General features: G+C 44.5%; 2 protein-coding genes across 6 annotated transcripts; one reads left to right on the top strand and one right to left on the bottom strand.

The window, feature by feature from the left end:
- Positions 1–9,416: 9,416 nt before the first annotated feature.
- Positions 9,417–24,088, top strand: LOC118399448 (dysbindin-like). 5 transcript variants are annotated; one of them, XM_052472120.1, is made up of 6 exons: positions 9,417–9,746; positions 14,658–14,731; positions 17,665–17,796; positions 21,957–22,160; positions 23,360–23,503; positions 23,610–24,088. In XM_052472120.1, exons 3-6 carry the CDS (start codon positions 17,769–17,771, stop codon positions 23,861–23,863), a joined length of 630 nt encoding a protein of 209 aa, XP_052328080.1. In that variant the 5' UTR covers positions 9,417–9,746; positions 14,658–14,731; positions 17,665–17,768; the 3' UTR covers positions 23,864–24,088. The 5 variants fall into 5 exon arrangements, with proteins under 5 accessions (XP_052328080.1, XP_035651437.1, XP_035651438.1 ...); XM_035795544.1 differs by lacking the exon at positions 17,665–17,796; XM_052472119.1 differs by lacking the exons at positions 14,658–14,731; positions 17,665–17,796 and having other exon boundaries at positions 9,424–9,497; positions 9,647–9,746.
- Positions 24,089–24,771: 683 nt separating this feature from the next.
- On the bottom strand, positions 24,772–114,408 carry LOC118399449 (protein Jumonji). The gene is made up of 18 exons (XM_035795546.2): positions 113,822–114,408; positions 66,039–66,174; positions 63,217–63,337; positions 53,239–53,408; positions 48,419–48,442; positions 44,383–44,559; positions 39,486–39,679; positions 33,955–35,194; positions 32,810–33,324; positions 31,872–31,964; positions 31,594–31,712; positions 31,404–31,474; positions 31,179–31,293; positions 30,052–30,340; positions 29,323–29,453; positions 28,838–29,021; positions 28,386–28,493; positions 24,772–27,654 (listed from the first exon to the last, which is right to left on the bottom strand). The coding sequence occupies exons 1-18, from the start codon at positions 113,864–113,866 to the stop codon at positions 27,472–27,474; spliced, it is 3,915 nt and encodes a 1,304-aa protein (XP_035651439.2). The 5' UTR covers positions 113,867–114,408; the 3' UTR covers positions 24,772–27,471.
- Between the last annotated feature and the right edge of the window lie 29,771 nt (positions 114,409–144,179).

Here is a 144,179-nt window from a genome sequence, read left to right on the forward strand (position 1 = left end):
TGATGAAATTGCTGTACAATATGATCTTGTTGCTGTCTAATGCACATTCAGATGTCATAAATCAGCACTGCAGAGCTCTCCCTGTACTATGCTGTGCCTTGATGGTGTTACTGTTGATGATATCTTGAAATGTGCATGTACACCCTGTCCCATCTACTGCTGCTAGCCCCAATTCTGACTTGTGCTCTGATATCTGCTTTACTGATTTCTCCAATCCAGATGTGTTGGTCATTACTGAGATGTGGTTAAGGAAGAGTGTTTTGAATACTGATGTTAACCTTTCTGGTTATAACCTTTTTCGGTAAGACAGATCTTCTAAAGGTGGGGGAGTGGCAATCTTTACCAAGGATCACCATCAGTGCTCAGTTGTCGCCACCAAGTCTGTCCACAAACAATTTGATTTGCTGGTTTTAAGTATTAAAATTTCAAATAGCTCTTTGCTGACCGTTGCTGGGTGCTATCATCCTCTATCAGCACCGGCCTGTACCCTACCTGCCCTAAGCTCTCTCCTGGCCCTTGACACCAAGTCTGAATTTGTCCTGCTAGGTGAACTACAACTGGGACATGCTTAAACCACCTGACTTACTTCCGGGCGCCGACAGAGATGGCCGCCTCGCTTCGCGTTCTAGGGAACTATGCAGTTTTTTGTTTTTTTACGTGTTATTTCTTACATTAGTACCCCAGGTCATCTTAGGTTTCATTACATACAGTCGAGAAGAACTACTGAATATAAGATCAGCTCACAATCAGTACTACCAAGAATATGATTTTTCGCGACGCGGATCCTGTGTTCTGCCTTTCAACCAGGACAACGGAATGGATCCCATGCGGCGACCCAAAAAAACGACTCCGTAAAAGAGGGAAACGAGGCGGTCTTCTGGTCAGACTCCGGAGACGGGCACATCATGCACCACTCCCTAGCATTCTTCACGCCAATGTCAAGTCTCTTGACAACAAGGTTGATGAAATCCGAGCAAGGGTAGCATTCCAGAGGGACATCAGAGACTGTAATGTTCTTTGCATCACGGAAACATGGCTCACTGGAGAGACGCTATCGGAGGCGGTGCAGCCAGCGGGTTTCTCCACGCATCGCGCCGACAGAAACAAACATCTTTCTGGTAAGAAGAGGGGCGGGGGCGTATGCCTTATGGCTAACAAGACGTGGTGTGATCAAAGAAACATACAGAAACTCAAATCCTTCTGTTCACCTGATTTAGAATTCCTCACAATCAAATGTCGACCGCATTATCTACCAAGAGAATTCTCTTCGATTATAATCACAGCCGTATATATTCCCCCAAGCAGACACATCGATGTTCTCTGAACAAACTTTATTTGACTCTTTGCAAACTGGAATCCATACATCCTGAGGCTGCATTCATTGTAGCTGGGGATTTTAACAAGGCTAATCTGAAAACAAGACTCCCTAAATTGTATCAGCATATTGATTGCGCAACCAGGGCCGGAAAAACCTTGGATCATTGTTACCTAACTTCCGCGACGCATATAAGGGCCCCGCCCTCCTTTCGGAAAAGCTGACCACGACTCCATTTTGTTGATCCCTGCCTACAGACAAAAACTAAAACTGGAGACTCACACGCTGAGGTCTGTCCAATGCTGGTCCGACCAAGCTGATTCCACACTCCAAGACTGCTTCCATCACGTGGACTGGGATATGTTTCGTATTGCATCAGATAACAACATTGACGAATACGCTGATTCGGTATGCGAGTTCATTAGAACGTGCGTTGAAGATGTCGTTCCCATAGCAACGATTAAAACATTCCCTAACCAGAAACCGTGGATTGATGGCAGCATCCGCGTGAAACTGAAAGCGCGAACCACTGCTTTTAATCAGGGCAAGGTGACTGGTAACATGACCGAATACAAACAGTGCAGCTATTCCCTCCGCAAGGCTATCAAACAAGCTAAGCGTCAGTATAGAGACAAAGTAGAATCTCAATTCAACGGCTCAGACACAAGAGGTATGTGGCAGGGTCTACAGTCAATCACGGACTACAAGAAGAAAACCAGCCCAGTCACGGACCAGGATGTCTTGCTCCCAGGCAGACTAAATAACTTTTTTGCCCGCTTTGAGGACAATACAGTGCCACTGACAAGGCCTGCAACGAAAACATGCGGACTCTCCTTCACTGCAGCCGAGGTGAGTAAAACATTTAAACGTGTTAACCCTCGCAAGGCTGCAGGCCCAGACGGCATCCCCAGCCGCGCCCTCAGAGCATGCGCAGACCAGCTGGCCGGTGTGTTTATGGACATATTCAATCAATCCCTATACCAGTCTGCTGTTCCCACATGCTTCAAGAGGGCCACCATTGTTCCTGTTCCCAAGAAAGCTAAGGTAACTGAGCTTAACGACTACCGCCCGTAGCACTCACTTCCGTCATCATGAAGTGCTTTGAGAGACTAGTCAAGGACCATATCACCTCCACCCTACCTGACACCCTAGACCCACTCCAATTTGCTTACCGCCCAAATAGGTCCACAGATGATGCAATCTCAACGACACTGCACACTGCCCTAACCCATCTGGACAAGAGGAATACCTATGTGAGAATTCTGTTCATCGACTACAGCTCGGCATTTATCACCATAGTACCCTCCAAGCTCGTCATCAAGCTCGAGACCTTGGGTCTCGACCCCGCCCTGTGCAACTGGGTACTGGACTTCCTGACGGGCCGCCCCCAGGTGGTGAGGGTAGGCAACAACATCTCCACCCCGCTGATCCTCAACACTGGGGCCCCACAAGGGTGCGTTCTGAGCCCTCTCCTGTACTCCCTGTTCACCCACGACTGCGTGGCCACGCACGCCTCCAACTCAATCATCAAGTTTGCGGACGACACAACAGTGGTAGGCTTGATTACCAACGAGACGGCCTACAGGGAGGAGGTGAGGGCCCTCGGAGTGTGGTGTCAGGAAAATAACCTCACACTCAACGTCAACAAAACTAAGGAGATGATTGTGGACTTCAGGAAACAGCAGAGGGAACACCCCCCTATCCACATCGATGGAACAGTAGTGGAGAGGGTAGTAAGTTTTAAGTTCCTCGGCATACACATCACATACAAACTGAATTGGTCCACTCACACAGACAGCATCGTGAAGAAGGCGCAGCAGCGCCTCTTCAACCTCAGGAGGCTGAAGAAATTCGGCTTGTCACCAAAAGCACTCACAAACTTCTACAGATGCACAATCGAGAGCATCCTGGCTGGCTGTATCACCGCCTGGTGATACAGAGCAACTGCTCCGCCCACAACCGTAAGGCTCTCCAGAGGGTAGTGAGGTCTGCACAACGCATCACCGGGGCAAACTACCTGCCCTCCAGGACACCTACACCACCCGATGTTACAGGAAGGCCATAAAGATCATCAAGGACAACAACCACCCGAGCCACTGCCTGTTCACCCTGCTATCATCCAGAAGGCGAGGTCAGTACAGGTGCATCAAAGCTGGGACCGAGAGACTGAAAAACAGCTTCCATCTCAAGGCCATCAGACTGTTAAACAGCCACCACTAACATTGAGTGGCTGCTGCCAACACACTGACACTGACTCAACTCCAGCCACTTTAATAATGGGAATTGATGGGAAATGATGTAAAATATATCACTAGCCACTTTAAACAATGCTACCTAATATAATATTTACATACCCTACATTATTCATCTCATATGCATACGTATATACTGTACTCTATATCATCTACTGCATCCTTATGTAATACATGTATCATCTTTAACTAGCCACTTTGTTTAACTATGCCATGTATTTGTTTACATACTGCATCTCATATGTATCATACTTTAACTATGCCACTTTGTTTACATACTCATCTCATATGTATATACTGTACTCTATATCATACCATCTACTGTAGAGCCTATACTGCTCTGTACCTTCATTATATCTTTATGTACATATTCTTTATCCCCTTACACTGTGTATAAGACAGTAGTTTTGGAATTGTTAGTTAGATTACTTGTTGGTTATTACTGCATTGTTGGTACTAGAAGCACAAGCATTTCGCTACACTCGCATTAACATCTGCTAACCATGTGTAAGTGACAAATACAATTTGATTTGATTTGACTAAATCCTAAAGCAATAGGCCTCCCTTGATCTTTCTCAGAGTATTACCAATCCCACAAGGTATGACTCCAAACACCCAGAAAAGGCTACTTTCCTTGATGTTATCCTCACATATAATCCTGATAGGTATCAGTCTGGTGTTTTCTGTAATGACCTTAGTGATCACTGTTTTACAGCCTGTGTTCGTAATGTCTGCTCAGTGAAACGACCTGTCCTGATTTGTCATAGACACTTGCTAAAAAACTTTAATTAGCAAGCCTTCCTTCATGAACTGTCCTCTTTAAAATGGTACAGAATCAACTTGATCCCCTCTGTCGAAGACACTTGGACCTTCTTTTTTGATGTTTTCAGTGGTATTGTTAATAAACACTCCCCCACTAAGAAAATGAGAATTAAAAACAGGTTCAGCCCTTGGTTCAACCATGATCTTGCAGAGTTACTCCACCTCAAGAATTGCATTTGGCTAAAGGCTCGGTATACGCATACCGATGCTGGCTGGCTGGCTCTCGTTCAGGCAAGTAAGAAACAAGTTCACTCAGGCTATCTGGAAGGCCAAAGTTAGTTACTTTAAGAAGCAGTTCTCTCTCTCTGTGGGTCTAACGCCAAGAAGTTCTGGAAAACGGTTAAATAAACCCTTGTCCTCACAGCTGCCCATGTCCCTTCAAGTTGATGATATGGTTGTTACTGACAAGAAGCACATGGCTGAGCTCTTTAATCACCACACTTCATTAAGTCAGGATTCCTATTTGACTCAGCCATGCCTCCTTGCCCATCCGACATTTCCTCATCTCCCACCCCTTCTAATGTGACTGTCCCCGATGCTTCTCCCTCTTTTTCCCCTGCCCCGCTACAAAGTTTCTCCCTGCAGGCAGCTGGCTAGGCACCCTCTCGGTGGCATCGGTGGCAACCAGGAGCCGATGCCACCATACCAACCGGAACGCCAGTACTCCCCGATGCTTCGTATGTTGGCTGTTGCATTCTGTCAATGACGCTGGAGAGACGAAGCAGGTACGGGGAGTAAAAACATTTAATAAAGACGGACATAGAACGAGACAGGAACAGCATCAGCAATCTAATACTAAAGACTAAAATAATACAATGCAGCAGTGGGGAACAGAGCAGTGAACTGACAAATACAGGGGAGGAAATGAACAGGTGATACATGAGTTCAGAGTCCAATAACGCTGATGCACGTGACAAGGGAAGGCAAGTGTGCATGATGGATGCCAGGAGTGCGTGATGCAGGGCAACCTGGCACCCTCAAGCGCCAGGGGGAGGGAAGAGCGGGAGCAGATGTGACAGATGGTTTAGACCCTTTCTTCTTTAAAGTTGCTGCCCCTATCGTCACCAAGCCTATCTCCAACCTTTTTAACATGTCTCTCCTTTCTGGGGAGGTTCCCATTGCTTGAAAGGTAGCCACGGTTCGTCCTTTATTTAAAGGGGAGATCAAGCTGATCCTAAATGTTCTATTCTATTCTAAATGTAATATTCTATTTTTGCCCTGTTTATCAAAAGTGTCGGAAAAACTTGTCAATAATCAACTGACTGGCTTTCTTGATGTCGATAGTATTCTCTCTGGTATGCAATCTGGTTTCCACCCAGGTTATGGATGTGTCACTGCAACCTTAAAGGCCCTCAATGTCCCCATTGCCCTCACCATTGACCTTGATTCTAAGCAATGTTGTGTTGCTATTGGCCAAAGCTTTTGATACGGTAGACCGTTCCATTCTTGTGGGCCGGTTAAGGAGTATTGGTGTCTCTGAGGGGTCTTTGGCCTAGTTTGCTAACTACCTCTCTCAAAGAGTGCAGAGTATAAAGTCAGAGAATCTGCTGTCTCAGCTATTGCCTGTATCCCCAAGGCTCAACCCTACGCCCCACACTCTTCTCTATTTACATCAACAACATAGCTCAGGCAGTAGGAAGCTCTCTCATAGGAGGAGTAGAAGGCCACTCCCCGGATGTTGTGTTAAATGCTCTACAACAAAGCTTTCTTTGTGTCAAACAAGCTTTCTCTACCCTTAACCTTGTTCTGAACCCCTCCAAAACAAAGGTAATGTAGTTTGGTAAGAAGAATGCCCCTCTCCCCACAGGTGTGATTACTGCCTCTGACGGTTTACAGCTTGAGGTAGTCACCTCATACAAGTACTTAGGAGTATAGCTAGACAGTGCACTGTCCTTCTCTCAGCACATATCAAAGCTGCAGGCTAAAGTTAAATCTAGACTTGCTTTCCTCTATCGTAATCGCTCCTCTTTCACCCCAGCTGCCAAACTAACCCTGATTCAGATGACCATCCTACCCATGTTAGATTACGGAGACATCATTTATAGATCGATAGGTAAGGGTGCTCTTGAGCGGCTCGATGTTCTTTACCATTCGGCCATCAGATTTGCCACCAATGCTCCTTATAGGACACATCATTGCGCTCTATACTCCTCTGTAAACTGATCATCTCTGTATACCCGTCGCAAGACCCACTGGTTGATGCTTATTTATAAAACCTTCTTAGGCCTCACTCCCCCCATCTGAGATATCTACTTCAGCCCTCATCCTCCACATACAACACCCGTTCTACCAGTCACATTCTGTTAAAAGTCCCCAAAGCACACATATCCTTGGGTCGCTTATCTTTTCAGTTCGCTGCAGGTTGCAACTGGAATGAGCTGCAACAAACACTCGAACTGGACAGCTTTATCTCAATCTCTTCATTCAAAGACTCAATCATGGACACACTTACTGACAGTTGTGGCTGCTTTGCGTGATCTATTGTTATCTCTACCTTCTTGCCCTTTGTGCTGTTGTCTGTGCCCAATCATGTTTGTACCATGTTTTGTGCTGCTACCATGTTGTTGTCATGTTGTGTTGCTACCATGCTGGGTTGTCATGTGTTGCTGCCTTGCTATGGTGTTGTCTTAGGTCTCTCTTTATGTAGTGATGTGTGTTTTGTCTTATATTTCTATGTTATATATATATTTTTTAATTCTAATTTGTAATCCCTTTTGGTAGGCCGTCATTGTAAATAAGAATTTGTTCTTAACTGACTTGCCTAGTTAAATAAAGGTTAAATAAAACATTTAAAAAATGTAATAAATAAAACAGCAACAACAACCAAACATCTCGGCACAATGTGTTGAAATGCAGGAAGTTGGCTGATCACGCCTGCAGAGCCCGTTATGCACCTGCATAAGGTACAGTACCAATCAAAAGTTTGGACACACCTTCACCTACATTCCATGTTTTTTCATTTTTAATTTAAACTATTTTCTATATTGTAGAATAATAGCGAATACATCAAACTATGAAATAATACACATGGAATCATGTAGAAACCAAAAAAGAGTTAATCAAATCAAAATATATTTGATATTTTTCAAAGTAGCCACCCTTTGCCCCGATGACAGCTTTGCACACTCTTAGCATTCTCTCAACCAGCTTCATGAGGTAGTCACCTGGAATGCATTTCAATTAACAGGTGCGCCTTGTGGAATTTCTTTCCTTCTCAATGTGTTTGAGCCAATCAGTTGATTTGTGACAAGATATGGGTGGTATTCAGAAGATAGCCCTACTTGGTGAAAGACAAAGTCCATATTATTGCAAGAACAGCTCAAATAAGCAAAGAGAAATGACAGTCCATCATTACTTTAAGACATGAATGTCAGTCAATTCGGAAAATTTGTCAAAAACCATCAAGCTCTATGATGAAACTGGCTCTCATGAGGCTCACCACAGGAAAGGAAGACCCAGAGTTACCTCTGCTGCAGAGGGTATGTTCATTAGAGTTACCAGCCTCAGAAATTGCAGCCCAAATAAATGCTTCACAGAGTTCAAGAAACAGACACATCTCAACATCAACTGTTCAGAGGAGTCTGCATGAATTAGGTCTTCATGGTCGAATTGTAGCAAAGAAACCACTACTAAAGGACACCAATAAGAAGAAGAGACTTGCTTGTGCCAAGAAACAGAAGCAATGGACATTAGAGCGGTGGAAATCTGTCTGATGAGTCCAAATTTGAGATCTTTTGTTCCAACCGATATGTCTTTGTGAGACGCAGAGTAGGTGAACGGATGATCTCCGCATGTGTAGTTCACACCATGAAGCATGGAGGAGGAGGTGTGATGGTGTGTGTGTGCTTTGCTGGTGACACTGTCAGTGATTTATTTAGAATTCAAGACACTTTTAACCAGCATGACTACCACAGCATTCTGCAGCAATACCCCATCCCTTCTGGTTTGCACTTAGTGGGACTATCATTTGTTTTTCAACAGGACAATGACCCAACACATCTCCAGGCTGTGTAAGAGCTATTTGACCAAGAAGGGGAGTGATGGAGTGCTGCATCAAATGACCTGGCCTCCACAATCACCCGATCTCAACCCAATTGAGATGGTTTCAGATGCGCTGGACCACAGAGTGAAGGAAAAGCAGCCAACAAGTGCTCCGCATATGTGGGAACTCCTTCAAGACTGTTGGAAAAGCATTCCAGGTGAAGCTGGTTGAGAGCATGCCAAGATTGTGCAAATCTGTCATCAAGGAAAAGGGTGTCAACTTTGAAGAATCGAAAATCTAAAATATATTTTTTGGGTTACTACATGATTCCATATGAGTTATTTCATTTTTTTGATATCTTCACTATTATAGTAACAATATATAGTATATATAATAACAATAAAGGAAAACCCTTGAATGAGTAGGTGTGTCCAAATGTTTGACTGGTTCTGTAAGTCTGAATACCAACTACTGAGAAGTGCGTAGGAAATAAAAGGCGTACATTTTCTAAATCTGAATTGGGCCCTAAGAGAAGAGGGAGGAGAGAAGAAGAGAGAAGAAGAGGGGCTGATTTTTGTTATGATGTTCAGCCTTATTGGATTTGGATTATTGTCCAGACAGATGTAAATGATAACAACACATCATATCAGAGGTTATCTTACTCCTCCTCTCTCTGTCTTACATGTGCACAAATGCACACACTCACACTTTTTGCCTCTCTTTGCTTCTCCCGGCTCTTATCGGAGCTCTATGACTGTGGCTCTTAGCCATGTGATTGGTACATTCCCAGCTCTTAGCCATGTGATTGGTACATTCCCAGCTCTTAGCTGTGTGATTGGTACATGCACAGCTCTTAGCTGAGTGACTGGTACATTCCCAGCTCCTAATCATGTGATTGGTCAATCCCCAGCTCCCAGCCATGTGATTGATACAGTCCCAGCTCCTAGCCTTGTGATTGGTCCATTCCCAACTCCTAGCCATGAGATTGGTCCATCCCCAGCTCCTAGCCGTGCTGAAGCCTCTCTGTCTCCACAGCCAGACCATTCAGCCTGCAGGCAGCAGCTCGACCCTTTCAGACAGCCAGTGTGGGGGAGAACGTTGCTGCCGTACTCCTGTGTGTGAGAGTGTGTGTGTATAATACTGTATATGTGCATGACTGTGTGTGTGAGATAGTGGTTTAAGCAGCCTCTTAGGATGAGCGCAGAGGGAGACAGACGGTGCTGTGATTGAGAGTTGGTAACATCGCCTCTCTTTGCCGCCTCACCCTGTCCACAGCCCATCCTGCCCTCCTCTCCCTTTCCTCTGGCTCTGATCTACAACACCGCTGAGATGTCTTCTTCTCCAGGATCCATGGACGGCAGCCAGAGGAATTGCTGTAGGTACCCACCATAGATATACGTACAGTATATATGCATATAATACAGCGCTAGAATTATATTTCTATGGTACTGACACCGGCTTGTATTGGTTTATTTCTTTATTGTTTTCTGTTTGTGTCATAATGTCTACATGCTAATGTATGGTGGAATCGCAGATGTTGATCCATGCATGATTATTAGAGAGTTGTAATATTTGTAGATATGCTTCTTCTTTTTCCTGGTAGCCTTTTTTTACTCTGGTTTTCTTTTCAATTTTTTTATCTGAACTTTGATAATGGTCACAGTTGTCACAAAAATGTAATCATTTTTTTGGTGGCAGTAGATGAATCTTTAAATGGGTTGGATTTAGATTCAAACGTATGGATTTAGTTTCAAGCGCGCACGGAATTCATATCAACATTATTTGATGTCAAACATTTGGAGTGAAGAGGATAAGATGCAAGCCTTCAACCACAACTGAACACACAGTAATACTAAGATACGTATGTTATTAATGAATAACAAAATGTCTGGGATGGAAATTATTGGTGCTGTAACTACCAGTGATTGATTGGTGATGTGACTTATTGTGACAGCTCAGTGTGGGCGTGCGCGCGCGCGCGCGCACACACACACACACACACACACACACACACACACACACACACACACACACACACACACACACACACACACACACACACACACACACACACACACACACACACACACACACACACACACACACACAGAGAGAATGAAAGCTTTTTATTGCTTTCATTATTATTGAACCCCCCACATCCCTTGTCCTTCTGCCCTTCCATCTATCCACCCCCCCTCCACCGCTCCCTATCTCCTTCCATCTATCCATCTATCCACCCCCTCCACCGCTCCCTATCTCCTTCCATCTATCCATCTATCCACCCCCCCTCCACCGCTCCCTATCTCCTTCCATCTATCCATCTATCCACCCCCCCTCCACCGCTCCCTATCTCCTTCCATCTATCCATCCATCCATCCCCCTCCTCCACCGCTCCCTATCTCCTTCCATCTATCCATCCATCCATCCCCCTCCTCCACCGCTCCCTATCTCCTTCCATCTATCCATCCATCCATCCCCCTCCTCCACCGCTCCCTATCTCCTTCCATCTATCCATCCATCCATCCCCCTCCTCCACCGCTCCCTATCTCCTTCCATCTATCTATCCATCCATCCATCCCCCTCCTCCACCGCTCCCTATCTCCTTCCATCTATCTATCCATCCATCCATCCCCCTCCTCCACCGCTCCCTATCTCCTTCCATCTATCCATCCATCCATCCCCCTCCTCCACCGCTCCATCCACCCACCCATCCATCCATCCATTCCCTTTTCTATGTCTCAGAACATTCATGTTCCATGGTCTGTTAACACAGCCACACATTTTGAAAGCAGAATATTGGATGGTTTCGATGGAATGGTTTGACAGTGTTTAAGAAAGAGATGGGACAGGACAGAGCTAAGAAAGGACAGGACAGGAAAAAGATGGGACAGGACGGAGGTAGGAGAGGACAGGAAAAAGATGGGACAGGACAGAGATAGGACAGGGCAGTATAGAACAGGACAGGAAGAAATGACAGGACATTGAACATTGGGCTCTGTAATCTATTGAAAAGCTTCACAATAACAGTGCTGTAGAGGAGAGGGAGCATTAGCTGGTGGCTCTGATTAGCCCTCTATGATGAAAGCCAGAGGGAACCAACAACATTAGCAAAGCCAAAGAGAGAAAATGAAAGAAGAAGCAACTGTATATTGAAGGAATTAAAGGTTGCCCCCAAAGCATTGTTTGCGGTGTGGTTGTGTGTGCATGTGGTATGTGCGCTTGTGTGTGGTTTGGTTTTTACTATCCTCGTTGGTATCAGAAGTCCTCACCAGGCTAGTAAAACGAGGAAATGTTATGAAATGAGTTACTGCAGTCTGGAGTATTTTAGTATATTTGACAGATGTTGGCACACCTGACGAATGGCATGATGCCTATACTGGGTTGGCACGATGTCTACACTGGGTTAGGGTTAGAGATGTATACTGTATTCTGGGTTAGTCTTGGTTAACCCAGAAATAAAGTCCCACATAATTGGCCAGCTGCTTGATTAAGTTCTGGGTCCATACGTGTGAAGAGAAGAGATGAAAAGATGCTAGAACGAGGAGCAGAACTGTCGCTCCATCCTCTCTCTTTGCAAGTTAATGTCCCCTCCCCTTAAGAAATTCGAAAGATACCGACACCTGTAAAATCGTGATTTTGCCAAATAACCAGTGACAACCAAAAAGAAGAAAAAAAAACTATTGCTTCTCGTTATCCCGCGCATCCCATTCCTTCCCGATAGATTCTATGGTACCAGTTATGCATACATACAGTTGAAGTCGGAAGTTTACATACACTTAGGATGGAGTCATTAAAACTAATTTTTCAACCACTCCACAAATTTCTTGTTAACAAACTATAGTATTGGCAAGTTGGTTCGGACATCTACGTTGTGCATGACACGAGTAATCTTTACAACAATTGTTTCTGGACAGATTATTTCACTTATCATTCACTGTATCACAATTCCAGTGGGTCAGAAGTTTACATAAACTAAGTTGACTGTGCCTTTAAACAGCTTGGAAAATTCCAGAAAATGATGTCATGGCTTTAGAAGCTTCTGATAGGTTAATTGATATAATTTGAGTCAACTGGAAGTGTACCTGTGGATGTATTTCAAGGCCTACCTTCAAACTCAGTGCCTCTTTGCTTGACATCATTCGAAAATCAAAAGAAATCAGCCAAGACCTCGAAAAAATAATTGTAGACCTCCACAGGTCTGGTTCATCCTTGGGAGCAATTTCCAAATGCCTGAAGGTACCACGTTCATCTGTACGCAAGTATAAACACCATGGGACCACGCAGCCGTCATACCGTTCAGGAAGGAGACTCATTCTGTCTCCTAGAGATGAACGTACTTTGGTGCGAAAAGTGAAAATCAATCCCAGAACAACAGCAAAGGCCCGTGTGAAGATGCTGGAGGAAACAGGTGCAAAACTATCTATATCCACAGTAAAACAAGTCCTATATCGACTTAACCTGAAAGGCCGCTCAGCAAGGAAGAAGCCACTGCTCCAAAACCGACATAAAAAAGACAGAATACGGTTTGCAACTGCACATGGGGACAAAGATTGTACTTTTTGGAGAAATGTCCTCTGGTCTGATGAAAAACAAATAGAACTGTTTGACCATAATGACCATAGTTAAGTTTGGAGGAACAAGGTGGAGGCTTGCAAGCTAAAGAACACCATCCGAACCGTGAAGCACGGTTGGAATGCGGGTGCTTTGCTGCAGGAGGTACTGATGCACTTCACAAAATAGATGGCATCACGAGGAAGGACAATTATGTGGATATATTGAAGGAACATCTCAAGACATCAGTCAGGAAGTTAAAGCTTGGTCGCAAATGGGTCTTCCAAATGAACAATGACCCCAAGCATTCTCCCAAAGTTCTGGCAAAATGCTTAAGAACAACAATGTCAAGGTATTGGAGTGGCCATCACAAAGCCATGACCTCAATCCCATAGAAAATCTAAATCTAACTAAAAAGGCGTGTGTGAGCAAGGAGGCCTACACACCTGATTCAGTTACACCATCTCTGTTAGACGGAATCGGCCAAAATTCACGCAACTTATCGTGGGAAGCTTGTGGAAGGCTACCCGAAACATTTGACCCAAGTTAAAAAATTTAAAGGCAATGCTACCAAATACTAATTGAGTGTATGTAAACTTCTGTCCCACTGGGAATGTGATGAAAGAAATAAAAGCTGAAATAAATCATTCCCTCTACTATTATTCCACATTTTTTAAATAAAGTGGTGATCCTCACTGACCGAAGACAGGGAATTTTTACTCTGATTAAATGTCAGGAATTGTGAAAAACTGAGTTTAAATGTATTCGGCTCAGGTGTTTGTAGACTTCAACTGTATATCTGTACACGAGAGATGAACACTGGGATGAGATTATCTATCATTGATACTCTTCTAAAAGACTGTTGTAGAACCATATTGCCTCTTGCTTCGACAGGGCTCTCCAGAGATGATTTAGCATAACTTGTGTGTGAGTTTGTTTTCCAGTAAAACTAAGTATCATCTGAAATGGTGATACTGCAAGGTAATGGAATATTCATATACAGAGAGGCTCTAATCTACTGTCTGCTTGGTTAGGGAGGAGACTCACACAGAGGCTGAGGCTTGACACACTGCTCTCTTAACCAGCCATGCCAATGAAAACTGGCAACCGTATCAGCATGCATGCACCCACCCTGCCACAGGAGTCGTTTGTGTAAGGACATCACAGCCGGCCAAACCCTCCCCTAACCTAGACAATTGTGCACTGCCACATGGGTCTCCCGGTCACAGCCGGCAGTGACACAGCCCAGGATCGAACCCGGGTCTGTAGTGACACCTCAAGAACTGTGATGCAGTGCATTAGGCCGCTGCACCACTAGGGAGGCCCTTCCAAGCAGCCTAATTCTGATCTTTTTCATTAATTAATATTTTGACCAATCAGTTTAGCTTTGGAAAAGATCTGATTGAAAATGTTCTTAGTGGACAAAAATATCAGAATTGGGCTGCCTGTGTAAACGCAGCCAGATAGGTATTGGGTCAGTAAGGAAGGATCAAACCAAATCAAATTTGTCACATGCTTTATAAACAACAGGTATAAACTAACAGTGAAATGCTTACTTAGGAGAAGGTGACACATTGGAATGTGTTGCAGTGCAAGGAGTTTTAACAGACTAAGAAGTTGGAAACAGTGGAATATTACCAGTGATATACTGTGTGGTACTACTTTGTACTGGTTGCTTGGTTACTTGCTGATTTGGCAGTGATGTTCCCTACTCATGGTTCTCTCTCCCACTCAGGGTTAGTGCTGATTGTCCATCGGGCTTGAGAATGCTGCAAGAAGGAGGAGGAGAAGAAGGAGGAGGAGGAAGAGGTCCATCTTGCACAATCTATTCATTGTCCATAAATGTGTTTAAAATAGGAGATACTATGAGATAAACCATCACTGGAGTCTATGGCAATATATGTGTTGGTCACAGAAATAAGCCACCATTAGTTTACAGTTGCCTCATTGGTTTAAATTAGTTTGCTGACATAGAACACTGACAGGTCCAGCAATGAAGTGAGTAAGCGGTTGAAAATGAACATTAGATAGTTTAATGGCAGTGAATGCTTAGTGCTCTAATATATATAGTGCTTGGTAGATATAATGCTTAGTGCTCTAATAAATATAGTGCTTGGTAGATATAATGCTTAGTGCTCTAATAGATATAGTGCTTGGTAGATATAATGCTTAGTGCTCTAATAGATATAGTGCTTGGTAGATATAATGCTTAGTGTTCTAATAGATATAGTGCTTGGTAGATATAATGCTTAGTGCTCTAATAGATATAGTGCTTGGTAGATATAATGCTTAGTGCTCTAATAGATATAGTGCTTGGTAGATATAATGCTTAGTGCTCTAATAGATATAGTGCTTGGTAGATATAATGCTTAGTGCTCTAATAGATATAGTGCTTGGTAGATATAATGCTTAGTGCTCTAATAGATATAGTGCTTGGTAGATATAATGCTTAGTGCTCTAATAGATATAGTGCTTGGTAGATATAATGCTTAGTGCTCTAATAGATATAGTGCTTGGTAGATATAATGCTTAGTGCTCTAATAGATATAGTGCTTGGTAGATATAATGCTTAGTGTTCTAATAGATATAGTGCTTGGTAGATATAATGCTTAGTGCTCTAATAGATAGAGTGCTTGGTAGATATAATGCTTAGTGCTCTAATAGATATAGTGCTTGGTAGATATAATGCTTAGTGCTCTAATAGATATAGTGCTTGGTAGATATAATGCTTAGTGCTCTAATAGATATAGTGCTTGGTAGATATAATGCTTAGTGCTCTAATAGATATAGTGCTTGGTAGATATAATGCTTAGTGTTCTAATAGATATAGTGCTTGGTAGATATAATGCTTAGTGCTCTAATAGATATAGTGCTTGGTAGATATAATGCTTAGTGCTCTAATAGATATAGTGCTTGGTAGATATAATGCTTAGTGCTCTAATAGATATAGTGCTTGGTAGATATAATGCTTAGTGTTCTAATGGATATAGTGCTTGGTAGATATAATGCTTAGTGCTCTAATAGATATAGTGCTTGGTAGATATAATGCTTAGTGCTCTAATAGATATAGTGCTTGGTAGATATAATGCTTAGTGTTCTAATAGATATAGTGCTTGGTAGATATAATGCTTAGTGCTCTAATAGATATAGTGCTTGGTAGATATAATGCTTAGTGCCCTAATAGATATAGTGCTTGGTAGATATAATACTTAGTGCTCTAATAGATATAGTGCTTGGTAGATATAATGCTTAGTGCTCTAATAGATATAGTGCTTGGTAGATATAATGCTTAGTGTTCTAATAGATATAGTGCTTGGTAGATATAATGCTTATTGCTCTAATAGATATAGTGCTTGGTAGATATAATGCTTATTGCTCTAATAGATATAGTGCTTGGTAGATATAATGCTTAGTGCTCTAATAGATATAGTGCTTGGTAGATATAATGCCTAGTGCTCTAATAGATATAGTGCTTGGTAGATATAATGCTTAGTGCTCTAATAGATATAGTGCTTGGTAGATATAATGCTTAGTGTTCTAATGGATATAGTGCTTGGTAGATATAATGCTTAGTGCTCTAATAGATATAGTGCTTGGTAGATATAATGCTTCGTGCTCTAATAGATATAGTGCTTGGTAGATATAATGCTTAGTGTTCTAATAGATATAGTGCTTGGTAGATATAATGCTTAGTGCTCTAATAGATATAGTGCTTGGTAGATATAATGCTTAGTGCCCTAATAGATATAGTGCTTGGTAGATATAATACTTAGTGCTCTAATAGATATAGTGCTTGGTAGATATAATGCTTAGTGCTCTAATAGATATCGTGCTTGGTAGATATAATGCTTAGTGTTCTAATAGATATAGTGCTTGGTAGATATAATGCTTATTGCTCTAATAGATATAGTGCTTGGTAGATATAATGCTTATTGCTCTAATAGATATAGTGCTTGGTAGATATAATGCTTAGTGCTCTAATAGATATAGTGCTTGGTAGATATAATGCTTAGTGCTCTAATAGATATAGTGCTTGGTAGATATAATGCTTAGTGCTCTAATAGATATAGTGCTTGGTAGATATAATGCTTAGTGCTCTAATATACATAGTTCTTGGTAGATATAATGGTTAGTGCTCTAATATACATAGTTCTTGGTAGATATAATGGTTAGTGCTCTAATATATATAGTATTTGGTAGATATACAGTGAGGGAAAAAAGTATTTGATCCCCTGCTGATTTTGTGTGTTTGCCCACTGATAAAGAAATGATCAGTCTATCATTTTAATGGTAGGTTTATTTAAACAGTGAGAGACAGAATAACAACTAAAAAATCCAGAAAAACATGTCAAAAATTGATTTGCATTTTAATGAGGGAAATAAGTATTTGACCCCCTCTCAATCAGAAAGATTTCTGGCTCCCAGGTGTCTTTTATACAGGTAACGAGCTGAGACTAGGAGCACCCTCTTAAAGGGACTACTCCTAATCTCAGATTGTTACCTGTATAAAAGACACCTGTCCACAGAAGCAATCAATCAATCAGATTCCAAATACTTTTTTCCCTGTAATACTGTAATGCTCATTGCTCTAATAGACATAGTTATTGGTAGATATAATGCTTGTTGCTTTAATAGATATAGTTCTTGGTAGATATAACGGTTAGTGCTCTAATATATATATAGTGTTTGGTAGATATAATGCTTAGTGCTCTAATAGAGTGTTGTTAATTTGACTCTGCCAGCTCTCTCTCTAGGATGTTGAGTGGGCCTGACAGCAGTAGAGTGACTCAGTTTGCCCCCAGGTTCCCACTCCTACGCTTTTCTTGTCTGCACAAACCAAAGTAGAATGCAGATAGCCTGGGCACTGTGTTCCCGTGAGTACTGTAGTGGAAACTCCTCTCACTCTGTGTGTGTGTGTGTGTGTGTGTGTGTGTGTGTGTGTGTGTGTGTGTGTGTGTGTGTGTGTGTGTGTGTGTGTGTGTGTGTGTGTGTGTGTGTGTGTGTGTGTGCTTTGCCATAATCATTATAGCACATGTACGCTGGATGCAAATGAAGCTATTAAACAAAGCAAACAAAGACAGAGTGGTCTTGTCGTTCTGGCGCCCCCCTCATTAATCAGTTCACTTTGTCATGAGCAGCTCTCCATCAGTTCACTTTGTCATGAGCAGCTCACCATCAGTTCACTTTGTCATGAGCAGCTCACCATCAGTTCACTTTGTCATGAGCAGCTCACCATCAGTTCACTTTGTCATGAGGCGCTCGATACATGAATGTAATTAATCATGTGTGCCAGAAAGGCACAGATGAGCATGATGCTACCCCTAATCTTAACCCTATCTTCATATCCACATCACAGTTTAACCCTAGCTTCAATCCTAACCCTAACCTTTAGCCTAATCCTAACCCTAGCTTCATGTCCACATCCTGGTTCAACCCTAACCCTTGTCTCAACCACAACTCTAACCCTACAGTAGCTTCATGCCCACATCCCAGTTTAACCCAAGCCTCAACCATGACCCTAACCTTAACCCAAGCTTTATGTCCACATCCCAGTTCAACTCCAGCCTCAATCACTAACCCTAACCCATACGAACTCTCCACTACTGCTTACTGATCCTTTACTTCTAACTCTCCACTACTGCTTACTGATCCTTTACTTTAACTCTCCACTACTGCTTACTGATCCTTTACTTCTAACTCTCCACTACTGCTTACTGATCATTTACTTCTAACTCTCCACTACTGCTTACTGATCCTTTAATTCTAACTCTCCACTACTGCTTACTGATCCTTTACTTCTAACTCTCCACTACTGCTTACTGATCCTTTACTTTTAACTCTCCACTACTGCTTACTGATCCTTTACTTTAACTCTCCACTACTGCTTACTGATCCTTTACTTCTAACTCTCCACTACTGCTTACTGATCATTTACTTCTAACTCTCCACTACTGCTTACTGATCCTTTAATTCTAACTCTCCACTACTGCTTACTGATCCTTTACTTCTAACTCTCCACTACTGCTTACTGATCCTTTACTTCTAACTCGCCACTATTAACAGCGCAAGTTAATTCCATGTTGGCTACTGCCTTGCTTTAAATCTGAACACTTGTGAGAAAGATACCTGCAATCTAAAAGTAACATTGCATAAAGGCACTGCTACAACTGTCAAGAATGTGAGGTTCATCAGGCCACTGGTACATCTCCTTTTTAACCATGCATAACAAATTCATTTCAGAGTAGACAATCCTTCCTTTGAGTTTATAAGAACCAAATGATATGCATTATTTATATGCATTTTTAAAAATCTAATAATAGACAATAATTTGAGCTGATGCGTTTCAGAAGAATAAGGGAGGGAAATTGACAGCGTTGTTCTGTATTGTGTGTAATGTGTCCTCGTGAATGGTGTCTATTGCTAATCTGTTGTCTCTGTGGTGGGATGTGCTTGCGTTAGCCTACTTTCCACTATTGGGCTGGACGAGACAGCTCGATTGTGTAGTCTGGCAACACTCTAAATGGAGACCTGCAATCAGATAATGATGTCCAGTTTCATAGAGGCCCAGCCAAAACCCTCTCACAGAATACTAATATCATTTTACTGCTTATACAGTGCCTTCGGAAAGTATTCAGACCCATTGACTTTTTCATATTTGTTTACATTACAGCCGTATTCTAAAATTGATTAAATTAATGTTTTCCCTCAATCTACACACAATACCCCATCATGACAAAGCGAAAACAGGTTTTTAGAAATATTTGCAAATGTTTTAAAAAAAAACTAAAAACAACATATTTACGTAAGTATTCAGACCGTTTGCTGTGAGACTCGAAATTAAGATCAGGTGCATCCTGTTTCCGTTGATCATCCTTGTTTCTACAACTTGATTGGAGTCCACCGGTGGTACATTTAATTGATTGGAGTCCACCGGTGGTACATTTAATTGATTGGAGTCCACCGGTGGTACATTTAATTGATTGGACATGATTTGGAAAGCACAAATCTGTTTATATAATTTCCCACAGTTGACAGAGCAAAAACCAAGCCATGAGGTCGAAGGAATTGTCTGCAGAGCTCTGAGACCGGATTGTGTTGAGACACAGATCTGGGGAAGGGTACTCAAAAATGTCTTCTGCATTGAAGGTCCCCTACCTTTAATTCATCTTCAAAAAAAAGCACAACACAAACACACTTATGCACGTACACAGGCACACAAACACACACAAAAAAAATCAGACACTCTGTACACACAGGCACACCAACCACACTCAGCAGCACACATACAAAGATAAAGAGTGGAAGGGCAACAGTGAGTGATGGAGAGAAAGAGGGGAAGCTAAAGAAAAAAAGGGGGAGAGAGACTGGGGACAGCTGCTGATAATGGGGACGTCAACTGTACCCGCTCTCTTTCTCCCACTCTAGCCGTCCCAGTCTCTCTCTCCCTTTCGTGACTTAGATCGTTCTTATATAACGGACTCTCCCCGTCTGAGAGAAACAGTTAGCTGAAGTGACACTGTGTCGTCTGAAATCTCCAGGCTCTGTCATCATCCAGACCGACAGAGATGGTCAGTAGGCTCTGTCATCATCCAGACCGACAGAGATGGTCAGTAGGCTCTGTCGTCATCCAGACCGACAGAGATGTTCAGTCGGCTCTGTCATCGTCCAGACCGACAGAGATGTTCAGTCGGCTCTGTCATCGTCCAGACCGACAGAGATGGTCAGTAGGCTCTGTCATCGTCCAGACCGACAGAGATGGTCAGTAGGCTCTGTCATCGTCCAGACCGGCAGAGATGGTCTGTAGGCTCTGTCATCGTCCAGACCGACAGAGATGGTCAGTAGGCTCTGTCATCGTCCAGACCGGCAGAGATGGTCAGTAGGCTCTGTCATCGTCCAGACCGACAGAGATGGTCAGTAGGCTCTGTCATCGTCCAGACCGACAGAGATGGTCAGTAGGCTCTGTCATCGTCCAGACCGACAGAGATGGTCAGTAGGCTCTGTCATCGTCCAGACCGACAGAGATGGTCAGTAGGCTCTGTCATTGTCCAGACCGAGAGAGATGGTCAGTAGGCTCTGTCATCGTCCAGACCGACAGAGATGGTCAGTAGGCTCTGTCATCGTCCAGACCGACAGAGATGGTCAGTAGGCTCTGTCATCGTCCAGACAGACAGAGATGGTCAGTAGGCTCTGTCATTGTCCAGACCGAGAGAGATGGTCAGTAGGCTCTGTCATTGTCCAGACCGAGAGAGATGGTCAGTAGGCTCTGTCATCGTCCAGACCGACAGAGATGGTCAGTAGGCTCTGTCATCGTCCAGACCGACAGAGATGGTCAGTAGGCTCTGTCATCATCCAGACACAGACAGTCAGTTTCTTTTCAAAGGCCCAAGCTCTAGGGCATCTGATATCACAGCATTCTGTATCCAATTATTTCCTGCAACAGAGCTACAATAGTGTATATGGGATGCTGTACACACCTGTAATCCATGCTAGTAACCACCTGTAATCAATGCCGGTAATATTTAATTGTTATTTGAGTTTAGCTGTTAAAAGCCCAGTGCAGGTAAACATGTGATTTTGTGTTTTATATATATTTCCACACTATGCGGTTGGAATAACACTGTGAAATTGAGAAAATTATGATAATGACCTTTCAATGTATGAGCTGTTTGAAAAGACCGCCAGAAATGTTTGCCTGTTTTGATGGGATGGAGTTTTGGCCTGCCTAGTGACTAGACCAATACAGACCAGGTCCAAATCTCTCTGCCAATAACAGCTAGTTTTCAGTTTTCCCCTCACTCAGACCAGGTCCAAATCTCTCTGCCAATAACAGCTAGTTTTCAGTTTTCCCCTCCCCACTCAGACCAGAATGTCCTAGCAAAATTCTTGTTTGAGAAATTGTTCTTTGCTAAGAAGTTGTTTCTTTTTAATAATTTTTATTGAAAAAAAAAAAGAAAAAAAAAATCACAGAAATGTACTTCATTTTTACCCAGAAATGCTACTGAGATTTAAATGAAAATATCTCGGCCCTGTGTAGCGGATAAGGTGCCACCCCAGGTGAACGAGGCGGAGCCTGCCCAGGTTAAGTTAAAGGAGGTGGAGTCTAGCCAGGTTAAGCTGCAGGAGGTGGAGCCTGCCCTGGTGAATCTGAAGGAGAGGCAGAAGTTCTTTGAAGAGGCATTCCAGCAAGACATGGATCAGTACCAGTCCACCGGCTACCTGCAGATCAGTGAGAGGAGAGGTGAGAGAGTCCCACCTTAACGCCTTATCTTCAATGGAAAAGTATGGTCACAGTGACAGATGGTGTGTGTGTGTGTACTGGTGCATTTCCAATAAGGATTTTCCCGTGTTTTACCCAAAAGGTTCACACTTTGTTTCGATCTACATGGGCCGGAATCTGGTTTACACTGGGCCATGGCTCCGGCAGACCTGCACCTTCTCAAAACGGATTTGAATTATCAAGACATTGTTGATTTTGCTCACCACAAGTCTTTAGTGTCACACTGTTGATGGGGAAAAAAACAGCTTACATTAAGATAAAACACTGGCGACTCACTGGTGTGGGGGTAAGTCTCATTGGAAAAGCACCGGTTGTGTGTGCGTGACTGGCTAGTAACAATTCCCTCTCTCTTTACTCTGCCCCACCCTGCTGTCCTGCCCTGCTCTCCTCGTATCCTTGAGGTATGCCGCCTCAGCTGTCAGTCATCCCTCACAGTGTACTGTGTGTTTGTAACGTGTGATAACACCAGTGTTACAACAGATACTGTTCCTGCAAGGTGATGAATCCAGGACAATGATTGAACAGACACAAAACTGGAATAACTTCAGACAGGATAGAACCATACAGACACCAGGCTGGAATAACTTCAGACAGGATAGAACCATACAGACACCAGGCTGGAATCAATTTAGACAGGATAGAACCAAACAGACACCGCCTGGAATAACTTCAGACAGGATAGAACCATACAGACACCAGGCTGGAATCAATTTAGACAGGATAGAACCATACAGACACCGCCTGGAATAACTTCAGACAGGATAGAACCCTAGACACCAGGCTGGAATCAATTTAGACAGGATAGAACCCTACAGATTTCAACCTGGAACAATTTCAGGGTTTCTGGCAAGTCAGTGAGGATTGATTAAAACCATTTTTCAGATGAAGATCAGCTCTTTTAACGGAACATGATTTCTTGAAGGTTGGGTTTGAATAATCTGAAGGTTTGAAGAATAGGCAGTTAGCTAGCGTGCAAGATTCTGTTGCGGGTTCAAATATAAATATTTGCCGAAAGCAGTAAATGATTTTGGCTTTTTATTTGTTTGAGAGTTTTAAAACAAAAAGGCTTCGAGGCTCTTCCTGGACTCAGCCCCTTGCCGTTGCATTCTTGGTGAATTGCTGTATGCGTTGGTGACTAACACCTGTGTCTTGCTGCTCAGGGCCAATAGGCAGCTTTTCATCCATGGAGGTGAACGTAGACATGCTGGAGCAGATGGACCTGACGGACATGTCCGACCATGAGAGCCTTGACGTCTTCCTCCACTCTGGGGGAGAGGACAACAGCGTTGCCTCGCCCATGCTGGGTATGACACAGACACACTTATAAACAAACATGCACAGTAAACAGCAACTTCATACTTCATACTAGTTCTCGGGCACTGCACAAAACATCCCTCCTCTGTCTCTCAGGTCCAGACGTGGAGTCATTAACCACAGAGATCACACTGCAGGTTCCCACCCAGGCTGAGCTGAGACACACGCTCTCCTCCCTCTCATCCACTGACAGGCAGGACACCAAGGCTAGCGAGGATGAAGGGGGTAGGGAGGACCACATCCACTGTACTGCCGGGGTGCAATCATACGAAACAGAGGTTCCCCCCAACACAGGCCTAGCAGGGAGGCCACTGCTCCAGCCACCCAGTAACCAGCCACTTAAACACTGAGGTCAGCAGCTCACAGGCCACGTAAGGGCCAGGGTAGAAACGAAGACACTGAACTGCCCAAAACCCTGCAAGGACTGGTTGCGATGCATGGAAGAAGAGATGCATCATTTATGTTCACTGTATTTTCATCCGTTTTGTAAATAACTAATTCCATGTTGAACATTGTGGTTACAGTATTATTCCCCCCACATCTCTTGACTTGTTAATAAACATTTCACCCCCTTGTACTGCCATTTCTCATACTGATCCCTTGGTTTCAGAATGAAATTAAACTGGAATAGAACGACAATGTTCCATAGTCCCGGTCCACTAGTCTGTTGATTTATAACCCAGCCTGAACCCTTTGAACACAGCTGACCGGCGCCACCGCAGACGGGCTCTACGTACATTCACAGTTTCTTTTCTTTACTAGAGGCCATTGCACACACCTGAATATGTTTTCAGAACATGATTATATCATACAGCTGCTTGAAGCAGCCAGCACTGCCTGCTAATGGCTCACAGGTGTGGGTGATTGGCAGGTTATTGCAGAGTGAGAGGTGGACTAAGTATCCTCTCGGTCTGGTTGGGTCTTACAGTGTTGGTTTGACACCTTTTTGTTATTACACCTTTTAGATATTTCCATTTTTGCTATCACCATTTGAACTTAAATGGGTCTGGTAGGGCTGGCCGTCTAGAGTGTCAGGACAGAACTCGCCCTGGACCCTTGTAAGTACACTGTTTCCTGGGTACATTAAAGACATCTGTCCGCTTACCCTTGTTTGACACTGAATGCACACACTTGTATCAGGCTTGGACCCCTAGACATTGACTATACCTATTTGTAGAATGGCTAACTAGTTTCGTAACATGACAGCTTCAGAACACCACAACGACAGACACGCAGGTTCAAAAGAAAAGACAGTGAATTGTCTGTACGTTTTTATTAAACCTTTAGTACAAACTGCAAAAGTAAAAAACTGGCAATATAACCAACATGAACTCTTTCCAAGTGGAAGGAAAGATGGAGACGCAGTGCTAATAAATTAACTTGCCAGACCGTGAGCAATAGTTTATACTGTAGAAAAAGAAAATTGCAAAGAAATCTGAATAAAATACATTGTAAGGCCATAAAAACTTAACCACTTTTGTTGAAAACGACCGACTTGGTTTTCATTAAATATTCCTAAAACAGTTCAGTCTTCTGTAAAGGACAACAACCACCAACAAACTGGATAATAGGATCACCTTGTCAGCCACCACTGGCAAGCTCAGTGCAACATGAGGAGCTACTACATTGTTGAATTTTCAGTACATTTTTGTGAACATATGTTCCCTTTTCTTTAAAAAAGTAAAGCTAAAGGAAAAAAAAAACTAGGGGGCCATAGCTACTCCATATCTTTGTCTTAGTGATGTAAGCAGCACTTAAAATGTATACACGTAACCAGAGCAACCCTGTAAGCATCAAACTCACACAGATGAAGAAACTGAAACGTAAGGCTTTTCTTCATCAAGCACTTCCTCCCTTGCTTCCTGTAATACCTTTAAAATGGTATCATTTTCCTTCCTTCACCCCAGAAAAAGGCTTGAGTATTTAAAGACATTTACAGGATTATGTACAAAAATGTATGTTGTGTTGGACCTTCTGCTAAAATAATTCATAATACATCTGAAAAAAAGGGAAAACCCTAAAATACACACCCCAAAACAAAAAAAATATTTCCATATTTCACATTTCACACCCTTTGACTAGTGACTCTACTCGCACATTAGAACAAAAACACAATCAAAATAGAAAATAATACAATTATTAATGTTAACTGATACAGATGAAACAGTAGGACTGGAAGAATGGAATGTTAACATGATTGCACATCGAGAAGAGGAGAGCCGAGAACCCTAACCCTATGGGAGAGGAGAGCCTAGAACCCTAACCCTATGGGAGAGGAGAGCCTAGAGGCTACCGCCCTGTGGGAGAAGGGGCTAGCAGTTAGCCAGCACCCCACCTTTCTTTTGTATTGTTATTGTTATAACAGTAATAATAACCAACAGCACCAAAAACAATGGATCTCTTTGTTGAGTATCAGGCACAGTTTTCACTTGCTAGCGAAGGAGGCCTCCCTCCTACTACAGAGACAGAGACCAGCGGCACCGAGGTCTGTATTTCTGACATACAGCCATGGCACCTTGGTCCGTTTGACATACAGCCACGGCACCCCAGGCTGTGTTTCTGACATACAGCCACGGCACCACTAGTTCCACAAGTAACAAAGAAAAAGGAAACAACGATGACAAAATAAACACAGAAGAGTTCCTCAAATTCTAAAAATCAAAGCTAAAATCCCAAATAAAACAAGCCAGCCAAAACACATCTGCCTTTCAAGTTCTACCTGGCATGGGTTAGGGAGCAACAGGCCCTGAACAACAGGCCCTGAACAACAGGCGCTGAACAACAGGCGCTGAACAACAGGCGCTGAACAACAGGCGCTGAACAACAGGCGCTGAACAACAGGCGCTGAACAACAGGCCCTGAACAACAGGCGCTGAACAACAGGCGCTGAACAACAGGCGCTGAACAACAGGCGCTGAACAACAGGCCCTGAACAACAGGCGCTGAACAACAGGCGCTGAACAACAGGCGCTGAACAACAGGCGCTGAACAACAGGCGCTGAACAACAGGCGCTGAACAACAGGCGCTGAACAACAGGCCCTGAACAACAGGCCCTGAACAACAGGCCCTGAACAACAGGCGCTTCTGCAGGCAGAGGAGAATAAAAATAACAAATCTTCAAAAACTAAAGATGAGAGAACTTTGGGTTCTACTTGCGTCATTTCAATAAAATAAAAAAAGGAGCACCTTCTCCACTCATCCCTTTGTTCACAGTTGAGTGACAGATGGCGATGGGACTGACTGCACACATTGGGGGGGGGGGCAGTGAAAGGGGCACAGCATTTACCTGTGAACATTTCAATTAATGCTAACCCCCCCCCCCCACAAAAAAATTAACTGAAAAAACATTTCCCGTGCTAGTGCAAAAAAAGACTGCTTGCTTTCACAAGTTTGCCATACTAAGGGGGTGGGTGGGGTAGTTTGTCATAGTAAGGGGGTGGGTGGGGTAGTTTGTCATACTAAGGGGGTGGGTGGGGTAGTTTGTCATACTAAGGGGGTGGGTGGGGTAGTTTGTCATACTAAGGGGGTGGGTGGGGTAGTTTGTCATACTAAGGGGGTGGGTGGGGTAGTTTGTCATACTAAGGGGGTGGGTGGGGTAGTTTGTCATACTAAGGGGGTGGGTGGGGTAGTTTGCCATACTAAGGGGGTGGGTGGGGTAGTTTGTCATACTAAGGGGGTGGGTGGGGTAGTTTGTCATAGTAAGGGGGTGGGTGGGGTAGTTTGTCATACTAAGGGGGTGGGTGGGGTAGTTTGTCATAGTAAGGGGGTGGGTGGGGTAGTTTGTCATACTAAGGGGGTGGGTGGGGTAGTTTGTCATAGTAAGGGGGTGGGTGGGGTAGTTTGTCATAGTAAGGTTGCGTGGGAGATTTGGGGCATTATATTTTTTCTTTCTTTAAAAAAAGGACAACAGTGATTCTCCAAGCTAAGATGGAGGGGCAGTGGGGGGTGTTAACGTCCTCATGTGACGGCTGCAGGAGACAGGTGGGAAGAGGAGAGGCGGGACAGGGACACCTCCACGGTCTCTCTCTTCCGGGGTCCGCGTTTAGGTGGGGGTTTGATGGGGCTTGCACCGTTACATTTCTCAGTCGTCTTCCCCAGGGCCTTACCACACACCTGCTTCACCAAGCTGTTAATCTGCTCCTGGGGGGGTACAGCCAGAGAATGGAGGAATTAGACAGAACAAATGTGTTATAATGAACACTACACTATAAATGAACAAATATCATATTTATCCAAACATTGCACGTTACACCACTCCGCTGTTGAAGGTTCTGATCAATTCTACCCAGATAAGAGCAGGTCATCCCAGCAAACCAAAATTGTTCCAAAAAGTTCTAATGACACAAAAACTGTCCAGTTGTGCTGATGATTATACAATTTTTGTATAAAACATTCACCTGGTTGGAAGACCGTTTCCAGAACACATTTATTACATTACCTGGAAACATAAGAAACTTAGGGGAATGTTCTGTGTGGGTTGTTACAGATGCTGTGGACAACATTTTTGTGAATGTTAGGGAGACATTCAAAGGATATTTCATTTAAAACATAAAAAAAAAATAAAAAAAATCTAAAACGTTTAATTAATGTTTTCATCATAATGTTAGGTAAAAGCCGAACTAGAACTTATGCCTCTATTCAATCCGTATCGTGGAAGTTCAGCCTTAAAGCCCAATTTAAAGGCAATGTTCCCACGGCGGCAGAGACCGTATTCATGTTAAATGCTGCATACAATGGCTCAATCAGAAATGTTATGATCATTTTCCATCGCGCAATCTGTAACACTTCAGCGATAAATTGAATAGAGCCCTTAATGGGAATGTTAGCTAATGTCCTGGGAATGTTCCCGGTTTGCTGGGATGGAATCTTACCTCATCGTAACGATACATCATCTTGAGGCCTCTGCAGGACTTGTGATTCTCCACGTATCTCAAAGCACACTCCAAACAGAAGACAACGTTCTCATTCTCCTGGACCACCTGGGATGGACATCACAACTCAGAATTCAACACATCTTTTCATGGAATGGTAAACTAAATTAATCTTTACATTTAAACCATTTAGCAGACGCTCTTATCCAGAGCGACGCACAGGAGCAATTAGGGGGTAAGTGCCTTGCTCAAGAGCACTTGGTCAGATTTGTCACCAAGTCAGCTTATGGATTCGAAACAGCGACCTTTTGGTTACTGGCCCAATGCTTGTATCCGCTAGGTTACCTGCCGCCCGTACATGGACTGGTTAACTACATTCACACTTGCCCAGCACCAGCTCTAGTCCCGACCCAAATGAAGCCTAGCACTATTCCCCATGGGCCAGCTCTCACCATGGACAAGTAGCAGAGGTGTTGGCAAGTCTGGCAGCGTCTCTCTGACGACTCCAGCGCCAGCCACTTCCTGGGTTTCTTGCGTCCATCACCGGGCAACAGGCTGTTATCATGTGTTCCGTAGCGGGCAGAGGACAGAAGCCCTGCCTCGTACAGTTCCTGTCGTTGTCTCATCTCTATGTTCCTATTAGAGCGGAGCAACAACTCAGTGATTCAGAACACAACAATTCACAACGTTGTGATTAAAGCTCAGTACAGCAAACAGTACTATCTAAAAGTCTTTCCGCCCTGACGTAGACAGTAAGCCCACCCATTAAATCATGGAGTGTATTTGAAACAGAAGATTTTGGGATATTTTCAACTTGGCTTTGAGCACAGTTCGACTGAGCTATGTCTTTGATCATACTGGCATGGCAACAGAGGATGAAGAACAAGGCCGTGACAGCATCCATGTTTTGATGTGCCCGGTTTCCATGGCTACCGACCTGAGGTCTTTGAGAAGGGCGGAGATCGTAGTCAGAATGTGCCCGTTCTCGCGTTTGGATTCGGCCGTGGCGATCTGGTAGAGTAACTTCTCCATGGAGAAGGGTTTAGCTATGTGCCGGCATTTCAGGTCCTACAGTGGGAAGGCAGCGAGACACTGCGTTAACACAGAACATTGACAGAATATCCTACAGCCTTTTGTATCAACCAGATTACACATGACACTACACTAAATCAACAGGAACAAAAACCTGTATAGACTTTAGAGCAGTGCTGCATAACCCGGTTCCTGGAAAGCTACAATACCCTCCTGTAGGTTTCAGCTCCAACCCCAGTTGTAACTAACTGGATTAATCTTATCAACCACCTAATTATTAGAATCAGGTGTGCTAAATTGCATTTGAAGCCAAAACATACAGGACGCAGTAGCTCTCCAGGAACAGGGTTAGGCTAGGGCTCCCGAGTGGCGCAGCGGTCTAAGGCACTGCATCTCAGTGCTAGAGGCGTTAATACAGACTCTAGTTCGATCCCGGGCTATATCACAACCGTGATCTGGAGTCCCATAGGGCGGGTTAGGGGAGGATTTGGCCATGGTAGGCAGTCATTGTAAAATAATAATTTGTTCTTAACTGACTTGCCTGGTTAAATCAAAAATAAATAGAGACACTGTGGCAGACAATTAGCTATGTCTCTAAATGGCCACAGGGTGGCGGCTCCGGCTTCAGACTCACCTTAGCAGCCTCATATCCCAGGTTCATCCACTGGGGGGTGGCAAAATGCACAGTTTCCGACACACTGTAGCCACAGCAGACCTTGGACACAAAGGTCCCGGGGAAGCAGACCACAAACTGACCGCTCTGCTGGACGGTGCGGTGGACCTTGATACCCTCTCGACAAAGCACCTCTGGAGAGATCATGATGTTCTTCTCCAGCATCTCCAGCCCAGGGGTCCCGTTGGCCTGCAGCAGTGTGTGAACCACCTTGTCAAGCTTCACCTTCTCCTCAGCAGGAATAGAATACCTGGTAGGGCGAGAGAGGACCAATCAGGCTCATGCAAGAGTGTGTGTTATGCTGGACATCGGCTGTGCTGTGTAACCCTGCAGGTAGAGCTGTCTGTCTCTCTGTGGTTTCATCTGTCAAATGGAGGATGTTGATTTCATATTAGAATGAGACCTCTTTTTAACAGATTCACTGGAAAACTAAGTACTCTGGGAATAGTGTAACAGACTTATGCTTGTCCTAGGGCATCCCAAATTAGCACTTCCTGTAACTTTCGGACATTCAGACAGAATGAAAAGATGAGTGGAACATTCATACTTCAAGACAGCAGGCAGTCAATTATGATGATTATGACTTGCCTTCATCTCAGGAACCTCCTAGCACATTTCTACTCACCTGTGTCACCACCAATGGGCAGGTAGCACACATGGGGAGGGAGGGGTTGGGCTGGTGGATGTCTAGAGCCACCGCCCTTTCTCAAACCCTTCATTACCATTACATTCAAGTTGGGCTAATGCAAAGAGATTAAACATTGCCTTCATAACAGGTCAATACACAACACACTAACGCCTGTGTCTTTCGCTACCCCCAGTCATTTCTTGTTGTAAGTAAATGTAGCTTTAATGCGAGCCACTTTGGCATCAATACATATTTTCAAAAGACTGGCGTGTGTTCAATGAAGGTGGAATTTGATCAGCTAATTACAAGTCTGATCAGAGTTATCAACGGCATTATGTTTTATATCACGTATTCCATGTCACCTTAGAAAAACCAAACATCTTTGTAATGTCCTTGTACAGTACACATGTACCCGTGAGGAGGAAGAGGGACCCAGAGGTGGTCATGTTGGGATACTTACCAAATGCAGTCAGCACCAGTGTGTAAGTAATCAATGTATGGAAGGCGGTTTTGGTCTCGAGACCAGCATGAGGTAGAAAAGACCATGCCAATGTTCAGCCAAGGAATGGTGACCCCTACGGAGAGAGAAAAGTCAGTTTTTACATAGCAGACACCACAACAGGCATCGCATTGTCTCAGAAAGACGTGTGCCTCAGGGCTGAGGATGACGGGTTGGATATCTCACCGGGCACAGCTCCAAGATGCCGCAGAATGGATCCAGAATTATTAGGGAGGACAGTGAGGTTCCATCCATGTCTGAAACGGAGAGAAGAACAGTCATTACACAGTGGCCAGTCAAGAGATAGATTTTTTAACTCTATGGTTATTACGCCACGTATTACTATGTTTAGTGTGTGATGACATTGGGTTCTTACTTAGAAAATGGCTCTGACTTTCCCACGGGGAAGCCACTTCCGTGTGTGTTGGTGTCCACTTTCCCATAATGCACTGCCACATGGCAGTGCCTCTGCTCCACTATCCTCCAGTATTCTTGCTGTAAAGGAAGACAAACAGGAGAAACGATAGATACATCTGCATACTGAACAAAACAAAAATGTACAGTGACTAATAAATGGAGGTCAATGGAATGCTACAGTAGTGAGTTGATCTCTACATGAAGGCCAGTAGAGATTGAGACTAGTTCCATTCTTACCTCGACCTCAGCAGCCCCAGGCTCTTTGTTAAAGCACATGATCATGGTGTTCCTGGCTATCCTGAAGAAGTTGGTGAGCGATACAGATTTCCCCTGCAACAAGAGAAGCCACATCAGGACAGTACAGCTAGCATCAAACAAAGTCAGGTACCCTGTAAACGCACGCACTGTATTGCAAGTCTCTGCAGCTGCATGTCTGTCCTGAAAGTTTCCGAGCTTGACTGTAGTTAATATGAACCTTCGCCGGGACACCTCAGAACGGAGGGGTGTTGATAGTCTATAAATCTGCCTGTACCGTCCCTGGACTTAATACCCCGCTGAAATACACCCTCTCCTCACCCCTCTTCTATGTGAGAGCTAGGTTACTGTACTGAACTCACATCTCATGGGTCTGCTTGTGTTGGGGATTTGGTTACAAGAAAAAGAGGTAAAAGATTGAAATGGAATCCAGACTAGAACAGTGTTTGAGATGTCATGATCAGACGGAAGGAGACGGTTACAAACAACACAACATCCCACTCAGGCTCTTCCATGAGAAGAGCAGCAGGGGCAACATCTGGGTCATGAAGCTGTGTGTGTGTGTGTGTGTGTGTGTGTGTGTGTGTGTGTGTGTGTGTGTGTGTGTGTGTGTGTGTGTGTGTGTGTGTGTGTGTGTGTGTCTCTCTCTCTCTCTCTCTCTCTCTCTCGATGTCTGGGCAGGGGTAACAGAGGCAGATCAGAACGATGTTGAGTAGAGAGGCAGTGGCCTGCTGTCTGTGGGTCCATTTCACCCAGCTCAGCACTGACCTACATTCCATCAGCTAGAACAGAGCAGGCAGACAAACAGGAAGTCTGGAGCTACACTACCAGGTTTGCCTTGTAGCATGAGCAGAGCATGAGAGTAATGAACAAAAACACTAATTTAAAAAGGATGTGCAAAGTTGTTGCCCGTGCATCACCTTGTAAATACACTTGTGCTGGTCACTGAGAACCCCCTTCTCCTCCTCCTCATCTTCCTCCTGCTGTGTCATTTCCCCATTCCTCTTTTCCTGAGAGAACAGCCTCCGGCGTCCCACCTTGAGCTGCTGACTGTCCAGCTCCTTCAGCCGGCTGCACAGCTGACCGTTGCTGTGCTGCACCAGACTGCCGACCAGCCCGTTCTTGGGCTCGTAGCGTGGCAGGGTCAGGCTCCTCTCTGTGTGGCCCTCCAGGGGCCCCCTGCGGCGCTCCAGGCCCTCCTTCTCCTGCAGCACCTCCCTCTCCAGGCGCCGGTGCTCCTCTAGGGACAGAGAGTCATAGGACAGCAGGTACTGGAGGTAGGACTCCTGCAGCTTGGCCAGCCGGTCCTGGGCTGACTTGGGGATCCGCAGCAGATCAGCCAGTTTACTCCACTTCTTCAGGTCCATAACCTGCTGCATGCCGCCCATGTCATTAATCAGCTGGAAGAACCGAGCCAGGTCCACCTCGCAGCCACCTGGGGGGAAGAGACAGATCGATGGGGTCAGATAGAGTTAACCCTAAACCCACAGCTACCTGGGGAGAGAGAGAGATTGGTTAGGGTCTATGGCCATGAGTTTAACACTCCTACAGTAATGATCAAATCAAATTGTATTGGTCACATACACATGTTTAGCAGATGTTATTGCGGGTGTAGCGAAATTCTTGTGTTCCTCGTGCCAACAGTGCAATAGTATGATAGCACTACACATTTGGACCGTATTCTCAAACCGATTCAGTAAACATTTATTTCAGCCATATAGACTGACTGGGCTAGAGGCTGTTTAAAACACATCAAGCTGCTGAGTGAGAAATCTAAAATGACAGACAAGCTGCTGGGTATAGTTATATTGTCTCAGACATACAGGCCACATCTGAACACTGATATTGACCTCACAGTATAAATACCAGATACGGTTGATGGAATGCAACAAACATTTTATTGGATTGTCAATAATGTCAATACCCAATTTTTGTGATGTTTGCTAAAGAGGTCCGTTTTGAGACAGTCGTCCAGCTTATGTGAGTGTGTCTGACTGTCAGACTAACTGATGACCAGTGTTAGGGTAGTGTTGCTGGTAAGCTATGGACAGTCAGTCAGACTCACCGATGAGTGGGGGGTCTTCCATGGTGATGCCCTGAGATTTGAGGTGCTTCTTGATGCAGGCTAGCCTCTGTACGTTAGGGCCCCAGCGACGGCCTAGCTTGTGGATGCGCTGCACCTGGGTCACAAAGCGCATCTCATCATTCAGTTTGCACTCTGGGCGCCAGTCAGCCGGGGGAACCACCCGACACAGTCCGCAGGGCTCCGCCCCCTCCCGCACAGAGTCCAGGTACACCAGGGGGTCCTGGAACTCCCGCTGGGTGGGACAGAACTCTGGTGCCTCACCCAACGCTGCCCAGCTCGCCCTGCTCCTCTCCGCCCTCTCCCTCTCTTCATCCCGCTCCTTCTCCCTTTCCCACTCCCTGTCAGGCCGAGGCTCTGCTGGTTTGTGAGGGGTATGCCCGGGGGTGTGGCCAGGCGACTCTGAGGTAGTTGAGCGGTTAAGGGTGTGGTTAGGGTTAGAGGCAGCCTGCGCCCGGTGCTGTGCTTGTCTGATGAACATCAACTTGCCGGCTGACGCTCGCTTAGGCCGCTGACGCCCTGGCTCTGGATTGGCTAGTGGTGTGGAGGGAGGGGGTGGGGCTAGCAGGGAGGGGGGAGGGGTGGTTTCCATGACAATGTGTCCGTTAGGGACCGAGGCCTTGCCCTGACACGCTTTCTTACTGCGTGTCTCCAGAGGGCTGGTCTGGTGCTTGGTCTTACCGTCCAGGGGGCTGCTCTGGTTCTGTTTGGTCTTCTTACGGTTGGGGTTAGTTTCCAGGACGACCAGCTTACCCTGGGAGTCAGCCACCGCCCCGATGGCAGCCACCGCCACCTCCAGCCTCCGCTTGGAGTTCCTCAGTCCCTCACGCCCCTGCCTGCCCACCTCCTGCTTGGCACAGAGGTGCCCGTTGAAGCGCACTCCACCCCCATTGGTCACCTTGTGCACCCCATTGGATAATAGCACCTGTTTGCTTGTTTTTGCTTTACTATTCTGGGCTTTTCCTGAGTTGGAGAGGGGGAGTCGCTGGTGGCGCTGGAGGTGGTTGTGGTGGCGATTGTTGCTATGGGCTCTATGGGTAGCAGCAGTGCTGTGTTTGCGCTTGTTCAGTTTGGTTTTCTTGACCATTTCTCGTTTTCCTTTGGTGTATGTGACGAGGCCATTCACAGTTTTGGACGGCAGTCTGAAGTCTTTCGGTTTTTTGGCACCGGCCGTATGCATCCCTGTCTGGGACGCCCGTGTGACTCCGTTCACTTTAGAGACCTGAGAGTGGGAGGCGAGAGAGAGAGACCAGAAACATGGAGTTGTTTATTCACATACTGTAGTGCAGCAACATAGAACACAGACTCACTGCACCAACACTCTCAGGAGCTGGCACTTGACATTGAAGTAAAAACTCCAAGCAAACATTAACCCGCTGAAACAGCTATAAAAGTAAAGAGTTCGGGTTAGAACTAAATGCTATGCGGAAATTGCTCCCATTCATTAAAGCCTATACAGGGTTGCTGTACTTTCAAATCAGCTAGTTATAGACAAACACTCCTCACAGGGCAAAAAACGATCAGTACCGGCCCTAACATGGAGAGTGAGGTTCACTTCAGAGCCAACTGCTGTATGTACAAAACGGGTTACTACTTGAAACCCCATCTCAGCAGAAAGCCAGTTTTATTTGGTATGGTTTCCTTAACCTCTTTAATGGCGAAAATAAACATTTTTATTTTTTTCAGATCTGAGAACCCCTGCTGAACATGTGAGCTCTAATGTAGGTAGTTTGGGTTACATCGGGGACCTCACTGGCTAATGGCAGCTGGGGGAATAAAGCCACCCAGACCCACCAGTGGAAGAAGAGTCGACTCTCTCTCAGTTCCCTCTCTCCCGTCATGTTTCTTTTACTTGCCCTAGTTTTAGTGCTGCCCCTAAACCACCTGCCCCAGAACATGATACAGACTAGCATCAACCTGATCGGGAACAAACGTCATTCATGTTAATATACGTGTGTGTGTGTGTGTGTGTGTGTGTGTGAGGCAGTGGTGGTCCTTCTGTAGCTCAGTTGGTAGAGCATGGCGCTTGTAACGCCAGGGTAGTGGGTTCGATTCCCGGGACCACCCATACGTAGAATGTATGCACACATGACTGTAAGTCGCTTTGGATAAAAGCGTCTGCTAAATGGCATATATATTATTTTATATATTTGTGTGTGTGTGTGTGTGTGTGTGTGTGTGTGTGTGTGTGTGTGTGTGTGGTAAAATGGAAAAGTTGTGTGTAGTCAAAACAGAGGGGATGTCTGGACTGAGACCCTGGGATGGATACATTGGGGTTTCTGGCAGCTGACACCAGCTTTCTGCTTAGACCCCACTAGCTGCTCTGCTGTTCTTCCCACTGCATCCCTGTCCGTTTGAGTAGCACCCTGTTGTAAGTGAACCTAGTAGCCCTGCTGTAAGCAAACTATGCAGAGGAGATGAGAGGATGGCGTTATCGAACCAGCGAGGTGCCAGAGGGAGGTGACAGCAGGCTTGACGGCTGCGTTTGAAGCAGGGCCGCAGCTGTATTGTATTCCTATCAGGTGCAGCCAGCACAAAGAGAGGCTATTAAAAGATAAGGGGAGTGAAATGTGACCCCCTTCATCAAATCCTGTCCCCTTCCACTCCAACAGTGGAAAAATACAGAGGATGGAGAGCAAGAGGGGGGAGAAGGGAGGGGAGAGGGAGGGGGGAGTTGACAGCAAGAGAGGCGACAGAGAGAGAGGAGACGAGAGACACAGAATGCCTACACATTCCATCACCTACAGAGAGATCCACCTAGAAGAGGCCCCTCAGCCAGTTGGTTCTGGGGCTCTGTTCACAAAGACCCCACAGAGCCCCAGGACAGCAACACAATTTGACCCAATCAAATTATGAAAAAGGCAAAAAGATATCTAATTGACACTGGAAAGAATCACAAACCACAAACCACAAAAACAGCATATTTGACCACAGAGACTGACGCAAAATTAAGAAAATCCATTGCTATAGAGAGAGGCAGCCATAGGCAGACCTGGCTCTCAAGAGAAGACAGGCTTTGTGCACACTGCCCACAAAATGAGGTGGAAACTGAGCTGCACTTCCTAACCTCCTGTCCAATGTATGACCACCATAGGAGATACACATTTCCCACAGATCCTATGGACCCACAATGAATAAAAAAAATAAACATTGATCAACTCCCATATCTGTTCAGTGTGCAATCACAGCAGCAAGATGTGTCCCGTTGCCATGAGAAAAATGGCAACCAGTGAAGCAAACAAACAAACATTATAAATACCACCAATAATTTGTTTATTTATCGTCGCCTACTATTCATACTACAACTATTTGCACATTGCTAACACACTGTACATAGCGGATAATATAACACTTGAAATGTCTATTATTTTCAAACCTTTGAGAGTGCAATGTTACTGATCGGTTGAGTTATAACTTTTATTTATTTCACTTGCTTAGGCAATGTAAACACGTTTCGCATGCCAATAAAGCCCCTTGTATTTGTGAGAGAGAAAGAACGGAGTCGCCCCGGCAGGCCAGAGTGATGATGTCTAAACGCAGCGTGACGTCTACCAGGGGCTCGAAACATAACGCAAAGAACCAACGAACACATCAGATTCTAGAACTCTAGAAGGTTAGGGTCATAACCAGATTAAATAAGACTCAAGACTTCCGTCTGCAGAATTTAAACACCTTCCTTTAGGGTCAAACTCATCCGTTTGGCCTCAAAGACCAAAGTAATAGAAACAGAAAGCCAGTCAGCCAACTGTGACTGAACAGATATGCTGACAATTAGGCACAGCGGGCTGGGTGGTGGTCTACTTTAGTTTCACCACTAGAGAGCTCACCGGCACTGTGCTGCTGCACAAGCCTTGAGGTTTGGTGTGCACGTGAGCCCTGGCCTTGCACTGTAATAGTCTGGTCCGAGGCAGAGGAGAGAAAAGAGGAGAGGGAGAGAGAAGACTGGCTACATCCCAGCCCCATGGAGCAGGAGAAGGCCCCATGTTACTGTAGAAAGCACCAAAGGACTGGTGAGAACGAAGGAGAAAATTCAGTGCTGGAAACAGAGGTGAGAGGGGGAGAGAGAATGAGAACAGAAACACAGCCAACCCTCTGAAGTGGATTTTGGTCACACGTGAGTGGGAAGAGGGGGGGTGGCGGGGCAAGGGCCAGGATGACATCATGTGTTGCTATAGCCAATCTGCAGGATGGCGAGAAGATTTAAATGGAACATCTGCAACTCAGCTGCTTATAGGAACAGACGGGATCCATCTCGACAAACATCTCAACAAACAGACTGGATCAGGAAGAGGAGCTAGAAACGTAACCCTTCCAATGCTTAGAGAAATAGACACACACACACACAAACAAACAAATCCACCAATGTGATAGCTGAAAAGATGTAGCCTTCGTCTTCATGAATAGCCTTCAGAATATTGACTTTTAAACTGAGACAGAAAGGTCAATGGGATACCGGAGCAGCAACCCAATATTCCTGCGCAATTAACATTCCTCAGTTTGGATCTCATCAAACATCATGACTCTGGCTTACTCTAACTGCTATACAACAGGGCCATTGGGTTCTTGTATGATAATAATTTAACCTATGGCTGATTTCCTTCCACAGATAAGGGATCCTGATGCTTTCGGCCAGAGGATTGGACATCAGCCTGCTGCTACACTCACAGTTAATATCAGAAAACACAAAATGCTAATACCTCAAAATGATTGGAGCTCTGTTGCCAAGGATGGTAAATCTGCCAGCATAACACATGAACAGAGGTAAAGAGTAAGGAGAGAGGGGGGGGGTAATCAGGAGGAGAGAGCGAAAGCAGAGAGAGGAGGGCAGAAGGAGGGGGGATAGAACAAAGGCCAATAACTTGAGCGTAGTTTGTCTTGGCTCTCCCCTGATCATTGAGATTCATTGTTCCTTAATTAGTCAGTTGGCGGCACTTAAAACCGACAGGCCCGGCATCAACATGACACAGCGTGGCTCGGCCACGTCTGCTGGCCGTCTGGGAGAGCTGCTCGTCTTGATGCAACCCTCTCTGACGAGGCAAAGCCCCCAGCACTCCATTCTGATTAGTTCACAGAGTTGTCAGAAGCACAATGTGCTTTTTGAGCCAAGTCAAAGTTACCCTCCATCCTCCTCCCGACCTCTCCTCCTTAGTAGAGCTATTTTAAACCAACAGAACGTCTTGGACAGGAAGGCAGCTTTCACAACCCAGCCTCAGTACTAAATATAGTAGCAGACTGAAATACAATCATTACACGGAGACAAAGGGAGGAGAGGAGCTCAGGGATTTCACACAACCCTGAGCATGCTGCTATCATGTTACTCTATTAATGTATAATCTTTTTTTTATCATAACACATTACTGCTCTTCTAATGACGATAATGTCTGCTCTTTAATCACACGCCTGGTGGCTACGGAGGCATGCTGGTCAGCCATCTTTATGACCATTAGAGAGTTACATATTAGCCAAATCAACGAAGCATACTGTTCAGGCATAGATGAAGTATGATACAGTACCTGCTTGCTGAGCTCCTCTGCGGCCCTCCTGTGGGGCAGTCCGTTGGTAGTGTGGCCCCTGGCTGTAGCCTTTAGCTGGCTGAGGGCCTGCTCCCTCCGGGCCTCGGCTCTCTCACTGCGCTCTCTCACCTGCACCCACTCCTTCCCTCTGGGCTTGGGGCTGTCTCGGGGCGCCTTGCTGGGGCCGTTCAACACTGAACCAACAGGAAAGAAAGATGACCTTAGACCAGCTTAGGAGGTTGAACACCGGACCAACAGAGGAAAATATGATTTCAGGGCAGTGTAGGAGGGATGCTGCTGGCTTACAGAGCCTTCAGAAAGTATTCATACCCCGTGACTTATTCCACATTCTGTTGTGTTACAGCCTTCATTTCAAAATTGATTAAATACAAACGTCTCACCCATCTACACACAATACCCCATAATGACAAAGTGAAAACATGTTTATTAAAATTAAATATATACATCTAATTCCATAAGTAAATAGAAGCACCTTTGGGAGAGAATACAGCCGTGAGTCTTTCTGGGTAAGTCTAAGAGCTTTCCACACCTGGATTGTGCAACATTTGCCCATTATTGTTTTCAAAATTCTTTGTTTGTTGACCATCGCTAGACAACCATTTGCAGGTCATGCCATAGATTTTCAAGCATATTTAAAGTCAGAACTTTAACTCTGCCACTCAGGAGCATGCAATGTATTCCTGGTAACTAACTCCAGTGTAGATGTGGCCAAGTGTTTTAGGTTATTGTACTGCTGAAAGGTGAATTCATCTCCCAGTGTCTGGTGGAAAGCAGACAACCAGGTTTTCCTCTAGGATTTTACCTGTGCTGAGCTCCGTTCTGTTTCTTTTATATCCTGAAAAACTCTCGTCTTTAATGATTACAAGCATACCTATAACATGATGCAGCCACCACTATGCTTGAAAATATGGAGAACGGTACTCCGTAATGTGTTGCATTCAGGACAAAAAAGTGAATTTCTTTGCCACAATTTTTTGCAGTATTATTTTAGTGCCTTGTTGCAAACAGGATGTATGTTTTGGAATATTTTTATTCTGTTCAGGCATCCTCCTTTTCACTCTGTCAATTAGGTTAGTATTGTGGAGTAACTACAATGTTGTTCATCATCCTCAGTCTTCCTCCATCACAGCCATTCAACTCTAAATTGTTTTTAAAAAGTTACCATTGGCCTAAGCGGTTCCTTCCTCTCTGGCAACAGAGTGCGGAAGGACACCTGTATCTTTGTAGTGACTGGGTGTATTGATACACCATCTAAAGTGTAATTAATAACTTCACCATGCTCAAAGGTATATCCAGTGTCTGATTTTTTTTTATGTTTACCCATCTACCAATAGGTGCCCTTCACGAGGCATTGGAAAACCTCCCTGGTCTTTGTGGTAGAATCTGTGTTTGAAATTCACTGCTCAACTGAGAGACCTTACAGACAATTATATATGTGTGAGGTACAGAGATGAGGAAGTTATTCAAAATTCATGTTAAACACTATTATTGCACACAATGAGAGTACATGGAACTTAAGCAATACTCCTGAAAGTGTTTAGGCTTGCCATAAAGGGGTTGAATACTTTTTGACTCAAGACATTTCAGCTTTTCTTTAGTAATTCATTTGTACAAAATAAAAACAACAATTCCACTGACATTATGGTTTATTGTGTGTAGGCCAGTGAGGCAACAAAATAAATACATTTAATCCATTTCAAATTCAGGCTGTAACAAAATGTGGGAGAAGTCAAGGGTTGTGATTACTTTCTGAAGGCACTGTGTATATTAAAACTTTAACAAGAATTTAACATTTCAATTAAATATTTCCTCCAGTCTTGTACAGTGACTTGTGGTGAACATTATATTGGTCAAGCACCAGACGACAGCCCTGCTAACCTCAGACTAGAGCAGAAGCACTGATATTAGCAGTCTGAACCATTCCAATTAACACATTCAATAGCTCTCTTTATATTTTATTGGAGGTTCACTATTTTTTCTTTATTTCTTTACAGTGTTTTAATATCAACAGTCGCTGGCGTTTATAAAACGACATGGTTCGTTCTCCCCCCCCCCCCCCCACCCCCACCCCGTCTGTCTAAGTCCCTTCAGCATTTTGAAAAGCTACTGGAAAACTGAACTCAATAAAAAGGTGTTTAATTTAGAAAATGTAAACATGGCTGGGGTTAGCAAGGTGCAGGGTAATGAAAGCAGAGCTCTATGATTTCTCACTCGGTGCACAGCAGCTCAAATAAACTACTGAAGTACTGCCCACGCTACATTTTAAAAGTGTCACATCTGACACACGGCCTTATAGTGTATTGTACTGGCCAGGTATAATACTGTACTGGGACACAGGCTTCTATGGTACTTACAGACCAGGCCTAACACTGTACTGGGAGCAGTGGCGACCAGTCTTTTTTGTGTGCCTGTTTTGCATGTTAATACGTCACATCAGTTCGCAAACAATGCAAAAGTAATACTAATCGTTGAGTTAATGAAGCTGCATACAAACTTGGTCTCTTTTTGACTTTCTTAAGGCAGCTAGAAAATGCAGTTGTTTCAGCCGAACTCAGTGCTTTCCATGGTGGGGCAGCCAGTGGACAATACGTAGCGTTGGGGTTGGTAATGTTCTTTAGCTGCACCGTGATTGGCTCAGTGTTCAGTCAGTCATGTGGACACTACGTCACTGCGACATCTATGGGTAATGCTCGAAAACTCAAGCCCCCTGGGTGCTGCCATAGAGTTACATTAGAAGAACCCAACCAAGGCGGCGGCCCAAGGTCATTGGCCACAAATAAAATTATGTCAAATCACATATGTACAGTAGCTTTGATTGGACTGATACTTTCAAAATCATAGCTAGCGGTCATCATTAATCAAGTCGACATCTACTGGCAAATACTTTTCAATCCTTGTCATATGAAGAGAACATTACAACAGTTAGAAATCGCAAATTCAATAATCAGTGCCTAACTGCAAGCATTGCAAAGCAATCATTAGCCTGCTATTCAGTGGAGTGGCTGTGTGGTCCAAGTCTGGGTTTAAGAGTCTCTTTTCCAAGCTTAAAATGATAAACATTCAACATTGGCCATGCTGTCAATCCAGCATGACTTCTACCACACTCAAAACCTGGAAATCTCTGACTTCAGTGAGTTCAAGACAACTGGGAACTTGGAAGAAAACAAGCTCAGACTGGGAAAATACATTTTGAACATGAATCCAAATCGGAATTGCAAGGGCCTCTTTCGAGAGCTCCAACCTGAAGATCCCTTACGTTGTCATGATTCGACCTTATCTTCCCTCCCAAGTTATCTTGAAAGCACCATAAATCAAGAGAATACCAGACTTTGATGACAAAATGTTCCCACAAAGGAGCGACGCATCACCTTCCTGTTCAAGGGAGCACAGCAAGGCGAGTCCAAAAATATCTTGTATAAATGCATAAATGATGTGATATGCCAGAGCGATATGTATACTGTAGCTCAGAAAGTAATACAAGTGTATGTTGGGTAGTAAGCTGTTAGTAGCCCATGTGCCCATGTTATGAATTGTCGCTGTACATTTCAAAAGTGCTGAACAAATGGTTATATCGACTACATCCGTCCTAGCGCACTCGTTAATGTCTTAATCAAAATTACAGATTGCCTCCTACAAGCTCGTTGTACAAACTATGGCATAAGGGGACATCTCAATTGTCAGTAGAAAACACATTTGTTTAAGTCCGCTGATAGCCAGGTGTCGCGGTGGTATGGTGTTGGGACGGCTATTGAAGCTGTACCAACAGCAGAGCACCATATAGGCCATAACAAGTTTGTCACCATTATAGCGCAATTCATGTACTGTCTAGTGGCTTTGCTGGCATGCATGTAAAGAAAGTTTTCCCGACCCAGATATACATGCTAAAAATGGCCACTGACTGAGACCGACTTCTCAGGTACTTGGAACTAAGAACACTGGCCTTGTTTCCATGGGGATTGCCTGGGCTGGTGGATCTGGTGTCACAGGGAGGAGGACGACAAAGTCAGGAACATAGCACTGTACTTACAAGTGTGTGTGTTTCTATAATAACCACTGAAAGTTGCTGAGCGACACCAAGCATATGCCACTGATAACATGTAGCTATTTATTGCGTGGCTTTGCCTGCTTGTAGCCTTCATCACCACTGACACATTGTGTTTTAACATGACGTGTTTCATTAAGACAAGCTCCCCTCAGAACCACACAGTGTGTGTGTGTGTGTGTGTGTGTGTGTGTGTGTGTGTGTGTGTGTGTGTGTGTGTGTGTGTGTGTGTGTGTGTGTGTGTGTGTGTGTGTGTGTGTGTGTGTGTGTGTGTGTGTGTGTGTGTGTGTGTGTGTGTGTGTGTGAGAGCGGTGGAGCTTTGGGGTGTGTGCTCCTTGTTTTCCATCCCTATTCCCCTCCTCCCTGGCCAGCTGTGAGCTGAATGCATAAACACCTTGTTACCGCTGTTCCCTCCTAGTGTTAATTGGAGTGGAAAGATGGAATGCTCCCTGCCACACTCCCATGTGAGTTCCACAGTCTCCATGCTCTCCCTTTCCCTACCTCCCTCCATCCAACTCAGCCATGCTCGGTTGCAGACAGCTCTAACCGTGTGGGTCTCTTGTGCACATTAGGTCCATTTGAACCAATCCACCCTCAATCATGATTGGTCAGTGTTAAATCTGTTGTGATTGGTCAGAGTGGGGTGTGGTACCGTACTCTATTGCATGTACAGAGTTCTATAGGGAGCTGGCAGTATGACGGCTGAAGTGTCGCACCATAGCCGTTGACAGCGTGTTTCCCAGGAGGTTCAGGGTTGGGTAGGTGAGAAAGAGGATAGTTTTGTAGGGTTAAGGTTAGCATTGAGGTTAGGTAAGTAAGAGGACATTCTCATACCGTGGCCATTGACGGCATGTTTCCCTTGGGGTTTGCCCTTCCTGGGTGTGGACTGACAGGAAGTAGATGCCACGCTGACATCTGGCTTTACATCCTCGTACTCCTCTTCATCATCCAGTGCATCTTCATCCTGAGAGCTCCCAAAGTACGCCATGTTACTGGGCAACACTGATGACCCTAGGAGAGAGAGAACAGAGAGAGAGAGAGAGAGAGAGAGAACAGTGTTAAAACTAGTGAGAACCTACCAAGCAGATATGAGGAGAGAGAACTACTGCAGCCTTCTGACAGAGTGTAATGTGCTGGCAAACACCAGTACTGTAAAATCACAGCATCCCAGAAAATGTAAAAAAAAATTTAAAAAAATAAACGGGTGATATTAAATCTCCTCTCCCTCCCACCTTTTCCTTGCTCTCCTGTGTTAACATGCATAACAATTCCCATTGTCTGCGCCATGTTCCAGTGTCTCTCAAATTATATAGGAGTGCGACCGGTGCATTATGGGACACTGGGATAATTGAATAAATACAGGTGAGTCATAGGTATGTTGATATGAATGATTTAACACTGCAATAGAACATTCATAGGGTGCAGAATACTAATAGTGTTGACAGTGTATAGGTCCTTATGTGGTCCTACACCCGTAGTTCACCTATAATCCCTAGAGCAGGGATCATCAAGTAGATTGAGCAGCGGGCAGATCTTTTCTTGAGCTGGCAGCTTCATTAATTGTACCCACAAAAACACCAGTCTCAATGTCAACCGTGAAGAGGCAACTCAGGGATGTTGGTCTTCTAGGCAGAATTCCTCTGCCCAGTGTGTGTGTTCTTTTGCCCATCTTGATCTTTTATTTTTATTGGCCAGACTGAGATACGGCCTTTTCTTTGCAACTCTGCCAAGAATGCCAGCATCCCGGAGTTGCCTCTTCACTGTTGACGTAGAGACTGGTGTTTTGCGTGTACTATTTAACGAAGCTGCCAGTTGAGGACTTGTGAGGCGTCGGTTTCTCAAACTAGACACTAATTTACTTGTCCTCTTGCACAGTTGTGCACCAGGGCCTTCCACCCGTCTTTTTATTCTGGTTAGAGCCAGTTTGCCCTGTTCTGAGAAACATCTCAGCCGCAAAGTTGTAGGCCACACAAGCTCACAGAACAGGACCGCCGAGTGCTGAAGCTCATAAAAATTGTCCGTCCTCGGTTGCAACACTCACTACAGAGTTCCAAATTGCCTCTGGAAGCAACGTCAGCGCAATAACTGTTAGTCGGGAGCTTCATGAATCGGCATTCCATGGCTGAGCAGCCAAACACAAGCCTAATATCTCCATGCGCAATGCCAAGCTTTGGCTGGAGTGGTGTAAAGCTCACTGCTATTGCACTCTGGAGCAGTAGAAACACTTTCTCTGGAGTGACGAATCACGCTTCACCATCTGGCAGTCCGACGGACGAATATGGGTATGTCGGACGCCACAAGAACGCTACCTGCCCCAATGCATAGTGCTAACTGTACAGTTCAGTGGAGCAAGAATAATGGTCTGGGGCTGTTTTTCATGGTTTGGGCTAGGCCCTTTGGTTCCAGTGAAGGGAAATCTTAATGCTACAGCATACAATGTCATTCTAGACGATTCTGCGCTTCCAACTTTGTGGCAGCAGTTTGTGGAAGGCCCTTTCCTGTTTCAGCATGACAACGCCCCCGTGCACAAAGCAAGGTCCATACAGAAATGGATTGTTGAGCTCGGTGTGGAAGAACTTGACTGGCCTGCACAGAACACTGACCTCAACCCCATCAAACACCTTTGGGATGAAATGGAACTCCGACTGCGAGCCAGGCCTAATCGCCCAACCTCACTAATCCTCGTGGCTGAATGGAAGAAAGTCCCCGCAGCAATGTTCCAACATCTAGTGGAAAGCCTTCCTAGAAGAGCGGAGGCTGTTATAGCAGGGGGGACCAACTCCATATTAATGCCCATAACTTTGGAATGAGATTTGACAGGCAGGTGTCCACATTCACTACCAAAAGTATTTGTACACGATCAAATACACTGAGTATATCAAACATTAGGAACCCTTTCCTAACAAATATTTTAGTGTATTCATGTCCAACAACATTTGGGTGGCCAAATAAAATCACCCGCTGGCCAAATTCTGCCCTTCGGCCGCCAGTTGCAGAACCTTAACCCGGAGCACAGAGAAAGCAGTTCCATGGCCAGCTGGCGAAGGACCCAGTCCTCCGTAGGACTAGGAACCGCTTTAGGACTAGGAACCGCTTTAGGGCTAGGGCCATTAGAGACACCAGAGGAAAGGAAAGCTGGTTTGTAGGCATCAGCGGTCTCCATTGTGGTTTATTGGTTTAAACCGTTGTAATGGTCTCCAATGAGCTTTGATTAGACCTATGTTAAGATGTTTGAATTAAGTTTGTGTTATCAATCATTACATTTCATTTTCATGTCACAGTATATAAAATAAAAATGATCATTCCTAATGACAGTGGGAAATACAGTGCCTTCGGAAAGTATTCAGACCCATCGACTTTTCCCACATTTTGTTACGTAACAGCAATCTACACACAATACCACATAATGACAAAGTGAAAACAGGTTCGGACATTTTGGCACATTACACATAAAAAAAACAGAAATAAGTTATTTATATAGGTATTCAGATCTGTTGCTATGAGACTCTAAATTGAGCTCGGTTTCCATTGATCCTCCTTGAGATGTTTCGCCAACTTGATTGGAGTCCACCTGTGGTAAAGTCAATTGATTGGACATGATTTGGAAAGGCACACACCTGTCTGTATAACGTCCCACAGTTGGCAGTGCATTTCAGAAAACCAAGCCATGAGGTCGAAGGAATTGTCCGTAGAGTTCTGAGACAGGATTGTATCGAGGCACAGATCTGGGGAAGGGTACCAAAATAATTCTGAAGCATTCAAGGTCCCCAAGAACAACGTGGCTTCCATCATTCATAAATGGAGAAGTTTGGAACCACCAAGACTCTTCCTAGAGCTAGCCTCCCGGCCATAGAGAGCAATTGGGGGAGAAGGGCCTTGGTCAGGGAGGTGAACCAAATGGTCACTGACAGAGCTCTAGAGTTCCTCTGTAGAGACGGGAGAACCTTCCAGAAGGACAACCATCTCTGCAGCACTCCACCAATCAGGCCTTTACGGTAGAGTGGCCAGACGGAAGCCACTCCTCAGTAAAAGGCACGACAACCCACTTGGAGCGTTCCAAAAGGAACCTAAAGGACTCTCAGACCATGAACCAAGACAATCTGATCTGATGAAACCAAGATTGAACTCTGGAGGAAACTTGGCAACATCCCTACGGTAAAGCATGGTGGTGGAAGCATCATGCTGTGGTGATGTTTTTCAGTGGCAGGGACTGGGAGACTAGTCAGGATCGAGGGAAAGATGAAAGGAGAAAAATACAGAGAGATCCTTGATGAAAACCTGCTCCAGAGCGCGCAGGACCTCAGACTCTGGCGAAAGTGCACCTTCCAACAGGACAACGACCTTAAGCACACAGCCAAGACAATGCAGGAGTGGCTTCGGGACAAGTGTCTGAATGTCCTTGAGTGGCCCAGCCAGAGCCCGGACTGAAAACCAATCGAACATCTCTGGAGAGACTTGAAAATAGCTGTGCAGCGACGCTCCCCATTGAGTTTGAGAGGATCTGCAGAGGAAAATGGGAGAAACGCCAAATACAGGTGTGCCAAGCTTGTAGCATCATACCCAATAACACTCAAGGCTGCAATCGCTGCCAAAGGTGCATAGCAAAGTACTGCGTAAAGGGTGTGAAAATACTAGTGTAAATTTGATATTTCAGTTTTATTTTTTTTATAAATGAGTAAAAGTGTCTAAAAACATGTTTTTGCTTTGACATTATGGGGTATTGTGTAGATTGATGAGGGGGGGGAACAATTTCATCCATTTTAGAATAAGGCTGTAACAAAATGAATACTTTCCAAAGGTACTGTACATGATTGTGTATTAACATTTAGATAATAAGTACTTTTTTAAAAAAGGTAGAAATTGAACTAACCTTCATTTGGCCACGAGGAGTAACCTGAAATTAGATGTGGTGAAGCTAGAATTAGTCAGACATCAAAACTTCATAATCAAATTGGATGCAAATCCATGCAATCAGTATGATAGGAACTGGTCTATTGCAGCAAATTGTGCTTTAAGCTGAGCATCATTAATAAGCAACTTATTTTTATGGTTACAATAGGGGAGACAATGGGGTTAGGGTTACATTGAATACAGTAATGAATTACAGTGATATCGGAGCCTTCTGACTCACACGCACATCAGAATAGTTAGTAGGCCTACAAAAAAAACACACAAAAAAAACAATACGGTCAGTACCCACAATACAACACAGCTTTTGAAGCGGCAGGTAGCCTAGGGGTTAGAGTGTTGGGCCAGTAACGAATCCCAGAGCTGACAATGTAAAAATCTGTCGTTCTTCCCCTGAACAGGGCAGTTAACCCACTGTTCCCCTGTAGGCAATTACTGTAAATAAAAATGTGTTCTTAACCGACTTGCCTAGTTAAATAAAGGTTACATACATTGTTTTAAAAAAGCTTATCACAACAGGACTAAAATGCCAGTGTGACTTGATACTTTGACTATCCCTGCATGTAGAGAGAGCAGAGATGCCAGTCCATTGTTATTAGGGGTCATTGTGTAAGGTTTAGGATAACAGTAGAATGTGTAACGTGAGAAGAAGTCATGTCTGGACTAGGTTTGGGGTGCTGGTTTCAGTCTCAGCTCCAGGTCAGGCTAAGACCAGGCAGTAGAGAACTGGGTTAACTGGGTTCTGTATAAGCACTTTGTGACGCCAGATGTAAAAAGGCTTTTAAAACAAATGTGATTGATTGACTGCAGAGGAGTGTGATAGTAGCACATTTGTGTCAGCTCTCCAAACTGGTCCTTTCTCCTGGTGACAGAGGCCAGGGGAACTTAAAGTCAACAAACTCCCAATCGGCTCCAAGTGACCTGCTTCATTAACAACATGGCTTCAATTTCTGTGTTCTCTGGGGTCACAGGGCACAGGGCCAATGGCTAGCAGGCCCAGGGGGCCCGGGGACTTGAAAGGGGACTGGGGGTTGGCGAGGTGGTGTGGAGCATGGGGGTGAGTTCGCATCTAATGGGTGAGGGATCTCTTTGTGGGGAAGTGAGAAAGAGAGGAGAGGATGAGACTGGACAATGTTATCCTGTAATCCTGTTACTGCCATATATTTACAGTAGCTCCCAGAGTCAGAGGGAGTCAGAGGGAGGGAGAGAAGAAGCCTGTTGGGCTGGCTCCTCTGGTCACTGGTGTCTGGTCTATAGTTAGGCTGCGTTTTCAGCGGGTGGTGCTGGGCTTACAACAGCCGCTCTATCTGGTGCAGAGACTCCTTCTGTCAGCTCCCAGACACAGAAATATAACCCAGGCGTCCCTCCTCCAGGCCTGTTCCCCTCCCTCCTCCCAATCCTCAATTATGGACCTTTCATGTGCCTCAGAACCACAGTCAAATCATAATTAAGGCTGAAAGAGTCCATTATGACTGTCATTTTTCACTAGACAGGCGTAATTACAACCAAAATGGTCGACTTAAACATTGTCCTTTAATAGAGTTCAAACAATGAGTTTAAACAGCCAATCGAGAGCTTTAACGGATTTCTTTTTTCTACACAAATGTATAATCTGACTAACATCCATGTTAGGGAAAATTAGCACTTCTACTGGTTCTCGGGTATAGCCTAAAGACCCTCCGGAATCTCTAGAGCCTCTCAGAAAAGCAGTTCCAAGATGTGTATAAAAAAAAAGCAGACGCCATTGAGTCAAGTGTATGACCTTCCTCTTCGATGGAAGTAGGGGGCCAATCGCTGGCTGAATCCCCCATCATAGACAGAGACAGTGTGTGGAGAGACCATGTCAGACACTCTGCCCCCTCTCCAAAACCCTCATACTACACCACTTCACCTCGTCAGGAAGAAGATGGGTGGAGAGAGGAGGGAATGGAAGAGTGTGGACTGGGACTTTTTCAATAACATTGTTTTACAGGCTGCTGCTGTAGCAGAGTGAATCTGAGAGGATTGGGGATTATATGCCTCTGATTTACATTCCTGAATGTCTGCAAATCCATTAACCCATGCTGCCCTCGACTCCAGTCAGCTCTAGGAGGTGCTGACTTATTTATTTAAAAAATATATTTTTTTTTAAATCAGCCTTCGTAAACACAACCACGGCCGCAGCCTCCGACCTAGACCCAGACACATTCAATGCTCAGCCAGCCATGGCACACACACATAGCAGTAGCTGTTATGTAACATTGGACAAGCATATTAGTGCGGGTTACTCATCTACTATATCTGGCACTCTCAGCCATGCGTGTTTGTGTACACAGAGAGAGGCGCAGCTGCAATGAGGAATCGTGGACATTGTCACAGCCACTACCAACAATTACCCTCTCTACCCATCACTACAGGCAAGGTTCTGTGCTGCCTGTATCCAAGGCTAAAGACTCAAGAGTTGCAGCATACTACGGCAGCCTACACAGGCCGACAGGCTGGCTGGACTACTACCCCAGCCTCAGAGACGAGCTGGCTGGCCATGGATTCTGTCACCGCCGCAATAAAAAGGGATGCGAGAAGGCACCGATTCACTCCGTTTTGTGACCGTCGCACGTTACTCCACATTGCATCAGAACAGCCAGCAGTTTCCCAAGAGGGATTAAAAATATATCGTTCCTGTTTAAAAATCGGGAGAACGAAAACAGCTCATTATGATGCCGAGTCCCAGATGAATAAGCAGGGGAGATTACAAGCTGCTGCTGCGGTAGAGAACAGAGGAAAACTTCTCCCCGTGAAATCATGGTGGAAATGGCCTGCTTTCATAACCAGCGCTTTATTATCAAACGCTTTTCTAAAGCGGTCAGACAGGGGGCTTGCTGGGTAAATGTGGCATGTTTGTCAGATAAGATAAACATTTGAGAGGAGCGGAGCCGTTTGAACAGAATGACCGTTTGACCTCTAATATCGACCGGGAGCACCATTGATCTGTTCCAGAGCTAGAAGCCGTGTGCCGGCTCCTTGCCTCCCTAGCCCCTCCCTGTCAGCTCTGGGGAAAATATAAATACATTGATACAAAGTGTAAGTGTTAGACTCAAACATAGCTGCCTGGTCTTGGGCCACTACAGTGAAATACCTAGCTAGCGTGGGCCACCAAAGTGGATTCAGATGAACAAAGTCCTTTGAATGAAATCAAAAGGGCAAAAGCGCCTTTGAAAAATAAAACGTTAAAAACGTTGCTGCCTTACGGTCTATATCTATCTGTCCCCAGGACACCGACCGTGCGTGTGCGCACGCGCACCCCTGCGCTGCCCTGACATTCTTGCACGTCTCCTCGATGTATTGGTATCTTCCATACGGGCCATTAAAGTGAAGGAAGAGAGAGCACAACCCTGTGTATGAAAATGCCATTAAGGCAGCATGAGCTCTGCAGAGGAATCAGGCCGCCTCTCGGCAGGGTAACAGAGCTATAAATAAGGCTGCCACGGAGACGGGGTGCAGAGGTCAACCAAGCGCGGCACGGTGGGGTGGGAAGGGAAAATAATAATAATAATAATACAAGGAAACTGGTCAGGAGTTAGCATAGCATCCAGGAGTTGTCCAAAACCTGAACAATAGAAGACATTTACTGGAAGATTCTGAGAACAGATATGTTCCATTAAGAAGAAGGCTGCCAACCCTGTCCGTTTGACTGATCGCTAATTACGTTACATTGAAGTGACATTGGCTTTTAAAACACGAGTCTTCATCTCTTCTCCTCTGGGCCTCTTAGCTCCCAGCTGATTCCAGTTCGTTTTAACCTACTTCATGTTGCCAGCCGAGGTTAATGGCAATACCAAATTAATCTAATCAAGGCATTACTCTTCCTAAAGGGCTATTTCTGGTTGTGATGAGTCGGGGAGGGTTCTGCTGGGTGGGAGGAGACACTGTTCAGAGTTAAACACTCTCTGGGATTGAAGACATCAGTAAAAGCCAAGGCCAAGGTTGTTCATTAAAAAAAAAAACATCCAAGAATCCTCTTTGTTCCTGAGGTGAGGCTATACTCCACTCAGTTTCTCCATTTATTTTTTTGTGTTTCAATTCATCATTGAGGTAAAGATTAAAGGGAAACATGTCCATGATAGTGAACTTCTTGAGTCCTGTATAGCACTGAAGAAACCTGTTATACCAATACAGAAATGAGGAGAGGTGGGATTTCAGCTGAACCCTGAAGCTGAAATGCTGCCCTGTTCTCCCTAGCTTGGCCGTGTTTGCGTTGGTGGGCGGCAGAGAGCAACCCAGTCCTCTCTGTGCTCTGAGGTACAGGAGCAGGGTTATCTGGCTCTACCAGGATGTATGTGTGGGTGTGTGCGTAGGGGGTGCTCAAAGCTGACTGTGTGCAGATAACAATATTCAATATTCATTGTTAAAACATTATCTGTAGCCAATGTGTAACCTGTGAGGACAGAATGGGTTTGGTGTTTGCCTTATCAAGGTCAATGAACCTGGACCTCTGACTGAACTATTCCTTCTGCACAGCTAGGCCTGGATCTAGGTCAAAGGCAGGCCGGGGGGAAGGCCTGGAACTCTCCTGAGATGTGTGGCTGCTGAACTGAAGCCCTAACGGAGGTCAGAGAAGCAGGGCCCTGGTGTTGGCCTGGTGACGAGACGCATGGTGCTATGGTGACTGGGCAAGTAAGTGGCCGACTGAATGAGTAAATTAGTGAGTTGGGAGGATGAAGGACTGCACGTGTGTGGGGGTTGATGAAGGGGTTTGTGGATGAAAAGGTGAGATGTGAGGCATGGACCACAGGGTTACTGTACCTCTCAGGCAGAGGAAGGTGAGGAAATCTTCGGTCTTGGGTTTTCGTCTGGAGATGTCTCTGATGTGAGCGGAGGGTGCGGGCAGGGCGGTATCAGACACCTTGACCGGGGTGGTGCTGGGAGAGTTGGGCTGAGACTGGGCAAACTTCCTCTGTGCTTGCAGTCTGGGCCTGGGAAGAGATAGGAGCTAAGTTTTATTCCATACATTCTTACACAGACCTACGATAGGAACTGACATACAGCTCGCCCTGTTTTGTGTATGCATTTCAGTTTACACTGAACAAAAATAAACAAACATGTAAAGTGTCGGTCCCACGTTTCATGAGCTGAAATAAAACATCCCAGAAATGTTCCATACGCACAAAAAGCTGATTTCTCTCAAATTTTGTGCACAAATTTGTTTACATCCCTGTTAGTGAGCATTTCTCCTTTGCCAAGCTGATCCGGCTACCTGACAGGTGTGGTATATTAACAAGCTGATTATGATCATTACACAGGAGTACCTTGTGCTAGAGACAATTAAAATAGACTACTTTAAAATGTGCAGTTTTATCACACCCCAGATGTCAAGGTGAGGGAGCGTGCAATTGGCATGCCGAGTACAGGAACGCCCACCAGAGCTGTTGCCAGGTAATTGAATGGTCATTTCTCTACAATACGCTGCAATATAGTCTTAGATTCTTTGGCAGTACGTCCGGCCTCACAACCGCAGACCACGTGTAACCACACCAGCCCAGGACCTGAAATGGGCATAGTCTAATTGACCCGACAACAAAAAAAAAACATACTGTATTCAAATTAGATTTCTTAATGAATCCGAAGATCTTTTTTTGGGGGGGGGTTGTTTATCAAAAGTTACCTGCCTAAGTCATTAATCCTGGTTTGTAGTATGTTAGTATGCCTAATTTAGTCGATCTGGGCTTTGGACATGATTCAATTATCTTTAATAACACTGCAGTGGCCATTGACTGAAGTGTCCACGGGGGCTAAAACAATGATAATCCTCCTTCAGAATAACCCCTAGCAGCACCTGCAAGCAGCCGTCCACCTCTTAAAAGACTTTGATCCATGTTGACTCTGAATTGTAATTAAGTTCTCCATTAAAGCCAAGACATCTGCAGCAGCTGACAACTGATAACAAGTACAAAGGAGGTGTCAAATTGCAGACAGACTTCCAAGGCCAGATTTATTTTTTTCCCTTCCGTCTCTCCAGGCCAGATCGCTTTCTGCGTCCGTTCTTTCTTCTGATGCCAGAGGGAGCAGGCTGACAGGATGGAATACTAAGAGCAGCCTGTCTGGAGATGGACCTGGTCACAGCTCTTCATCTTTTATCACACACACACACAGCACCCTGCATTTAAGAGAAGTGTGCCATTTAATTTCACCATCTCCTTGTTTCAAAGAGGTTTGATGCCAGATACAGGCCGGTCTCACGGTAAACCGAAAAAGACAATGCCACGCTCATACTGCCTCCCTGTGTTCCACCATCCTGTTTGAAACAGTCTCCCATTCAATCTGATGCTTGTTTAGAGGAGAATGTTCAGGCCTTCCAGGCAGGTTGACAGACACAGACAGCATCACTAATCAATTGAGACCACAGCCACTTGCTCCAGACAGATTGTGACTACTCGGCTGATTGTCTCATTGCGCTACATGTAGGGAGGGAAATGCTTCATGATATCCTACAGTGAGCCCCCCACAAAAAAAAAGAACACATGACATTTGGCAAACTATGCCCTGAAACACCCAATGTATTTTGTTTCCATCAAACCCCCAGAACCTACAGCTCTCCAATTGCACTTCAATCACAAAGCAATACACAGCCTATATAACACCAACCCTGACTAAATACCTTGAACAAGAAGCTGTGAAGAGATTGTGTCGATACACGCATACACTGGGTTCAGTGATGGAACAATCTGTTCCTGAGAGAAGCCTTTGTTCAAGAAGGATTCTGTATTTGATGAGCAGGTGCATCAGTATGATAACCAATGTGTTCTCATGCTCTAGTTCAGCCAGTGAAGAGAACAACAAAAAAGGTTCTGTTCCCCCTGGAAAGACCAATGGCTGTTGCAGGTCACATGGTTCAAACACCTGCACATGACAGGTGTCACCAGCCCATCATTATGTTGTGAATGGAGCTATTAGTTTCCCTGCCAGACTGGTAAAACACGAGCTGTTTAAACAGCCTGACTCATGGCCCTATAGCTGGCAGGGCCTCAGGATGGCGAGAGAGAGCGAGATATTGTGAGTCATGGAGACTGGTGCAGATTAGAGATGCAGAATGCATTAGTTACAGTGGCTCCCTGACACCACGTCTCCCAGAGGGCAGTACCGACACTACAACTTACTTGGGAGAGAACCAATACTACAGCTCCATGAAGGCAGAACCAACATTGCAGACAGCAGTGGACCATTAGAACGTGGATGATGGTATTTACTGACTGCCTCCCAGACAGTAACAGGAGAAAAACATGGCTTTCAATAAACCCCTTCAGAAATATGATCTTGCTCATGGGAATAGAGCCAGCGATAAATAGGAGCCATTTAACTGGACGTGGTTGTTAAAAGGTAGGATAGACCATTAAACTATTAGAAGTGCAATGGCTCTAGACAGACCTGAGCCCAATGAGCACAGTGGCTTTTATTGGAGGGGCTCGTCCTTTCTGTTGCCTATTAAAGACATTCAACAGTGAACTGAACCACAAGACTAAAACCTGGACCCTTTCCCCAGGAGGGCGGAGTACAGACCATCTAGTCAGGATATCATGGCGCCACGATGTACCCAGAATGCCCAAAGTGTCATGGCACCATGATGTACCCACAATGCCCAGCAGGACTTAAGAGACAAATAGCAGACAGCAAGCCTCTCAAACCCAGAGCCTCCCTGTAGAAAGCTCTCGCACAAACTTCTCAACACCGTCACGGCTATGATCTTCAAAAATATGATGTGATAAGATGTGATAAGGATATTTTCTAACACTGGCTCTGTGTCAGAAGTGTGGTAAAACTGGAGTTGCTTGATGAAGTGCTATCCTTCTATAGGGGTCTAAAGACATGCTATGTCTGCCGTTTATTACCACCACCTAACCCAGACTTATACTCGCTGCCTAGGCACTGCTCTACACACGCCTAATAGAGAGATCGGGAGCGAGAGAGAGGGAGGGAGAGCAGAGCACCTGCAGTAGAGGCACAGGCTTACAGGGGAGGGATTACTGCAGGATGTCCCCTTCATCCCAAACTAATCTTCCTCCTCCCCCTCTGCCTCCCCCGCTCTTCAAAGCTGCCGTTCCTCTGATGTTACACGTGCTTCCGCTCTGTATCATTGATTAGCTCTCAGACAGGAGGGTGACCCAGCGCCGGAACAGAAACAATATCTGGATTCCCCCGGCTAAATGAAGGGAGGAATGAGGTTCTAAACCGCTCCAGATGGTCCACATGGTCCTAATAAACTCTACCAGCAGACACTGCAGCGCTCAGCAGCTGGAGAGGAGACAGGAGACCGTCAGACGCAGATGCAGGAGAAGAGACAGCGAGACAGACGGAGAGAGACCGAGAGTGTAAAGACAAGGTAGCCAGACTAGCAATATTCAGTTAAGCTGCAGTAATGGTTACTGCATCCTTGTTTAAAAGTATTGATTGTCATTAAACTAACAACACAGCCACAAGGGGAGTATGTGGCTGATACACCTGCATTGCTTGCTGTTTGGAGTTTTAGGCTGGGTTTCTGTATGGCACTTTGACATCCGCGGGCGTCGAAAGGGCTTTAAAAATACATTTGATTGATTAAACCGATGGGTTTAGTATCCAGTTGAAACTACAGCCAAACTTTGTGTCCAACATCTCTCCTCACAGCAGCACCATTCTCCTAGAACATCAACATCATAACCACGGCTGTCAATACAAACATTAAGACTGGATGAATCAAATGACTGGGATTCTAAAGTAGGGGGTTAGGGTCAGGGTTAGCATAAACAGCGCTCACGGAGAGAGCCACTCCGGCTAATGTGTTATTGCTTTTCTGTCTGAGTGTTGAGCGCTTGGAGGAGAGATGGCCTTGCTTGAGCCGACTGCGTGACCTGGTGACCCTGTAACCCCCCCAGGGCTCAACACTCCCCATGCCAGAACAGGTCATTGGTCAGAGAAGCTGAAAGACAAGGCTATGAGGGTGAGAGAAACAAGACCCTTGAAGTCTGGATCTCTTGAATTTCATCTAAGAGTTCATTACAACTATTTCACCTTGAAACATTTTAACTATACCATTGTGTGGAATCTGCTGATGCAGAATAACCCTGATAGTACTGCTTGATGCTGATCCAATGCTGGCTGGCAGTTTCTAGTCTATTCAAAACCAAGACTTAACCAAGACTTCTGCCACAATCAAAACTGGGATCTCTGAAATTTCAGACTTCCGACTTCAGTGCATTCAACAAAACTGGGAACTCTGAGGGGGAAAAAAACGAGTTCCAACTGGGATAAATCATTCTGAACTGTCATCCAACTCGCCACTCTTTCTAGAGCTCTGACTTTCCAACCTGAAGATCATTGACGTCATGATTTCACCTCGTATTTTTCAGAGTTGCTAGTTTTAAAAAAACCCACCAGTGAACACATCTCTTTTAAATGATGTGAAACGGAGTGTTGGCGAGCATTCCAATGCGAGTTACCACAGACTAAGAAATATATTGGGGCAGTGTTGGTGTGTGATGTGTACATAAAGCTTAAATAAGTCCTACACGATGACCGTCACACAATCCACTTTGCGCATAATTTAATTAAAGCAACCTAAGCCTACGTGTTGCATAATGCATTACCACACTACCATGTTACTGTGTCCACTATTTCCCTTAGTATAGTACTACCATGTTACTGTGTCCACCATTTCCCTTAGTATAGTACTACCATGTTACTGTGTCCACCATTTCCCTTAGTATAGTACTACCATGTTACTGTGTCCACCATTTCCCTTAGTATAGTACTACCATGTTACTGTGTCCACCATTTCCCTTAGTATAGTACTACCATGTTACTGTGTCCACCATTTCCCTTAGTATAGTACTACCATGTTACTGTGTCCACCATTTCCCTTAGTATAGTACTACCATGTTACTGTGTCCACCATTTCCCTTAGTATAGTACTACCATGTTACTGTGTCCACCATTTCCCTTAGTATAGTACTACCATGTTACTGTGTCCACCATTTCCCTTAGTATAGTACTACCATGTTACTGTGTCCACCATTTCCCTTAGTATAGTACTACCATGTTACTGTGTCCACCATTTCCCTTAGTATAGTACTACCATGTTACTGTGTCCACCATTTCCCTTAGTATAGTACTACCATGTTACTGTGGCCACTATTTCTCAATATTATAGAACCAGTAGTGGAACATGTAATTGAAATGTTATACTTGAGTTAAGAAACCTTAATAGAAACCTTAATGACTCAAGTAAAAGTGAAAGCTAACCAGTAAAATACTACTTGAGTGAATATCTAAAAGTATCTAGTTTTAAAATGTACGTATGTACAGTGGTGGAAAAAGTACACAATTGTCATACCTGAGTAAAAGTAAATGCTATACATCCAATTACTTATATTAAGCAAACCAATCAGCAATATTTTCTAGTTTTTTAAATTTATTTTACAGACAGACAGTGGCACTCTCCAACAATCAGACATCGCTTACAAACATACTATTTGTGTTTAGTGAGTTTGCCAGGTCAGAGGCAGTAGGAATGACAACGTATTATATTGATAGGTGTGTGAACTGAACCATACTGCTGTCCTGCCTGAGAAATGTGACGAGTACCTTTGGGTGTCAGGGAAAACATACATATTTTCTTTAGGAATGTAGTGGAGTAAAAGTAGCCAAAAACATAAAATAGCAAAGTAAAGTACAAATACCCCAGAAAACAACTTTAAAGTATTTTTACACCACTGTATACTATGATGTTACAGTGTCCACTATTGTGCTTTAGTATACTACGACCATTGGTCCCAGTACATTCTCTATGCTTAGAGCAGTGAGCTGATGAACTGCGTATTAAGGTCATCACTGGACAACACCACCTTCTCCTCGGGTCAGTGGGTCTACCACTTCACTGAACAACACCACCTTCTCCTCGGGTCAGTGGGTCTACCACTTCACTGAACAACACCACCTTCTCCTCAGGTCAGTGGGTCTACCACTTCACTGAACAACACCACCTTCTCCTCGGGTCAGTGGGTCTACCACTTCACTGAACAACACCACCTTCTCCTCAGGTCAGTGGGTCTACCACTTCACTGGACAACACCCGGGTCAGTGGGTCACCTTCTCCCTCAGTTGGTCAGTGGGTCGACCACTTCACTGAACAACACCACCTTCTCCTCACACCACTTCACCACCTTCTCCTCGGGTCAGTGGGTCGACCACTTCACTGAACAACACCACCTTCTCCTCAGGTCAGTGGGTCACTGGACAACACCACCTTCTCCTCGGGTCAGTGGGTCGACCACTTCACTGAACAACACCACCTTCTCCTCGGGTCAGTGGGTCGACCACTTCACTGAACAACACCACCTTCTCCTCGGGTCAGTGGGTCGACCACTTCACTGAACAACACCACCTTCTCCTCGGGTCAGTGGGTCGACCACTTCACTGAACAACACCACCTTCTCCTCGGGTCAGTGGGTCGACCACTTCACTGAACAACACCACCTTCTCCTCGGGTCAGTGGGTCTACCACTTCACTGAACAACACCACCTTCTCCTCGGGTCAGTGGGTCGACCACTTCACTGGACTTACCCTGGTCTCTGACCTCTGACCCATGAGCTTGGCGGCCATCTTAAAAATCACACTAAGCCAGATCAATAACGAGCAAGCTCAGAGAAAAGCTGTGTTATTGCCGACATCACTTTAAAATCAGGACATAAGCCACGACATCACAGGCTCTGATTAGTTCTGGCCACAGCAGTGGAACATGGGATATGCCATCCAGTCCACATCCGATTATGATAGAACAAAACTACTTCTCTTCAGAACTGCTGTATAGTTTGTTGTGATGTTGCCGTTTTATTCCTTTGATGTGCATATTGTCTACAGTGAATACAAACAGCCTGCAGAGAATAGAGAAACTGGAACAAACACTGTTTATGACGATGCCTTGCTCCCTCTCTGATCTCACCTACCATCTTCCCTGCTTGGTAACAGGGTATACAATATCACAATGCATGATAATACACACTCCTCCACTCAGCAGACCATATTGTGAGAGTTTATTCAGAATAATGTGTGACAGTATGTAATGCAGGGATCATCAACTAGATTGAGCTGCGGACCGATTCTTTATTGAGCGTATGGTCAGGGGGCCGGAACATATTTACAAAATCATTTGTAGACTGCAAATTGAAGAAACACAAGCAGATAGAATAATTTGACTAAAAACAATAATTTCAAACCTTGTGATTGCATACAAATGTAAGCATTGCTCTATTACATATGGGACTACCTTGGAACACATTCCACAATTAAAAAAGTATTTGATCTCCACTCGTTCTCAGAAAACTTGGGGGTGGGGGGGGGCAACAGAACGGCAGACAAAGGCAGTGCTTACTAACTTGGCACTCATTAAAACAAACACAACAAGCAGCTCAATGAGCTTTACTTGGCTCTTACTACAGAGGAGAATTTGCCTCAAAATCTCCCTAAGAAGTGGAGCTTTCCAACATTGGTCACCATGGCTGAACCGTGCGTTTCCTACTCCAGCCTTGTGGTGTGGCTGGGAAGGGGAGGAGGGAAGAACCTCTCCAGTACTTGGCAGGGTTCTAAGATGCTGGGGCCCGATTTCCAATCTCGGTGTCCTAGGAAGACAAACACCTAAGGTCCCCAAACGCCTCCCCGGGACCGCCCATCCCCTCCCGAGACACACTGGGACCCTCCCCTGCACCCCAGGATGAAGCAGCCAAAATCACACACCTGCGCCACCCCTCTCCACTAGTTCTTGCGTTGCCAGACGTGAAAGGTCCTGGCACCTCCTCAATCAGCCACCCTGTTATAGAGTGGCGTGGGCTGCAGATGCCAGGGCCAAGAAGTCATCCACACACACACTCCCCACACCAAAAGACCTGAGCTATTGCCAAGCACTCGGAGCCGGCTGCTCATTAAGAGAGGGAGAGAGCCTACTTTTATTCCAGCATGAGAACTAATGAAAACCATCAAACCACTGTACTGAACACAGGCCTGTTGACGCAACGCCTTTCTGCTTCTCTCCCTGTCCATCTTGTTCTCTTGCTCTCCTTTTCAGGTTTGCCAGACCTCTTAAAGACAAGTTCTGCTGGACTATTAAATAACAGGTACTGCACACACACACACACGGAGGGTGAAAAGGTGGTGGAGACAGGGAGCTGAGGAATCATGCGATGGCTGGCTACACAGAGGAGGGTCTCACGGTGAGAGATTACAGAGCAGATCTCTGTGCTATGGCCGCTGCAGTACAGCATGTGCATATGAATATATATGATTTAATGTAGCTTTGAGTGTGTGTGTGCCAAGCAGTGCATTTAATCCACAGTGGCTGGTCTGTTATAGAACCAGGACTTGCTAGTTGAGAGGGAATCCCTCCCAGTCTGAACCCACCAGTGTGTTCACACCACTCCTGCGCCCCAGTCTCCTCCAGTCCCACACGCCCCCCAGCCCAGTCTCCTACACAGCATGCAATGCATGTGTAGAAGCACGGTGGCTAGGAAAAACTCCCTAGAAAGCCCAGAACCTCACTACAGAGACTGGTTCAATTCCAGGCTGTATCACAACCAGCCGTGATTGGGAGTCCCATAGGGCGGCGCACAATTGACCTAGCGTCGTACGGGTTATGGTTTGGCCAGGGTAGGCCTTCATTGTAGATAAGGATTTGTTCTCAACTGACTTGCCTAGTAAAATAAAAAGAAATAAAAACTGAAACATCTTTCTGCCTTTTAAGAATGAACGCTGGTTAAAGATCTCCCATTCTTCTGAATCAAACTCCTCTTTACCCTTCACTGTTGATGCTGTCATGTCCCATTACTGTAATTCCCTGATTTAACCAAACATTACTGGAGAACAAGAGAAGAGAATACAGCAAGAAGGAAGTTAATTAATAAAAAAAGACAGAGGCTTTTTATACATTTACTACCACAATTGTTTATTTTTGCTTTGATAATTCACACACATGAATCTGAGAGCGCTGAATTAACCAATGCTGACATCACCAGGATCAAAACACCTCTATGATACTGTACCTCGGCTGTACAGCAGGCCATAAAAAAATATATATATATATATTTTTTTTAAATTAAGTCCAGATTCACAAAACACTACTTACGAAAAAAAAGTATTCTTAGAGTTCATGAGAGCAAATCCTCAACAATATCTTAAAATGGAATGATTTTCTTACGAACTTCTCAAATATCCTCTTAAAACGTTTGTTGCTAGGCAACCATTTGGCAATCATGCTATCTGGCAATCATGTTAGCATATTTCTTACTAAGATTAATGTTCTAAAACATGTTCTTGGGTTTAAAATAATCAATACTGAAACTATCAGACGACGTTTGTGAATTTAATATTTTCAATTGCTTTCATGAACTTTCTCTCATTGCCCTAAGATTAAGGGTTTAGCCATCTTGGAAATAGGAACATTCCCAATAATTTTATTTTCAATAATCAAATTTCTTAACTTTTAGCTTAAGGAGAAACATGAAGAAATGGCACAAGAAAGATGTTCAATAACTTTGAGGAATATCAACTTTGCTTACATTTTCTTAAGTCTATAGTTAAGGAAAAAAACGCCAGTTTAAGACATTTCTTCTTAAGGTTTTGTGAATCTGGGCCCAGGTACTGTAGAGCTCCCCCTGCCTATCACTACCTTCACTCAAGCACTCTCTGGTTCAAAGCTGCTGCCGATCAGAGAGAGCAGAGCGAGAGGGCCATCGCTCCAGAGTACAGGTTAACACGCTCACCTCTTCTTGGCAGGGCCATCCTCAGAGTACTCACTGCTGCCGTCGATGCTCTGGAACCGTGACCCGTCAGCATTGTGGCCCTTCTGCCCTGAGCCATTGAGCTGCCCGCGGGCATGGGAACCTAAAGAGACAAGACATGGGTTAGAGACCATGCAATGTACTGCTAGGACATGTTGACTGGAGAGAAACACTGTGACCAAAGTAAGGGTGCTGATTTGTGTTTGGAGCCCGTTAGCTGAACAAAGTGAACAAGTCGGGACTTGAGCAGATCTCAAAAATACATTCCAGTCTGAAATAAAGACACCATTGATGCGTAACTAAGACATGAAACTGAAGTGAAACCCTCTTGATCAAATGAAACCGCATTCACTGCAATTACACAAACAAGGTGGAAGTAGTAATCATGGTTAAGAAAAACAGATCAATTATGATCCACTAAATCTTTGTAGGTAGTAGAAGTCTACCTGGTACTGGCATTTCTAGTTGACGCATGACCCTCCCATCACATTCCTTAGGACTGAGTCCTTAAATCATGTGCCAACCTAAAACCGACCCTGAGTGGCGGCTTCCTCTGAAAACCTGTTTGAAGAACCCAGAACAAACCCAGGCAGCTGGTAGTTGAAGTCTGTGTACCAAGTGCAGGTCACTACCTGATAGCAGGAGACCAGCCATAGAGCTTAACATGTCTGTAGACCTCTTAACATGCTCTGGCAGTATGAGTCAAACCACAGTGATGCTCAGGGAACTGACTGGGTTATGTTTGGTTTGTGTGTGTTCTGTGCTCAGGGTGAAGCTTATAACACCAAGAACTCAACGAAACCATTCTTCTGATTTAGCTATAATAGTCTAATCTGTAGTAGTAGGTGACTGTAATAATATTCATACTGAGCATAAACAGCCTGGTGAGGGGCCATCTTGTCTCCTCTACTCCCTCCCCTCTCCGCCCTTCTGAGACGTTTTACATATGTTGGTTTCACATCAGTGCCTTTGTGAGGGGCCGGACAAGGAGGGCGAGACAGGGATGCAAACTGGCAGTCACGAAAGGGAGCCAGACTGGGCTAGGGCCTAAATTCTTTCCCCTGGTCCCAGTGAGGCCTAGTTGGGAAGGAGGATGACGGCTGATCCGTAAGGGACTCTAATCAGATTTATGCGTGTTTCAATAAGCCCATCACCTTGCTATGTTCCTCCTGCTCTCCAGACAGAAAGAGCGAGAGGATGAAGGAGATAGAGGAGCGAGGTTGGGGGTGCGTACCACAGTAAGTCATAGAGTGTAGCCCATTAGTGGGAGGTGGAGTAATGCAGACAGGAAGCCCAGATGCAGACAGAAAATATTAAACAGCCAGGAGAGTGGCATTACTTCAGCTTAAATCACCTTTACAAACAGAGTGATTACGACTGAATAATAATGTTTCTAAAGGAGTAAGCTTAGTGTCCATCAGCAGCCTGTAGCAGTAACCTGCTCACTGGTCCACTGTACTGTGGCTAGTAACAAAATACTTATTTTTCTCAAAGTTTTTAATGACACAGTATGATTGGGACTGTAGTGTGTATAAGAATAAACAATGTGTTTGTTGTGTGGGATTTTTAACCCATTTGAATGTATTTTCAACCACTTCTGACAATAGAATGGGATACTAAAAAAGGAACTCTAGAAGACAACCCTACAAGAGGACAACAAAAAGTAGTGTTTTTAAAATGACTGTCTCAACCACACAGTTCTGACCACAAATCAACCCCAGACCGAAATAGACAGATCCTATGTGGCCTTGGGTGGTCTCGCAGTCTAAACCGCAACCTCCTCTGGCACATACTGTATGTCTACAGTGTTGGCAAAGGTTGGACTCCGGCCTAATGCCCTTTGACACAACCTCTATATTTCCCCACTGTAATCTTCATAAAATACCTTTCATAAAATACCTTAAAATTAAAATTATTTGAGTAGATGTGTTATGTGAGAATGACAATCTGCAGCATGTCAGTCTATCACTCGCCCTATCCGAGAGGAAGCCAGCTCCACCACCAAGGCTCTGTGCCCTCTTCCACTATGTTCGGGTCAAAACTTCCAGTGTCAAGCCCCGAGGTCCCCATGAGACAGGACAGGGTCAGTGCTAAGGGACAGACAGAACAAGGCCAGTGGTGCTATTGGGCAGACACTCACTACCATCCACCATCTCCAATGGTTTGGAACACAGCCAGTAGTTTCATCAATGGGGGGGGGTGTTATGGAGAGGAGGGCAGGGGAGTGGGAGGAAAGCTTCCTGAGCAGCAGTAACCAGAGGCCTATTGATGTAATGATGCCTTCCATCTAAGGAGGGATAACAGGGAGGGGAGAGGATGCAGAAGGGGCATCATGTAATTAGTTGAATAATGCAGAGGGGGGGAGTGCGGGAAAGAGGAAGAGAGATGGAGAGATGGACGCCTGCCAACACTGAGAGGTAAAGTGGTAAGGGAGATGGCATGATTGCCGGTTATGGGATGGGAGCTAAGACGGGGGGCGAGTAGAAGGGGAGACACGCTTAGGGCCTTGCAGGTTCGGTCCCTTCACTCTGCTTTTGGATCAATGCTTTTGGTCATGTAGTGTATTTCGGTAGAGATCCAGCGTGTTGTTTGGTCATCTTGTCCTAATCTAATTTGCACCTTCCTCACATCCCTCTGCAGGTAGCTGGCTCCAGACAGCCAGTCAGACACACTCATCTAAGACACTGACAACACTGCAGGGGGGGGGGGGATGATAGTTTCAGCCGGTACAGGTCTGTGAGCATCCAGACAAAAGCCTGACTGGGTCAGTGCTGCAGAGAAAAGGGTCCCAAGGAGAAACTCACCATTAGTGTATTTGGTTCCATCGCCGATGCCGTCTCCGAGCTGCCTTTTCTGAGCAGTCTTGAACTCCTTCAGGGAGAGATAGAGCACCTTCCTCACGTCCCTCTCCTCTGACCAGGGGATCCCATCGATATCATCCTAAAAACACAGGACAGAGGACTACTGATTATCATAACACAGCAACATAACAGCATAGTAGATGATAGACGTTAGTATAAGAATAACATAGCAAATCGTTACAAGTAGCATTGCGTTTCTCACAACATAATCAAGTTTCTCACTTCATGAACCGTGTCTCACAACATAAAAGACCGAAGGGTGATTGCTCACAAAACCATGTTTTGGGGGATTTTCACAAAATGTAATCCGTTGGAAGGGTCCTTTGGAGTTGGTATTTTACATATTTGTATTTGTGAGCACCCAGAACCAATAAAGCCTAATAACGAATTAAATTGGGAGACTACGGCTGCCTAGATTCTGGTCGATTCCCTTGGCTGACAAAGACACAGGATGTTATTGTAACAAGGGTGACAGTCTTAATCGCACTGCTTCCTTTTCATTCATCACTTGTCATCTTTGACAATAACCCTCGTTCCATCTCAGTACTATTGCAAATTTTAAAACAATGGAAGGGACAGTCCGTGAGGTCAATGTGGCACAGACACTCACAGCAGTACCCCACCAGGAAAGACAGAAGAATAGGATCGTGTCAAACTTCCGTTACATTGCACTAACTTTCCAACACACTTCATTATTAAGGTCTCCAGTGTCTGAATACAGAAATAACATGCTTCCTACACAGAGCAGATTTAATGTATAACACTGTTATAACCCTACTTCCCCTCACAGTAAAGGACTGCTTCTTACACAGTGCAGCTGTACTCGGCTACTTTGCTGCTATAACAGCCTCATTCTTCTGGGAAAGCTTTCCACTAGGTGTTGGAACGAGAGGTCGACCGATTAAATCGGAATGGCTGATTAATTAGGGCCAATTTCAAGTTTTCATAATCGGAGATCGGTATTTTTGGGCGCCAATTTGCCCAATTTTTTATTTATTTTTTACACCTTGATTTAATCTTTATTTGACTTGGCAAGTCTGCCTGTTACCTTGGCTTACTGCATTTGCGTAAGTTGCTAGCTAGCATTAAACTTATCTTATAAAAAAACAATCCTAATCACTAGTTAACTACACATGGTTGATATTACTAGATATTATCTAGCGTGTCCTGCGTTGCATATAATCTGACTGAGCATACAAGTATCTGACTGAGCGGTGGTAGGCAGAAGCAGGCGTGTAAACATTCATTCAAACAGCACTCTCGTGCGTTTTGCCAGCAGCTCTTCGTTGTGCGTCAAGCATTGCGCTGTTTATGACTTCAAGCCTATCAACTCCCGAGATGAGGCTGGTGTAACCGAAGTGAAATGGCTGGCTAGTTATCGCCCCCTAATAGCGTTTCAAACTTTACTCACTCTGAGCCTTGGGGTGGTTGTTTCCCTTGCTCTGCATGGGTAACCCTGATTCGATGTGGTGGCTGTTGTTGTGTTGCTGGTTCGAGCCCAGGGAGGAGCGAGGAGAGGGATGGAAGCTATAATTGTAACACTGGCAATACTAGTGACTATAAGAACATCCAATAGTCAACGGTTAATTAAATAAATGGTATAGAGAGAAATAGTCCTATAATTCCTATTATAACTACAACCTTAAACTTTTTACCTGGGGATATTGAAGACTCATGTCAAAAAAGGAACCACCGGCTTTCATATGTTCTCATGTTCTGAGCAAGGAACTGAAACGTTAGCCTTCTTACAAAGCACATATTGCACAAATAGTATCCGTAAAGTTCGTGGAAACATGTCAAAAGTTTATTTATAAATCAATCCTCAGGTTGTTTTTTACAATATATAATTGATCATATTTCAAGCGGGACTGTAGCTTCTTCAATCGGAGAGAGAAATGTCTGCTCCAAGCTCTTGCGCATGCAAAACGCTGCTGGCACTCAGCCATGCAATATATATATAAATATAAAAAAATATGACGCGATATGATCTTTCTTGCTCATTTAAAAAAATTAAAGCCTCAAACTATGTCTAAAGACTGTTCACACCATGGGGAAGCCATAGGAAAAGGAATCAGATTGCCTGCCTTCGCTCCATTTAAAGGGATATCAATGGAACAGAGAGCTTTCAGGAAAAACGTCACTTCCGGGTTGGATTTTCATCAGGTTTTCGCCTGCAATATCAGTTATGTTATACTCACAGACAATAGTTTGACAGTTTTGGAAACTTTAGAATTTATCCTAATCTGACAATTATATGCATATTCTGGGCCTGAGAAATAGGCAGTTTCATTTGGGTCGGTCTTTCATCCAAATATCAAAATACTGCCCCCTACACTCAAGAAGTTAAGCATCTCCAATCCAAAATTTAAATCTAGAATTGGCTTCCTATATTGCAACAAAGCATCCTTCACTCATGCTGCCAAACATACCCTCGTAAAACTGACCATCCTACCGATCCTAGACTTCGGTGATGTCATCTATGAAATAGACTGCATCCAGTTTGTTGAGTGTTGGAGGCTATCACAGTGCCATCCGTTTTGTCACCAAAGAATACAGGCCTGAAACCCTATCAGACACTATTGTAACAGATTTGGAAACTTTAGTGTGTTTTCTATCCAAATCTACCAATTATATGCATATCCTATCTTCTGGGCCTGAGTAGAAGGCAGTTTTAATTTGGGAACGCTTTTCATCCAAAGTCTGTGGCTACAATGCTGCTAGCGCTACGTGGCACCACAATGCCACGTACCGTGGCACCACAATGCCACGTACCGTGGCACCACAATGCCACGTACCGTGGCACCACAATGCCACGTACCGTGGCACCACAATGCCACGTACCGTGGCACCACAATGCCACGTACCGTGGCACCACAATGCCACGTACCGTGGCACCACAATGCCACGTACCGTGGTACCACAATGCCACGTACCGTGGTACCACAATGCCACGTACCGTGGCACCACAATGCCACGTACCGTGGCACCACAATGCCACGTACCGTGGCACCACAATGCCACGTACCGTGGTACCACAATGCCACGTACCGTGGTACCACAATGCCACGTACCGTGGTACCACAATGCCACGTACCGTGGTACCACAATGCCACGTACCGTGGTACCACAATGCCACGTACCGTGGCAAATCAACTAGATTCTTGTGATGCAGGCATTTGGAACATCGTGCTAAAACATGCAATCAAATTAATATGATATATCGTCCAACCCTACATACTCCAGTTTAATGAGTCTGACAATGACAGGCTGAATGACAGTGCAGTCTGTCACTCAAGGGAGGAAGAGAAACCACACCATGATAAAGCTCTTTACATCCCTCCAGTCACTGTCAAGGGAGGAAGAGAAACCACACCATGATAAAGCTCTCGCATTCTGTGGCGCCTGGCAGTGTGTCTCAGATCAACGCAGTGTTTTCTCTCAGGGTGATCATGGTAGAGCCCTGGGTACTGGAGATGGGTAGGCGGGCAGGAGACACACAGAGATGAAGCGAGGCAACTCTTCCCCCTCCGAGTCGACAGTCCCTAACATTTCAAAAGTTCCCAGAACGGGATAATGTTTCGCGATGGTGCAGATGGAAGTGCTCTGGGTCTGAGACGGAGAACAGGAATGTGGTCGATCCCAGCATGAGGGTGTTTAATGGTGGATACGGCCCGGGCATTCCGATGCGCTGAGGTAGAGGTGTAATGAGGTGATGACATTAAGTTCCTCACGCACCCGTTAACTCCCAGTTAGTTAGGCACTCTTACTAGGAGCAGACTTAGTGACTGACTCAGCCCTGCACTCTGGAATGGACTTCTGCTTGTGACTCAGTGAAATCCTGTCTGCTTTGCAACCCTTCCAATTAATTTGCAGCTTGCAACTTGTAGAGGTCGACCGATTAATCAGAATTGCAGATTAATTAGGGCCGATTTCAAGTTTATATAAGAATTTTTTTATACCTTTAATTAACTAGGCAAGTCAGTTAAGAACACATTCTTATTTTCAATGACTGCCTAGGAACAGTGGGTTAACTGCCAGATTTTCACCTTGTCGGCTCAGGGGATCCAACCTTGCAACCTTACAGTTAACTAGTCCAATGCTATAACCACCTGCCTCTCGTTGCACTCCACAAAGACTGCCTGTTACGCAAATGCAGTAGAATCCAAGGTAAGTTGCTAGTTAGCATGGTTGATGATATTACTGGTTAATGATATTACTAGTTTATCTAGCATGTCCTGCATTGCATACAACCGATGCAACGCTGGAGGATGATCTAACAAAAGCGCATTTGCGAAAAATCGTTGGACCTAACCATAAACACCAATGCCTTTCTTAAAATCAATACACAGAAGTATATATTTTTAAACCTGCATATTTAGCTAATATTAGCAGTATTAACCAGAAAGTGTGTCACTTCACGTTCATTGCACACAGTCAGGATATATGCAACAGTTTGGGCAGCCTGGCTCATTGCGAACTAATTTTCCAGAATTCTACGTAATTTTGACAACATTGAAGGTTGTACAATATAACAAGAATATTTAGACTTGGGGATGCCACCCAATAGAAACAATACCGGCCGGTTCCGTATTTCACTGAAATAATAAACATTTTGTTTTCGAAATGATCGTTTCCGGATTCGACCATATCATTTGTGTGTGTTATTTTATAATTAAGTCTATGATTTGATAGAGCAGTCTGACAGTCTGAGCGATGGTAGGCAGCAGCAGGCTCGTAAGCATTCATTCAAACAGCACTTGTGTGCGTTTGTCAGCAGCTCTTCGCAATGCTTCAACCGTTGAGCTGTTTATGACTTCAAGCCTATCAACTCCCAAGATTAGGCTGGTGTAACCGATGTGAAATGGCTAACTAGTTTGCGGGGTGCGCGCTAATAGCGTTTCAATAGGTGACGTCACTCGCTCTGAGACTTGGAATAGTTGTTCCCCTTCCCCCCTGCAAGGGCTGCGGCTTTTGTGGAGAGATGGGTAACAATGTGCCGATGTGTTCCTGGTTCGGGGCGAGGAGAGGGATGGAAGCTATACTGTTACACTGGCAATACTAAAGTGCCTATAAGAACATCCAATATTCAAAGGTATATGAAATACAAATGGTAGAGAGAAATAGTCCTATAAGAACTACAACCTAAAACTTCTTACCTTGGAATATTGATATATATTCTCATGTTAAAAGGAACCACCAGCTTTCTCATGTTCTGAGCAAGGAACTTAAACGTTAGCTTTTTTACATGGCACATATTGCACTTTTACTTCTCCTACACTTTGTTTTTGCATTATTTAAACCAAATTGAACATGTTTCATTATTTATTTGAGACTAAATAGATTTTTATTGCGGTATTATATTAAGTTAAAATAAGTGTTCATTCAGTATTTTTGTAATTGTCATTATTACACATACATATATATTTTTTTTTAATCGGACGATTTTAATCTGTATTGGCTTTTTTTTGGTCCTCCAATAATCGGTATCGGCGTTGAAAAACCATAATCTGTTGACCTCTAGTCACTTGTATCTGCAAGCTAAGTAACGGTTTGGGAGAAAAGCTGTGAAAGTGTTAATGATCTGGGTGAAAACCTCTCCTGTTAGTGCTGGGACACGCGCTTCCCCTCTCATGAGGGTCCCTTCCTAGCTACACAAACACGAAGCCCTCTTCACCCCCCCTAGGAGAATGTGTGTTATACAGTACTAAAACACATTTCAGCCGGATCTGTTGGCGCATGGCCCACATTTTCCAGTTGATGAGATCCAGACCATCAGCACTGTTATTATTAGTCTGCCATGTGAACCACTGCACGCGTGTTCCTTTTTTGTTTTGAAATTGGGACAACCCCTCTCCTGTGTGTGGGAGGGGGTTCTGTTCCTGTAAAATTAATCCATGGTGGCTGACAATCTGCAGACGGGGGTGTGTGAACTTCCTGCTTGGTTAGATGGACTTCCTTTCGGCATCAAATCTTTCAGCCAGTCCTTAAATTTAAAAAAAACGAACCTTTTATTTAACTAGGCAAGTCAGTAAAGAACAAATTCTTATTTACAATGACAGCCTACCGGCGAACAGTGGGTTAACTGCCTTATTCAGGGGCAGAACGACAGATTTTTACTTTTACCTTGTCAGCTCGGGGATTCGATCCAGCAACATTTTGGTTACTGGCCCAACGCTCTAACAACAAGGCTACTTACCACCAAGTGCACAGTAGGTTCATCCAATCCCCGTACAGTACACATTAGGTTTGAAGAACCAGTGTTATTTTATTCCTCATTGCAGTGACCTTGTTTCCATCATTGTTCACCTCACAAGACAATTTGTATTTAGTCATGCATCAGCGCTACGGACATCTCAAGAGCTTGGGAATGAATTAATGAATGGATAAATTACATTTATGTTTGTGTCAAATCGCCAGTTGGCAACCTATCGCTTATGAGATTAATTAACAAAAACAAACCTTACAACAATTCAGTGATAATTATTCTGTTGATCTGTGCATTAATAATAACATTTGTTATTATATCCTTAGAGCAGTAACAAAAAAACAAAAAAATCTATATATACACACAGAGATAAACTTAGTATTTATCAGCATTTTTGTCAAAATTGAGTTGACAGCTCTGTTCTGTTCAATGGTATCTACCTAATATAGTACTCTAAATACCTCTCATGCCAAGTTCAAAAGAAAACGTTGCTGACACAATTCAAACCAATGAGGGTTCAGAACCTTAAAGCCAATGATCGCAATCATTTTTGCAGATAGAACCTTACAGTCCCAAGCATTCTCTATCTGCAACTACATTCAAGCTTTTCCATCCATCATGCAATGTTCGAGTTGAGAGATGAAACTGAGTTGTCCCTGTCCTGGTTATTATATGAGTCCTGGTCTTAATGGATCCGGTGGCTTTGGACAGGAATGGTTAGAGGTTTACAACCCAGTGATGTGTTAACATGGGACATCTCACTGCTCAATAAGATGCACAGGACCCGCAAACATCTTAAAATGGCATGTTTACATACATACATACATACATACATACATACATACATACATACATACATACATACAGGCTCTGATCAGGCCCTACACCCAAACAAGGGCACTGCGTTCATCCACCTCTGGCCTGCTCGCCTCCCTACCACTGAGGAAGTACAGTTCCCGCTCAGCCCAGTCAAAACTGTTCGCTGCTCTGGCTCCCCAATGGTGGAACACACTCCCTCACGACGCCAGCGGAGTCAATCACCACCTTCCGGAGACACCTGAAACCCCACCTCTTTAAGGAATACCTAGGATAGGATAAAGTAATCCTTCTCACCCCCCCCCCCTTAAAAGATTTAGATGCACTATTGTAAAGTGGCTGTTCCACTGGATGTCATAAGGTGAATGCACCAATTTGTAAGTCGCTCTGGATAAGAGCGTCTGCTAAATGACTTAAATGTAATGTAATGTAATGTAATGTAATGTAATGTAATGTAATGTAATGTAACATACATACATACATACATACATACATACATACATACATACATACATACATACAATTTTAACATATGTTAATGCTGGGGTGGTGCTGTAGATTCTTCTGTTTTTGAAATGTCCTTTTACCAGCAACATCAGAAGTAGTGTATATATATACACATCTTTTTTTTTATATAAAAATAAAATTAAAGCTTCAGATCAGTGTTTCCAACCCCGACCCCCAATTGGTCAAAATCACACGATGCACACCGATGTTATTGGAAACACTGACCTTACTCTTTTTTTTTTAACCACAAAACACACCATTTTCACATGTGCTGGAGATGATGAATATGAAGTTGAAACATTTAAGTTTCCCTTTATGACTTGCCCCTGCTTTAGACTCCGGTACCAACGCTATAAATAACCAATCCACTGGGCTTCTAGTGTAAACGGCAGCCTCCGAACAATCAGGTGTAGACTACTTATCTTCCTGAAGCCTATTGGGGAGGTTCCAGACCGTAAAGCGTTTACAAGTTGACATGGTTTCTTTCTGGCGTCTAAGTCTCTACTGGCGTGTGTTTACAGTGTGAGGGAGCCAGCATGTCGTCTGATGTAGAGTCTCCTCCCGTCTGCTGTGACAGACGTCTGTCTGGGACTTTAGTCTCGGTCTGCGGATATACACCTTCCCCATCCTGGCTCGTCTCAGTGGGAATGTTGAAGGAGTAGAGGCTCTTGATGTCATTTAGAAGAGCCTCCGTGTGTCTTTCTGTTCTCTGTGTTTGCCAAGGTGGTGCGCTGTGGTATGAAAGGCAGCAGGTTCTGAGTCCCTTTGGGGCCCCTAAAACGTGTGCGTGCTGTGTGCCAGTCGTCCCGCAACAGTAGACACACAAAGGCCTCGGCGTTCATTAGCAGGCTGTTGGTTCCCAGTGGGAGCAGGGGGGTATAAGCGGGCAGGGGTTGTCAGCTCAGTGCTGCGTGTTGTCTCTGGTGGTGCCAGCTCCTCAGCTCTCATCTGAGCCCAGGCCCTACTCTGCTCTGCCAGCAGCCCGACTCTCCCTCTGAAGAGACCTGGCAACCCTCCGCCAGTCAGCCCTCTCAACGGCCTGCTTACCTGCCTAACTACCAAACTCCTGCCTCTGCTAGTCTCTCTGCCTACCTACGGTCTGTCGGTCGTGCCAGGAAAAATGCATTTACTTACAGCAAAGGCACGATAGCAATTTTGGGATAGCAATGTTGGGTTTTTAATACAGTTTTTGGTCTTTTCTGAAAGCATTGAGATGAACATGTTGTGACGTATGACACAAGGATTGAGCGTTTAGAGAGCGTTTAGACCTTACTAAGCAGATGGGCAGAGCTGCTTTCCGTTAAGACAAGCGATCTGCAAAATAAAGTCCTATTTTATTGATTTAAGTGTTGCATTTCAGTAGAATGTTGGAAACCTTTTTGACCTCTGTTTTTTTTTCTTTTTCTGTTGATGTTTTACCTTGTTGTAAAAAAAAAAACATTTGCTACATTTTGTTGCATCTCTTTGTGGGGCTCGGCTGACGATGCTTTTCGGCTGAGGAGCCCAGCACTTCGCAGTTTCCAACTCTGCATCACTACGGTGTAGGGAGATGAGGAAATCACTCAGGCAGCCTGCCAGCCTCTAAGAGGAAGAGAAGGAAAAACACACACTTGCAAGCACATTTTTGATCTGCTCCCAGAGTTCAAAGCCAGAGGTGTCAGCTGTGGGTGTGTGCTAGCTTGCGTGTGTTTGTCAATCAAAGCTAAGTGTAACGAGGAGCACTGGTGACACAATTGTGTGTCTGCAGGGAAACATGACTGTCACCCCTCCGCTTCATCACAAGGAGACAGTAGATTGCCTCTAACTTCATCACGTTGATTCTCATGGAATATCTCAGTGATGTCCACTACTACATCTTTTTTTTTTACTTTAACATGTATGCCAAACAAATACCACATATTTTTCAAAGTTTAACAAAACATACAACTCTATGCTCAATGACTACTTCAAACAAATTACACAGTATAAAAAATATATATACTTTTGCTGGAAAAACTGTTATCAAACTTTCCATGTGCAGTTTTTCCTGAAATGCGCTTTTATAAAATGTTCAGTGGAATTGTTGAAAGTAGTCCTTGTTCGTACAGTTTTGCGGTTTGTTAAACTTTGAAATCAAGGGTTTTTGTTTGCTATAGATTTAAAACTGAAATCTGAGTGTAATTTCGTCACCATGGAATTACCCTACAGCTACACCATATATACAGATGTATGTGGGCAACCCTTTAAAATTAGTTGATTTGGCTATTTCAGCCACACCTGTTGCTGACAGGTGTATAAAATGTAGCACACAGCCATGGAATCTCCATAGATAAACTTTGGCAGTAGAATGGACTGTACTGAAGAGCTCAGTAACTTCCGACGAGGCACTATCATAGGATGCAATCTTTCCAACAAGTCAGTTCATCAAATTTCTACCCTGCTAGAGCTGCCTTGGTCAAATGTAAGTGCTGTTATTGTGAAGTGGAAACATCTAGGAGCAACAATTGCTCAGCTGCGAAATGGTAGGCCACAAACTCACAGAACGTGACGGCTGAAAATCGTCTGTTCTTGTTTGCAACACACTAGTTCCAAACTGCCTCTGGAAGAAACGACAGCACAAGAACTCGAGCTTCATGAACTGGGTTTCTATGGCCTCGCAGCCGCACACAAACCTAAGATCACCATGCGCAATGCCAGGCGCTGGCTTGAGCAGTGTAAAGCGCGCCACTATTGAACTCTGGAGCAGTGGAAATGCCTTCTCTGGAGTGATGAATCACGCTTTGGCGGATGGCAGGAGAACGCTACCTGCCCCAGTGCATAGGGCATTGTAAAGTTTGGTGCAGGAGGAATAATGGTCTGGGGTTGTTTTTGCATGGTTCAGTGTTACCCAGTTCCTAGATGGCCTACTTCTTCATTGCACAAATGAATAACCTCAACTAAATTCCAAAGACTGGTGACATCCAGTAGAAGCGGTAACAACTGAAAACAGGTTCCTAAAGAAATTTGGGGTGGCAGGGTAGCTTAGTGGTTAGTGTTGGACTAGTAACCGAAAGGTTGCAACTTCAAATCCCGAGCTGACAAGGTACAAATCTGTTGTTCTGCCCCTGAACAGTCAGTTAGCCCACTGTTCCTAGGCCGTCATTGAAAATAAGAATTTGTTCTTGAATTGAACTGACTTGCCTAGTTAAATAAAAGGTAAAATAAAGGTTAAAAAAAATGTAAAAAACATTTCCCAATGAGAACTCAGTGAACCAAAATATTTTTTTTCTGAACGGTTAGTCCTCAGGGTTTTGCCTGCTACATAGGTTCTGTTATACTCACAGACATAATTCAAACTGACATGAGTAGCAGGAAGTTAAAATTGGGCACGCTATTTATCCAAAAGTGAAAATGCTGCCCCCTATACCTTAGGAAGAGAGAGAGAGTCCAGATTGTCTCGCCCGGCTGATTTATAGGGGTCCAGATTTTGCAGCTCTTTTAGAGCATCAGCTATCTGGATTTGGATAAGGGAGAAATGGTGGGGGCTTGGGCGGGTTGCTGTGGAGGGTGCCGGGCAGTTGATCGGGGTAGGGGTAGCCAGGTGGAAAGCTCAGCCAGCCGTAGAGAAATGCTTATTGAAATTCTCAATTATAGTGGATTTATCGGTGGTGACAGTGTTTCCTAGCCTCAGAGCAGTGGGCAGCTGGGAGGAGGTGCTCTTATTCTCCATGGACTTTACAGTGTCCCGGAACTTTGAGTTTGTACTGCATGATGCAAATTTCTGTTTGAAAAGCTAGCCTTTGCTTTCCTAAATGCCTGTGTATATTTGTTCTTAAATTCCCTGAAAAGTTGCATATCACGGGGGCTATTCAATGCTAATGCAGAACGACACAGGATGTTTGTGCTGGTCAAGGGCAGACAGGTCTGGAGTGAACCATGAACTATACCTATTCCTAGTTCTAAATGTTTTGAATGGGGCATGCTTATTTAAGATTGTGAGGAAGGCACTTTTATAGAATAGCCAGGCATCATCTACTGATGGATGACGTCAATTCCAGGATACCCCGGCCAGGTCGATTAAAAAGGCCTGCTCACAGAAGTATTTTAGGGAGCGTTTGACAGTAATGAGGGGTCGTCGTTTGGTCGCAGACCCATTACAGATGCAGGCAATGATCGCTGAGATCTTGATTGAAAACAGCAGAGGTGTATTTGGAGGGCAAGTTAGTTAGGATGACGTCTATGAGGGTGCCCGTGTTAACAGATTTGGAGTTGTACCTGGTAGGTTCATTGATAATTTGTGTGAGATTGAGGGCATCAAGCTTGGATTGTAGGATGGTCGGGGTGTTAAGCATGTCCCAGTTTAGGTCACCTAGCATGAGCTCAGAAGATAGATGGGGGGGCAATCAATTCACATATGGTATCGAGGGCAGAGGGTGGTCTATAGCAGGTGGATTTTTAAAAGTAGAAGTTCAAATTGTTTGGGTACAGACCTGGATAGTAGGACAGAACTCTGCAGGCTATCTTTACCTTAGATTGCAACACCCCCCTTTGGCAGTTCTATCGTAACGGAAAATGTTATAGTTAACGGTGGAGATTTCAGGGTTTTTGGTGGTTTTCCTAAGCCAGGATTCAGACACGGCTAAGACATCCGGGTTGGATGTGCTAAAGCAATGAGTAAAATAAACATAAGGAGTAGGCTTCTAATGTTAACATGCATGAAACCAAGGCTTTTACAGTTACAGAAGTCAACAAATGAGAGCACCTGGGGAGTGGAGCTAGGCACTGCAGGACCTGGATTAACCTCTACATCACCAGAGGAACAGAGGAGAAGTAGGATAAGGGTACGGCTAAATGCTATACGAACTGGCCGTCTAGCTCGTTCGGAACAGAGAGAGTAAAAGGAGCATGTTTCTCGGCACGATAGCATAGATTCAAGGCATAGTGTACAGACAAGGTAAGGTGGGAGTACATTGGAGGTAAACCTAGGCATTGAGTAATGATGAGAGAGTCTCTAGAGACATTTAAACCAGGTGATATCATTGCATATGTAGGAGGTGGAACAACATGGTTGGTTAAGGCATATTGAGCAGGGCTAGAGGCTCTACAATGAAATAAGACAGTAATCAATAACCAGGACAGTAATGGACGAGGCATATTGATATTTGAGAGAGGCATGCGTAGCCAAGTGAACATATGGCTCCAGTGAGTGGTTGGGCTGACCGGGGCTAAACAAGCTAGCGGTTAGCAGACCGGGGCAGGCAAGCTAGCGGTTAGCAGACCGGGGCAGGCAAGCTAGCGGTTAGCAGACCGGGGCAGGCAAGCTAGCGGTTAGCAGACCGGGGCAGGCAAGCTAGCAGTTAGCAGACCGGGGCAGGCAAGCTAGCAGTTAGCAGACCGGGGCAGGCAAGCTAGCCTTTGGGGGATGTCGCGATGGGTCTGTTTTTGCCTCTGTGCGGTGACGTCGATAGACCAGTCGTGGAGCTAGTAGGGTTCCAAGTAGCTCTAGGTAGCTAGCAGGTTAGCAGAATGGGCCTTCAGCTGGCTTCGCGCCTGAGGAGCCTGTTGGACTCCTTGGGCAGATTATGTCTGTATTCCAGTCGTAGAGGATCGGCGGGGTTCCATACTGGCAGTAGAAGGGGGTCCGGATATTGTAGCCCAGTAGTGGGCTTTGGTGGTAGCACAGGAGCCTTGTCCGAGCTAGCTTCAGGCTTGCTCCGGGATGGAACGCTAGCCAGGAGTGGTCACCCGGGATTGTGGTTAGCTAGTTGCGAAGATTCAGATGAAAATGTTCAGAGTTTGCAGTTGGATTCCGGGGATATGGAGAGAAATAGGTCCGTTATGCTCTGGTTTGAGTCACGTTGTTCGAACTGGCGAGAGCTTTCCGAGCTAAAGGTTAGCTGCTGACCGCTAGAAATGGTTTGCTAACTGATAGCTGGTAGGTAGTTAGCTGGCTAGCTTCAGTTAAGGGATTCCAGATCCGAAGTAAATAGAAATACTTTAGAAAAATGCTGATCCACGCCACATTGGGCTAGGCGGGTTGCAGGAGAGTATTTAGAAGTTGAGATTTAGGAAAATATTTTTAAAAGATATGCGAAGAAAAAGATGTAAAAAGATATTCACAAGGGACACGACAGGACGTCTGACTGCTACGCCATCTTGGAATTAATTGATAATAACTGTGTGTGTGTACTGGGCCCCTCAGTGGATGCATACAGATTCAGGAAGTGACCAAAGGAAGGGGGGGTGGACAGGAAGTACAAAGTCTCATTACTCTGCTGGATTCTGATTGAGGTGAAACGGTCTGGATCCCACAGGCAGACATGGCATGAACACGCTCATACAGCCCAAGCACAGGTCAATACAGCACAGCTCGCCAGACAGATGGACCTGGGCCCACTTCACTTTTTCAGGGTTTAGTGTGGACAGGAGGTCGGTTTAGTGTGTCAATGTCCACTTATTCAGCCATGAGAGTGGATCAGCAGTCTCAGTGAGATCCAGCCCAGAGCCCACCATGCAGCTCTGTTTACACAGGCAAAAATCGACCAGATAAAGAGGAACAGATGGTACAGTCACCCCTCTGCTCTCATCCCTCCATGTCGCTCTGCCTTCATGTGTCAATACTACTCAAGATCTTTCTCTTCCCATTAATCCCACTACTTTTTCCCCACAGGGTGCCCCACTCTCACCATACCTCTCAGTGGAGAACATAGTCAATCAAACAACCAATCAGGATCCTGAATAGCTTCTACCCCCAAGCCATTGGACAGCTAAATAGTCCGGGTGACTATTGGTTAACTATCGGCATTGACCCTTTTTGCACCAACTCCATTTGACTCATCACAGAGGCTGCTGTTGCTTTTTATTATGCTTCCTGTTGACGAGCCACTTTATCACTACCTTTATCACAGACCACTTGACTTTTCCCACATTTTTTTACAGCCTATTAAGCTAAAATTGAATAAATAAATAAAGATCCTCAATCTACACACAATACCCCATAATGACAAAGCAAAAACAGGCATAGACATTTTTCCTAAGGTCTTAAAAATAAAAACATGTATTCAGACCCTTTGCTATGAGACTAGAAACAAGATTCTCTGGTCTGATGAAATCAAGATTAAACGCTTTGGCCTGAATGCCAAACGTCACGTCTGGAGGAAACCCGTCACCATCCCTACGGTGAAGCATGGTGGTGGAAGCATCATGTTTTTCAGTGGCAGGGACTGAGAGACTAGTCAGGATCGGGGGAAAGATGAACAGAGCAAATTACAGCGCGAGAGATCCTTGATGAAGTCCTGAGTGCTCTGGAACAGGTTATCAGAAAGTTAACCTTCCAAAAAGGACAACGCAGGAGTGGCTTCGGGACAAGTCGCTGAATGTCCTCTGGCCTAGCCAGAGCCCGATCGAACATCTTTGGAGAGATCTGAAAGTAGTTGTGCAGCGGCGCTCCCCATCCAACCTGACAGAGCGTGAGAGGAATAGGAGAAACTCCCCAAATACAGGTGTGCCAAGCTTGTAGCTTCATACCCAAGACTCAAGGCTGTAAATCGCTGCCAAAGGTGCTTCAAAGTACTGAGAAAGGGGTCTGAAACCTTGTGAAAATGCGATATTTTGGGTGTTTTATTTTTAATCCATTTGCAAAAATTTCTAAAGAAACGTCTTTACAATTGAATACATTTATGAATAAGGCTATAACATAACAAAACGTGGAAAAAGCCAAAGGGTCTGAATACTTTCCAAATGCACTGTATACATACCTACCTAAACTCTCGTACCCCTGCACATCGACTCGGTACCCCATGTATATAGCCAAGTTATCGTTACTCATGGTGTATTAGTTCCTCGTGTTATTATTTTTCTATTTTTCCCTCTGCATTGTTGGGAAGAACCCTTAAGTAAGCATTTCACTGTTGTATTTGATTAGTCATAGGACTAGCACACTGCATTCAGGGGTTCCCCCATTTGAGATCTCATTGGATGTGTTGAACAGGGATTTTCTCATCTGGCTGCGAGGGCTGGAGGTCACTGCAGTGCTGACAGAACACAAACTTCCACACAGAAAGCTAAAGGCTGTATTCAAGCGCTGGCTATCTGAATACTACGGACATTGGTCCACCAACCACAAAGAGTAAACATGCATTGCTTTCTACACACACACACACGTATTTTAAATAATCTTGGAGGATTAAAATAATCTGTTTCTGTATTTAGAAAGAGGACATACTGTGGGTAAGAGAAAGCATTATACCTCACAGTTCTGAATCGATCCTTGATCACTAAATCAATAGGATGTTCATTACAGCGTAGCTAATGCAGAACCAAACCCTAAGAGTTCAGCAAACCCTAGCAAGGCTTCCTGAATGAAGTCAGCACTGGGTCTCTCTCCATGGCCATTGTCATCGGGTAGCTCACCGAGTCACCGGGAGAGTTCAGATTGTAAGGGTTGTGGTGGAGGGGAGTCGACTCAAACATACACACAGGATACTTGTGCCCCTGCACTCAGCTCGTAAGGTATTCATATGAGGTCAGAGCTTGAAATGGCATCTGAATCAGCATCAGACAGCTCTTTTCCACACAAACATATCAGCACTGTGCTGGAGATGGAATCCAGCAGTGCACAGTGAAAGCCAGCCAGCCCCCACACCTGCATGTTTTTGCAAAGCAGGCAACATCATTTCAGGGAAACATGTCAATTCAGCAACGTCACTACTTTTATCCACCCAGTCAAACCTGACTTGTATTTTACTGTCCCTGACCTGTTGCGTGTACACCCCCCACAACAATCGGGAGTTGGGAGATTATTTTATTACCAAACAAAAGCAGACAGCTGTGGGTTCACACAGAGAATTGGAATGAGAGAGCCAGAGACTGTGGGTAAGGCGAGAGAACAGTCACTGCTCCACTAACAGTACCAGCCTGGCTCAACCTAGGAGAGAGAGTGATGCTGAAGCATGACTCCAACACCCACTCCCTAGCCCTCCATTCCTCTAATTCCCACCCCCCTCTTTTTCTGTCTCATGGGGTGAATCAATCTTCCTGTTCTTTCATAGAAATCAAATGTGCCCTGAACACTGTGGCTGCTCCCATGTCCCCCTGCCTGTCCTGGTCTTATTATTCAGCCCTGTCCCTTGGGACACAGCTCCTAGCACGACACTGTCCCACCTTGTTGACCACCATGTGACCCACTAACTGCACCGCATGATGTTGAGTAGATGTAGTTCCGTGGTAGTGTATGAATACGGAGGTGGTAAGGACAGAAGAGAAGAGGAGGGAGCCGATCGAGAGGAGAAGAATAGCCATAGGGGAGAACAGCAAGGCAGCTTCTGTGTGTTAGCCCTGGGAGCTTTAGCGCCTCTTCTCACAGCTGGTGTAAATACTTTCCGAACTGTTGGCGGAAGCGAAGGGCTGGAGCCTGGATGTGTTGCAGCGAGTGGCACAGAGCAGAGAGTACTGAGGGTGCCAGGACACAGGGCAGGATGGCACAGAGCAGCACACAGTGTCGGGGTAAACAATGCACAGTGTTCTGGGATGCCCTCTGCAACCCTGGCGCTCACTGGCCCTGTGGCACGCTACTGGGTCTGAGCGCTTGGCTCTGATCGAGCGTGCGTGTGTATGCACACTGACAACAGGATGAACAGCTGTTTTCAGATGACATCACAGTTTTAATAGACGGAGCAGAGGCAAAGTGGTGAGGATCAGGTAGAGTCAGACATCAGGAAATCAAATTAGACTGAATGTGTAATTGGATAAAAACGTTGCCCTATCGTAACAAGAGCAGAGCTAGTTGTAATGTGTGCGCGAGGTCAAGCCGGTCTCCCTCTAGCCAAACCAACAAGAACCGCTCAGCTCCATAATATCCAACAGAGCAGCACATTCAGGCAAAACATTCAGCCATCCAGTGTTTCATAGCACAGGGGCCTGGTGTCTTTGATAAACCTTTGCAGTGAGTAGAGCGTTAAGAGGCTGTTATTATTTTATTACTCCCAGTCAGTGTGTGATGCAGGATGAAGCGGGGTGGGGGTAGACTGTAGGGGTCCTGGTAGACTGAGTCACCCGTTTCTCTTTGCTTAACCTGTCTCAGCGATGTTAAATTCAACACACATTTCAGTGATGTAATTCAATTTTCACCCGCTCCTGCCTCCAACTCACTGACTCGCTCTGCTTCCTCTCCTCCGGCAGGCTCAGTGAGCCAGCCAGATTCTGTGGCGTTCCTCTGCTCTGTAAAACCACAGATGTGTGTGTGTGTGTGTGTGTGAAGGCGGATGCAGCACACTCTCCAGCAAAGTCCTCCATTCTCCTCTAGCTCCATATGGGCATGCATTAATTGCGAGCGACGGGTCAGCTTGAACATATGTCGACCCTGACACACTTCACTTCCTAGAGGGATTCTGCTGCAGAAGAGAGACCATGGAAACTGACCAACCAAATGGCTGCTGTTTCCCCACTACAGAGAGCCAGTGTACTGGGAGCTTCATTTCATTTTGAGACCTCAAAACAGTGCATTTAGACTAGCAGCATTACTGAAATAGTGTCAACACCTCATGGTATCTCAGGTAAGAAGGACAAAGCAATAGAAGGTTCAGCTGAGATATCCAGAAGTAAGCCAGCACCAGTCTGTCAAATCAGTCAGCACTAGCTTGTCAAAAGCAGATTCACAGTAGAGAGATGACCATCAATTTAAAATCACAAGGTTAGCAGCGGTATGGTTGTAACCAGTAGCTTTACAGAGAAGTCAACAGAAACAGAACCGTTCCAACCATCTGGCAGCAACCACTAGGACCTCACACTTTACTTTTTTCACACGGATGGGAGAGAAGTCTACACGTACCATATATCAACACAAGTGCAGGGCACAGGACGGACCTTTTATCATCATCACCACGGTCCACTGTTCTGTTTACTCACTGTTTACACTGACCCAATTTAGACAAAGGGAAATTAAGTCTACCGTGTGAATTTGCACTTCCCTGTTCACCAGCATCCATGAACTTGTCATTGTTAGTGACTGTTTGCAAGACAATATGAAACTACTGTCTAGCGCTGGTGGGCAGACTGCAACACGGTGCAATTTCTAAGGCAACAAAATGAAATACATTTAGTGAAATGTTTAATAACAAATCACACACTAAACAGAAGCCAGCCGGGTTTAACAGCAAAAGCGGAGCTGGCTGGTCTTCTGGGGGTTTAGAGGTCAGAACACACTGGAACCTTGAAGAGGAATGGTTGGGACACTTTAAAATGTCCACAGCAATTCAGGAGCTCTAAATTAAAAAATAAATAATAATACTTCCTAACATTGATATTGACTGGTGGATGTTTGGGAGCAGAAGAGACAGAATAGATCTATGGGAGCAGGCAGGGGGAGGGACAACAGAAAAGAGATACAGGATCACATGTCCAGGGAGCTGCACCAGGGGAGTGTGGGGTTGGGGGTCAGGAAGGCAGGTGGCCTCTGGGGTTAAAGGGGACTCGCAGCAGACACCTCTAGGTTGTTCTGCTCAAAGAGCCCGTCAATCAATATTGATTATTTACCATCCTGCGTCTCGCTCAGCCCGACCTCAGGGTCTCTCTTAGATAAAGCCCTTTACATGACAAAGTGGTACGAGGGAAGGGAAAGAACAGGGGAGGACAAGGAGAGAAAGGGGGGGAAAAAATACAATAGCGGGATGGATGAAACGCCCATGGCACCAGGTCCATCGTCAGTACCCTGCTTTTAAACTGAAGAATCAATGGGACAGGACGTACGCCACAACATCAATCTGTGCAAGTAAAGATTCTGTGGGGGGGGTCGAGATTCCCCAGAGATGGAGCCATTTCGTCTGGGACGCCTTAACACCTTCAGACACGTCAGTCTCTCCATCAATCACTGACAGCAGCTAAATAAACAAATCAAACTTTCCATCCATCGATCAGTCTATTTTTTTTTTTAAAGGGAGAGAAAAAAAAAAAAGATTCAGGCAGTTTCAATCGCTGCTGGGTTGTGTACATGCGGCGTGTGCCTGTGTCCGAGTGCGTGTGTGAAATTATACATTTTAAAAGAGAGAATGTAGTTCAAGGAAGTCAATGGAGCACCCTGGCTTGGAATATGATTTACAAAGCTAATACACTGGATCCACTGATGGCAGCATGTTGTTTTAGGACCTGGAATGAGGAGCCCCGAGACAGTTGGTTTAGGGGCCCCGAGACAGTTGGGTACCTTCCAGCTCTGTTTAATGGCAATGGTTTGTGTGGCACTAGTCACTGGGACATAATGTCATCACAGCCCTACTACTAAGAAACTAAATGACACTGCATATTGGGAGCAAACACCAGTTTGGTCATTTCACAGTTAGAGGGCAAAACCAGGTCACATTACCTGGTGATCCTGATGAGTCTGTAGTGACGTAGACTTAGTGGGAACCTGACCGGCTACACTAGTGCCGTTACCAGACAGGTACCCAATGCCTCACTGTGCACATCATGACATGTCTGACTCAGCCCTGCCCAGACTGATCCTGCGTGGTTATAGCGTCATCCCAACCGGCAACATTCCTATCGTTTTCATCCCCCGAGATGAAGGAGAGTGATAGTACTGCTGTTCAAAGGAGAGCAGGGAAAACGGCCTCTCACCAACCCTGACGGAGTCAGAATTTTTTTTTATATACAAAAATAAAACTACCTTGTAGGAATCCACTGGCACCAGGAATCACAATGAATAGGGCAGTGAATAAAACACAGTAAAGGCCAGACAGAAGAAGCAGGCAGCAGGCTACATACTAGGGTCTGACAACAGCACACATACAGGCCCACTCACTGTAGGAGGAGACCATCTACCTTCAACTAACTGCAAAGTCAGAGTGTCAATTTGTCTTCTCTAAGACAAATAAGGAGAGTACCCCCCCCCCCCCATCTGTCTACAGACCAGAGGACTGGGTTGTTATATTAAACCCTACTTGGCATTTAAACCAGTCCTGGCGTTTTAATGTACGTTTGTGACTCTTCTACATGTTATGGGATTTATAGGGCATCGTAAAATGTGTCATTGAATTTAACCTATTTTTCTGTTAGCGAACCGCACAATAACTCCCCTGTATTAGCTCACTGAGGGCCTTAATCTCAGTTTTACTGTGCCTCGGAAAAAGAGGGCAGAAAATAAAAAACACTAAGAAATACAGGACATAATTACACGCCACTTGCAATCAGCCTGAATGCAGCTCCAAAATACACACGTCTGAAATATGGAATCGAATCAAGTGCGGTGTTCAATTTCCTAGTGAATGGCAGTAGGGTTTCACGCTGGTAAATTGTCCTCTTCAATTAGTGGGAGATTTTAAGCTGAATGCTCCTCCTGGAAAAGAAAGAACACTCGTTTACTGGAGAGGAAAAAAATGGATCAGGAAAAAAGCTTGTTCCGTTGCAGCCAAAAACAGTACAGGACTATGGTGTGAGAATGTCAAATGACCATGTCAGAGCATTGAAATACTCAGACACAAAATGCAGTGACAAAAGTAGATCTCAAAAGGAGCAGCAGCTACTAGGTGTAGAAAACTCATGATTATGGTCCAAACATTTAGCAAAGTAAAGCTGTGTCTGATCACAGCCTAACTTGCATTGTAATGACACTAGCTGATGCTGGCTAGTTCAGACCTGTGCCGGGCTCATTTTAAATAACAAATGCTTGTTCAATTACTCTCCCAGCTACACCTAGAACCATTAAATCAAGCTGCCAGAGAGCAACCATATTTCTCCAAGCTGCCTGCCTTACACAGAGGACTGAGCCCAGCCAGAAAGGGTTCTGGCCTCCTTCCCTCCTGACACTGACCCCCCCCCTCAGCACCCCGGGGCACGCTTGACTTCCAGATTTCCTGTCCACAATTAAGCTGGCAATAATGTGGCTGCCGCCTGGCGGGCAGAGCTATGGCAGAAGACTTCCCTGGTCCGGTTTAGCGGTTCAGGGAGGGAGGGGTTCTGCTGATACGTTGAGGAGCAGAGCGTGGGGAGGGAGCGGAGTGGGGAGCAGAGAGGGAGGGCAGAATAACAGCCATCCATTGAGTGTCTGAAGGAGACGTGCTCTAGTGACTTTACGGAGAGCAAGAACACCACACAACTAAAGCATCAAATACTCAGACAACGGGTACAGTAGGGGAGGACGATCTTGTTGTTCCCAGATCATTGTCATTAAAGAAACCAGCTCATTGTGCCAAAGTTCCTCTTTGAGGGCTTGGCAGTGCTCTCATCTCTGTGTCAGCTCATTTAGGCAGAGAGACTTTTCATATTATTTTTTTAAACCCCCCCACATGGAAAATGGACAGAGAGTGAGAAGAGAGGCACCATATGAGAGGGTTTTCAGACTCAGATCAGGGAAAGGTGGATGAGAGGAGAGCAGGGGCAGACTGGGACCAGAATTCAGCCCTGGCATTTATAACACCGGACCATTTTTTCTTTCAGGCACGCACAGGCCCATTTTGTTCCCCGTGGCCCCCATTATTATTATTATTTTTAAAAACCTTTATTTAACTAGGCAAGTTAGTTGAGAACAAATTCTTATTTACAATGATGGCCAACTGGGGACCAGTGGGTTAACTACCTTGTTCAGGGACAGAACGACAGATTTTTACCTTGTCAGCACGCGGATTCAATCGAGCAACCTTTCAGTTACTCGCCCAACGCCCTAACCACTAGGCTACCTGCCACCCCAGTCAGTCATTAGTCAAATAACTAATTTTAGAGCCAATAACCCAAGTTACAGGGCCACCGGACTAAAAATGGACCAGTCCATCTGGCACTTGCCCGGAATGCCAGATGGCCAGTCAGCCCCTGGAGGAGAGGGCGAGTGCAGCCAGTGCATTTCACTGGGTGAGGTCATATTTTTCCTATGGGTGTCATTCGAGCCATATCTCAGTCAATTATGCTGCCTTTTAAAGCGATTTTATCTCGTGAGCTAACTGCACATCTAGATAATGCTGTCTAAATATACCCAGTCTGGGTGAGGGATCATCCTGAAATAAAACACACATCCCCTTAAATCTGAAAATACTCAGAGCTTACTTTACACATGACATTCACACCTGTAGATAAATTAGTTAGGGGAGGTTAAGGAGTCATTTTAGGAAGCATGAACCAGGCAGCATGTTAACCAGGCAGTTAATGCCAGGCAGACCCAGAGAACCGTAACCAGGCTGCAGCAGTAGAAAAAGTACAATTGTCATACTTGAGTAAAAGTAAACATAACGGAATAGAAAATGACTCGAGTAAAAGTCACCCAGTAAGATACTACAAAAGTCTAAAAGTATTGGATTTAAATATACTTAAGTATCAAAATTAAATATATAAATAGTCCTTAGATTAAGCAAAACAGACAGCACCATCTGTTTGTTTTCTGAATTTACAGATCGCTGGGGGCATACTCCAACATCATTTATAAACAAAGAATGCTTATTTAGTGAGGCCACCAGATCTGGAGGCAGTCAAGATGACCAGGGATAAGTGTGTGAATTGGACCACTTTCCTGACCTGTTAATCAATCAAAATGCAAAGAGTACTTTTGGGAAAATGTATGGGGTAAAAAGTACATATTTTCTTTAGGAATGTAGTGAAGTAAAAGCTGTCAAATATATAAAAGTACAGATACAAAAATTACTTAGGTAGTACATCAAAGTATTTTTACGTAAGTACTTTACACCACTGCCAGGCAGACCATTAACCGGTGGGGAAAGATTTATCCAGGAAACATGTTCAGCAGGTAGAGACCAGGTAGACTGATAACCAAGCAGCCAACAAGTACAGCTTTACCCAGGCATCCTTCAGGCAGAGCCTCAACTAGGCGGAGCGTTAATCGGCAGGTAAAGTGGGCGTTCCGCTTCATTAACGCTGCGGTGACTGAGCCAGAGCAGATTTACCCAATTTAGGCAGGAAATGACATGATGTCAACGAGCTGAGGAGAGAGGGAGGGAGAAGAGGCGGATGTTGCCAGAGAGTGAGTCTGGTGATGGCCGTCAGAAAGCCTCAAGCAGAGCAAACTGAATTACCCTGCTCCTCAAGGACGGGAAGACAGGACAGTCTAATTACATTACTACTGGGGGGGGGAAGAAGGGAGAGGGGCTGTTGGATATGGCCATCTTGGAAATCAAGTCTGCTTCTGAGAGGATAAAGGTCAACTGGTTCAGCAGGGAGATGGAGGGACAAGGTGGAGCAGGGAGTTGACATAACAGGACAAGTCCACGGGAGAGCAGGAGGAGGTCGATAGTGCATTAAGGAGAGAGAGGCGAGAGGGAGCACGTGCGAAAGAGGGCGGGGAAAGATTGAGAGAGAGAGAGAGAGAGGGGGACGAGAGTGTACACGAGCGAGCAGAGAAAGAGATTGAGGAGACACACAGGGCTGAAGTCGGCCAGGCGGTCTGTAACATGTGCAAGGGCCTCTGCACTAATCAAAAGGTGCTTAAAATAGCAACAGCAGCAGGAGGAGCAGGCCAGGCTAACAGCCTCGGTCTGTAATCATGTTCCCGAAACCTCTAGAGGAAGGGATATATAGTAGCAACACACAGGACAGGCCGGCATGGTAATATAACATAGGAAAAGATTAATCTGAAAAGGCCTGGAATATCATGAAACAATAGTGATAATCAGTTTGGGGATTCCAGGCTAGGAAAAGATAGGACACAAATCAATGGCATTAGAAAGGGGGCAGATCAGCAGGTTCCCTAAAGCCTAGGAGGTGACAATATATAATGTATTATTGATTATTCCACACAGCAGTCCATGACCACAGGGAAAACACCCAGCCACTTAGGAAGGCAGTGTCAGAAGGACATGAATGCAGGAACTCACGATTTGGCAGAACTAGGGAAACAGATGATGTTTGGCTAAACAAACACTAGGCCCATCCCCACGGCAACTAGAACTGCTAACAGCCATTTGAAGTGTGGGGGGGGGGGGTTAAATATTTATAGGAGATTCGACTAACAAATCACATCCTTTTTCTCATGGGCAGGATAGAAATACAATATAGGATGGCATCTGCTGAGGCAGCCTGCCAGGCAGACAGACACATCTCACCCCAACAGACAGCAGCACTGATGTGGCTCCAGCCTCTCAGAAAAACACAATGATCCCACCATCCACTGTGCTAAACATTCTACCAGACAAGATACAGTTTTAATGTCATAGTAGGATCAACAACCCTCTAATTAAAGACTAGTTTTTCTGCTACTTCCTCATCTACTTGGATTCCACTTTACAATTACATTGAGAGAAACATAAGGGGGAGTGCTGTCACATTCTGACTGACTGGCAGTCATGCTGGGCAGGGATAAGAGGACACAGGGCTGGTCGGCGCGCATATATGACTCAGGCAGCAGACTCGAAGATGAACAGACTGAGCGAACAGAAAGATGATCTTGATGTGCAGCCAACGAAAATGTGTATGTCGAGAAATGAGATCTTGTCTGACTGTCCCTCACCTCCTACTCAAATACACAAAACGAGACAGATGCACACCCAAGCACATTTCTGTGAGAAAAGCTAGAATTTGGACAGGAAGCAAGGCCTCTTTAGAGCAGCAGCTGAGGCAGTCAGTAACTGGGGCATCAAAGATCATGGACAAGTATGATGAGAACCTAATGCCCCCCCCACCATAACCCTATTACATATTAACGATGACAGGTTTAGCCTGGAGGATCCAGTGGGGGCAGCCACTGGAGCAAACACGCATCCAGACGCATCCACATCCAGCTAAAACCACAGCAGCATCTGCTAGTTAACCTTTTATGCACTGAGCGCAGAGACCTAAGAGTACGCTTGACTTGGTCCGATACTGTAGCTTCAACCAGTTCTTGGTGATGAACTAAAAGGCCTCCATGTTGGCTGGTTGGCTGAGAGCGTGGCATGCAGGGCTCGACGTCAAATGCTTGTCCACTTGTCAGGTGCACAAATGTCTTTATTTTTTTTTAATACAAAAAATTAAGTTGTCCGAATGTACATGTAAAAAATAACTACAACAATTACTTTGATCAGAATCGGATGAGGGGCAGTGCATGGTCGACATTGAGCGAATTACCTATTCCTATGTCAATAAATATGTTATATTTACGTGATCTAGTCTCTCCACAGTAGCGGAAAACAATCTGGTCAGAATTGTTTTCTCTTTTGTTTTTCTCTCGCTCTCGAATGATCTGGGCCAATAGCCAAAGTACATTTTTATAGCAGACACTCCGTGTCTTATTGTTATAGAAGCCCAAATGTTTTATTTCCTCTATTTGATAGAAATAGGACTTGGCCTATTATGCCACTCACTGCAATGCATGCCAGATTTTTTAATAGAACAATGAATGAATCTAGTTCTCGGCCATCTCAGAAAGTTAAGCTGTTTATGAATAACACAAAAACCATGGGAGGCCTAAGGTAATAAAACAGACCGAAGAAACATTTGCAAGACATAAAAATCTAACGAGAAGTTGGAACAAACCATAAGACAATTGATGCATGAGGCAGAAATAAAATATCCATCCTTGCGAACCAAAAACGACCAAAGGCCTAATCCTACTAACTGAAAGATCAAAAGCATGATGACAAATTAGAGTATTCACCAAACTATTCTAACAAAGTTTGTCCTATAGTTGCAGCTTTGCAATGAGAATCAGTACAGAAGTCCATGCCATTCTCATTCAAAGATTAATTTTGAATAACATATTTTAGGCCACAACAAAATAAATTGAGCAAACAATTCTAAGATGAGAAAAAAAAATAGTAATAGATTTCTTTTTTTTAAAGGAGGAAAGCTTATGAAATCCATTATACATAGTTTGTCTAGAACTACTTTCATTACTCTAGCAATGAGCAACCTACCCACAACGCATATACAGAATACTTCTGGAAGTATTCACATCCCTTGACTTTCTCCCCATTTTGTGTTGCAGCCCGAATTGAAAATTGATTAAAATTGAGAATTATTTTAGGTCACTGGCCTACACACGTCAGTGGAATTGTTTACCTTCACAAATAAATAATGAGAAGTATTCAACCCCTTATGGCAAGCCTAAATAAGTTCAGGAGTATACATGTGTTTAACAAGTCACAAGTTGCATGGATTCCCTCTGTGTGCAATAGTCATAAAAATAAACTTTATACACCAACTCATATCAGTACTTCACACATACAGATAATTGTAAGGTCCCTCAGTCGAGCAGTGAATTTTAGAACACCCATTTCAACCAAAGACCAGGGCGGTGTTACAATGCCTCGCAAAGGGCACCTATAGGTTGATAAATAAAATACCGACACTGACTATCCATTTGAGCATGGTGAAGTTACTACACTATGGATGGTGTATCAATACACCCAATCACTACAAAGACAGTCATCCTTCCTAACTCAGTTGCTCAGTTAAGTTTAATGGCGGTGATGGGATAAAACCGAGGATGGACCGACAACATCGTAGTTATTCCACAATACTAACCTAATTGACAGAGTGAAAAGGAGGAAGCCTGTACAGAATAAAAAATATTCCAAATATTCCTGTTTGCAACAAGGCTCTAAAGTAATACTGAAAATAATTTGACTAAGCAATTCACTTTTAATACTGAATACAAAAGTGTTGTATGTTTGAGGCAAATCCAATAACACATTACCACACACCATATTTTGATGATCAACAACCAATGACAGAGCATGAAGAATGTCATAAGGTGAATGCACCAATTTGTAAGTCGCTCTGGATAAGAGCGTCTGCTAAATGACTTAAATGTAAATGTAAGAATTCTGAGAACAATCAAATGGACAAATATTGTAGAATCCAGGTGTGCAAAGCTCTTTGAGACTTACCCAGAAAGACTCACAGCTGTAGGTTGCTGCCAAAGGTGATTATAACATGTATTGACTCAGGGATGTGAATACTTATGCAAATTATATATTACATTTAATTTGCAATCCATTTACTAAAAAAAAAAGTGTCATTATGGGGTAGTGTGTGTAGGTGGATAAAAAAATGATAATTGCTCCTCATCTAATTTCAATTCGGACTGTAACAAAATGTGGAATAAGTGAAGGGGTATGAATACTTTCTGAAGGCACTGTAGTGGCCTAGGCCTAATAAGAGAATGAGGCAAAAATGCAAATCAGTTTATAATTATCCAGGTCTGAGGACAGCGGAGTTGCTCTGCAGCCCATGATGATTTTCAACCCATCACAAGACGAATATCGAGCGAGGCTCATTGACCGTCACTCGCTTCTTCAGCATTTTTCAGAACACACAGCCAAATGTGTAGAAGCCTCGGCCTCTTTCGTGCCACAGCTCCACCAGAGTGGAATAGGCTATTCGAAAAGTTTTGGATCCACTAAATATATTTTGTCCATGTCATGATTCCTCTCGTCCCTCAATTAGCAAAAAGAGCTAAATGCATAGTGGTGTGTTTTTTACTTTTTGGTATGGCTGCTAGGGAGAAATAACATAGTATATCGATGAGCACAGAAAATTATTTATTTCCTTCTATGTACTTCACTCTGTACTTAACCCTTTTGGCGTTGCAGACCTTTTTGGGGTCGGGACAAGTGACTTCAGCTTGTATAAAAATGGATCTGTCCTAGTGGCAAAAAAAAGTTAAACGTCAACTCCTGGTCATGTAGGACTGTGAATTTGCAGTTTGTTTCAAGTATTATTGTCACATAAACAAGTACAGTAACATGTCTTGCTTGCTCTTTCCCAACAACGCAGTAATCGATATAGGTAGAACAAAAAAATAAAAGAAAATGAGCAGTCCAGTGGAGACTACTGCATTAGAAGCAGCTCTGCTCTCAGTGCATGGCATGCAGTCCAGTGGAGACTACTGCATTAGAAGCAGCTCTGCTCTCAGTGCATGGCATGCAGTCCAGTGGAGACTACTGCATTAGAAGCAGCTCTGCTCTCAGTGCATGGCATGCAGTCCAGTGGAGACTCCTGCATTAGAAGCAGCTCTGCTCTCAGTGCATGGCATGCAGTCCAGTGGAGACTCCTGCATTAGAAGCATCAGTGCATGGCATGCAGTCCAGTGGAGACTACTGCATTAGAAGCTGCTCTCAGTGCATGGCATGCAGTCCAGTGGAGACTACTGCATTAGAAGCAGCTCTGCTCTCAGTGCATGGCATGCAGTCCAGTGGAGACTACTGCATTAGAAGCAGCTCTGCTCTCAGTGCATGGCATGCAGTCCAGTGGAGACTACTGCTAGAAGCAGCTCTGCTCCAGTGCAGTGCATGGCATAGAAGCAGCTCTGCTCTCAGTGCATGGCAGTCCAGTGGAGACTACTGCATTAGAAGCAGCTCTGCTCTCAGTGCATGGCATGCAGTCCAGTGGAGACTACTGCATTAGAAGCAGCTCTGCTCTCAGTGCATGGCATGCAGTCCAGTGGAGACTACTGCATTAGAAGCAGCTCTGCTCTCAGTGCATGGCATGCAGTCCAGTGGAGACTACTGCATTAGAAGCAGCTCTGCTCTCAGTGCATGGCATGCAGTCCAGTGGAGACTACTGCATTAGAAGCAGCTCTGCTCTCAGTGCATGGCATGCAGTCCAGTGGAGACTACTGCTAGAAGCATTCAGCATGGCATGCAGTCCAGTGGAGACTACTGCATTAGAAGCAGCTCTGCATGGCATGCAGTCCAGTGGAGACTACTGCATTAGAAGCAGCTGCATTAGAAGCAGCTCTGCTCTCAGTGCATGGCATGCAGTCCAGTGGAGACTACTGCATTAGAAGCAGCTCTGCTCTCAGTGCATGGCATGCAGTCCAGTGGAGACTACTGCATTAGAAGCAGCTCTGCTCTCAGTGCATGGCATGCAGTCCAGTGGAGACTACTGCATTAGAAGCAGCTCTGCTCTCAGTGCATGGCATGCAGTCCAGTGGAGACTACTGCATTAGAAGCAGCTCTGCTCTCAGTGCATGGCATGCAGTCCAGTGGAGACTACTGCATTAGAAGCAGCTCTGCTCTCAGTGCATGGCATGCAGTCCAGTGGAGACTACTGCATTAGAAGCAGCTGCTGCATGCAGTCCAGTGCATGGCATGCAGCATGGCATGCAGTCCAGACAGCAGCAGCGCAGTGTGGCATGCACCAGTGGAGACCCAACCACAACACAGACACCCAGAGCTGTGCAGTCCAGTGGAGACTACTGCAGCAGCTCTGCTCTCAGTGCATGGGCAGTCCAGTGGAGGCTAGCTGAAGAAGTAGAAGCAGCTCTGCTCCCAGTGCATGGCATGCAGTCCAGGAGTCCACATCCTAGTGCAAACCTGGAGACTACCAGGCAGGCACAAAATGGATGTTAACATAGTGTGAGAGAGAAAGAGTGTAGTTTGGATGAGCTGAAGAAGAGGACATGGGGGTCCACATCCTTACCAGGCAGGCACAAAATGGATGTTAACTTTTTCAACCCACAGAGAGGCAAGAATATCCCCTAGGACAGACTTCCTGGAGCTACAGTAATACCAAATAGAATAACATTCATAAACACCGTTTACGAGTGCTGTTGCAGATTTGATAGTGTTAAGTGCTTCCAACATAACACTTGGACATTTTCAGTTGCAATTTGTCCCTCCAGTAAAATCTATATAACACAATTCAGAAATGCAACAAACGGTATGAACATTCCAGGGTTAACAAATAGGCTTTAAATGATCTGTTCTAGCACCTCTATACTCTCAGGTTGGTCATGAATGTCTACGTGCATCACTACTTCTGCACTAGTGTAAACTACATTCCACTGAGTCTTTGAGCATCCAATTTAAAAAACGCAGGACTCGGCGCCACCAGCCATGCTCTGCTATGGCTTGGCTATATTTTGGGTATTCAAATATAGGCTTGTGCTGCTTGTGCTGCTGAAACAGTTCAGTTCTATTAGAACATGTAATCAGCTAAGCCCCCAGAGCAGACCCCCCCACCCCACCCCTTCCTGGGCCAAACTCCATGACCCTTCATCTAATCATCAGCCTGGAGCTGCCTGAGAGAGAGAGAGGACAGATCAAAGGCTGGGCTACAGAGAGGGGCAGCCCTGAGAGAGACCATAGTAGGGTGAGCCATACCAGACGAGTCAGGAGAACCCACTACTCCTGCAGTGCTGTGACATTGAGACAAATAACGTTTATATTAAAAAACAGCCCATTTATACAGTCTGCATTGGTGTTTAATAGGTCTACAGTGATCTTGTCTGACAGACTAATGGAGGGGCCCCTCTGTGCCTTAACACAAAACCATTCCCATACCCAGCAACCATATGACTCAGTAGAGCCTGTTTAATATGGTGGTGGGGGAACAAGCCACTGGAGGTTCAGTCAGTTAGGTGCATCATGTGACTCAGTTAAAGCAACACAGACTATTCAAGCCTTGCCAATGCTGTGTGTTAGATTACTTAGCCTGACCGTCCGATCAAGTTCCACTTTCGTAAGCTTCTGAAGCCCCCCGAGGGCCACCCCGCTGCTCACCCCACCCAGGTCCCATCTTTAGGGTCTAGATGCTTGGGTGACTGAATGCCTCCCCGAGGGCCACCCCGCTGCTCACCCCACCCAGGTCCCATCTTTAGGGTCTAGATGCTTGGGTGACTGAATGCCTCCCCGAGGGCCACCCCGCTGCTCACCCCACCCAGGTCCCATCTTTAGGGTCTAGATGCTTGGGTGACAATGCCTCCCCAAGGGCCACCCCACTGCTCACCCCACCCAGGTCCCATCTTTAGGGTCTAGATGCTTGGGTGACTGAATGCCTCCCCAAGGGCCACCCCGCTGCTCACCCCACCCAGGTCCCATCTTTAGGGTCTAGATGCTTGGGTGACTGAATGCCTCCCCGCTCCAGAAACCACTGGGAGGTCATTTGTCTGATGGTTAACGGTTAGTCACTGGGTCTCCCCTCCCTCCCCTCCTTGACAAGTCGTCTCTGCTTAGAGTAATGTTGTTAGCCAGGAGGCGGTATCCCCCAGAGACATGGAGGCAGGCTGGGGTCTTCAACCTGAAACCAAGGACACATGGAGAAACAACCACACCACAAAAACAGTCCTTATGCCCACCGGGTCACAGAACCAATGGCTGAAACACTACCGACAGAAGTGGAGAAAACGCAAACACGCTCATCTCAAACCTCAACTACTGCACATTGCCTCGGTACTGGTACTCGGTGTATATGGCCTTGTTTTATTGTGTTACTATTTCATATAGAGCATATTGTAATTCATTTATGTATTACTTTAACTCTGCATAGTTTGGAAAGGGCTATTAAGGAAGCATTTCACGGTAAAGGCTACAACTTGTTTTTCGGTGCATGTGACAAATAAATTTGAGCTTAACATTTCACAGCTTCTGACATCACCACAAGGCACCGACAGCGAGAGGAATGACTGAGAAAGAGAGTTTCCCTTTGGTGACAACACTAGTTTCCTTCGGCTCAGTCTCATGACCGAGGAGGATCTCAGAAACATTAATCAACAAAGCAAGGAGCTTCTGGTAGGCGATACACAGATGAGTAAAAACCACTTCAGATATTGATGTCATCTTCCTTAACAACCCACTCAGGTTAAAACCAACATAATGATTGGATGTGATGCAGGGAGGAAGCTGAGGAAACTACTGTGACTAAGCCATCCTGAATCATTCTTTCATGTCTTTATCATTATTCTACGGACAGAGGTTCTCATGAACACATTTCTGCTGGGTGGGAAAGTTTGCGAGACAGCTAAAAATAAGCTTGAGTCCAGCACACAGGAGCAGAGGAGGCTGCAGAGAATGAAAAGTCCATTTTGACAGCACAATAAACTCAAACTGGAGGTCATCGCCTTACCCAGATGGCTCCTAATTGTAAACTTCCTTATCAGGCAACTCCTTCCTCCACCCCCCCCCTCCCCATCTTCTTCATTTAAAAGAAAAACAGTCTTCACTTACACCTGGCTGTTGAGGCTGGCTGGGTACCAGTGGCTGCCAGAGGAGAAGTCTAGGAACTAAAACACCATGGAAGTTGTTCAGTTATATCTCCTACCGGCACTAGGGACAGGTTCAGGTTGTGATCAGTGACAAGTTTCTCCTGTTCTGTTCAGGCCACGGTCACTTTTACTTTAACAATAAAATACCCAACTCATTCAAATCACAGTATTTGTCTAGATTAGAATAATCAATATAGTTAGTTAAATTTAGGATTGACCTAGGGCAGACAGAAAATACATTAGAGGGATGATGACAACACTCGAGCCACGTCTGTGTGCAGACTGTACCCACCTCCAGCTGATCGGAGCTACCTCAGTCTGCATGTACATGTTACTCATCCTCTGGTCCAGATGACCTACGTGTACAGGACTTGGGAGGAATAGCCTTTTACTCAGAGAGCAGCCATTGATATCATTCCCAGTCCTCCTCCCACCTTCACACTACTGTCACTGCCAGAGGACATTGCCAGTCAAAGTGTGACATGTCAGTGCACCACTAGTCTCTTGTTCATCTGCTCAGTTGAAAACGTGCAAGTCTTTTTCCTCTGGTTCCTCCAAATCTCCTCTACAGCCAGTTCACTGCAATCCAGCAGTGGGTGGGGATTTCGATTTGAACCAGACTAACCAACTACGTATCCTCAATAGCAATGTTAACCACACACACACAAACATAAATGGCATCCCTATTTTCTCGTTATTTTGCACACATTTATTCCCTGACCTCTAGAACATCCTGTTCTATAAACGCTACTTCGGAACACTTGGAAGATACTACATTGGAGTAGGCAGTTGTGGGAATACCTTTGACAGAGGAAGTTCCCCTTGTTCTAGCCAATGTGACTCCATTGATTTTCCTCACGTTCACACTCATCTCCAACTTAACACGCGCAACTGTAGCACCTTATCATATCACATCGTAGGTAACTTCAATGACGTTATGAATAAAGGCTTCCGTGATATGGTATGAAACTCCATCTTCCTGCGTTTCGCCTCGTAGAATAAAGCCACGGCTACGGAACAACCATAGAACACAGAAACCTTTGTTTCCATACCGTCACTTTCCCTCAGCTCCCACACACACACACACACACACACGTCTGCTCCCTGGGATCTCCATCCACATGATGTAATGCTTCGCTACAGACTCACACTACGGTCTGTTCTCGCAGTTTAGTGGCCAACAGACCAGGCTACCAGACAAAAACTGTGGCATCATCATGGGTCAAAGATTAAGAGCTACTGAGACCAGACTTTTTCCTGTAAATCAGTGATGTCCGTTTTCCATTTCCCCTTCATCGGAACTTCTGACAATCTTTTCTAGGTGGTTCTCTCATTAGTGAAACTCCTGACACCAGTCGTCCTGTCAGACGGCAGTGGGGATACTCTTATCAGGTATCAGATTTCTGAATGGACATAGTGTGCCATTGTGGGTCATCGGCCTAATGATGTAACCACCTGAACAGGAAGAGCAGCCAAAAAAGGTCCTGTCTGGTCGCCATGGGAAAAACTGGACATAGCCCTGCAATGTTGCCATCAGCTAACCCATAGGAATAAATGAAACCCTCCCTTTCTTCAGGCCAGGACTGCAAGGAAGCTTCTCAACCACACCTCAGTGGAACCTGGAGAATTTACCCAACAGACTAGGGTTGGACAAACTACTTCTGTTAAGTCAAACTGTTCTCTGGTTTTAGGCCTGGCTGCCAATCCAGTCAAAAGTTGACACACCTACTCATTCAAGGGTTTCTCTTAATTTGACCTATTTTCCACATTGTAGAATAATAGTGAAGACATCAAATATGAAATAACACATATGGAATCATGTAGTAACCCAAATCAAGTGTAAAACAAATCCAAATATATTTTATATTTCAGATTCTTCAAAGTAGCCACCCTTTGCCTTGGCAGCTTTGCACTCTTAGCATTCTCTCAACCAGCTTCATGAGGTAGTCACCTGGAATGCATTTCAATTATCAGGTGTGTCTTGTTAAAAGTTAATTTGTGGAATTTCTTTACTGCAATAGTAAAAATAAAAGAACCCCTAGAATGAGTAGGTGTCTAAACTTTTGACTGGTACTGTAAATTAAATACAGGAGCATTTCTGGCAGTTATCTTTGCATGAGTGTGCATGTTTGTGTGTACCAGTCTGAATGCTGGTAAATGTGATCGTCTAAATTATGAAAGGAGGAGAAAAGAAGAGCAGAGACCGGAGGGATAGCTTAGTGACCAGGGTCTGTGGAACGCTCTAGTGAGTGAGAAAGAGGGGAGGAGCAGGAAGAGAGAGAGAGCCCTTACTGACAGAGTAGATTATTTCAAAGCCTGGTGTGGTGGAAACACACAGACCGGCTCCATGCTTCCTGAGTTGATGTTGCCATGCATGAGAGTTAAAAGACAGGAGTGTTGGCCACTTGTAGACTTAAAAACAACATCCATTTGGGATTCCAGGCAGTTTGATAAGGGTGATAGAAGCTTCAAATAATCTTGAGACAACATTACACAGAAGTGGGGGACCTTGTGAAACTGCTGTTGTCTTAATATTTTATTGATACAGTTCATTGATCTCTATTCAGCTTTACGTTCAGGATATTTTACATCAGCAGCAGCTCAGGGCTGGATGGAACGGAGGGCCGGTGCAGTGCCATCCTGAGCTCGTTTCAGCTCCTATTAGCCATTTAAACACATGACAACCCCCCCTCAACCCCCAGAGTCTGGTTACACTGCTGCTCGCCTATCAAAAGCACTTTGTTCTGCCATGTAGACCTCAGCCAACTACACAGCAGAGTGAGCAGGGAGCTTGGCAGGGATTGGCCAAGGCATGTGGGTGGCTCCACCCATTCTCCCCCCATGCCCTAACAACAGCAGCATGCTGGTCTCTCCCTCTTCGCTTCCTTTCTCTCCTCAGCAGACTAACTGCACTCAATCTCTCTCCATCCAGTTCCGTCACACTCCCTCTGTTCATAACCCCTTTCCGGTCCCGTTTTGCCAGTCTGTGTGGAGAAGCAGTCATTATTCTCCACCACCGATCTCCATTTCCCCCTCAACCCTATCACTCGTCAGTCCGTTTCATGTCTGCAGCACGACACTGAACAGACCCCTCCAAGCACAGGGGTTCAGCGGTCACACACACGCCTCCTGGGCCTCTTGCCTAGGGGCTCAGAAGCAGTGGGAAGTCAAGCTGGTTGCTGGCGGAAGGAAACACTGAACAGAAACACAGTAGAGGCTGAGACAGCAGAGGCATATTTGTTCTACGCAGGCCTGCTTGACGCAACACAGCGCAGGGTTGACGAGGCCTCTGATCTGACCTACTTTTCAATCGTCACTACAGAAAGATAACGGAGTAAAAATGGCGGCCGGTCAGTTCCTCTGACTGCTGAGGTCCACAGTGCCACATAAGACCAGGTGAAGCTCTGTTTCATCTGGTGAAGAGAAGGATGGGGGTGGTCTGTGTCATTGTGGCTCTCCCTCCTTCCCCTCGTTGTACTACCTCGTTCCACTGAGCAGAGCGGCAACAAAGAAAGAGAGGCCCTTCCCTTCAGCTCAGAAAGGTGTTAGCAGCAGCCTGTGTGTGTTCGCACGTACGTTACTATATCCAGCAATTTGTCCAGGCTGTACCATGGATAGCCCAAGTGGAGGCGGACAGCCCACATCTTTGGGAGTGCGAGCAGAACAGACACATGGCCCACGAACACAGCTAGCACCTGTCTGAGCGGGAGCAAAGCTGCCTGGTCCACATAAATAGGAAGGTGAGGAATATGCTTCTCATTTGCAGTGTGACAGAATCATGCAGCAAGGTGTGAGAGGAGTGATGAGCAGTGGCTCTTTTGAGGAGATGGAGAAACAGGCTCTGACAGCCTTCCTCTACTGTGAATGGGCAGTTTAATTACTATTGATTTATTTTGTAGAAGTAGTACAGGAAAGGTCTAATAAAATAAGATTTGATTGTATGATGAATACATTGAATAAAGAATGAATTATAATTTCACAAAAACATGGTGGTGTGTGTTCTTATGAGGATACCTTGTGTACCTGTCCTGTTTCTATTCCAACTTTCTTCTGTCTGTCGTGGCTTTAGAGAGGAAATGTTATTTTCAGCAGAGCACAGCTGTGCATATATCTCACACATCCCTTTTCAGACAACTGCCTTTGTCCAAACAGCCTTGAAGAATAAAAAGCCAGTTAGATGTAGACAATACATTGATACTGGGCTTGGCAATCCGCGTCAGTCCCATCCTCCTTTGCAAATACATAAAACTACATTAAAAATCACAGCACATAAGACCTTTAACTGTGCACGTTTAAAGCGTTAATCCATTGTTTGGCATAAGAAATATACAACAATTAAATAGGGCCAGCTGTCAATCAGCCATTGTAAGAGAAGCTGAATGAGTGAAGGTCCGGGTGCTTCCCAGATCCATGTTGTTGCTCAGAGTAGAATCACTGCTGTACAATCACTGGTCTCATATTACCATACAGTTGGCCTACACTACGCATGGCTGACCACACCGTTAAACACAAACACCTGCAGACGTCAGGTTAGTGGAACAGAAGGAACAGGTTCACACACACACACACACGAAGGGGGGTGTGTGGCATTGTCACAGAGTCGCTTTCAGAACGGACAATGGCAGCATGGATGGAGAAGACAGGCAATAAACAGAGTGTAGGGGTGAGGAGAAACCACAGGGGAAAAGTTTATAAAGTAGGAAAAATTAAAAGGCAGTAGTAGTTCTATACCTCACAGAATGACCCTTGCACAGTCACTTTATTTGGTAAATATTTTCTTAACTATTTTTCTTGAACTGCACTGTTGGTTAAGGGCTTGTAGTAAGCATTTCACGGTAAGGTCTACACATGTATAAGGCGCAGGTGACACAAAGTTGGATTTGATTTGTATTGGAGTTATTTTCTCAGAGAGCAAAAGGAAACATTATATTAAAGCTATTCATCAAATCCTGTGAGACAGAAAGAAACACTTGGCCCTGAACACAAAACTGAAGCCAAGAGGGGTAGCGGTATAGACGCCAAGACGTCCTACTGACTGATATAAGGTGATAATCTAAATTTGGCTGTCAATCTGTGGGCTCACTGGGAACAGTCGTGTGTTTGAGGAAGAGACGGCTGCTTTTGGAATCAACTCCTCTGACAGGTTCTTCATACATCAATGCCCTCATTTGGGGAGAGAATATGCACACTGCAGAGTCAGACACTCAGCTTTTCCATGAATTAATGTCACAGGACTGAAATAAAACTATGGTTTAGACTAGCTTCTCTGGTGAGGCGGGAGAACATTAAACCAAACTAGCATGAAGCACTACTGTTACTACCTTTATCAATTAATGAAAAGCATTTAGACCTTTATAAATTAAAAAGGCAAATAACCAGCTCCAATACATCAGAACGGAGTATAGTCAAACTCAAATATCTGTTTCAGTGGCATGGATTGAAGAGAATTTAGAATAAATAGCCAACACAGCTGAGAAGGCTGTGCACAGACCACATTTACACAAACATCAGTGGTTCTATTAAACCTCATGGGATCCCCAAGACACAGCGGGCCGTGTCTAGACTTGACAGTTCATGCAGCTTTGGAATTCTGATCAGAGTTCTGATCATGGAATTCTGAAAGCGTCAGGAGTCTACACCTACATAAATGAGTCTAGTGTCCAGTGTGTCCGGACTCCCTTTCACCGGGCTATATTCAAACGCCAGTATGCATTCTACAAACGGTGGAATAGGCTAAATTATAAAATCGCAACTGACGGCAGTAGCTAACCTCTGTAGTTAGCCAGCAAGCAATGCTAAAGGGATTGCAAACGAATGAGCATATATCTAGTCAAACAATTGAGTTTTTCCTTCTAAATATGAACTAGCTGGCTAGCATTGATGAGGCCTGCAAAAATATTCCTCACATGCTAGGAATGTATTTCTGGAGACTGGTGGGAGGATTGCTGGGCTTCACCCACTGTATGCGCTTCCGGTAGCCTGACTGCATTCAGACGAAGGAGAAATTCCCACACAACGCATCCCTGACCACCTGATGTGGTCAGCCAGATCTGAACACATTTAGACCACAAAGCGACTTTTGTACATCTAGACCAGTCTTTTCAATGCGATCTTTGTATTCTGATAGCAGGAGTCACATGGAAGTGTCAAGTGTAGACACGACCTGAGAAACTACAATTCAAAGACATTGTGAGTTTCTCTGGAGTGGGGAAAGAGAGGCAGACTGACAGTTTCACGGTACTGTGGTTTGAGGACAGACCGAACGGGGCACACATCTGTAGCTGTCGCTCACAAGCAAGCAGAGCGATTGACAGACAGGGGGATCCATGCAGCACCGTGCTCCCAGAGCCATGTTCCCAGTCAATTAGTAGTGGGGAGAAGAAAGAAAAAAAACTAGGCTCATGGGAGAGCACATGGGGTAACAGGAGGGTTACTCTTACCCCAAAACATAGGAGTATTCTGCACTCTGCAGCTCCCATCATGCACCATCACTGCGGTTGGGGAGCTGTGTTGATGCAAGCGTGAGGCCGGGCCCCAGCACAGCCAGTAGAACGCTGACTGAGCTTAGAGACGCAAAGCTGCTTTGTTCCGTCTGTAAACGTCCAGGGTCAGAGAGTTCACAGCATACGAACGCTGTGCTTAACCCCTAACCGACCTACCAGCCATGTTCCAGGAACCAAAACAGCAGCAGCAGAAAATGTAATTGGTTTTTCCTCAGCACTACGGTTACTCAATATAGTCGAGGCGTTTGACCATCATATTTCAACCGTATTCATTTTATTCACAAGCTATTCTCCTTTGACGTTCAAACAAAGTAGGCCTGAAAATGACCCATAACAATGGAATCTATTTCTCTGATGGAGACAAGTTATTTACAACAGGAGAAAAAAAGCCAGACAGCCAGCAGCAGCCATGGCTTCAACAGATTCATGCCCCATAAAAATAGCGGTGGATGGATTTCAGAGAGTAGAGTCGCCTGCCAGATGCTGGGAGAGTAAATGATTGTGTTAGGTTGTAGTCGCACTATACAGCTCTGTTAGCTGGAGGAAAACAACTATCAGGGCCAACAGAAATTAAGTGGAGGATTTCATGTGGTTTAATGAAGCTGTGAGCTCTGCTCTCCTGCAGCAGGCCTAGGGTCACCAACAGGACACACTGTGGATGACAGATACAAGCAGCTAGTGATTAGCTGGCCTGGACTTTACAGGCCAGTTTGACTGGGAAGGAGAAACTTCAACTGTCACTAAAGCACTCTGAGTGGACTGGTAGAGTGAAGCTCAAAAGTGATGGCTGCAGGAGAAAAGGCTGAGTGTAATGCTAACTGTCAGGGAGATAAGATTAGCCGTTACTTTGCTGGTAAATGGAGGAGACCGCAACAGAACAGACAGTTGACAGGAAGCTGACCACAGAGGGGCCCCAGCCTGGCTCTATACCATGCTACTGCTCTGGGCTCACAAACGCTCACTGACATACACCACAGCCTTTAAATCTAATAGCCAACAAACTAAGAGAAAAAGGTCCATGCCAGTATAGCCCAAACACATTTTTTGTATCACTTGTTCTGGCAATTATCACACACTGTAGAAACGTCATTGGGAGAAAAATGTGTGATATGCTTTTTACACAAACCACTGCTGAGAAAATCATGATGAAAGTGGCCATTCAGAGTGCAGGGCTATATGACTGTAGATTACAGTGGGCAAGCCTACTCCCAGACACAAAGCCAGGTGTTTAGCGGAGCTGCTCGGGTTGTTTGGGGCTCACAACACTAAAGCCCCTCGCTTGCACAGAGCTGCAGAAAACAGGCAATTAAGAAGTGATTTTCACCTCATAGCTTGGCCCGTTTCCTCACAAAGAACCACGCTACAGCCTGGGGACTGGAGGAGAGGAGAGGCCCAGGGAAGGAGCTGCAGATGTAGGACTGGGAGGCAGTGTACGGTGGGGCCGTGCGCAAAATATTATGATGTATGAGAAACGATTAGATAAGATACAGAAGGGAGGGAGGGAAGGGTCCCCAGCAGACGAGAGAGGAGCAGCAGGGTTGATTCATACCTCTATCCCTTTCTCGCTCCTTCCTTCCTTCTCATTCTCTCCCTATAGTTGGTAATTGAGCTCAAAGGGATCCTGTGGAGGTGAAATGTACTTTGTCTCAGGTACACAGACAAACCTGGTTGCCACGGAGACAGAGACACCTAGTTACCACGGTGTCACCGCTTACAGGATCCTCTGCCAACGTCACAGTAAACAGGAGAACCAGTCACACCTCCTGTCCTGTCAGGCCAAGTCACAGACAAAGCCACACACCAAACCATGGCTGCTGCCTCAGCCAGTGGGTCTGGCAGATTGTCCAGTGATATAGGTACCTCAGACGCTCCTCCTTCAAGGTTGGCAAACGGTTCCACTCAACTATGTCTGAGCACCAATCCAAGCAAGACCATTCAATACTCAGAGGAAACTAAATGGCTGCCTCTCCTCCACTTGCTCTCCATTCAGGTAGTAAAGTCAATTTGGCAACAATGACTGATAGGAGTAATAATGCCTCAGTTGATTTCAGTAGAACTGTCATTTACAATACCAGGCAATGGTTTTCTGGTTTCATTCAAAATACAATAGTGTGATATTAAAGGGAACAGGCCTCAAACAGCTAGTTCTGTCAGGCAATGCCGTAGTTGTGAAATACTTGAAAGAGCACAAGAGTGTAAATTGCCACACATTTCATACTTAAGTCAGTCATGCCTCTCAGCCTGTTACCTACAAACACCCCTCAGTAGAGTCTGTGCAAAGCTACTTTACAGTCTAACTTCAGCTCTCTACTATGTTCAGACACTGGAGTGTTGTCTCAAAACAGACCGATGGACGCTCCATTCTGCCCAGACTCCAGCAGTTGCTATAGTAACGGAGTGGCTAGGCCCCCTCCGATGGCATGGAGAATGGAAAATAAATGTTAAAAAACACTTCTGGTCACTATGGTAACCCTGTCTTTTAGGTGACTCCCAGATTCAGTTTACATTACATGGCAGAGTTGCTTTGGATTTAACTTCTATGATTACCAACTGAAGTATTACTAAATATCATACTCTGTCCTCAGTCACACAGTATACTATAGGCCGAGATAGACACTTATAGGCCTAAATGACTGTAGTGTAAATCTGCTGAAACTTACCAATGTAATGAGATTTAAGCAAGGCTGTACAGTATATGGATCTGACGTGAGCTACATATATTGTATGACGTGATCAACATTTAGATCAGTTTCCTTTACCTGGCTCGGTCATTGGCAATGGTAAAGATCAAAATTCTACCCGCGACAGACCCCAATTTAATTATTTCTATCCTCTTTAGTTCTCAGACTGTCACAGGTTGTGGTTTTTAGTGCTTCCTTTGGGAGCGTTATTTGATCCAGGGCCATGGGGCAAGGCCAGCCTTTCAGCCTGGGCGTTGGCTCCCTTCCCTCGGTGTACCAAACACTACAGTCCCCTGCTGTGAGGCCTAGTGAAAACTTAGCCGCTAGAAGTGCCATTAAAATGCTGCCATTGTGCAGAGAGGAGATCAAAGAGGCATTACTTTTGTCTGAATCAGATTTCTGACAATTCTTCTATTTTAAATATTAATCCCACTGTTGGGTCATAATGAACATCTGTCAACGTGCTTTATGAAACCACATATTGTGAATAATCTTTATAAGTTTCAGGCCTCCAAGACAACAGCAGAATGTGTAGCGAACCAAACTCCTGGCCTCGTGTTTAGCTGACCCACAGGGACAAAGCACAGGGTGCCTGTTTATGGTGAGAGAGGGAGAGGCAAGGTGAGCTATTCCAACAGTTTACACTACATCTATCTGGGGAAGATTCCAATGTTTCCTTTGGCAGTCTGAAGCCAAACAACAAAATGTGGGAAAAATGCAGCGAGAAGAAACCACCAAGGAGACGGATCTCCCGCCAAACAGATGAATACAAACACACTACAGACAAATATACACAAGTGTTGTAAGCAGCAAGATATCCCACCGCCAACCACTCCACAGCAGTTTAGAAGAGCTTCTCTGGCTAAGCGGGAGAGAACTGCCATAGCTTCTGCTCTCATGCTGATCCCACTGGAAACAATGTCGCTCTGCTCTTTGCACCTGGCTGAGTAATGACACTGAGGGAATAAAACAACAAAAAACTCAGTATTCTATTACCAGACAAGATGGAGCAGGAGACTAATGTGTTTCTCATGGTGCTGGAGCACACAGAGCAGTAACTAACTCGCCTCCATTGACCTAATTTTTTTTTTTTAACTACGGTTTCTCTTCTCCCCACCTTTGAGCTGTGCGAGTCCACCCCTCCTTCCCCCCTGCCACTCGGTCCCCACAAAGCCAATGCAGCCCACCCAACTACTCCAGCAGTTTATAGTGAGCAGAATACACACTGCAGCCACTTAATGCACAAGCTCATTACTGTAGTAAATCGAGAGGGGAGCTGCCACCCAGAGTTGGGCCTGTCCTCAGAAGGGGGGTGACGCTTGTTGAAAAGGCTGCGTTAACATGCACCGAGGGAGAGGTCATCTTTCAGAAAACAACACCGGCTTGTTCAAGGGCCTCAAATGACTGCAATAAAAATGTAAATAAAGCGATACCTTCATCGTCACAGTAAATATGACATCGGAGTAATGCTTTGACTCCAACTTAACCCGTGGATAAGTCAGTGTGCCAAGCTAACACCACAGTGGCCAAAGGTCCCTGTGGAGCTCTCTGGCAGGAAACAGATATTATACAGCTACGTATGAAATATAACTATTATATACCACTACAAACATCATTGCATCACCAATTTATATAGAATAAATTGGTGGAAACCTAGAACCCAAAAACTACAATGATGAGTGCGATTCAAAACTCAGACATGAGTAAATACAAGTTCTATAAACCAGGTATAACACAGCTGTGTAACCTGATTGTCAACTATATTTAGACATAAGAGTATAATGATTTATAAATCATGTTGAATAACAATATATGGCTAAAATAGCCTCCTCGTTGCCCATTCAGCAGCTCATCACGCATCAAGGCATTAGGAATCTGTAACATGGATCAATATAGTCAGAATGGAACCTCTATTGCTTTATCCCTGGAGGCTTACTGCTGCCTGATGAAAGTAAGTCAGAGTGGTAGAAGGGGATCTGGAGATAATACCGGATTGACCGAGAGTGTATAACTGATGTGTCCAGCCCCAGCTCAACCATAGAAGCAGTCCATGCACTCACTCTCCGCAGGGTTGGTCACAACACAGATGTTTCAGGTTTTCAACCTAACTTCCGTTTGCCCTAAAGAACAGATGTAGGGACTCCGCTGAGGCGTCTTTTTACGCCTGCTATGTTAGGTTAGTGGTTGGATGGCAGGACTAATGGTTCCATTAGCTTTTACAGTCAGTAGAGACTCCCTAGAAGTCTACCGCACTCTGAACACAACCCTCGCCAGCTGAATGGGCTCGGCCAAAGTGTCTTGTTCATAATACCCGCCTTCCTCCCCTATTCTGCCCTCCAGTCACACCCATACAGCCTACCTACTACCGTCAAGTGTCCTCCCACCTCAGGGTTGAAGAATGTTGAGGCAAAACCAAAGACATCTAAAAATGCTGATTCAGCTCCTCAGGGATTCAGAACAGATAAGCAAGCTTTGGCTGCCACACATACACACACACAGTGTAGTGCAGCTAGTGTTCCACTCAGGGCAGTCCAGCCAAACCCACAGGAGTAGGAAGACATAAATCATGGCGCAAAATGAAGCAGTGCATTCAGTGAGAATATGTGGTGTACTCGAGTCTCATACATAACATATATTCTGAATCGTCCTTCAATACAGCAATGTCAGACAGTCATCTCAGAATAATCGCACATATGATAAAGAGTATATTTCAGCACATGATTACAATATCAAACAGTACATAGGAGCACATCCTCCTCAGCACAGATATGGAGTCATTATCCATGGTATCAATACAGTCGCCCCCCCATTTATATGATATCACAGCAGTCCATCTGCCTGGTACAGCATGTATGGCACTACCCTGGTAGTTTAATAAAATAGTGCATGAGCCTGGCTGGTAGTTTGCCCATAAAGAGGTTGATCTAATGAACCGAAAGGGAACTGTGGCCTTGTGCAGAGATTGTGCCGAGATGGTAACGGCTGATAAGAGAAAGGTCACATAACAGGGTAACAGGGGCAGGGTGCCTGAAGTAAAGCTGTTGTAAAATCAGGGAGAGACAGAGAATGGAGAATAGGAGGCGATCTGCTGGCTGCAGCTGATCACTGGCGGCCCAAATTAAATCCGGCAGTTTGGGGAGCTCCCGTAACGACGCAGTAAAGTGGAACATTGTCTGTTGGCAGACAGCAAAACACTGAGAACTGAATAGAGCCATCAATAAATGCAACAGCATCAGAAGGCTGTGTCTGCCAGTTCCACTCTCTCCACGTAGAGCCAGCTCTCCATGTACTGTGGAGTCAGTGGTCCCGCCGATATAAAGGAGGAAAAACTGATTAATACTAAGAATGCTTGAGCAAGAAGTTGGAAGGTAGTGGTGTAGAATGAGGTGTCTGAAACCTTCCTGTTGAAACCTACCTCACAGCATCTTACTGGCCCAGTTACAGTGTCAAGGTTCCTCATAGCGGAACTGTGAACTCTGCTGTGTTACACGAAGAAAACGAGGATTTAAAAAAAAAAGACCATCTGCATTAAAACAGAAGGTTAAATGAAGCACATTCAGGCTCAGACCCACAAACTCTCATGGGTGGATATGAGGCACAAATTTAAATAGTAAAGCTGAAGGACTGGGGAGGGGGGGCGGAACTTTTACAGGCCTCGACCCCGACCCCCTCTATTTGTGCTCCACACACTGCGGTGGATTTTTCAACTTGGCCCTCATCAGTTGTGTGCCTGATGAAACAAACACTGACAGCTTCTTTACATTTGTAAAGACCCCTGCAGCAGCTGTGCTTATCCCACCACACAGCCAAGCTCTATCCCAGCACACAGAGGCCAGCCCAGCGCCACAAAGCCTGAATCAGAGGCAGCTCTAACCCACCACACATCCTGAGAACAGCCTAGTCAGGACAAAATGGCCCTGGCTGCACGTCTCCTCTCAGTGGTATGTTCAGTTAAACACCACAAATCTAGCAAACGCTGCTACCCAAATGAGTTCTTACACCCCCGCCAAATTCTCCAAATATACAGATATATAATTTCAGAGGGAAAGAGTGTTTGTGCCTCTAAAAAAATATATGTTTGGGGGTTACCTTGTGTCTTATCAAAGGAGCGGCAACTGCCTTGTTTGCATTATGAAGTGTTTTTTCCCCTGACGTATGAACTTTAATAACATGGATGGAGCACATGGGGGATATTCACAACTCACTCTTTTCCAGTGTTCCTGAGGAGCCAAGCATGGCTAATTTTCTAACGCTAATTAAGGGGACGTTAAATCAGAGGGGCCAAGAGTTGTTCTGCGGGGGAGGGTGTTGAGTTCTGAGTGGGGGGCCCCTGGGGGCCTGAGGAGAAGGGGGGCACCTCCAGGTTGTTTTGTTGTTCGCATGGTTTGGTCCGACCAGATTTTTACCCCAGCTGCTGCAGCTCAGCAGATGTGACAGCCATGTTCTGTGCAGTCCAATTCCACACACAAACATAGCCATATAAGCATACATCTATAATTACATAAATTATGAATAACATATCAGACCATTTTAAACTTCATTCTTGAGATTTCCCTAGCGTCCTTTTCATCCCTGTCCCAAAGAAAGTTGGAAATGTAGTGCATTGATTACTTTAGCATTGCAGTGAGAGTTGAGTATGTTAGGGAAAAATATTATCACACTCAGGGGAAAATATCGAGTATATAGACTGTAACTATATGCTTAACACTCCCACTGTGCTTTGATAACTCAAGTGTTGTGGGCCACAAACAGCAGGCCCACACGTGGCCAAAATGTTTTGAGATTATATATATATGGAAATAAAAACGTGCATAATCTGAAATTATGTTATTATTCAAAGTAGTTCATAATAACTTCACATTGTTTCCACATGAGGAAAATTCACACAAGGACACGCAGTAACGTGAGGGTTAAACTCAGCCAAGGGATGTGCCAGTGTCTCCGTTTGAGAGAGTACGTCATTGGTTAGTTTACGCCTGTTCTAAAACTCTATTTAAAATATGTAAAATCTTTTGGGTTACAGAGGGTAAAAATCTTGAAATTACGTAAATTGGTATAGCCCCTTTGACAAATTCGCCGGTATTAGGTAGTTGCAGATAGAAAATGGTCGCTTCTTGCCTCCCTTCAAACGAACCTCTGCAATGCGACTGAAACACCACCTCTTTAAAATTTAACAAAAAACAAGTTGGCATTTAATCTACTGTCCCCTTTAACACTTCGTTTAGCCGCATCCAGGGTCTCCCGTCTCCTTAAACATAAATGTGGATTTAAGGAAAAAAAATGTCCGAGAAGCTTTAACATTCTGACTCAGCAAGCTCAGGCTGCAATATATTCAATTCCCTGAGGTAACAGACGCACAACACAAAATTAAACATTTCAGACCCTTTATCGCATATCAATGTTAGTAAACCAACAGACAAGCAACTCCCCCTGAGCGTTCCACTACGATTGTAAAATGAATATAAATTCTTCGCAAATGTTAAATTGCCGAACCCCTGCGTCCTCTCCCGACCGAGAAAATTAAAGAGCCACAGTCCACTCGTAATGGTCGGACGGTGCTTTTCAGTTACACTCAAGTCACCATAACTAAAGTGAATGTTGTTGTGATGTCCAACAGCAAAACAAGTGTTAATTTAAAAATGCCACAGTGTATAGAGGGCTGCTAGGGATGGGGGTATGCAACCCGGAATCAGCCATGGGAGATATGGCGGTCTCTCTTCATGGCTCTGAAAGGGACTACAGGAGAAAATATACTATGAAAACAATTAGCCAGCTCCTGTGGAAAATTCTGACTTAAGTTGTTGTGTGAGGTTTATTGATTTATCGTACAGTGATGAGTCCTCAATGCGCATTGCCCTTCCATTGCGAGTTAATAATAAAATAAATAGCCTTGTCTTATGTTGAAGAACTGTAGCAACACAGACACTGTATAAATAACAGCCTATTTAAAATCAAAGACGTCTAATTGATAACACATTCTACAACTTCAATATCTGAAAGGCAATTCGACCCCAATAGGCCACAGCTGTGTAATGGTAACCTTCCTACTCCGTGATCGAAGTGGATGCATTTTCTTAGAAACGGGCGAATTGAACGTGCAAACTTGTAAAGGTCAAATTATTTTATGCACATAAGACAATAATATGAAAGTAAGTACTCACGTATTTCTTTTGGATGATATTCCTCTTGGGTCTTTCCTTGCTCATTCTGCAATCCAAAATATTTTGCTAAAGAGAGAATGGCCACATGAATTTCTTTCTTTGACTCTCGCTTCTCCCGGAGCACACCAAACACAATTTAAATCCCCGGTCTGTTGGGAGCTCTCTGGCTTCGTAGAATCCTCTCTCTGGGTTTCCCTCGACGATCTGGTTTTCGTCGTTAGATTCCAAATTAAAGGTCCACGGCGAACAGAGACAACCCAAAAACAAACTCACGTCGGCATAACATACTCAAAACAATTCACAACAAATAACTTCCATTCGCAAAACCCCTCCGCGTTCTCTCTCCCGGCTATCCTGACATGAATATTCTAAAAGGTATTAGTCTTGTTATAAAAGTCACATCTTGTTTGAGAAGAGGATATCAATCGAACCAAATAAATAAATAAAATAAAAAAGGTTCGATGTCCCGTTTTGGCTGGAGCTATCAGACGACGACTGTTGGCTACTCCAGCGCCGCTGCTATTCTGAACGAGGCGAGCTTCTTTCTTTCCCAAGTTCAGCCTATCACATCCGTTACCATGGACAGCGGCAACTTTAAAAGACCATTTTTCGGGCACCGGGTAAAAATTATTTTACAAAACGGGAGATGAATAATATATCACGGATAAAGTAGCCTACTTTGTTTAAAGGATTCGGATCCCCACACGTAGGCTAGTTACCACGTGTTTCCTATTTCTCCTCAGTGGCTTGAGCTATCAAGTGAAAAGCTGATCTGGATTCCATTCATATTTAGTGTGCAAATTAGCAACCTTGTTTCAAGCCCTCAATCTATGTAATGGCAATGCTACAAATGAATCAATAATATTATGTTGCCAAAGTAAATACTGTTTTTGGCCTACAGGCCTTCATTCACCTTCAGAGTGGCATTGTGCATTGAGGTAAGGAAGGTGAAGTCAAGTAAACCTTCCATCACAGCTACTTTATTATGTTTGGGAATCTTATAAAATGTCAACGTGAATTTTTTTTTCTAAGATTTCAGATTTTCAAAACTTGCTTCCTTGTTAAATTCCCTCCAGCCGTGCACAACTTCTGTCAGACTCACTAAACACTGTTGAGAAATGGTCACCAGAATCCGAGATTGTTGTACAGGACTGCTTTTGAGACTAACATTGACAAGCTAACCACCTCCATCACTGGAAAATGCATTGGCTACATTGTCCCCCCATGAGTGTTTGTTGCTTCCCCAATCAAAAGCCCTGGATTAACACTGAGGTTGGCACTAAATTAAAGGACTACACAAACCTGAGGCTATTGCCAAAGATATGAATAAGTACAAGACGTCCTGCAATGACCTCCACAGAGTCATCAAACGAGAAAATGGACATTATAGTAATAAGGTGGAATCATACTACACAGGCTCCGACGCCGTCGCTTGTGGCAGGGGCTATAGTCCAATACGGATTAAAAAGGAAAAAGCAACCGTGATCTGCCCAAAGATGCCTTTCTACCAGACGAACTCAATGCATTTTATGCACGCTTTGACAACAACACCATGTCGGGTGTGAGGGCCATCACCAACCCAGAGGATTGGGGGATCTTGCTCTCTGAGGCCGACGTGAGAAAAGTCTTTAAGCAGGTCAATAGCCGCAAGGGTCCAGACAGTATTCTGGGGGCACGTTCTCAGAGCATGCGCAGAACAGCTAGCAGGCATATTCATGGTAATATTCAACTGGTAATATTCAACTTCACAGTCGTGAAGAAGGCATGACAGCACCTCTTTCCCCTCAGGAATTTGACATGGTTTGGCATGAGCCCTCAAATCCTCAAAAGGTTCTACAGCTGTACCACTGAGAGTATATTGACTAGCTGCATCACTGCCTGGTATGGCAGTACCACCACCATTGATCCAATGGCGCTACAGAGGGTGGTGCGAACAGCCCAGTACATCACTGGGGCCGAGCTCCCTGCCATCCAGGACATCTATATCAGGTGGTGTGGAAGGAAGGCCTGGAAAATCGTTAAAGACTCCAACTACCCAAGCCATAGCCTATTCTCTCTGTTTTGCATTGTCAATCGGTACCAGTGCATCAAGTCTGACACTAACAGGCTCTTGAACAGCGTCTATCCCCAAGGAATAAGACTGATACATAGACTATCTGAGTTAACACTGTATCTTTATTGACATGCATAGGGGACAGTGGTGCAACATCTCAAGACATCAGTCATGAAGTTAAAACTTGGTTGCAAATGGGTCTTCCAAATGGACAATGACCCCGAACAGACTTCCAAAGTTGTGGCAAAATGGCTTAAGGACAACCAAGTCAAGGTATTGGAGTGGCCATCACAAAGCCCTGACCTCAATCCTATAGAAAATGTGTGGGCAGAACTGAATGGCGTGTGCGAGCAAGGAGGCCTACAAACTTGACTCAGTTACACCAGCTCTGTCAGGAGGAATGGGCCAAAATTCACCCAACTTATTATGGGAAGCTTGTTTAATCCAAGTTAAACAATTTAAAGGCAATGCTACCAAATATGTGTATGTAAACTTCTAACCCACTGGGAATGTGATGAAATAAATAAAAGTTTAGATAAATCATGCTCTCTACTATTATTCTGACATTTCACATTGTTAAAATAAAGTGGTGATCCTAAGTGACCTAAGACAGGGATTTTTTACTCGGATTAAATGTCAGGAATTGTGAAAAACTGAGTTTAAATGTGTTTGGCTAAGGTGTATGTAAACTTCCGACTTGAACTGTATGTAGTTTTACTTGTGCATGTGACATTAAAACTTGAAACACTCATGCTTCTTTTCTCAAATAATGTCAGAGTGTTGGAGCGTGCCCCTGGCTATCCGTCAATGAAAAATAAATCAAGAAAATTGTGCCGTCTTGTTTGCTTAATATAAGGAATTAGAAACAATGTATACTTTTACTTTTGATACTTAAAGTACAGTATATTTTAGAAATTACAGTTTTTTGGTATTTTAAAACCAAATACTTTGACTTTTACTCAAGTAGTATTTTACTGTGTGACTTTCACTTTTACTTTAGGCATTTTCTATTAAGGTATCTTTACTTTTACTCAAGTATGACAATTGAATACTTTTTCCACCACTGCCAATCAGTTCGGTTCAACGTTTGCTACATTGCGTGACGGTTTGTAGGCTGCTGAACAACATACTACTGAACAACATGTTTCCCTGAAACAGCGTGTTATTTTACATCCTTTGAGGTATGTTTTCTACAGTTCAGTGGGTGTAGCGAGGTGTGGCCTGATCAATATGTGTGTGGCCATTGCAAAACAGGTGCAGCACACACCATACACAATCCCATCTGGGCCTCCATAGTCCTCTTCCTCAGCTTGTTGTTCAGTACAGTTTCTGTTTAGATTAACATTGAACACCGTTCTGTTGTAGGCTACTAAACGAACCCCAGGTGAAATCCAGGCTACTGTAGAAGGTTACAGTAATAGAAGTGTGAGAAATGCACATACACCATCAATATGACTCAAAATGAGCTTTTCATGTTAAAATTGACTAGAAGTTCAAGTGGATTAATCATAGCCTACTGACCATGAATCTAAGCATTCTGCCAGGCCTTCCTTCACTAAAGTGGAACTGTAGGCATCTCCCACCTCCTAAGGGAAAATATCCTCTCTCACCTGAGAACCAGTGATTTAGCAGTGAACAGGGAACCAATTAGTGAAAGGTTTTCGACTTGAAGTTCAGTAAACCTTCCTTCAAGTCGAAATGGTCATATCCAAATGTGTCTTCATTTTGGTGAACAAGAAGAGAAATGGTTTGAAAACGTACCACAATCCAGGAATGGAAGGTGTCGCTGTACTCATTACTTTCCCATTATCCCATTCGGCAAATTGAGAAGGTTGAAATACTGCTAGTTATTCATTAAACTGCCTTTTTCATCCTCATTCTAGGTAGCTACTGATAAAGCAGCTCATTTAATTCCAAAAACACCTCCAGCAGCTACTCACCCAATTGCTTGGCGTCGCATTTTCATGGAATCCAATGGGCTGATTTAGCATTAGCTATCTTAGAATGCTGACGGAAAAGTTTTATTAAAAACGAGCAGTATTTCAATCTTCTTCATTTGCCTATTGAGATAATTAGGACTATAGCGACATCTTCCATCCCTGGATGGAGGTCGATTTTCAAACTGCCATCCCCCTGCATCTCTCTGATTCAGAGGGGTTTGGTTAAATTCGGAAGTACATTTCAGTTGAATGCATTCAGTTGTGCAACTGCATTCAGTTGTGCAATACCCTTTCCCTTTCTCGTTCACAGTCAAAAACAACTCTACTGCCTTCTGTTACTCAGAACATCCCTACTGGCCCCTACACTGTCGGGGCTTATCATTGCTTTGAAGTCATCAAAACTGTGTGTGTGTCTGCGTCTTGAAGGACTGATGAGCAGGAACTCGATTGGTTGTGATGACTGTTTGATGACTGGTTTCTCTTCCTCCTCAGTGACCTATCAGGAGGAATGACAAGGCCGACATGTTGATGCAGTTTGTGAAGGGTTGACTGTGTGGACCAGAGGAGGCTGGTGAGGGGAGGATGGCTCATAATAACAAATGGAGTGATTGGAATGGTATCAAACACATGGAAACCAGGTGTGTGATGTGTTTGAGACCATTGCATTTATTCTGTTCCAGCCATTACTATTAGCCCATCCTCCCAATTTAAAGTGCCACCAGCCACCACAGGTGTGGACCTGTGTAATGTGGTTTAGTACTGTTACCGTTGTTCACAGCAGCAAAGTCAAGCCTCTGAGATCATGTAAAAAGGGAAGGTAAAGTCTCTTCTGCTGTTGGACTGGCTCTTTAATAAGCTAAACAACATCAGTCTATTCACACTGGGGATGGATCAGGTGCACTTCCTGATGATAGTGAACCGAGGTGCTGAAATGAGCCCTACAGGGAACAGATGAAAACCAGTGCATGAACATGCAGATTTCATTATAATCATGCAACGAGGATGAGATATCACTCCGCAACATGTTTGATGTAGATTCAGCACCATGCTCACAGTGATCAAAGCTGTGAACTTGTCCATGAATGAACAAACACTCTGGATCAATATCTGGCAGATCAATAAGCCACAGTGAAACCTGCAGATGACATTATATTATGGATCTGATTAAATCCGACCAGCCTCCAGACTTCACACTGATCCCAGTTAACCACACGGTTGTAACACTTTATATAATAACTTTCATTTATAAGACATTGTCAAATCATTTCTAAGGTATGTGTTAATGATTTGCTGAACATTTGTAAATCTTTATTACTAATTTATTAAATATCAGTAAGCTATTTCTAAACTGTTACACTATAATAATTTCCGTTATTGTATAGGGATAAATATATATATTGTTTAATCATCATTTAACTCTTCACTGATGTGCGACCTAGATGTAGAAACATAAATAGTTCAGTTCATGTTTGATTAGAGTTTTCACTCCCCATGGTTTTAATTGGTGAGTGAGACTGATCAGAGCAGACGGTGCTACTCAGACGGATGTCCCGTAGCAGAGTAAAACGAACGAGGGGCAGTGGAGGGAAAATACCATTCATTTAGCATGGCCAATAAAGCATTGACAAAAAGGGAATCCAAATGAATGTTGAGAGATCTTAAAAATATATATATATATCTCAACTCTCAGGGTACTAGAAACTTGTTTTTAAACTGTTGGAACAGTATCACTGTTAGTGTAACCTCATATTTTGGGATCATTTTTGTGGTATTATAATGTTGAATGTGATATTATAATGTTGAATCTGGTATAAATAGCAAAGCTTCTTTTACTATTTATGTTATGGAAACATGATCACTTGGGCTCCCGAGTGGCGCAGCTGTCTAAGGCACTCCATCTCAGTGCTAGAGACATCACTACAGACACTCTGGTTCGATTCCAGGCTGTACCACAACTGGCTGTGTCACGACTTCTGCCGAAGTTGGCTCCTCTCCTTGTTCGTTCGGCGATCGATGTCACTGGCTTTCTAGCCATCGCCGCTCCATGTCCGTTTGTCTTTTCTTCTTCATTACACACCTGGTTTTAATTTCTCCAATCAATCTACTTGTATTTAACCCTCTGTTTCCCATCATGCATTTGTGTGTAATTGTTTCATGTTATTGTGGTATTTTATTACGCTCTTTACTTTTGTTATGTTCCGCGTTTTGAGCGCGTTTGATTTATGTAGTGCTCTCGTTTTTTAAAACGAAAATAAAAGTGCCCCTGTTTACGTTACTCTGCTCTCCTGCACCTGACTTCGCCTCAAGTACACCCCTTGACAGGCTGTGATTGGGAGTCCTATATGGCGGTGCACAATTGGCCTAGTGTCGTCCGGGTTTGGCCAGGGTAGGCCATCATTGTAAATAAGAATTTGTTGTTAACTAACTTGCCTAGTTAAATAAAGGTTCAATTAAAAAAATACTGTAAAAAAAAAAAAAGACCACTCCACTACAGCAACAGACAGAGGAACAGCCCTGTGCTGCTGGGTGGGGGAGGAGGTTGTAAAATAGATGCTTGCCACTTGTACAATTTTGTCTTTTCAAGCTGCTGTAAAATGTAAGTATTAGTGAGGACATTGAATATTACACAAAAGAGTGAGAAATAATGTTTTAAATGGTGTGGTGTGCCGAGGGTCGCACTCGTATTAAATTATCCTGTTGAAATGGAAATCTTGTACCTAGTCTCATTAAAGTGAGGTTAACCTCCCCTGCCCCCTCTACCTTCTCCCCCACCGCCCTCTCCTCTCTGCTGGGACCAGTCAAGATCACAAACAACATTTATTTTACAGCCTTGGCCCCCACAGAGGGACTGAGAGTCCCAGTCTACCACGCAGGATAATTGGACACCTTGAGTTCCTAAATCCCACCTGGAATGAAATACATGCTAGGTAATTGCATCAGCTGGACTCAAATGGAAACACCAATGAGAAAGAGAGAAAATCCAAGTTCAACATGAACAACAGCAACAATAACAACATAATACAAAGACTGTGTAACTGTTCATGTCGTGAAATGTCAGTTGCACTACTGCTCTACTGGTTGGTTAAACACACCCACAAGGATACTGCTGCCCCATAGCTGTTGTTGTGTTGTTGTGTTTGTTGACAGTGTTAGTTGTCACAGCCTCACCTCAGAACCCACAGCCTTACCTGTTCTCACCTAGGAACCCTGTCTTCATCCTGTCTCTATGGGACTGTCTGATGTGGAGTTGGTTCTGTCCAGCTGAACCTGTTGCTTGGAGACACACCCCATCTGATCCAGTCTGATGTGGACACTTGGTATCCTCTGTCTGTCACTGTCTATCTGTGATCTCTCCATTCAACTGTACGTTCTGGTTGTCATTCTCTTCCTCCCACTCAGCAGTCAGAGTCCATTCACATTTCTCCTCCTCACATTCTGGGGTTTGATTAAGTGGATTTGTCTCTAGCCATGATTCAGTGATAACCAGGGGAGGCCTGCCATCCTCAGTGTAGCCATGTAACGAGCGGCTAGAGAAGGTGTTCTGTTCGACTGACAGACTGACTCAGCTGGGTTGAGCTGAAAGTTCTCCAGAGGGACCTGAGTCTCTTGGGTCTCCCTGTAGCCCTGAGGACCTTTCATGCCCAGGACACCTGCACCCCTCACAAACACCAGCCTTCCTCTGCTTTGTGATCACAGAGGGAGAGAGGGAAGAGAGAGAGAGCAAGCGAGGAGAGAGAGAGAGAGAGATCGAGCAAGGAGAAAGGGAGAGTGAGCGAGGCTACTGCCACTGACCTCAGCCACGTGGGGGAAAAAGTAACACAAATGGGCCACGGCCAGGATCAGCTGGGGAACAAAGGGGGGAGCAGAGACGGAGAGATGGTTCCAGGTACTCCTCGCATCAATGAGTGTCTACTGTATAACCTGTGAGCAGAATAGAGCCTTTTCACAGACATGTTGGAGTATTCCCTGTGTTTTATATGGTGCTGGTCCTATCTGCTTTGTTTGCATGATGACAAGAGAAGGTGATTGTAACAGAAAGTCCTGTTGATGAGCATTTCTCCTGGTTCCCCTGGGCTCTGGTCACTGAGCTGCACATGTCCCTCTCCTGATGGGATGGAGGTTGTTTGAGCCTGGAGGGATGTGAATGACAGGAGGGTTGGAGGAGGATTGTGTTCTAGAGGCAACCACTTGTTGGTCTGGCTTGGTCTTACACTCAACTGAACATTGAAGAGTAGTTATGTAGTCCTCTGTGTGTCTATCATATTTCACTGGGATCATTTGCCTGTCAAAGATTACTCCAACACAAGATGTTACTCAGTAGACTCAGTATATTCATACTACTGGTAGGCTCACAGCTCTCCCTGTGTAGTTTTAATCAATTCTAATCACAAAATTGTTATCCCAGACCTCATACCAGATTTATTAGGATTTATCGCACAATTGACCTGGCGTCGTCAGGGGTAGGGGAGGGTTTGGCCGGTGGGGCTTTACTTGGCTCATTGCAATCTAGCAACTCCTTGTGGCGGGCTGGGTGGCTACGGGCTGACCCCAGGTGCCAGTTGCACAATGTTTCCTAAGACACATTTGTGCGACTGGCTTCCGGGTTAACATTACATTACATTTAAGTCAGGAGCGCGGTTAGGTGGATCATGTTTTTCGGGGGACGCATGTCTCCACCTTCGCCTCCCCGAGCCTGTTGGGGAGTTACAGCGACGAGACAAGATCGAAAAATTGGGAGAATACGGTGGTAAAAATAAATAAAATAAAAGCCTTATTTCTCACCAGAAGAACTCATAAACATCCTTAATAACGAAGTGTGATTATGATGATACTAATTGTCATTACTCTAAGCAGGCTCTCTGTTCAGCAGCCATACATATCATACATTGTTACCAGGCCAGCTCTCATGTGGAGCTGCTGGGACCCACTGGCTTAAGTAGTGGCGCTCATCTGTGCTGCGCTCTCTCTCTCCTTTTTCTCCACTCTCCTCTACTCTTTATTTGTTTTATTTATCCTCTCTATTCTCCCCTCTCTCCTCACCTCACTCTCTCCTCACACTCCTTTATAACTAATCAGCACCTCTACTACATTAGCATCAGCCAGCCACACTACATGCCAATGAGGCACCGCACACTGTACTAGCACGGCTGAGGAGAATCTACAAACGCATTTACACACTCCTCGACTACAACACTCCTTGACCACCACACTCCTCGACCACAACACCACTCGACCATCACACTCCTCGACCACTCGACAACTAAACTCCTCAACCAGTCAACCACACTCCTCGACCACCACACCATTCGACCACCAAACTCCTCGACCACTCGACCACCACACTCCTCGACCACTTGACCACCACACTCCTCGACCACTCGAACACCACAGTCCTCGACCACTCAACCACCACACCACTCGACCACCTCATTCCTCGACTGCCACACCACTTCACCTCTTAATGACACCTTTTTCTCTTACTCTTCCTGACTCAATCTCCTTCTCACGATCTCTTGCACACATACTCGACCACCACACTCCTCGACCACCACGCTCCTCGACCACCACACCACCCGACCACCACACCCATCGACCACTCGACCACCACACTCCTCGACCACTCGACCACCACACTCCTCGACCACCACAATCCTCCACCATTCGACCACCACGCTCCTCGACCATTCGACAACTAAACTCCTCAACCAGTCAACCACCACACTCCTCGACCACCACACCATTCGACCACCAAACTCCTCGACCACTCGACCACCACACTCCTCGACCACCACACTCCACGACCACGCGACCACCACACTCCTCGACCACTCGACCACCACACTCCTCGACCACCACACTCCACGACCACGCGACCACCACGCTCCTCGACCACTTGACCACCGCATTCCTCAACCACTCGACCACCACACTCCTCCACCCCTAGATCACCACACTCCTCGATCTCTCATTGACACTTTTTTCTCTTACTCTTCCTGACTCAATCTCTTTCTCACTATCTCTTGCACACATTCTCTCTCTCTCCCTCTCTCTCTCTCCCTCTCTCTCTCTCCCCATGAAAAATGGAGGCCTCATGAATTGTTTACAGGTTTGCTGTGTGTGTTGTCCAGGGTGTTGGGTTCAGCAGGGGAGGCGAGGCAGAGGGGAGGTGATGTTTTGTACACTCAGTGTATTTTCCTACTATTCCTACTGGACTTGCACTCTCAGTATCACAGCACCAACGCCCACCTAAGCCTGTTAGTCAGTTAGGAGGGAAGAAGGTTAGCAAGAAGGAAGGGAGGAAGGGTTAGGTAAACGAAGCCTGACATCTGTCTCCTGCTGATCAATGTGTGTGTGTGTGTGTGGTGTGTCTGTTTTTAACCTCACTGCTTCTGTAGATCATCCTCAGCACCACTCTCAGCCTCCACCACGCTGTAGGATGTAGGAGGTAGATGCTCTGTAGAGACCAGGCAAATGCCTCTAATGACTAATGACTCAGTATGTGGGTTGAATGTATTGTATGTCTGTGAGCAGTCTGTTGTGCTTATTCTGACTACCAGAATGCTTTCTAGTGTTAAGCAGAAATTGTTCGGTCCTCAATAACCTTTGCCATTCCAGGAGCAACAGGCTAAGGATTTCACTGTTTAGGTATTTAAGTTGTTCCAACATAATTGGTTATTTACAACCAAACCTCCTTGGTAATACCCTTAGGATGACAAGCCTTCACCATATGTAAATGTGGCGTCCCGTTGAACATGGAATAGAGGCAGCACTTGGTTTGTTGGTTTGTAAAGTTTGAAAGTGTCTGAAAAAGTTTTTTATTGGAAAAGTTTGGTTACTAGTTGGAAACCTTTTGATTTTGGATCCTGCGATGCGGTTGGCATCAGTAGCTGGGACCGCTGCTATCTGTCCAGGGATTCTGCCAACCGAGGACCTAGCTGCCCCTGTCAGCTGCCTATCAAGCTAGCAGGGTTTCATTGGACCTCAGATTGTCCCATGCTTGTGACTGTCTAGATCCCTACTGTTTGTTGCTGTTTCCATCTTCCCTGCAACCTGCACTGTCTGGAATTGTGGGGAGTAACAACGTAGCCTACGTTGCTACCATGACAAGACCAAAGCTGGTACCGTTGAGGACAGTGGTGTCTCTCTATCACAGGTAAAGGATCTTTAAAATGATCAAACTTAGTTCTACAAGCAGTTGTTACAACAACAAGAAAATAGCTGTTTTGTCCAAATACTGGTGGAGTCGACTAATAAAATAATGGACGACTTGACCAGAGAGGTCCAGGACCTGAAGAAGAGTTTGCAGTTCTCCCAGGGTCAGCTTGATGAGTTGAAACAGGAGAACGGCAAGATGATAACAACCTGTAAGTCATTGAGAGAGGACATTAGTTCTATATGGAAATCCATCATAACAATGACAGAGAAATCAGATTATCTAGAGAAACAATCAAGGCGGAACAACATTGTTGTAGACAGAATTGCAGAATCAACACATGAGAACAGGAATGTGGTCTGATGACTACAAAAGGAAGAAAATTAAGATGAACCGAAGGAAGATTGAGTTGGATCTTAGAAATGTCCTTGTTTTTGAAGGAAAATCACATTTTCTGTCCATTAAAATAACATCAAATTGATCAGAAATACAGTGTAGACATCGTTAATGTTGTAAATGACTATTGTAGCTGGAAACGGCTGATTTTTAATGGAATATCTACAGTGGGGAGAACAAGTATTTGATACACTGCCGATTTTGCAGGTTTTCCTACTTACAAAGCATGTAGAGGTTTGTATTTTTTTTTATCATAGGTACACTTTAACTGTGAGAGACGGAATCTAAAACAAAAATCCAGAAAATCCCATTGTATGATTTTTAAGTAATTAATTTGCATTTTATTGCATGACATAAGTATTTGAGCACCAACCAACCAGTAAGAATTCTGGCTCTCACAGACCTGTTAGTTTTTCTTTGAGAAGCCCTCCTGTTCTCCATTCATTACCTGTATTAACTGCACCTGTTTGAACTCGTTACCTGTATAAAAGACACCTATCCACACACTCAATCAAACAGACTCCAACCTCTCCACAATGGCCAAGACCAGAGAGCTGTGTAAGGACATCATGGATAAAATTATAGACCTGCACAAGGCTGGGATGGGCTACAGGACAATAGGCAAGCAGCTTGGTGAAAAGGCAACAACTGTTGGCGCAATTATTAGAAAATGGAAGAAGTTCAAGATGACGGTGAATCACCCTCGGTCTGGGGCTCCATGCAAGATCTCACCTTGTGGGGCATCAATGATCATGAGGAAGGTGAGGGATCAGCCCAGAACTACACGGCAGGACCTGGTCAATGACCTGAAGAGAGCTGGGACCACAGTCTCAAAGAAAACCATTAGTAACACACTACGTCGTCATGGATTAAAATCCTGCAGCACACGCAAGGTCCCCCTGCTCAAGCCAGCGCATGTCCAGGCCCATCTGAAGTTTGCCAATGACCATCTATCTGGATGATGCATGGGAGGAATGGGAGAAGGTCATGTGGTCTGATGAGAAGAATATAGCTTTTTGGTCTAAACTCCACTTGCCGTGTATGGAGGAAGAAGAAGGATGAGTACAACCCCAAGAACACCATCCCAACCGTGAAGCATGGAGGTGGAAACATCATTCTTTGGGGATGCTTTTCTGTAAAGGGGACAGGACGACTGCACCGTATTGAGGGGAGGATGGATGAGGCCATGTATCGCGAGATCTTGGCCAACAACCTCCTTCCCTCAGTAAGAGCATTGGAGATGGGTCGTGGCTGGGTCTTCCAGCATGACAACGACCTAAAACACACAGCCAGGACAACTAAGGAGTGGCTCCATAAGAAGCATCTCAAGGTCCTGGAGTAGCCTAGCCAGTCTCCAGACCTGAACCCAATAGAAAATCTTTGGAGGGAGCTGAAACTCCGTATTGCCCGGCGACAGCCCCGAAACCTGAAGGATCTGGAGAAGGTCTGTATGGAGGAGTGGGCCAAAATCCCTGCTGCAGTGTGTGCAAACCTGGTCAAGAACTACAGGAAATGTATGATCTCTGTAATTGCAAACAAAGGTTTCTGGACCAAATATTAAGTTCTGCTTTTCTGATGTATCAAATACTTATGTCATGCAATAAAAGTCTAATTAATTACTTAAAAATCATATAATGTGATTTTTTTGGACTTGTTTTATATTCCATCTCACAGTTGAAGTGTACCTATGATAAAAATTACAGACCTCTACATGCTTTGTAAGTAGGAAAACCTGCAAAATCAGCAGTGTATCAAATACTTGTTCTCCCCACTGTACATAGGCGTACAGTGGCCCATTATCAGCAAGCATCACTCCTGTGTTCCAATGGCACGTTGTGTTAGCTAATCCAAGTTTATCATTTTAAAAGGCTAATTGATCACTGTTAGCACAGCTGAAAACTAACCAGAATAGAAAGAGGAGTGGGAGGCCCCGGTGCACAACTGAGCAAGAGGACAAGTACATTCGAGTGTCTAGTTTGAGAAACAAACGCCTCAGAAGTCCTCAACTGGCAGCTTTATTAAATAGTACCCGCAAAACACCAGTCTCAACGTCAACAGTGAAGAGGCGACTCCGGGATGCTGGCCTTCTAGGCAGAGTTGCAAAGAAAAAGACATATCTCAAAATAAATCTCAAAAAGGTTAAGATGGGCAAAAGAACACAGACACTGGACAGAGGAAGATTGGAAAAAAAGTGTTATGGAGAGACAAATCAAAATTTGAGGTGTTCGGATCACAAAGAACATTCGTGAGAAACAAATAATATGAAAAGATGCTGGAGGAGTGCTTGACGCCATCTGTCAAGCATGGTGGAGGCAATGTGATGGTTTGGGGGTTCTTTGGTGGTGGTAAAGTGGGAGATTTGTACAGGATAAAAGGGATCTTGAAGAAGGAAGGATATCACTCCATTTTACAACACCATGCCATAACCTGTGGACGACGCTTAATTTGAGCCAGTTTCCTCCTTCAACAGGACAATGACCCAAAGCACAGCTCCAAACTATGCAAGAACTATTGAGGGAAGAAACAAATAAAATAAAATGTTATTAGTCACATGTGCTGAATACAACAGGTATTACAGTGAAACGCTTACTTACGAGCCCATAACCAGCAATGCAGTTTAAAAAATACGGATAAGAATAACAAATAAAAGTAACAAGTAATTAAAGAGCAGGAGTAAAATATCAATAGCGAGACTATATACAGCGGGTTACCGGTACTGAGTCAATGTTGAGGAAACATGTAAATGTACAGTTGAAGTTGTAAGTTTACATACACTTAGGTTGGAGTCATTAAAACTCGTTTTTCAACTACTCCACAAATTTCTCGTGAACAAACTATAGTTTTGGCCAGTCGGTTAGGACATCTACTTGTGCATGACACAAGTAATTTTTCCAACAATTATTTACAGACAGATTATTTCACTTATCATTCACTGTATCACAATTCCAGTGGGCCAGAAGTTGACTTAGTTGACTGCCTTTAAACAGCTTGGAAAATTCCAGAAAATGATGTCATGGCTTTAGAAGCTTCTGATAGGCTAATTTACATAATTTGAGTCAATCGGATGTGTACATGTATTTCAAGGCCTACCTTCAAACTCAGTGCCTCTTTGCTTGACATCATGGGAAAGTCAAAAGTAATCAGCCAAGACCTGTAAACCTCCACATGTCTGGTTCATCTTTGGGAGCAATTTCCAAACTTCTGAAGGTACCATGTTCATCTGTACAAACAATAGCACGCAAGTATAAACACCATGGGACCACGCAGTCGTCATACCGCTCAGAAAGGAGACACGGTCTGTCTCTTAGAGATTAATGTACTTTGTTTCGAAAGGTGCAAATCAATCCCAGAACAATAGCAAAGGACCTTGTGAAGTTGCTGGAGGAAACAGGTACAAAAGTATCTATATCTGTTACGTCTGTCATTAGATAAATGAGACCAAGCACAGCGTGGAAAGTGTTAATGATTTTTAATACTTAACTCCGACCAAACAACAAAATACAAAACCGAACATAAAGTTCTGCAGGGCTAGACAGTAACTATGCAAAAACAAGATCCCATAATCCAAGGTGGGAAAAATGGCTGCCTCAGTATGATCCCCAATCATAGACAAAGATAGACAGCTGCCTCTGATTGGGAACCATACCCGGCCAACAAAGAAATAGAAAAACTAGAATGCCCACCCAAATCACACCCAGACCTAACCAAATAGAGAAATAAAAAGGCTCTCTAAGGTCAGGGCAAAACAATATCGACAGTAAAACGAGTCCTATATTGAAATAACCTGAAAGGCCGCTCAGCAAGGAAGAAGCTACTGCTCCAAAACCGCCATAAAAAAGACAGACTACGGTTTGCAACTGCACATCGGGACAAAGATTGTACTTTTTGGAGAAATGTCCTCTTGTCTGATGAAACAAAAATATAACTGTTTGGCCATAATGACCATCGTTATGTTTGGAGGAAAAAGGGGGAGGCTTGGAAGCCGAAAAACACCATCCCAACCGTGAATCACGGGGGTGGCAGCATCATGTTGTGGGGGTGCATTGCTGCAGGAGGGACTGGTAAACTTCCCAAAATAGATGGTTTCATGAGGTAGGAAAATGATGTGGATATATTGAAGCACCATCTCAAGACATCAGTCAGGAAGTTAAAGCTTGGTCGCAAATGGGTCTTCCAAATGGGCAATGACCCCAAGCATACTTCCAAAGTTGTGGAAAAATGGCTTAAGGACAACAACATCAAGGTATTGGAGTGGCCATTATAAAGCCCTGACCTCAATACCATAGAAAATTTGTGGGCAGAACTGAAAAAGTGTGTACGAGCAAAGAGGCCTACAAACCTGACGCAGTTACATCAGCTGTCAGGAGGAATGGGCCAAAATTCACACAACTTATTGTGGGAAGCTTGTGGAAGGCTACTCAAAACATTTGACCCAAGTTAAAAATGTTAAAGGCAATGGTACCAAATACTAATTGAGTGTATGTAAACTTCTGACCCACTGGGAATGTGATGAAAGAAATAAAAGCTTAAATAAATAATTCTCTCTACTATTATTCTGACATTTCACATTCTTAAAATAAAGTGGTGATCCTAATTGACCTAAAACAGGGAAATCTAACTTGGATTAAATGTCAGGAATAGTGAAAAACTGAGTTTAAATGTGTTTGGCTAAGGTGTATGTAAACTTCCGACTTCAACTGTAGGTAGAGTTATTAAAGTGACTCTGCATAGATGATAACAACAGAGAGTAGCAGCGGTGTAAAAGAGGGCAGGGGGTAACCTTTTGATTAGGTGTTCATGAGTCTTATGGCTTCGGGGTAGAAGCTGTTTAGTAGCCTCTTGGACCTAGACTTGGTACTCCGGTACCACTTGCCGTGTGATAGCAGAGAGAACAGTCTATAACTAGAGTGGCTGGAGTCTTTAGGTTAGGTTTTGTCGTGCCCTCTTCACCACATGTCCTGGTGTGCTTGGACCATGTTAGTTTGTTGGTGAATTAGACACCAAGGAACTTGATGCTCTCAACCTGCTCCACTGCAGCCCGTTGATGAGAATGGGGGCGTGCTCGGTCCTATTTTTCCTGTAGTCCACAATCATCTCCTTTGTCTTGATCACGTTGAGGGAGAGGTTGTTGTCCTGGCACCACACGGCCAGGTCTCTGACTTCCTCCCTAAAGGCTGTTTCGTCGTTGTTCGTGATCAGGCCTACCACTGTTGTGTCATCGGCAAACTTAATGACGGTGTTGAAGTCGTGCCTGGCCGTGCAGTCGTGAGTGAACAGGGAGTACAGGAGGGGACTGAGCACGCACCCCTGAGGGGTCCCTGTGTTGAGGACCAGCGTGGCGGATGTGTTGTTACCTACCCTTACCAACTGGGGTGGCCCATCAGGAAGTCCAGGATCCAGTTGCAGAGGGTGGTGTTTAGTCTCAGGGTCCTTGGCTTAGTGATGAGCTTTGAGGGCACTATGGTGTTGAACACTGAGCTGTCGTCAATAAATAGCATTCTCATGTAGGTGTTCCTTTTGTCCAGGTGGGAAATGGCAGTGTGGAGTGCAATAGAGATTGCATCATCAGTGGATCTGTTGGGGCGGTATGCAAATTGGAGTGGGTCTAGTGTTTCTGGGATATTGGTGTTGATGTTAGCCATGACCGGCCGTTCATGGCTACAGACGTGAGTGCTACGGGGTCAGTAGTCATTTAGGCAGGTTACCTTAGTGTTCTTAGACACAGGCACTATGGTGATCTGTTTAGAACATGTTGATAATACAGACTCGGACAGGGAGAGGATAAAAATGTCAGTGAAGTCACTTGCCAGTTGGTCAGTGCATGCTTGCAGTACACGTCCTGGTAATCTGTCAGGCCCTGCGGCCTTGTGAATGTTGACCTGTCTTACTCACATCGGCCATGGAGAGCGTGAACACACAATCTTCCAGAACAGCTGGTGCTCTCATGCATATTTCAGTGTTATTTTCCTCAAAGCGAGCATTGAAGTAGTTTAGCTAGTCTGGTAGGCTCGTGGCACTGGGCAGCTCTCGGCTGTGCTTACATCTGACGAGCATCAGAGCCTGTGTAGTACGATTTGATCTTACACTTGATCTTACACATCTGACACTTTACCTGTTTGATGATTCATCGGAGGGCATAACAGGGTTTCTTATAAGCTTCCGGGTTAGAGTCCCGCTCTTTGAAAGCGACAGCTCTAGCCTTTAGCTCAATGCGGATGTTGCCTGTAATTCATGGTTTCTGTTTGGGATATGTACGTACGGTCAATGTGGGGATGACGTCACCAATGCACTTATTGATGAAGCCAATGACTGATGTGGTGTACTCCTCAATGCCATTGGAGGAATCCCGGAACCTTATTTCAATTAAAAATCATTATTTATAACCTTGTCAACGTCTTGACTGTATTTCCTGTTCATTTTGCAACTCATTGCATGTATATATTCATGGAAAACCAGGACATTTGTAAGGGACCCCAATTTTTTGAACAGTAGTGTATATTCAGAGCCATATCCCAGTAATGCTTAGAGAAGATCTCATGTCAAGTATTATTGAAGTACTGTGGCTGCAGGTTCACCTACATTATCTAAAGCCCATTATTTTGGGGTGTTGCTATAGGCCGCCAAGTGCTAACTATCAGTATCTAAATAATGTATGTGAAATGCTTGATAGTGTATGTGATGTAAACAGAGAGGTCTACTTGCTTGGTATTCATCAAACTGTCCGCTCAAGAGGGAACTTCTACTGTAACCAGTGGCTGTAATCTGGTTCAGGTTACTAATCAACCTACCAGGGTGTTTACAAACACTACAAGAACATGATCATCCACATGTATTGATCAAATTATTACTAATACTGTAGAACTCTTTTCAAAAGCTGTAACCATACCCATTGGATGCAGTGATCACAATATAGTGGGTATATCTAAGACAACCAAGGTTCCTAAAGCTCGGCCTAAAATAGTGTATAAGAGATCATACAAAAGTTTTTGCTGTGCCTTTTATGTGGATGATGTAAAAAATATTTGATGGTCTGGTGTAATTAATAAGGATTATCCAGATGCTGCACTTGATGAATTTGTTATATTGCTTCCTCCAATTATTGATAAACATGCCCTGGTAAGAAACTTACTCTTAGAATGTTTTGTTATCGATCAACAATGACAAACCTCTTGGCATTGACAACTTTGATGGAAGGCTACTGAGGATGGTAGCTGACTCTATGGCCACTCCTATCTGTCATATCTTTAATCTAAGTCTAGAGGAAGATGTCTGGAGGGAAGCCAATGTCATTCTGTTACCCAAGAGTGGCCTTTACTGGTTCTAGCAGCTCTTGCAAACTGTGGTAAAAAAAATGTGTTTGACCAAATACAATGCTATTTCTCTGTAAACAAATTGACAACAGACTTTCAGCATGCTTATGGAGAAGGGCACTCAACATGTACTGCACTGACACAAATTACTGATGATTGGTTGAAAGAAATTGATAATAAAAAGATTGTGGGAGCTGCACTGTTAGATTTCAGTGCAGCCTTTGATATTATTGACCATAACCTGTTGTTGAGTATTGTGGATATTATGCCATTTTGTGGATTCAGAGCTCTCTATCTAATAGAACTCAGGGTTTTATTTAATGGAGTAGGGTGTGGTGTACCACAAGGCAGTTCTCTAGGCCCTTTACGTTTTAATATTTTTACCAATGACATGCCACTGGCATTAAACAAAGCCTGTGTGTCCGTGTATGCTGATGAGTCAACCAGAAATGTTTCAGCAACCACAGTTAATGAATTCACTGAAACCCTTAACAAGGAGTTGCAGTCAGTTTTGGAATGGGTGGCCAGTAATAAACTGTTCCATAACATCTCTAAAAACTAAGAGCATTGTATTTGGTACAAAACATTTCCCTAAGCTCTAGACCTCAGCTGAATCTGGTAAGAATGGTGTGGCTGTTGAACAAGTTGAGGAGACTAAATGACTTGGTGTTACCTTAGATTGTAAACTGTCATGGTCAAAACATATGCAGATTCAATGGTTGTAAAGATGGAGAGGTCTCTCCTGCTATCGCTGCTCCCGGTCAACTGGTAAGTGCTGTTATTGTGAAGTGGAAACGTCTAAGAGCAACAACACCTCAGCTGCGAAGTGGTAGGCCACACAAGCTCACAGAACGAGATTGCAGAGTGCTGAAGCGCGTAGCGGGTAAAAATCATCTGTCTTTGGTTTTAACACTCACTACAGAGTTCCAATTGTCTTTGGAAGCAACGTCAGCACAAGAAGCACAAGAAATGTTAGTTGGGAGCTTCATAAAATTTCCATGGCCGAGCGGCCACACACAAGCCTAAGATCACCACTCTGGAGAGATTTGCACTCTGGCAGGCCGACGGATACATCTAGGTTTGGCAGAAGCAGGGAGAATGCTACTTGCCTGAATGCATAGTGCCAACTGTTTGTTGGAGGAGGAATAATGGTCTGGGGCTGTTTTTCATGGCTATTCCCCTTAGTTCCAGTGAAGGGAAATCTTAACGCTACAGCATACAATGGCATTCTAGACGATTCTGTGCTTCCAACTTTGTGGCAACAGTTCCTTCCCAGAAGAATGGAAGCCGTTATAGCAGCAAAGGGAGGACCAACTCCATATTAATGCCCATGATTTTGGATTGAGATGTTCGAGCAGGTGTCCACATACTTTTGGTCAGGTAGTGTATTTAACAGATTTGTTCCTACAGTGGTTTATTTGAGAACCCAGAATCAGTTATCGATGAGCTGTAAAAAAAAAAAAAACAAGGTGGGAAGACCGGTACAACCTCCCCTGTGGTACATCCTCTCTCCCAGTGAATGACTTCATGAGGAGGAGTGTGTGAGATGGAGAGAGAAAGAAAGAGAGAGTGAGCGAGAGAGAGAGACTGACTCCGCACTAAAATGAGTTAGCTCAGTTAGCTCAGCAGAGACACAGGGGATTGCTGTGGGTGGGAGAATGTGATACAGAGAAATTTTCATGGCACACATCTCCAGCCGAAAGGATAGGCTGTGAGTGTTGAGGCCGTAGTGATAGAGTGGCAGAGCGGATGGTGAGGCAACGGCTCTTCCTGCTTCTGTCGTTTCCTGTGCTGAGGACTGTCCGTTCACCAGGCTCCCCCCTGACCTCCACCCAGTAGAGCTGGAGCCCAGAGATTAGCTCCAACACACTGAGGTGACTCCCCACTGACACTGACACTGGCTCCCTTGCTCTCCACTGCAGACAACCAACCAGCAGCCTGGCTCTGCCATAAGGTCCATCACATGACTCAACACCAACTGTCGTTGCAAGTGGTCTGTGTCCCAGTACAACCCTCCTGTTGTCACAGACAGAGAGTATCTGTCATGTTGTACTCCCTCCCTTCTGTTTCCCCTTGCTATGTGTAATCCTTTGTTTAACCCTCATCGGACACGACAGTTTTCTGTACTTTGTGACACTACATTATCTTTATATGAACGAACAAACATGCTGCTATTTTTTTTGTACAAAAGAGAAGATCCTCCACTCGACCTCATCCTGACTGGCCCTGAGAGGGAGGGAACCCAACACCAAGACAACACACCCGGCTACCACGGCAAAGCACCAGGCTTTAGCTGGCCTGTTGGCCCAGGGCACAACATCACCACGGTAACAGTCTCTTCCTTGGCCTACCTAACCAGAGCCAGGATATCTGTCTCGCTCTCTTTCTCTCTCTCTCACATTAGACTGAAGGGTCAGCCCGGAACCATTACTGATAACTTTGATTAAGTCTCCTTGTTTGAAGCGTAACACTTTCTCTGCGCCCCCCAGCCAAGTCTGTAACACTAAAAGTCACGTGGTAGAGGAACTTAAACAACTGGAAATATACTGGTGGTGAAGCATGAGCTCTTTGAAGCTGCAGCATTCTATTCAAACCAGCCAAATCTATGTCATCAACCCCAGTCATAAAACATTTCCTCTCTCAGAAGTGGCATTTTCCATTGTTGTAAGACGTCATGCTTTGACATGATAGCACAACATATTTTCCTGTCTCAGCCATATTTCTGACACAGAATGTCGGTCTAAATAGCTTGCTTTTTCCAGATGAATTGAACCAATGCCATGTGCAGCTCAGAGGTTTGTCTGTGAGTTCAGTTCTACACGATAGTCCTATAAAGGGGAGCAGACCACTCAACCTCAAAGCTACTCATCTAATCAACCTTGTGTATTTGATTTGATTTGATTTGTATTTTTCAAGAACCCAACGTTTAATTTTCCAAGCAAACTTGATCCTCGTTATGAGACATAATAAGGTGAAGAAAACAACAATTAACACTGAGTGAGGCTTGTGGTAATTGTCTTATTGTAAATCTGTCACTTCCTAAGAGAGTCTGAGGAAAGTTTATTTTAAGGGATCTAAATATGATGTCCACCAATTTATTATACGCTTGACTCTCAGGGCTACGACACTGTATGGCTCTATTCAAATTGAAATTACGCATGGATTAAGGAGGAAATGGAAGGAAGAGGTCAGGTGCTTCTTAACACTATAGTCTTTGTCTCTAAACTGGAGTCTGCAGTCTTAGTCTTTAAGAGCAGTTTATCTCGTTGCCCCTACAGAGGGACCCAGCAGACCCTAGATAATTATAGTGCACTGCCACCACAGACTGTGGTCTGACTGAGAACAACAAAGTGTCGAGAGCTCGCTGAGCTATGCTACGGAGACAATGTCAAAGACTGGGGCTGGATTAGTGAGGCAAGAGCCAGGGATACATGTTTTACCTCTGTTTTGTTATCTTTATACAGAGAGGAAAAGGGTGATACACTGAATTTAACCCGGGTATTTTTTTGATTCCTTCACAGATACCCATGCATAACAGACATGCACTATGTAAGTCCTGGACTCGTCCTCCCAGGCACTGAAGCTGGTGATTTCAAAATGATAGCTCTGCCACACCACTCAGCACAGCCCAAAGTAAATCCAGTTTGCTGCTATTTAAGAACCCAGTAAAAAGCTGCTACTTAACCCCTTCCAAGCCTCTCCTACCCCCTGTCGTCAGGCTCCAGACTGACAGCATGTATATGCAAATCAAAGAGTCTGTCTCGTATACCATCACCAGCTCTCTTCAACGCCTGTCCACAACCCACAACTTAGTACCTACCTCCATCACCCCTCCACCCATCTTTCTATTATTGTGCTCTCTCTCTCTCTCTCTCTCTCTCTCTCTCTCTCTCTCTCTCTCTCTCTCTCTCTCTCTCTCTCTCTCTCTCTCTCTCTCTCTCTCTCTCTCTCTCTCTCTCTCTCTCTCTCTCTCGATCTCGCGCTTGCTCTCTTTCATTCTCAATCTCTCTCCCCCTTGCTCTCTTGCTGTCTTTCTCTCTCTCTCTGTCTATATCTCTCACTCTTGCACTCTTTCTCCCCCTCGCCCCCATGTGCTTTCCCTCTCTCACACACACATTATGTGGGCAGAGTCAAGGTCAATGGCCTGTCACAGTTTTTTAGTCTTCCCTTCAGTCACTGTGATGTAAAATATCTAAACAGCCTCAAACAGCATTCACATTTCCCCCATTTCCCATCCCACATGCTCTGGGAACTTTTTTTTTAGCTTAAACTGCAATGTACTTTGCAGTGTCTTGAATTTCAGTTAAGTCATACCGTCAGTGTTTAAGACCATCAATCTACGCCTCTGGAAATGCTCTACGTTGGACAATTTGTCTTTATAATGCAGAACTGTCAACACCTCACATCTCTGTAAAAGAGACGAAAAGAGACTATCCCCAGCCCTGTCTCTTGCTCCAGGGTCTTAGAGAGGCGAACGGCTGGCCGTGAGTTTGGAACAGGGTGCAGGTTTTGAGAACGGCAGGTTTGTGTTGCTGTAGAGACCAGGTGTGTCCACCTGTCAACCATTCATATCCCCTCAAGGGGAACTGTAGTGGAGCGTCCAGGTATCAGCTTACAGCATTGCTCTCGCTCTGTCTGGGCTGTCTGTAGAGGCACGAATCTCTCAGGTTGGGGAGTGAACTGTGAGCCGGGAGGAAAGCAGAAGATCTATGATCCATGAAATTAAGAGTAAGGGTTTGAGACCGACACAGAAAGGGGTTTCAGAGTGAAAGGTGTAGACTGGAAGGTAGTGGTTGATTGATGACTGGGAATGGGAAACATGCAGGTAGATGAGAGGTAGGAGGAGGGAGGGAGTGGAGCAGAGCGGGTTACAGCAGGGGGAGGGAGCAGAGCGGGAGATACGGTATATGGGTGAAGACAGAGGGATGATGACTATATGGATGTGGGTCAACTGTATTCATGTTAGTTAAGGCTTCATTTTGTAGGGTTTAATCCCAGATTTACGAACGGGATCTTATCTCAGAACTTGAAGGAAAATCATATGTAGATGTCCAATGGAGATTTGCGTGAAACTTTGAGTCGCACGCACGTTTCTCAAGCGACGATTCGACTCACTGTTTCTACTTCATCTTCTTGTTTGGATTATTTACCAAGTGTTGGCTCGCAGGTGTTTATTAAAAGGTCATCTGTGACTATTAAGAATGACCCTGTCCACTTTCAGTCAATGAGTAAAAGGAGGGCAGCAGACAAGTTTAAAGGAAGCTCAGTGTAAACATGACATTTTCCAGGACCACCGCTTCCTGCTTTCCCAGGCGGTTAGGGTGAAGTGTATCTGGAGGGTCACTGAGCGGGTTCTAACACGGGAAGACAGCCTTGGCTGAGGGTCCTTCAAAAGTAGTGCACTTTATAGGGAATGGAGTGCCATTTTGGACACAGTCCAATATGTGTCTGAGCAGCTGGAAAGCGGTGTTTTATTAACTTCTGATCTCTGCTCTCTATTCTCCTCTCTCGCATGCCATCATCCTGCTTCTTTTACACCAAAGTCACGGCATGCTGATGACAGCATTGTTGAGACTCGACGTCCTGTGTGACTCACACCTTAGGGACTCACACCACACCTTAAACACCATGACGACAAACACCACACCTGAAACTCTCTGACGACACACACCACACCTGAAACACCATGAGGCAACAAATATTACAAAGACACAGTTGACAGCATGATGGACTCTTAGGTAAACATCAACCTAATACTGATCTGTGTTCTCACTGTGTGGCGTTGTGACTGATAGGCCAACTCCCTTAGAGGGACGGGCGTTGTCAGAAAAACATGCAAATGTCTGTAGTAAAATGACCTTGTCATATACTGCAGGCAGCTAACGACCAACAGGCTGCTAACTGGGAAACTTACAACTAAAACAAAGACAATGTTGCATTTTATCATAACTAAACTGTAAGATTTCATAGCATTTTTTTAAATGTACTTTTGCAATACATTAAAATGACTCATTGGGAGCTTCAACAGATGCTGGGTATAAACAAATACAGTCAAGTCCACAGATCCACAGGATTCCTACTTCCTTGACATTAACAGAAGAGAAGCTCCATTTTCCCCTGGGCTCATCATCAACAGCTTTTCCCCTCCCTCGTCTCTCTTCAAGTTGTCATGGAGATGTAACCTTCTACCAAACTCTGAGTGATACCTGGGAGTCAGATCATTACAAGAACACAACGATCCTCTAAAAGGATTCATTTGTAATTCAAATCGAAAATGAATTTGTGCCGAGGTGCTTTGCATTGGCTGTGGCTAATGCAGCCGAGTTGATTTCATTTGGGATTTGATTAGTCTGGATGAACGAAAGAGCTGTCATTCTCAGCAGCTGTCTGTTCCACGTTAAGCTATGTCCATATTATTCATCTCTCTATATTCATCACTCCAGCTCACCACGGAGAAGGACATTGCTGGAACATGACGAGGAAGTATCATCATTACTCATCTTTCAGAGACAAACGGAAATAGATGTTTTTCTTTCACTTTATTTGATATACAGAAAGTATGTTTAGCTTCCATTACTTTCACAAGGTCTGATGTTCAACAAGTCAGCACCTGATCCCGGAACAGAGTAGACTGGTAAACTGTCTGCCAGACTGGCCAGTGCCTGAGGATTAAAATGAAGAGCCAACAGTAACAATAATAAGTGTGTGGTTTACTGGAGGTTTCCGGAAGGTTGGATGCATCAGGCGCTTGTCATCTCTTTGTGGCTTTCAGTAGGAGTTTCAGTAGGAGTTTTACATCAAATCAAATTCAGATGGAGAATGAGAGTACTGGAAAATGGGGAACCAATGAGCCTCCTCCATTTAATCTCATTTACATTCATACATCTGCAGACTACTGTGTATGAGAAAGAATTATGGCACAATCTCCCTATCTTTTTAATATCAGTGTTTTTCTCTGAGAGATACGGTCTGTCTCAAAGTCCCACAGCTTGTTATCAGATCACTGTCTTTATTTGAGTATTCCATCTCCTCTTCTGTCTCACTCTCTCTCATTATCTTTCTCTCTCTGTGTCTGTATCTCCCTTTGGATCTCCTTCTCTCTATATTTCTATATTTCTTCAGAACTCTTATTTATCCCTGTTTTCTCCCTCTGATAATAAGACACGCTGTACAGTACGTTTAAACCATGATAATAAGACGCGGTGTACAGTACGTTTAAACCAGGATAATAAGACACGCTGTACAGTACGTTTAAACCAGGATAATAAGACACACTGTACAGTACGTTTAAACCAGGATAATAAGACACACTGTACAGTACGTTTAAACCAGGATAATAAGACACGCTGTACAGTACGTTTAAACCAGGATAATAATACACGCTGTACAGTACGTTTAAACCAGGATAATAAGACACGCTGTACAGTATGTTTAAACCAGGATAATAAGACACGCTGTACAGTATGTTTAAACCATGATAATAAGATGTGGGGTACAGTATGTTTAAACCAGGATAATAAGACACGCTGTACAGTAAGTTTAAACCAGGATAATAAGACACGCTGTACAGTACGTTTAAACCAGGATAATAATAAACGCTGTACAGTACGTTTAAACCAGGATAATAAGACACGCTGTACAGTACGTTTAAACCAGGATAATAAGACACGCTGTACTGTTTAAACCAGGATAATAAGACACGCTTAAACCAGGATAATAATACACGCTGTACAGTACGTTTAAACCAGGATAATAATACACGCTGTACAGTACGTTTAAACCAGGATAATAAGACACGCTGTACAGTACGTTTAAACCAGGATAATAAGACACGCTGTACAGTACGTTTAAACCAGGATAATAAGACACGCTGTACAGTATGTTTAAACCAGGATAATAAGACACGCTGTACAGTACGTTTAAACCAGGATAATAAGACACGCTGTACAGTACGTTTAAACCAGGATAATAAGACACGCTGTACAGTACGTTTAAACCAGGATAATAATACATGCTGTACAGTACGTTTAAACCAGGATAATAAGACACGCTGTACAGTACGTTTAAACCAGGACAATAAGACACGCTGTACAGTATGTTTAAACCAGTATAATAAGACACGCTGTACAGTACGTTTAAACCAGCATAATAAGACACGCTGTACAGTACGTTTAAACCAGGATAATAAGACACGCTGTACAGTACGTTTAAACCAGGATAATAAGACACGCTGTACAGTACGTTTAAACCATGCTAGCTAGAGTGCAGCAGAAGGGGTGGGGAGAAATGAGGCAGCATGTCGGGGGGTTAAGAGTGTGCCGTGTCCCCCCTTCCCCCTCCTCTCCCCCTCTCACTTTTCTTGTGTTTACAGCCTGTCATTGAGGAAGGAGGGAATGAGGGTGTACGGGGGAGGGGGGAAGGAAGAAGTGAGGTGTATGGGGGAAGACAGAGGGATGAAGTGGGGTGTATGGGATGGAAACCCAAAAGTTTGGCCCCATAACAAGTGACCCCCCCCCCCTGCACACACAGCAGCAAGAATTGCACCACAGAAAGAAAGGAAGGTACAGAGAAAGAAAGAGAGGGACAGAGAAAGAGCAGAATAAAGGAAAGCAAACCCAGCTGTAAACTCCACAATGCAGACGAGAGCTTGGCAGGAGCTCAAAGCGGCTCCAAACCACTGCCTCCATTTTCCTTCTGAATTAAAAGGCTCAGTGCTGCAAAGCTGGAGGGAGGGAGGGAGAGAGGGGGGGGGGGAGCGAGGGAGGGAGGGAGGAGGCAGGGAGAGCCCGGGGGTAAAGTGAGAGGAGGGGGGAGGCACGGGGGATTATATATTAATGTGTTTCTTCAGCAGCTTAATCCTCATGATTACACCAAAATAAATATAATTTAGGCCTGTTTTATCTGCTTTGGTTAGAGCAGGCAGGTGCCAGCAAGGTCATGAGGAGAGAACAGAAACAGGGATACCTACTGTTAAATATTTAAAGCTAACACCAAAGTTGTAGATCTCTTGTGTATTTATGTAAAAATGTCTTGTCTTTTTTTCTGTATTAGGCCTAATATAATTCTAAGGCTGCGCAGAAGAACTTTTGAAGATTTGGGGTCCAATGTAGTTCATGACTGGTATGAGACTGTGGGCATTTGTTGAGCTTTTTTAGCTCTGACTCTGACACACAGGCAACAGGCACCCACATCTACTGTACAAGGTCCTCTGTCAGATCTCTCTCTCTCTCTCTCTCTCCTCATCTCTCTGCTAAAGCCATCCATCTCACCAGAAGACAGAAGTATTTTACCTGGTGGTTTAACGCCAGAGTTTAAAGAGCCCCCTGAACAGCATTATGATTTCAGCTGGAGTGTCGCGCTGAAGGCTGGGACACATGTTGAGCTCCGGCCCCTGTAAATCCCCGGAGGTCTCAGTAGGAGATGAACCCCTGGAGGTCTTTGTACATTTTGGGTTTGGGGTTATGTCTCAGTAGGGCAGGGCTATTCAACTGGCGTCCCGTTTATTCATTTAGACTGGCCCTTTGATCAATTCTGAACAACAATAAAAGCTCTGCAAAAAAAAAAATCCCTGCCAAGATCCAACTTTAGTGCCAAAATTACAAGCACTACGGTGGTTGTCTCACTCTCTAGAGTGGTTTCTAGCGATTTTAGCATTTTCTAGCGCCTATGTGGCAAAGTTGATTATTTTATTTTTCTTCTTCATATGAATCTGGCTCTAGTGTTTGAAATGTTTAAGCTACAAAATAGAATAACCCCATTGCTGAAAGTTGGGACTCTCAGAAAGGCGTGCATGCCCCCCCTCTGTTTCCCTCTTTGATACTCATTAGAAAGGGGTGTGACAAAAAAAACCCGCCTAATGACTGAGGGAAATTAATTCAAAGCATACTTCCTTCAGACTGGAATTTGGCATTACCTGATTTGACATATCGTTGTGTTATTTATTGAGACCCTTAGTTTTCAGATTATTTTAAAATGGCCTAATTACTTTCAAGAAGCATTTAAACTGTTGCTTGAATAAAATCATATGTTTTGAATTCTGAACAAGTATTGCTCCTTTTCAATGATGATCACATTTTTGGGTTGCACCTCTACTCAAGTTGGTTGAGCACTTCCTTCCTAATTAGTTTTATCACATTTTAAGAAAGTGCTTTATTGGTGTGTGTAGTTAGCTTTTTTAAAATCCAGTTCTTCAAAAAAAGAATTGCATGTGGAATAGCCCTGAGATGCTCTCGTATGTAGGCTGCAGCCTTGGAGCAAGGGGAGGAGCCAGCAGGTCAGCGAGCTCTGGGCCTGTTTCCCGATAGCGATGATGCATCTTTCCTACAACGGCCGAAGACGTATCATGCATTTCCCAAAACAGCATGCCGTAAGAACATTCGCTAAGTGCGTCGTTGGAGCGTTTGTCCACACTGATAGGATCGAAAGAAAGGCAGCTCTGCTTTCTGGTCAGCTTTCTCCATTCAAATATTACCTTAACATTATAATTATTCCACGATACTGACGACAGATCAGCTCCTAGAGAGATATCACCTAATGTTGCGAAATATTGAGAATGCTTATTCTAATTCTTACCTTATAATAATGCAGTCAATCACATATTATTTTTGCACATCATTGCACACATTACACATCATTAAATATATTGAGGCAAACACTACAGATAGTGTAGCCTACAAATAGAACTCAATTGACTGAAATTACATTTATTTAAGCCTATAGGATTACTGTACAAATGTTTTAATGCAGTCATCTTGGTTTCTTTTTAAGCATATGTTTATCCTTCACTTGTTCAACTACAAAGACATTGGCAAATTTGTATTTGTAGTTAATTTCTTCCAAAGTTATTGCTGGTCACATAAAGACAGACAAATAGCTTGATTATATGTTTCCACAGAACTTATGTCTTTAACGGGCAAAAAAAACCATCTAAGAACACACTTAGCTGTTCTTGGTCTGAGGCAGTTGGTAAATAACGAACGTGTTCAAGTGCAACTAACAATGGTTTTGGGGAAACAGCTTGGAGATTTAATGATGCTCGACTAAGGTTCTCATGATGAACTTAGCCTTAAGATGCTTTTAGGAAACCGGGCCCTGATAGGGTAGTCGGACTGTCTATCAACACCTCACTGTTCCTGACCGCTGTACACCTCTACCTGTTAGAGGGGAGACAGTGAGCCACCAGAGAGATCCCTGTTCCTCCTGACCATCACAGAGTGTAAGGATGGAAAAGGTTACCGACCCTACTCACAGGCCTGACTGTCCCGGACATTCCTTTATTGTACATGACAAGCCACTTCCCTCTCTGCCTATACTGTAGCCTGGAGCACAGCTCCGGTTTCACCAGGGAAAATCTGACTTTGAATCTCCCTATCTCATCAAATCCCTGACACACACCCCATACACACATACACACACAAACACACACACCGAGCCCTCCTACCCACCATGACCAGGAGCTGTTGAACCAAAACCCTGATTGCGGCTGTTCTTTTAATGGTCCTCCTTA

This window comes from Oncorhynchus keta, chromosome 20 (genome assembly GCF_023373465.1).
Source record: "Oncorhynchus keta strain PuntledgeMale-10-30-2019 chromosome 20, Oket_V2, whole genome shotgun sequence".
NCBI lineage: Eukaryota > Metazoa > Chordata > Actinopteri > Salmoniformes > Salmonidae > Oncorhynchus > Oncorhynchus keta.

Coding starts and splice junctions, on each gene's coding strand:
- LOC118399448 (XM_052472119.1), top strand. CDS start 9,701: ATGTCTTCTTCTCCAGGATCCATGGACGGCAGCCAGAGGAATTGCT. Junction 9,747..21,956: donor CGGCAGCCAGAGGAATTGCT/GTAGGTACCCAC, acceptor GGCCCTGTGTAG/CGGATAAGGTGCCACCCCAG. Junction 22,161..23,359: donor GCAGATCAGTGAGAGGAGAG/GTGAGAGAGTCC, acceptor CTTGCTGCTCAG/GGCCAATAGGCAGCTTTTCA.
- LOC118399449 (XM_035795546.2), bottom strand. CDS start 113,866: ATGAGCAAGGAAAGACCCAAGAGGAATATCATCCAAAAGAAATAC. Junction 31,294..31,403: donor GCATCTTGGAGCTGTGCCCG/GTGAGATATCCA, acceptor CTCTCTCCGTAG/GGGTCACCATTCCTTGGCTG. Junction 27,655..28,385: donor TGATGTATCGTTACGATGAG/GTAAGATTCCAT, acceptor GTACCCCCCCAG/GAGCAGATTAACAGCTTGGT.